We start from the raw sequence: 144,179 nt of genomic DNA, 5'->3' as shown, positions 1-144,179 counted from the left end.
GACTTAAAAGTTGGACAACCCTGTTATAAAATAATCATTAAAGAGTGCAGTTTTATATTGTAATGACTTAACTGACACATGGGTTCTCAGATTATGATATATAATGTATACTAATTGCTAAACCAAAGATTTAACTTTTATAAGAAAACTGGAATCTAACACTGAAGACAATCTAAGGAATACTGCAAAAAATAAAGTAGATCACTAGCAAACTGTATGCTAATTAAAAATATACATTAATAATCAAATTGGAACCTGCCATGGGGGTAGTATCTGATGTTGTCTAAGACACTGAAAATGAAATACTTTACTGTAATGCAGAAACGAGGTGGACAAGAGGCAAGGGTTCTTGTGGCATCTTTTATTGGACCAGCTACACAGTTGGAAGGGAAGTCAGACAAGCTTTTGGGCCTGATCAGGGGCAGTTTGTGTCCAAAAGCTGGTCCATTTTCTGGACCAGCATGGCTACAAGAATATTCTAACCCCTCTACAACAAAAATGAGGGACTTTTATTTTAAAAGGGTTGTAAGCAGCTATAGTTTTTGGTTTGGCTAAGCCTCAGTCATCATGTTTTGATTTGCAAGGAGAAAACCAAAACCACCTGTGGTTTTCATTTTTAATTCATGGCCTATAAGAATACAGATTTATACTTTCCAAGTTTTCCCTACCCATGTGCAGCAAATTAATCACAAAAGTAATAGTTTTAAACTATCCCTACCCCGCTTCCAGCACTCAGAAAGCAAGAAATTGGAAACTTAACAGAGGCCATCATCAGTATCACTCAGTGACCTGCACTGAGAGGCTCACAAAATCTATCCACTCAACCTGAGACATCCAATTCCAATCTCTGGATTACACTACAGCATCACTTATACCCCCTTTTCTCCCCCAATAATGGAGAATAGTTTATACAGTTTTCTGAAATAAGAAGAACAACTTCTCTTGGTAGGTCGCACAGAACAAATGACTCTCATATCATATTTTTTCCATTCCTCTTTCATATTACAGCTTTCAGTCCCCATGTAGTCCTATTAATAAAACATAGTAAACCTTACTATATACAAGCTATATTATATATAACAAGGGCTACAGTTTCCCATGGATATGCATATCTACACTCTTGGACTTAGCTACATTATTTGATTGTCAGTCAAGAGGCACCCTCCAGAGGGTGGAGATAGACTAATTAAGTTTTAAAGAAACAAGAACATTTTTTGTGTTAGTCTATTATTATAGACTTTCAAAGTCTTCTTCCTTTGTCATGTATTTAAATGTGGAACTGCAATTCTTTTGTCTTGAAGCTTCATCAGACTGGCTCCCCAGCTGGCGATATTAAACTGGCAGCTCTCACTAGAAAACATGCCGGGTGAAATCCAGGCCCAATTGAAAGACAATGGGAGCTTGGTCTCTGACTTCAGCAAAGACAGAATTTCATACACTTTCATTATCTTCATGGACTAAGACAGTGAACTAATGACAATTATTTCTTTAAAGAAAAAAAAATCTCTATTGAAATAAAATATATAGCTTTCCACTTTTAGTAGGAATGATTGCCTGTGCATTTGTCATAACATTTCAAATGACAAAAACAAAATAAAAAAACAAAAAAAACCCCCCAAAACAGCCTTGGTTTTAAAAAAGTTAGACTTGAATAAACATCATTCACATCCAAACTGCACTTAGTAAAAATTGAAATATGTGGCCTATAAATTTTCCTTTTTTAAAATGAAAACTATTATTTGGTACTAAGTATATAAGTTAGGAATACGTCCATTGGAAAAAAATGCTAATATGGTACATCACTAAACATAAATACATGCATCTGTGTGTTTCTATTATTAAAAACCCCTATAAAAACTGAAGTTTATAAAAGTATGATCTCTCATATGTATATGATAGCAAAATGACACAAAAATACCAAATAAATCAAATATGGAAAAATGCTACTCAGGGGCACATCTACACATGCATTTGAGAGATCTGAGAATTGGTGATAGGTATGCATGTGCCTGAATTGGTAGTGTGTGTGTATGTGTGTGTGTATGCACCTAATTGATTTGTGTGTTTGTATATGTGCAATTGTATACCACGCCCTCCTGCCTAACAGCGCAATATTGAGATCCTGAGTGTTGGTCTGTCCCCACAGGGCAACAGTTAACCACCTCTGTCTTCTCATTATATTATGAGGAAGAGTCTCATTGAAACTGATATGACTGTAAGAAGTGGAAGCTTGTTGGGAAATTTTAGCTGGAAACATTTCTGATGAAACAGGTGGAAAATATTTTGATCAAAATTTTGCCTGAGCTTTCTAGTTTTTCTTCCAATCGAGTAGTAAAGATTGATACCTAGAAACAAGTGATACCAGATCAGATTCTTAGTGAAGAAATACATCAGCAATTCACAGCTATGCTGTCGGCAGCCTCAGAGAGATAATTATGACATATAGGGTGCATCTACATGTAGCCATACGGCAGTGTTGCTATGACACTGTGATTTAGTACTTCCTTTTGGACACCGTGTGTCTACGGTGATGTAGCATGGCACTACATCACCATAGGGTGACATGTAGATGCGCCCATAGATAACCAATGGAGCTAAAAGACAGAAGTCAGATTCCAATAACCATCTTTTTGAGACTGAAGTTCTTAGTGAGCATATTGTTGACCTAATGAATTAATAATCATCATAATCAACAATTAATAAGGGCATAAGATACAAGATTCTAAGTCTTTTGTGTTTGTTTGTTTTCTTAAGCGTGCACTCAGCTAGACAGACAGTTTTAGAAATGTGCCTTTTTTTCTAACTGAAGTCAGAATACTTTGAATACTGGTTAGGAAATTTCGGTCTTGAAATGTAGATGTATTGTTTCTGGAAATGTCCCCCCCTGCCCTCACACGCCCCACACACCTCCACCACATCCCTCTCCCACCCCCCCCACCAAAAAAACCCCCAACAAACCAAAAATGTCATAGGATAATAGGTAAGTAGGGTTGGAATGGACCTCACTTGGTCATCCAGGTCAGCTCCCTGCTCAAGGCAGGATCACGCCTGACTAAGCCATCACAGCCAAGTGTCTGTTTTTGAAAAGATTCCACAACTTCTCTGGGTAGCCTGTTCTAAAGCTTGACAAGCCTTATACTCAGAAAGTTCTTCCTAATATCCAGCCTAACTTTTCTCTGCAATTTAAGGCCATTGCTCCTTGTCCTGTCCCATATGGCCACAGAAAAAAGCCCATCTTCATCCTTGTGAGGATTAATAGCAAAAGTTTTTCTGTTTCTTCTTGTACAATATTCATACAAACTAATTCATATAGGTTTAGGTTATTATAATAATTGTTTGTTAAAAAAACAGGACTAAAGTAAAGATAATTTTGTTTTGGCTTAAAACCATGATATTGCTTAAAAATAGATTGTGCTATTTTAATTTAAATTCTGGTCTTTGAACTATTAGGTTGGATAATTGATTTCATTTTTTTTTTTCTTGCAGGCATTAGTCTTGGAAATTTACTTTTAAAAAATGAAAGATAAAATTCTCATAAATTTTGACAACTCCAGGAGCTGGGACTTTAAGAAAATGACATTCGGTATCATGAGACCTTTATTGTGTTGGCAACGCAATATACTCTTCATCTTACATACTGTGTGGTGCCTTATATATTACATACATAGGAAAGCTTTTGAAAGTGACATAATAAACATCTCTACAATTTTTTCATATTGTGTGGTTATGGAGTACTGATCTTTTTATGAGAGAATTGGATTTATTGTATGTAGATTGTATGGCAGTGTTGCAGCTTTATTAAAGTGTATGTAGATCTTGAAATGTTGTGTTTTAATTATATTGTGTAACTACTAACATATGTATTTTTATATAGTGAGTAATGCTATAGCATATGTTCTTGTTTTAGTGCTTTGGAAATAATTCTCTTGAAGAGGAAATGGAATTTTCTATCTCCTAGATGGCCAGTGATGGCATTTTGTTTTGAGGTGTAATATTTGCAAAGATGAAGAATATTTGAATGTATTTTGAGGAGCTGGCTGGATTTTGTTAAAACAAATGCAAAAAACTTTCTAACCATTTCTTTTTATTATAGAAAAATATGGTGTTTGTTCTTTGAGTTGCTCTAACTGGAATTCTGAAGTCCACTGTCTGAGTCAAGAGGATTGGCTGTGAGAGTGAAATGCAGCTGAGTGGGATATTGGTTGTATTGGAAATTGGAGATTTTCATTCAGACTGAAAACTTTAAATGTATAAAGTTTGTATAAAAATGTTTAATCATTTAAGATTTACTTTGGATATAGTTCTGCCTTTCTTTGTCCCTCCTCCATGGGCAACTGGTGCCACCTTAGTCAGGGGAGCCATGTGCCTCCCCTGCAACCTGTCCCGCCGGCCGGAGGTGGGGGGAAGATCCTGCCGACCCGGGGGGGTCCTTCGCGGGCGATCTTGTGGTCCATGGGGCCGGGGGTCCCCTGCAGGCAATCCTGCAGTCTGGGGGGGAGGTTCCCCACAGGTGATCCTGCAGGCTGGGGTGGTCCCCCATGGGTGATCCTGTGGTCCGAGGGGGTGCATGGGGGATGCCCTGTGGGTGATCCCCCATGCACCGCCTATGCATTGCCACTGCCCTCCTCAATCTCTCCTGATTTTTTTCCCCCAGTCTGTCTGGAACTGAGCCTGCAAGAGCCCTGACACTGACACTGCTTTTTATCAGATGGGCATAGGCCAAAAGAGAGAGAGGGGCTTAGTGGCTGTGTCTACATATGCATTTGATCTGGGAGCAGTTTACTTATGAGTAAACGCTCCCGGGCACAGTCTACACTTACAGAGTTTTGGGACTAGATTTGCTGCTCATGGCAGCAATCTCCTCCTGCCTCCACTGGCCCTGCACCAGCTTCCTGTAGCAGCCAAGGGAAGCTTTATAATTTCCACTGTATTATAAAGCAGTGGCAACAGCACCATGTATTAAACCAGAATCCTCTTATAAATGTGGTATTCAACCCTCATTCTAATTTCCACAGGTAAAAATGAAAGCGTTTGAAAATTTCATATGCTGCCTCATCTCAGGTTGAGATGGAAGTTTAGAACACAATTCCAGGGAAATTTAGAACACACCCAAATAAGAATTTCAAAATTAAGATGCTTTAAATATTTCCCTGTAATTTACTTTTTTTTCCAACAAAAGAGTACCCTTCCTTTCTTTGGCTTATCTTATCTTCAGAATGTCTTGGACCCACCCAGCCAAGGGCTCAGTGCTAGCTGCCCCACCAGTGGATGGGGCAGGGGGCAGGGACCTGTCCCTTCCCTACAGCTCTTTCCGAGTCCTCTGCCCCCAATTGGGGAGTTGGGGCCAGGAGCTCCCTGTTGCTGGGAAGGGAGATATTTTTCCTGCCCTAGCATCAGGCAGTGCCTCAGGGGCAGGAAGCATTGTCCCATCCAGCTCCCCCTGGATGGTAGCTCAGGAGCTGGCAGGGAGCACTGGGCCAGGACACAGTTGGATTTATAAGAGGATTCTGGTTTAATACATAGTGCTGTTGCCACTGCTTTATAATACAATGGAAATGCACATGCAAATACTATTTTGGTTATATAATCAAAGGACCTGGGATTTTTTTTCCCCTTTGCATCTGTTATGGTTACAGGATCAGCTGAAGTTTTGACCCCTTCCATTTCTTCCTTCAGTGACAGGGGCACAGCTGGATTCCCATACTTCTCTCTAGGTGGAACAACTTGTTCCTACTATTTTTTTTGCATTGTAGTTCCATAATTTCCCAAGAGTGTATGTGGGACTGGATCTAATGGATATGACCTCTGTAAGCCCTTTTCTTCCACTGAATCTTGACCGTAGCTGATCAAAGTGACTCAGTGAGCCTGTTCAAATAAAGCAGTACTTATTCATCCAAAAATGTGGCAAATCAGCCACATCAGGGAGACAGGAAGAAGGGGGCAGGGACCTGAGGCTGTGGGGAGCAGACGTGGTGTGGAAAGAGAAAAAGGCGGGGCAAGGGAAGTGGGAGTTGGGGTCTGAGGCAGTGGGGGCAGGCACAATGATGGGTAAATGTGGGGGGGACAGGTGGCAGGGGGCAAGCTGCCTATGTTTCTCAATGCTTGCCCCCACTGTCTGCTCCCTACTGGGTGCCCTTTACTGCCTCTCCCCCAATTCTCCCACTGCCTTCCCCATTATGCTCCCTGCACTGCCTGCCTTATCATGTGCCCCCCTGCTACTCCCCCAGTCTCTCCCCCCACCGCCTGCCCCATTACTTTCCTTTTCATCACATCTCACCCACTACCTGCAGTAGTGGGAAGGACAAATTTAAGATAATCTTCCAATAATTAGACTCCATACATAGAAAATTATAATACATTTCTAAATTTTCAGCATATAGAATCTAATTATTGTGGGGGGGGTCATCTTAAATTCAGGGTAATCTTGTATTTAGGTAAATACAATATGTTTTAATTTCCCCTTTGACTCCTGATTCAGCCTGGGACAAGTAAACATTTTTGCCTAGTTAGAGCCAAGCACTGGGGTATTCACCAATTCATAGTTTCCCCATTGTTTCCTTAAGGCCTTCTGGTATTCAGTATTATAGTACCTTATCTTTGCCATTGTTTTTCCTAATTGTTCCCCCTCATACTCTCCTTTGCTTTAAGTATATGGAGCCAGACAAGATCACACAGGTGTACATGATATTGATAAAAAATACTAACTATTTCTTTCACTCTCTATACTATTTATTATCTGCTTTGGTTGGTATGTCTTTATACTTTCAATTGAGTTGCATTATTTTCAAAACCAAAGCCAATGTCATGCATGGCTAGTTAACATAGGTTTCAAATGAACGTTTTACTACATAAATCACTTTTTGGTTATTTTTTGCTTTAGCCTTACCTTTTAATTGATGTGACCAAATATTTTACAAGGCATAAAATGGGATAAAAAAAGAAATGAACCTAATGAAATATGCAGTCATAGATCTCATTGTACAGTTGCCATAAATGTTTAACTCTCATTTCATGTAACTTCCATAACTCCTGTTTTGATCACTGATGACTTAATAGCACCTCTAATACTACCAGATAATGAAAGCAATAATTAAAATCACTTTCTTGATTTGCTAGTATGATGTGACTATGCAGAAAAATATCCTGAAACAGTGCAATGGAGAATTTTTTTTTCACACAAAAGAAGACTAGCTGTTCCTACATTTTATAGATTGATCTGTTCAATCAGTTGTTCTACAGTGAAAATGAAGAAGCATGGTCTGAGTTCATTGATTGATGTTTCTCCACGTTCCTATATGGCTTTGGTTTTCTTAGCACTTTAAAATAATGAAAGAAGAAGCTACCTGGGGCATTGCTTCCTGTGTTCATTCTCTTCAGACATATTCAGTGTCTTTCTTGCAAGATAATAAAAGCTGCAACATGATCTTCATCTAGTCATATTTCTATAACCTGCTGAAATTTATCAAGCCTCTTTGGGCACTTATACATGTGACAGGGGTTTAATCCCCAAGGTTTTATTTTATGCTTCCTAAATTAAAACAGTGGGGCATAAAATAAAATCCTGAGGACTGAACTGTTTCAATTTCTCCATCATGTTATGGTGAGGGGCCTGATCTTAATTTTTTTTTTTAGAGCTGGAGCCTGCCCACAGCTGGGAGGTGAGCTTCTGGCAGGTCGAGCAGCCCCTGAGCTGTGGGGGGCCCCAGTTCTTCCTTCCATGGTGGTGGTGCCCCCAGTGCCACCCACAGACTGCCCACAGTGGACTGGGTGCCACCCCAGCTTGTAGACAGCACCTGGCTGGATCCAACTCTTCCTCAAGCCCACTGGGGCTTCTGGCACCCCATACTCTGTCACCGCTGCCTACCTGATACCTGGGACCACTGAGGTGTCAGTGGGTTGGCTTACCCCTGGAGCAGTGCAGGGAGGTGGCAGGAGGGTGGCTGGGTATGCTGGAAGCTGAAGAAGACAGTCGGGACAGTGTATGGGGTGCTGGAAGCGTGGGTGGGCTTGGGGAAGCTTGGGCTTGGTGGGCTTCCACCCCCCTGTGCACCATCCCTGCTGCCTTCTCTGGGGTGCTACCTCAGGGGCAAGCTAGCTCATTCCTGGGTGGAAGATGTTGGCTTGAACATGGTATTTTAAGGTCTGATTTTTGGAAATTGGCTTATGGGGCAGCTCGTGCCCCAGTTGCACGTGAGATGGGCAGGCTGTGCAGAAAAAAGGAAAGGATCGGGGCCCTCACCACTGGGGGAAGAGGTCACAGGCCTAATCTTTTTTTTTTTTTTTTGAGGCTCTCCCACAGGTGGGGGGGCAGGGGAGTGAGCTGAAAGCTGTATCATTTGGATGTAGTTTAGTTTGCAACAATGCAAAGTCATTTAAACCCCCCAAAAGTCTTGCACGTGTACACTGTGATGCCATTAAGCCAGACAAAGTGACATTTTCGTGTACATGTTAATGGCATCATGTGGACAAGTGCCTTTCTCTTCTCCGTAACTGCTCTTGCTACTTGATTGTTTTTCTTTAGGCTTGCAAAGGTTTCTTGTTTTAAATTCAGGCGATTGTTTTTCATCAGTTTATTTCTTATCAATCAGATCCACACTACAAATATTTGTCACCATGTCAGTTAGATAGGTGATACGAGGTATGATATGTGACCAACACGGATTTTCTAGGAAAATTGTGCTTCTGCTGGTATACACAGGGGTCAGTGACCTATGGCCCACAGGCCAGACCCAGCCCATCAAAGGATTTTTATTTGGCCCACAAATCTAGGATGCTGGCATCAATTTGGTTGCAGGGGGCTTTTATCATGGCAGTGCAGCAGAGGGAAGTGGTCGCTGGGTTGGAAGTGAAGGCCTGACTTTGAACCGAGCTCTGTTAATTTGATCTGCCACTCCTGCAAGGTTGCAGACTCTAGATAGATTTTTTTGAGGGGGACAGGATGGTTGACATAAGCTGTGCCTGAAAGAATGCAGCTTTGCTGGTTTAAACCATGTCAACACTTTGCTACACTGCGTATTGGTATAACTATACTTGTCTTTCTTTCTTGTGTTCTTGTGACAAGGTATTTAGCAGAATTTGCAGATTTGTTGGAATCTGACTTGGACACACCATGACAGCTTCTTGTGACTTTTGGGCTTTTTGTGACTTTTGGGCTGTCAACAGTGTTTCTTAGCACCTATGGCACCCTAGGCCCCTTCCCTATGCTTGTGTAGCCTTTAAAAAATGAACCCACCTGAACAGAGTGGGAAGGGCTGCTTGGCAGAGAGACAGAGTTTGTCCCTGAGGGGACACTGTAGGCTCTGAGGGCAAGTGAAGCTGTTTGGGAGCAGCCCTGTTGGAAGTGGGAGGGGTGATGTAACCCCAGCACAGTTTTGAAATAGAGCCGTTAGCAAAAGCCCGGGAAGGGCCCTGAGCTGGGATTGGCCAAGAGGCTTGGATAAAAGGGGGAGCAGTTTCCCCTATGGGGGGAATAAGAGAGAGAGAGGGGCTGAAGGACAGGCTGGAGACCGGATTAAGAGTCTCAGCACAGCGGTTCCCTCGGAGAGCCCCTGAGAGAGCCCTGCGGAAGCAGCAGCAGAGAAGCTGCAACGGGAGTAACACAGTATCCAGTTCTTCTCTCTGGCCCAGAAGGCTGCGGTGGCAGGAGCAGGCAGGGACTGCTTGTGTGGAGAATCTAAGCCTGGATAGACCTGTCTGCAGCCAGTGTGGCTGGGTGAGCACAGCAGAGCCAGAGGTGGGGTCTGCCAGAGTCTGCCCTAGTTTCCCTGAGGGGTGAGGGGCCCCAGGGGCAGGCAAAGCCCAGGGAGGGGCTGCATTTGCCAGGGCTGTGAGGCTGTGTGGGACAGGAGAGTTGCTATAGCCTGCAGCCCAGACACTGCTTACAGCAGAGCCAGGGAAGGGGGTCAAAGGCAGGGGGAGGATGTCTTGCAGGAACTGCAGAAGAGGAGCTGCCACTTGCTGCTCGGAGACCCATGCTGCGCAGAGACCCCAGGAGCACAGAGGCAGACACCAGTGCCAGGGGGTGTCCACAGACCACGTGCAGGGACACAGACAGTCCCGCTCCCTGAGATACCCCACCAGGGGCAGTGCACACAGGATCCCCAGTACACCATGTGCAAGTGAGAGACTGTGTAAATAAGTTCTTGAGGGTTTATTAGTCGGTATATCCATGTGCTTATTTAATGATTATTTGTTATGATGTAAATAATTAAATCTTGTAAATAGTTTGAGAATTGTCTGCAAGGGTGCTTGATTGTAAGGGGAGGCTCTCCGCTCAGGGGCACTGCAGCAGCTTCCCGGGGGGGCTGGGCAGGGCTACTGGCTACCGGGTACCCCAGGATCCCACTATTCAGGTGAGGGCGCATGTAGTGTCACGCCCAGGGTTGCACAAGACCTTTCTAGTGTTGTCTTGGCCTTAGAGAGATAAAGGGGCTAGATAAGTGGTTTACAGGGAATCACAATGATACATGGAAGAAAAAGAATACGGTTAACAGTTGGTTAAGGGAAGGACAACTTAACTCTGGCATTTCCTATTTTTTCACAATCTATATGCTCATTTGAAGCCATTTAATGCTCTAACCGGAGTATGCAACTTTGTTATAGTTGTGCTTTTGTTTTGTGATCTGGAAGCTGAGCAGATTATTCATTGCCAAAAGAAAAAAAATCAAATAAACTGAAAAACCACAATCAAATGCAGACTTAATTTCTTCTGACATACTTCACTGCGCTCAAAACATAATTGCATTGTAGGGTTCCAGGCATGAAAATCCAGTTTTACCTAAAATAAACAGATTGGGGTACCTTGAAACATTCATTATTTGTTTGTATTTTCCCATTCTTTAGGAAATATCTAATACCAAGTGTGGCAAACTGATTAGGACAAAAATGTGTGGAAAGCAGGATTGCACTATGGGAAGCCATCTATGACCTTTTTTATTTTGGGTTTTTATAGTGCCTAACACTTTCTGATTCATGACTAGGGCTCCTAGGCACTATATTACAAATAAAAATAAACATTTTAAAAGTTATACCTTGTTTGCATTTGCCCACCACCACATACCAACAAAGCTCCACCTACTACTTTTCTTTACTGAATTAGTTTCTCATGAAGGAGAGTACTTTGGATACTAATCCAAGTTAAGCATCTGCAGTTCTATGTTCACCTTCTAGTCATATTACATATTTATATGGAGCCGTTATCATTTTTCCACTACCAACACTCTAGCCATCTCTCTTTTGTTTTATGTGTTTTAAATCATCTTAGAAAATGATTGGTTTATGGCAAGGCTTTCATTTTTCCATTTTTCTCCTCCTTTTTCTAACAGAGGTAGGTCCAGGAGGGGTACACTGGTGCACTTGTACCTCACTTTGCTTTCTAGTCCACCCAAAGTTTAAAACTAACTGCCTGTCAGTGGTAGCAGCATGTCTAGTCAGGCAGTGCTAAGGGAGTCATTTGACTTCATGGCTCATTATAATCTACCTGCTCCCTTCTAAACTCTTTGTTCTACAGGTGTTAATGACCCTCTTTTCTTTGTAATGGTCTCAATGTTCCATTAATTAAGCTATCCATTGTTCTGCAATTCTGCAGTCTGTTAGCTGCTCCTGGTAATGAAGCTCCTACTTCACAGCCCTGCAGATTGTTCTTAGCACATTTCAATGAAGTAATATTTGTTTTTGCTTCAACCTTAAACTGAATAATACAGCCCTTGGCCTCTACCATATTAGTAAAACGTCCAGTTATTTTTAACTGGAGAAAAATGTGTCTAGTTTTATTTGTGATGATGCACCTAACCATCTGCACCCTCCTTTTCAAAACACTAGATCTACCCATGTTACTTAATCTCAAGTTCTACTTCTAACTTAGAATCCAGGATGAGTAAAATTAACACTGTGGACTATCACATGGTTTCCTTGGCACTAGTTTCTGGGCATAACTAGGGCAGAGCATGGAGACTGGGGGGGGGGGGGGGGCAATTTTGGGTACCAATTTGGAGGGGTTGCCAGAATGGCAGCCTCTATGGAGACCAAACTCCAGCAGATACTGTAGAGTCAGATACTGTAAAATGAATGAGATCACAGAAACTGGACATCATTCAAAGGAAGTCTCAAGCTAATGACATTGTAATATTTGTGACTCTGAAACTTATAGTGACTTCTGATTTTTCTGATGAGTCTTACATACAAATCAAACAAAATAAAGTATGCATAATGTTATCCTATCTTGACGATGCAGTGGGAATCAAGAGGCCTGTTTTTTACTCTGTGACCAGATCCAGTTTGGTCAAGTAGGCACCTGTACAACACTTAGTGTTGCGGATGACACCAAGCTGTATGGAAATGTGGGCACATCTGAGGGCAGGGCAAGTATCTAGGATGACCTTGACAGGCTGGTCCTACAGGCAGAACACAATCAGATGAAATTCAATATGGACAAGTGCTGGGTCCTTAGTCTGGGTGAGAAGAACCTTTACCATAACTATACAATGGGTGGTGGACTACTGACTGGTACTGTATTTGAAAGGGACCTGGGGGGTGACAATCAACCAAAGGATGAATATGAATCATCAGTGTGATGAAGTCACCAACAGGGCAAATAGAATTCTGGAGTGCATTAGCCGATGCATTGCCAATAGATCCAGAGAGGAGCTCTTCCCCCTCTATTCAGAGTTGATAAGGCCATAGCTGGAGCACAGTGTCCAGTTCTAGGCACTGCACTTCAAGAAGGATGTGGATAAACTCGAAAGAGTACAGAAAAGGGCCACCCGCATGATCAGGGCCTGGGCAATAGGCCCTATGAGGAGAGACTCCAGGAACTGGGCCTGTTCAGTCTGAGTAAGAGAAGACTGAGAGATGACTTAATAGCCGCCGACAAGTATGTCAGGGGTGAGCACCAAGATCTAGGGGAGCTGCTCTTCGGAAAGGCACCCCTTGGGAGGATGAGGTCCAATGAGTACAAGCTACTTGAGGAAAAATTTAGGCTAGATATAAGGAATAACTTCTTTTCTGTAAGGGTAACTAGAATCTGGAACACACTCCCAGCAGAGGTGGTGCAGTTGTTATCCCTGGAGGTGTTCAAAAGGAGGCTGGACAAGCACCTTGTGGAGTTCATTTAAACCCAATTACCTCCTGCCCATGGCAGGAGACCAGATTCAATGATCTTACAGGTCCCTTGTGGTCCTTATATTCTATGATAAGGGCATTTTTACACATGCTACATCATCCATGGCCTGACTTCATAGTTTTACTAAGTGTTTACGTTGTTTGAGTAAGGGTTAAGTGAACAGAGTAGTTTTGCACATGCTCAGTGCACATGCTCAGTGAAGGTGATCCTAGGAAGCTTTTGGAAAGACCTCACCTTTTGACCTCAATGAGGTGTTGACCTAATTAGAGTGGAGGAGCATGCTTAGTTTAAACATTAGTTATATAATCATTTTCCCACCAAAGTGAGTGTGAGGCTATCAGTATGGATACATGACTTGGATACATTAGTTCTGAGGTGTGAAGAATTGTGATTGGTATACATGATGATTGACAAATGATTGATAGGTCTCTGGAAAGAATGATTGGTTGATAAATGATTGATAGTAGTGGAGTGATTAGGGAAGTTAAAAGGAGCTTGCACCTGAGAGACCCATGGCTCATCCCTCTCCCTAAAATGGGCCCTGTGGCCTCATATTCCCACCCCAGCCCCAGGCTCCCTGCACCACTGCAGCTGGGAAGCACCTGCAGCCCCAGCTGCCAAACCCTGCCCATGGGGGCCTCAATCTCCCTCCTTCATAGACTTATTTGGAGGCAGCTGGGGGATTTGCTCTCCACCACTGCCTGGTTGTATTGCTGGCCATGTGTATGTGTACAAGGTGTCCCACTCTCCCCAGCCCCAAGCAGCCCCTTGCAAGCTGGAGTTCTGCCAACCTGTAAGGGGAAACCTCTGGTTTCCCATGTTTTTCTCTGTTTAAGGAGAAAATCTGTGTTTTTCTGCAATGAACAGAAAACCCAGATCCCTGCAAATAAAGTAGTGATGGCACTTCTTGTTAGCCCAATAGCCTAATGGTTTGTACACTTGCCCAGGAAGTAGAAGACCTTCAAAAAGCTTTCTGAGCTCTAGAGAAGAAAAAAGGCTTATTGTAGTGAAGGAAATGCATGGAATGCTTTTATTTGATATATCACCAAATGATGCTAAGTTTCTTACCAGGAAAGAACATAAAATAGGAAACAGCCCCTTTAAAGGATCTATAGTTAAAGGCGCCAGTTTTTCAGAAAGGATCCATTTGGCCATAAGGGCTTACCTGAATGATTTCTTCACCAGACTAGCTTCTAATGAATGAGCAAATAGGGGGGATGGAATAAAACATGGCAAGAAGAAAAATAAAGGACAATACAAATATTTCCAGGAAATGTAGTGTTAAAACAAAGGCACTCTGACATTTTATCATCATATAGGAAAACATAAAGGTTGTAGTTCCACAGGTCTACTTTTTCTAATAGAAAATAACAGAGGATAAGAGTTGCATGATCTGCAAATGTATATGTTTAATGGTTTTTTAGAAACAAAGCCATCCCCAAAATACGCAAAACTTATGAGTATGGTATTCTGTAGTATTCCAATGCTTTGGTCCACTGCATGCTGTCCTTGCTACAAAGAAATACACATAAAGAAACAAAATCAGTTTTGGTCTAACACTGGAGAGAACTAATAAAAAAATCAAGAATTTCTGGCTTTTCCAAAATTCTCTTTTTATAATTAATAGCTAAATATTTGGAATTTTACTTTTCTGGCTAGATATCTTTATATGGTGAAAACCTGTTCTAAGGGAATGGATTTAGCAACTTAAAAAGGATGAAACCTCTCTGTTGCTGTGGGGTGAGGGGAAGGAGTGAGGAGCGCTGCCTGAAAACAAAACAAAACAATACAGTGTGATTTTTGGTGGCTATGGCTAAGCAACTGTAGGATTAAAAAATTTAGTTAATCTTTGCTGGAAAATCTTTGTGAATGCTGCTTACATGGAAGCCTTGGTAGAGATTAAAACTACCATGTGCTTGTGTGAATCCAATGTAACATCATCTTTAGTGGGTAAATCCCTTCTACATTTGTAGCCAACTCTAAATGAGTTTGCCAGATCTGGAGGCCAATCCACTTCAAAGCACTGAGTTGATAACTAAAAGAGTTAATCATTTAACACTGAAGATATTTGGCTCAAACCATTCTAATTCAAATGGTCTTTGTTAAAATTGTTAATATCTATAACTCTTCCTCCCTAAGCTGCAATATTAATTGTTCCTGCAGACAAGCTAAAGAAGTATGGGTTGGATGAATGGACTGTAAGGTGGATAGAAAACTGGCTTGAGCATCGGACTCAGAGGGTAATAATCAATGGCTTGATGTCTAGTTGGCAGCCAGTATCAAGTGCAGTGCTTCAGGGGTCGGTCCTGTGGATGTTTTTTTTCAATTTCTTCATCAACGACCTGAAAGATGGCATAGAGTGCACCCTCAGCAAGTTTGCAGGTGACACCAAGCTGGGGGGAATAGTAGATACACTGGAGGGCAGGGCTAGGATTTAGAGTGACCTAGACAAATTGGAGGATTGAGCCAAAAGGAATCTCCTGAGGTTCAACAAGGACAAGTGCAAAGTCCTGCACTTAGGATGGAATATCCCATGCACCAGTACAGGCTGGGCGCTGACTGCTTCAGCAGCAGCTCTGCAAAAAAGGACCTAGGGGTTACATGAGCCAGCAGTGTGCCCTTATTGCCAAAAAAGTCTAATAGCATACTGGGTTGCATAGTAGAAGTGTTGTCAGTAGGTCCAGGAAGTGATTATTCCCCTCTATTCAGCACTGGTGAGGCCACCCCTGGAGTACTGTGTTCAGTTTTGGGCCCCGCACTACAGAAAGGATGTGGAGAAACTTTAGAGAGTGCAGTGGAGGTGAGCAAAAATGATTCATGACTTCTGAGGAGAGGCTGAGGGAACTGGGCTTATTTAGTCTAGAGAAGAGGAGCCTGAGAGGGGATTTACTAATAGCCTTCAATGACCTGAAGTGGGGTTCGAAAGAGGATGGAGCTAAATACTTCTTAGGGTGGCAGATGACAGAACAAGGAGCAATGGTCTCAAGTTGCAGCAAGGGAAGTTTAAGTTAGCTATTAGGAAGAATTTTCTCACTAGGAAGGTAGTAAAACACTGGAACATGTTACCCAGAGTGCTGGAGGAATCTCTGTCCTTGGAGTTTTTTAAGACCGAGCTAGACAAAGCTCTGGCTGGGATGATCTGGCTGGGGATGGTCCTGCACTGAGCAGGGGGTTCGATTAGATCAGGGGTTTTCAACCTTTTTGGATCAGTGTACCTCTGGCAGCCAGATGTGAAGGAGCATACCCCTGGCAGCCAGACATAGAGCAGGGGTGGTGCATAGCCGGATGCGGACTGGCAGCAGTCACCACATGGAAGCTTCCCCTGCCCCCCACATCCAGCTGAGTGAGCAACACCTGCGCAGCAGCTCAGGATGGTGTGTGGCAGTGTCCGATCCCTGCTCGCCTGTGTATACCCCCTAGGGGCTTCTCAAGTAGCCCCAGAGCTAAGCGTATCCCCGATTGACAACCCCTGGACTAGATGACCTCCTGAGGCCCCTTCCAACCCTAATTTTCTATGATTCTATGATTCAAAGGTCAGATTCTTTGGGCTGTTACTGTGGTGCAAAGGATACAGAAAACCCAGATGGAGCCCCTGGGAGGGTTAGCAGCACCCTAGCCCTTCATCTGCAGGGGTTGCCTGGATAGGGCCCCTGGGGGTGAGGGGTGGAAAAGGAGTCTCCTCACCTGTCCCACGTGTGCCTAGATTGAGGCCATGGAGGGGCAGGTGAGGGAACTCCAGGAAGAGGTTAGCAAGCTCAGGGCTGCAGAGGATGAGATTGATGGGTACTTTCATTCTTTGCAGGCCTGGTCACCTAAAGGTGAGGCAACATGGGAGGGACCCGATGCAGATGTATGGAAGATGGTCACCTCCAGATCTAGGCATCATACTGCTGAGACAACCCCCACAGTGCAACTAGGGAACAGATATGAGACCCTGACATCACTGGAGGGAAGGGCAGTAAAGGAAGCCACACCCACATCCACCACCACACAGGCTGAGGGACAACTAGACAACCAGAGAAAGAGATGCGAAGCATTGTGGTGGGTGACTCCCTCCTGAGAGGAACAGAGGGAGCCATCTGTCATCTGGATCCCATGGCAAGGGAAGTGTGTTGCTTACCAGGAGCCTGGATCTGGGACATCACTACGAGGATTCCTGACCTCATCCAGACCACTAATTACTATCCCATGGTCTTCATCCATGTGGGCACAAATGATGCAGCCAGTAGTCCAGACCATATCGTGAGTGACTACAGGGCCCTGGGGGCCAGGCCTAGGAAGTTGGGGGCACAGGTGGTCTTCTTGTCAGTCCTCCCAGTCAGCAGTCACAGTCAGCACCAAGATACCTGCATCAGAGAAGTCAACTTATGGCTCCAGAGTTGGTGTCATCTCACAGGTTTGGGCTTTTTAGACCGTGATCCGCACTTCCACAAAAAGGGCATCCTGGGGCGTGATGGTCTTCATCTCACTTCAAAAGGTAAGAGTCTGTTCTCTTACAGGTTGGCTGATTTCTTACATGGGGAAAAGGACAGAGAGAACCTAGGATCCATGAACCATGAGCCGTGTGCTGGAACAGCCCACGTAAGTACTAAGGGGCCCAATAAGCATCAGGACAGGGGGGCAGGAAGGGCACCCATTGGGGGGCTTATATGTCTCTATACCAATGCTAAGAGAATGGGGAACAAGCAGGAAGAATTCACACTCCTGCTTGCAAACAAAAACTTTGACCTGGTTGGGCTAACTGAAACCTGGTGGGACCCTACCCATGATTAGGCAGTAAGCATTGAGGGCTATAGGCTGTACAGATGGGTAGAGTAGGGAAAAAAAGTGGGGAAGGGTGTTGCTCTCTATGTTAAGGAGCAATATACATCTTCTATAATCAAGATGGGACCAGAGGAGGGGCAAATTGAGATACTGTGGGTCAGAATACAAGAGGCCCGGGGGAAAGGGGGTAGTGGAGATCTACTACAGACTGCCACACTAGGAGGATGGGTTAGAACTAGAATTCTCAAGGTAGCTGGCAGAGGCCATATGGTCAAGGGACATGGTTGTCATGGGTGACCTTAACTCCCCTGACATCTGCAGTCAGCCAGGTCTAACCATTCACATAGGTTTTTAACCTGCATACAAGACCTTCACCTAACACAGGAGGTATACAGTCCCACTAAGGGAAATGCCTTATTGGACTTGGTGTTGGCTACAGGGGATGACCTGGTGGGAGATCTGCAGATACAAGGTACCTAGGGGATAGTGACCATCAATTGATTGAATTTACTATTCAGTGAAGGGTAAGAAAGATAACCAGTAGGGCAGAAGTGCTAGACTTCAGAAAGGCCAACTTCAATATGCTCAGGAGCTTAGTTACTGAGGCACTGTTGACCAGGAGCATTGGTGAGATTGAAGTCCAGGAAGTATGGTTGTTCCTAAAGGGAGTGATCCTTTGGGTGCAGAAAGAGACAATCCCATTGCACATGAAAAGGGGAAAAGGGGCAAGAAACCCGCTTGGCTGAACATAGAAATCCAGTAAAGCCTAGGGGAGAAAAAAGAGGCATATAGACTGTGGAAGCAGGGGGTGGCTACCAAGAAGGAGTATACCTACTTGGTTTGCACTTGCAGGGAGTCAGTTAGAAAGGCCAAAGCTGCAATGGAACTTAGGCTGGGGATGAAAATTAAAGACAACAAAGCTTATTTCTACAGGTATAAATGGAGCAAAAAGACACAGGGTAACATAGAGCCCCTACAGGGCAGACTAGGGCAACTGGTGACAGATAGGAGGAACAAAGCTGAGCTCTTGAATGAGTTTTTTGTTTCCATATTCCTGAACATGGATCAGGACAAATCTCCCAATTGGATTATAGATGAGCGCAGGAGGGAAACCAGCCCACTGTTAGCACCGACTTAGTGAAGGGACACTTGGAGGGGCTGGATGTGTTTAAGTCAACAAGCCCAGATGATCTTCATCCAAGGGCGCTGAAGGAATTGGCCAGTGTCATGGTAGAACCGCTGGCAAGGTTGTTTGAGCATTCATGGTGCCCAGGTCAGGTCCCAGAGGATTGGAAAAGGGTCAATGTGGTCCCTATTTGCAAGAAGGGGAGGAAGGAGGATCCAGGTAACTATAGGCGAGTTAGTCTCATCTCTATCCTTGGGAAAACCTTTGAAAAAATTATTAAGGATCACATTTGTGGGAGTCTAGCAAGTAAAATAATGCTGAAGGACAACCAATACAGGTTCATAGCAGGTAGATCCTGCCTGACTAACTTTGTTTATTTTCATGACCAGGTCACAACATGCTTAGATGCAGCGGATGAGATAGATGTTGTTTACCTGGATTTTCAGATGGCTTTTAATATGGTATCTCATCCTATTCTCATAAATAAACTGAGAAGCTATGATGTAGATGATTACACAGTCAGGTGGGTGGCAAATTGGCTAGTGGGATGCACCCAGAGAGTGGTGGTGGATGGGTCAGCATCGACATGGAAAGATGTGGGCAGTGGAGTTTCCTAAGATTCGGTCGTTGGACCAGTGCTGTTCAATGTCTTCATCAGTGACTTGGATAAGGGCTTGGAGAGCACTCTGTCCAAATTCGTGGATGACACCAAATTATGGGGTAAAGTAAACACACTAGTGGGCAGGGAACAAATCCAGCTGGATCTGGACAGGTTGGAGAAGTGGGCAGAGCAGAATAGGATGCAGTTCAACAAGGAAAAATGCAAAGTGCTGCACCTAGGGAGAAGGAATCACCAACACACTTACAGGCTGGGGGATGACCTTCTTAGCAGCACTGAAGCAGAAAGGGATCTTGGTGTCATAGTTGACTCAAAGATGAACATGAGTCAGTAATGTGATGAAGTGATCAGTAAAGCTACCTGCACTTTATCATGCATTAGCAAGTGCATCACAAACAGGTCCAGGGAGGTGATACTTCTCCTCTATGCAGCACTGGTGCGGCCACAGCAGGAGTACTGCATCCAGTTTTGGGCACCACACTTCAAGAGAGATGTGGATAACCTTGAGAAGGTCCAGAGGAGGGCCACTCATATGGTTAGGGACCTGCAAGTAAGGCCCTACAAGGAGAAATTGAGGAACCTGAATCTCTTCAGCCTCTGCAAGAGAAGACTGAGAGGGGATCTTGTGGCCGTCTACAAATTCATCGCGGGGGGGGGGGAGGGGACAGCAAGAGATAGGAGATACTCCAAAGGGTGCCCTGGTAAACAGAGTAACTAGAAATAAAGGCCACAAACTTACAGTGAGCAGATTTAGGTTAGACATCAGGAAGAATATCTCCCATGCTAGGTACAGAGGAGAACTTTATTGGTTAGAAGAAGTAGGTTTGGAATAGGGTACAGGGTAGAGCAATATCAGAGAAATCCCTTAGAGCAAACAGTGGCATGGTAGCCTTTGATTACTCATCTGTGTTACTGCAAGTTATATATCTAGTTAGATCTGAAGCAGCTTACGCACAAGTATCATCCTGAGGCATGTAGAAATTCCCTCTGGAGGCAAGCAGTTCATTGAACATGAGTTTCAAGAGAGAGAGAAAGTTTCAGATGGTCTAGCTTTTCTGACAGTTTTCATCATTAGTGTCCTTTACTGCACAGTAAGTGTGTGCACATGTAGACATGTGCACTTACTGCTCAGGAAAACTACGCTACTGTACAGTTAGGCATTGCATGTAGATGTGACCACAGATAACTGAAAAACAGCTGAACAATTTTTTAAAATATTCGTAATAAAAATGTGTTCAAGGCTGAGATTTTGTATGCCAAGTTTCAGGCTAAAGTGATCTTTCATGAATGCGTTATAAACCCCCTAAAATATGGTTTTATAATGGAAATGCTGACACAACCTTTATACACACCTTGCTATAATTCTAGGTGATGTAAAATACCATATATGGAAAGGCAAGAGAAGTGATTTTTTTGCTATAAAGAGCAAGCAGGAGATAAAAAGTAAACCTTTTAGCTAAGTATTTTATTCTTTGTTTTCATTTTGACTGAAGGATAAAGGATACTCCTGCAGCGATAAGTATTTAAAGTTGCATTGTATGTTTGTATAAGACCAAATTACATATATAATCTTTTTAGAAAGTTCAAATAACTCCTTTGGGAAGTCCACCGTTTTGAAAGCTAAAGTCAGTCTTAAAATTATTATAAGCAAACAGACTTTTTTGAACAATTTTTATAGGAAAATCTGCTGTATTTCACAGCAAACATAAACTAAACTTCTAAAACCACTATGTGCTACCATCAGAAAAAGGATTGGTATGAGTAATTGACTATGATTGAAACTGACCTCATAACATCTCCAATATATTTTGCTGGCTATGTTTGTCCAGGTCATTTCAGGACATCCAAATAGTTTTAAATATGCTTGGACCTAGGAGTAAACCTTGTGTGATTCATAAGTTCAGTTTGGATAGAAAATCCAGAACTTTAGATAAATATGCAAAGATTATACATATTATTCATCTTATCCAAATCTTTTTGGGGAGCCTGAAAATCGTTCCCCCCACACTTGTTTCCAAGATTTTCATTAGTCCCTGCTTTTGTTCAGATCAGAAATACTCCAAGAATCATCTTTCTTGTAATGCTTTACAATTTCTTTTGTCTGACATTAGGAAGTGCAGAGGCAGGACCAATTGCTTTAAGAAAGGAAGAAAATTTGCCGAATGAATTTAGATGAAGTTTTTATTTGGAAATATATTGACAAAATGTCTTTTCATCAGGAAAGGCCTTGCCATTTAAAGTGGTCTTGGGAAAGGATTGGTTTGTATGAATTTCCCCCTTATGAAAATGTTGAAACCTAGTTTGCCATTATCTAAACAAAAAATAATAATCCAGAGCTCAGCTCAAAATGACTTTTTGTTTTGAAACCTTATGGTTAAGGAAGGATGAAATTAAATATTTAAATATTATCAAAACAAAATGTTTTGATTAATGTGTTCTGAAAGGTGTTTTTTCAGTATATTAATAACATTTATGATCTTTCAGCTTTTTATCTCAGTCTTGGTCATGGAAAGAGTCTGAAATGTTAACATTCCTTCTGGTATGTGAAACCTAGCTATACAATTTATATCATTTTGATTATATATGGGACAGATTGCACCAGAGAAAAGGGCTGGATTTTAGTCTTAGTTTGGTTTAAGATATGTAAAATAGTTTCTGCTACCACTCCAACTACCTAGGTGGGGGGGAAAAAGACAGACTTATTGAAGTTGTTTTGGTTGGTTTTTTTACCTTTCTGTAACAGGTGTTCATGTGCTATAGTGGATAGGTGTCCTTATAAGAACAAAGACAAATATTACCAAGAAAGGAAATGAAGGCACAGAGAAGTTATGTCATTTCTCTAAGAGTGCGCAGGAAGTCTGTGGTAGAACAAAGAGTAGAATCTAGGTTTCTGACTCAGAGTCTTAGTCTTGTGTCTTAACCACAGGATCATTTTTTCTTCTTTATAGTTTCTCTAATGAATATGTTTGTCATATTTTGCACTATGTTAAAAGTACAGTAATAACCGTATTACAGACTTGACATCTAATATTTCTTTACAAATATGCAGCAGAACATTGTAAGTGAAGTGGAGGCTGGATATGTTGATTACAGCTATAATCAGTTCTTAAAATGAGGATACTTAGAAGAAAATATTTATTTAAATTAAAACAAAATAATTTCTTCTTTACGTGAAGTTCCTGGGCTTTGTTTTTGAAGCAAACAGATGCTAATTTTGAAAGAAATGCTATATGATTTCTTTATATTTTGTATCTTTTCAAAATGTTATTTCACTCTTTGGTTTTATGTTCATCATGAATAGGGCCCTACTGAATTCATGGTGGAAATGGGCTGTGCTGCAATTCCTTTAATCTTGCAGGTTCTCCTGCGTGCCCCCTACTGCTGATTGGTGGACTCCACTTGTGGCTTCCTCCTGATCAACTTGGAAGTGAAAACTGGATTTAAACATGATGCCATTTTTGCCTCCCTGCCAGTCAGCAACCAGCAGCAGGGATGCCAGGGCCCCTCAGCCAGTCAGCGGCAGGAGGAAAAGTGGCACTATATTTAAAACCACAGTTTTCACCTCCCCAGGAGGAAGCTGCAAGTGGTGCCCCTGCACTAGTCAATGGTAGGAGGGGGGCAGTATATGGGGGAACCTGCAAGATTAAAGAAGCCCATTTCTGCCATGAATTCACTAGGGCCCTAATCATGAAATAGGATCGTCACACAAAGCAGAAATTTATCTTTAACAGGAAGTAAGATGCCTTCAACTGAAATATAACAATTACAGAGAACTCAGTCCTGTTCAATCCTGTATTAGGAGCACTGTAGTCAGGGGTAAAAATCCCCCAGGTGTTCTGATGTCCAGAGAGATAATTCAGGCCACATTAATCTTTAGGGTATGCCTGTGCCATCAAAGGATCGCTCTGGGGATTACTGCTCTGGGGAGAGCTGCAGCATGCCTGCTCTGCACATGGTACAACCCAAAAAGTTGAACTGTAGCCACCTATCATGCTGTTGGGCACACACCAATAAGCATGCCCAAAAGAGAGAGCTTGGAGCATGAGTCCAGTGATTTACTATGGGTGGCAACATTGCATCTTTTTTGGATACAGCATGCACAGAGCCTCACAGAGCTTATGCTTCACTGCAGCACTCCCAAGTATGATCCTTTGTCAAGGCAGTCATGTCCTTAGTGGGCTTTGGGCCTCTCTCTATGGCTTAAGCCTATGATGAAGAAAAAGTGAATGCAGTGGTAATAATGTGAAAAACATTTAACTAGCTGAAAAATTAGATGTTCCAAGAAACCTAGAAAATGAATGACAGGCTAGAAACCCAGATGATAGTTACTGAGGCAGTGCATTAGGACTATTGTAAACTAGAACAGTAGTAAATCTGGAGAACTTGAAAGTATAAAGAATTCTTAAGAAGCAACAGACTACGGAAGCAAGTAAAGTACCAAAAGTATTAGCTAAAAGACACAGAAGATCTGAACAATTACTTGCTGCATTCTGCATACTTTATAACACCTATCTGAGTTCCTCCAGTGATGGAGAAAGCTGAGAATGTGGCATTTTCAGTTTCTGCTGCAACTAAGAAATGAGATTTTGCTGAGAAAAGAAATGACTTTAATACAATTCAGGTGACATGGTGAAAAACAAGAAGTTGATTAATTTTCTGCTGGGCAATGGAACTTCCTCAAGAGTTCATGAAAGTCTTATGAATCTTTAATTCAGATAAGACAGAGCAGAACTGGCATTTAAGTATGCATGGGGCATTAAAATTTAATTGTCAAGTAGGTTGCTATACAAAGATAGCCAAAGAAAACTTTTTTCTGTATGTGGCAAATATGGAGAACATTGAAAATTTGTATCCTGCTACTGCTAGAAAAAAATGAGACTCTAGGCATTATGAAAATATATTTTTCTTACATTAAATATTATGCTAACAAAAATAAATGGTTGAGATAAATATATTTAGATGCTTTATCTAAAAAGAGGAAAAGATTCAGAATGCATCCTAGTCATGTGATAATGGTGCAGAATACACAGATGATAGACTGTAGTTATTCTTCATGTACCTCAATTGCTTTTCTGTTGACAACCATGCCTTCACTGATACAGCCCATGATAGCAGCTACCTATTACTGCAACAGAATTTCTTTTTTCTTGTGAAGTTGTGCAGTCTGCTGAAGCTAGCAGTGATGAACATGTCATTGCACTTGCAAAATACTAAAACTATTCAACTCATCAGTTTGCAAAACTAACTTGTCACCACTTAAGAGTCACAGCAAGTATATAAAGTTAGGTTCCACTGAAGCTAAACTACTTACAACAGATTTCTCTGCTGTACATTACATATAATGCTGACCAACAAAGGCAAACTTGATTTAAAAGTTTGTGTGTCTCTTGACACAGAATATTATGACTCATATATAAGGAATAGGGAGATAGTAATATAGCTATTTAGTGCAGGATAATTTGTAATTTTTGTATTATAACTTACACAGTACCACAACATGCAAACTATTCTACTAATGTGAGCAATTACCTAGAATTTTCTGAGCTAGTCCCAAATTTTGGAGCTGTCTGTACAAAGAGTCTCTTTAATGCAAGTTCTATCCTGGATTTGAAAAAAATAATTTCAAATGTTTATCAGCAGTGCACAAAGCATCTAAGCCCTCTTTCTCAATAACTTGTACTGTTCTTCTAATTATTTTATGTGAACTTAATGGTTTTGTTTCAGTATTGGGGAAATATATAAGAGAACAGAGAAAGGCTAAAGAACTGTATTAACACTCAGATTTGAGTTTAATTCTCAGCTCTAACATGAACTTTCTGTGTGATTGCTGAGCTCCAAAGGCCATGTACAGACATTCAGTTTCTCCTGGGAGAGTCACTGCTCTCCCAGGAGAAACCAGAAGTGTACAGCTGTTCAGGATTTTTCTCCCGAAACTAAAATGGCCATTCCAGAAGAAAAATTATCTAGGAACAGCCAGGATTAAATCACTTTTAGGTGAGTTTCTCCTGGGAGAGCCAATGTCTGTACAATTTACCATTCTGAGAAAAGTCAAAGCACAGTCCTCCAACATCCCAGGGTACTTTACTCATGCCTCCATGAAGGGAGACAATGTGTCACTCAGGCTGGACTCTACTGCTCCAACTGAGCAGGGAGCAGAACCCCCTTCACAATCCTATATTGTGCTGCAGGGAGATATGGGCTGACCCGGAGTAGTCTGGATCAGCCAATGAGGACTGCTGTGTGCATTGCTACCATCTGTCACCAGGCACAGAGGGAGCCTGCAGAGCACACTTCCTCTGTGTTAACATTAAAGTTAAAAATAAATAATTGAATATTACATAATAAAGACAGCTTTGAGACTGCCTATGTAAAGAAAAGTTAAAAGATAGGGTGAGTAGAAAAGTTTCCATCTTTAACTGGTAGACTTGTGTGTTGGAGTTTCCCAAGAGTTTGTGCAATTGTTAAAAAAAAATAATTCTGCAGCTTGCAGGTCTATAGTTACACATCAAGAATATGTTTTATCTCTGGTACATTCTGATATTTCTCCAAAGGTGCTGGCAGTAGTATGTAGCAGAATCACAATTTGACTGGCCCACTGATTGGTTGAGGTGAAATTATGTGGAATGAAGAGTGACTTAGGTTTCTTCTTCTTTTGTAGCCAGTCTTAAAAGGGATATAATTATAAATAGAACTCTAATATGATGAAGTTGTCTCGGGTAGTAAATTTTTAATCCATAAGCTTGAAAGCCTTTATTGCTTTCACAGAAAGCATTCTTTGCCTTTAGTTGAGCTGTTACAAACCTGGATTTTTGAGTGAAAGTATAATTTTCAATTGCAGTCAAAATGTGCTAATCTGTTCTCATGCTGTTAATACTTAGTGTTGAAATTTTACTTCATTTCAAATACAAAACAACTTCTAAAAATCTAGGTTAATAGTTACATGTATTTCCAATCAGCTGGAATGAACTTAAACTGTTCTTTGATGAAGTTCTTTTTCTAGTTCCATTCACATAATTTTTTTACTTCACTGCACTAAGCAGTAAATATACTTAGCACATCTAATGCCTTCATCTTTTATATCCAAAATACTTTCAGTGAACTACCAAGCAGTGAAATATTAATTAAAGAAGTAGGGGAAGAAGTGAATTCAGAATGACAATCTTGATATGAATCTGTAGAATTTTAAGAAGTATTTGTCAGCACAGGTTTTGCCTTTCTCTGTAGTAGATGGCCCTCTTCCTTGGATCCTCTGAGCATATACAGTATTAAGCAAAAAAAAATCTGCGATTTCAATAGCACGGTATTGATTGTGCCCTCTGTTTTTTTTTATCTGAGGTGATTATAGGGGGTTCTTGGATTTATTTGTTTGCTAGTAGCTGTGGTGTGTGCAGGACTGGATTTTTAGGACTCTGGGTAAATGGTAGTGTGTAAACATAGGAGACCGAACTTACCTTTTACATGTGCTTCGAGCGTGGGAGGTGGGGACAGTTTAATTAGAGTGACTTCGAGAGCTGCTCTAATTAAAGCACTGCCACATCTGAATCAGTGTCCCTGCACTTCAGAATGGCAGTGGGAGTGTTTGAACTAAAGCTTGTTTGCCAAACTCTAGTCCAAACACCCCCACCGCCATTTTGAAGCATGGGGACACTGATACATGCAACACAGGAGACTGCTGGAGATTGGCAATTGCCACACCCCAACAGGCTCAATTAATCCAGCATACTTGATTAATCAAGTCTGCTCTAATGCACTGGAATTCCAGCACGCTGGAGTAGCCTCGGCACTCGTGTATATGTGCCCATATTATCCAAAAGATCCTGTCCACTCCTATGCCCCAATGTGTTCCACATAGGCAAGCTGAGAATTAGATCAACACTTGACACCTGAAAATAGTTATGTCAGGTGAAAAGTCATGTGCAAGTTGCTCTGAAATAAAATAGAAGATGTCTCTTTTTCACTGGTTCTCAGTGTTAGTAATCTGCAAGAAAATACTTGTAATGCAATGATCATTTCAACTAGAATATTAAGCAACCTAAATTCTTAACAAAGAATTCTGAAAGAGCAATAATCTCCTGTAAAGTTGTAATTCTATAGATGCAAGTACAAAAATATTGAATAAGCAATAGTAAATTGACCCTTTTATCATTGTAAATCTGTCAGTCTATAAACTGTTCTTCAAACAGAGCATTATGAGCTGTCAGGTAGTAGTTTGTTATTTGTCACTCAAGACTACCACAATTTGAGTGAAAATATCAGGTATATCACTGCTCACAATCTGAATCACAACCTGCTTCTTGGATTGATCCTGGGGCACTGCAACAATGTGCTGGCCTTTACTTGGGGCAAATTGTAATGACCTAGCCTTTTGCTAGTGCATTCAAACTCTTATGTTGTTATATAATTCAATGCTGGATAAAAAGACCTACTGATTTCTTGATTTCCAGGACTTAGGCACTTTGTAATGGTTGTGTTAGGGTTCTAAAGCTATATTCTCTGCAGAAGCCTTTATGCTTTCAAATACCCTATGCTTAAATTTTAAATTTTCAAGGCTGAATGTACCTTCTTTACAGTTGAACTTACTTGGAGTTCACATTCTGATGTCCTATGTAATTTCAGAGATGTTGATGTGCAACTTCACACTAATGGAATAGCAAACCTACTGGAATCTTTATTAAAAATGAAACAAAATTCTGTTTTTTTTATTTGATTCTAGTGCCTTGACAGTAGTACTAAGATCTTTTGGCTGATGACTAACCAACTGTTCTTTTACAAATAGAGACAGAAGATTTTTTTTTCCTTCTGTTGTATCACTTGTACATTTCTTTTGCTGGAACCCACATTGAAGTTATTTGAATGTGATTTTAGTGTGGGTATTTCAATGTGATGGGGTGCTGTAAAATACAGTAAGAAAGTCTGCTACTGGTCATGTTTCCTAAAGGTTTCTACATAAGAATGATCTACTTGCTGTAGTGATATGACTGCGTATGGATGTGGGCCTTTACATCCCATTCACATTCACTGGTTTCCCTCTACCAGGCTGGTGCCAGTCAACTCAAATGGATCAGTCTTCCCACAATTGTCTTGCCTGCCATGACTTTGATGACCTAATTAATGGGGGGAGGGGTGATGACTCCCCGACCCAGTGTTGGCCACCACTTGCCCAGTGCCAGACCAAGTATACGCAACGAAACCAAAACTTCTTGGCATAAGGAGCAAAATAACAGGCGACTTGCCGTCCAACCAGTGGTGCCTGTCCTGGATGCAGAAGACTTAGATGCAGGCTCTTCCTCTCCCATACCTTAGTCCATAAATGCTTGATCACTGAAGCCATGATCAAATGTCTCTTTATCCTTTTTTGTGTGTTTTTTGTTTTTGTTTTGGTAATTGATGCCATGCCGGCTTAATTGACCACGCACAGCAGCCAATTAACACCGGAGCACTGGCTTGTCCTGAATATGTGAGCTCCTTGAAGCTCTCAAAACCTTACAGGTCTTTTGCCCCATTTCCAGGGACTTCAGTTCTGGGCAGCAGACAGGCATTTATGCTGTCTGTGTACCCTGACTCTCTCTCTCCTCCCGTCCTGTGCCGTCTCTGCTCCCGGGACCAGAAATAACCCTGGGCTGTTTAATGATCCCAATCTGATTCTGCTTCACCCAGTGAGGTGGTAAAACAGTGCAGGGGACAACTGGGAGCTCCTTTCAGAGCGTGGCTATGCCACTGCCATTGGGCAGGCTCCCCTGACCAGGGGTCTGCTCAAGGTATGTAACCTTGTTCTTTTCACACTTTCATAGCTGTAATGATGAAAATTAATAGGCCCACTCATTTCACAGAATAAAGACAAGGAAAAATAAGTATGTTATCCTATTAGTCTTTATATCATGAAAATATATGCTCTAGGAAGATTTTGTAAAGTTTATTTTTGTCAAGTATCTAAAGTATACCCTTTCACCTGATGTAAAATTGGATCCAACATTAGATTCATAGATTGTTAGGGGCTGGAAGAGGACTTGGTAGATCATTGGGTCCAGTCTCCCTGAACTAGGCAGGAAAAGACAATTGGGGTCAAGTGACCCCAGTGAGGTGACTGCCCAGTCTCTTTTTGAAGATTTTCAGGGTAGGTGTAAGTACAGACAGGCAGAAAGAACTGAGGCTGAATTGATTCAATTTTTGTGGGTTAGTTTAGCTGTGTAGATTGAACAGACTCACAGAATCAGATTCACTTTTGATTCTGCAAATGCAGCCATATGCCTGCTGTGGCTCAGGCCAGAAGCCAGGGGTGTGTGCTAGAGCATGCCTCTCGACTCAGATGGAGTAGATAGGTTTGGCCAAGGCTAGCCTACCCACCCTGCAAGAGTGGGTTTTCAGAGGAGGTGCAAAGCATCCCAGGATGCTAGGGAACTATGAGTTAACTTGAAACTAGAGGGGATCTGGGACAGAAGTTCAATAAACTGATTTAACCTAAATCAATTAAGTCTGATACTACATCCACCCAGGTTTATCTTAAACTGGTTTTGGCCATTTTGAAAGCAGTTCATGTACACTAAACTCCTGTTGTGTTACAGATTTGAACTAGTTTCCGATCATTTATATCAGTTTATGTGTAGTTTCTCTCCTTAGCCTAGGAGAATGATCTTTATTCAGAAACATTAATACATGCCAAGGATGCTATACTAATTGGAGCATAAATTATACTTTCTTTTCTTCAGCTAAATCAGAGATTTTAACTGATAGAACTTCTGTTCTATAAAAGGAAGGAATATAATGACCAAGCTGAAAAATGTTACTGATCTGGGAAGAGCAAACTGTTATAGTCACTATGTACTGAGAAATAAAATGACTCCATACAATGTATAGACTGAGATATCAAGCTCTTTGTCCTTCTTTTCTTCCATTTTTTTTCCAGCTATTTTCTTTACTTTCTAATGGAACAGTTTTCATCCACTAACTTCTCAATAAATCCATGATGAATAATTTGTACCATGGCAGTGTATTTTTTTATTTGTTTTAATTATTTATTAATCAAGTCTGCTGGATTAATTGAGTCTGCTGGAGTGTGGCAATTGTGCTCCCATAGCCTCCTGTGTCTCGTGTATCAGTGTCTCCATGCTTTAAAATGGCGGTGGGGGTACTTGGACTTTTGTATTTGTTTTAATTATCTCATCAGTTAAGTAGTTTAACAATGTTCTGCATATAACCTTCTGCATAACTATGCACTATGGAAGTAAAATGGCCAACTAATTTCTTCTACCTTGCAAAAAAAATGAAAAGAAAAAGCCATTACCCTCTGATTCACGTCCATTTATGCACTCTATCAAGAAGATGATTTGTTAGGCACAAGAGCAAGTGCTGTCCAGAATATTTATCCACACTGACTGTCCAGGCCTCTGTTGATGAGAACTCCTGCTGATAGGTGGCAATTATGTTTTAAACAAGATATTTTGCAGACCATAGATTCCTGTAAATCTCTGTTATAATTCACATAAACAAAATAAAGATAGAAGGTTATACAGATGGTTGAGTACTGCATTGGTGCTCTACTGTTATAAACATTCTCAAACGCTTAGAGAAGGCCAATTAAGACCTGAAGTTTCTATTTAAGATAGTATATTTCTCCATTACTACTTAAAAATATTAAATATAATACGTTGTTCTCATTAGCTGCTAAAGGAAGATTTTATTTTCCAAAAGAACAACTCAGAAGTCGTGAAATCTCAAAATTGTGTGGTACTCTTACCTCTCCACTGGTCATTGCAAAGTCGTTTTTTCAGAAAACAATCCTTGAAAGAACGCTGAGCCATAAGCAGAGGAATGCCTTTAATACTTTGGTATTTACCACACACATGGTGTTTAGTTCTTGTTTACAATACAATAACCAGTACCTGCCACCCAGCCTTGAGCTTCTATCTTGAATCAATTTCACTCAGTCACTCTGTTAGAAGATAAATTACCTCGATACTTACATGATAAGCCAGTGTTCAAGTCAGTCTTGTGACTATTACTGTGAAATCCTGCCCCAGCTGGTTTAAGGAATGAAAATGTAGTTAGGTGCATTCTTTGCTAATAGCAGATATGGAGCTGGAGAACTGCTGTAGACCAGGGATGTCAAACATGTGGCCTGTGGGCTGTTTCTCCAGCCCACAGGGCTATCAACAGGCCACCAGCAGTTGGACATGGCTAGTGGGAGTGGCCTGCCACAGAATTTGGGGCCTTTGGGTCTCAGTAGGTGTTGTGATTGGCAGCAGAAGGGTGAGTAAGAGCCAATACATCCCTGTCGCCCTCCAGCTGCTTCACCTGTTGCCACTGAAGTAGCCTTACCTCTTCACCAAAGTCTTGACTGCCACCATGTACTGCATGTCTGAGCCAGAGTCATGGCTGTTGTGTATGCTGTGTGTTGCTGCTGAGTCATGAGGCATGTGGCAGCAGAAGCAGCGATGGCTCCAGCTTGAGCAACACTCAACAAGAGCCAGAGCTGCTAGTGCTGCCATCACCACCATATGCATGGGTGGGAGCCAGAGCTGTTGCTGCTGTGTGCACCAGGTGGGAACTGGAACTGCCATCACCATCACTGGAGCCACCCTGTATCCTTGGCTGGATCCAGCTTGCAAGGAACCCCAAAGTGCAGATCTAGCCCAGGACAAGAGGTGAATTTGATGCCCTTGCTGTAGAGAGTACGATGCTACTTCCCTGAACTGGAGCTTCCTCTGAGTTTTCAGCTGACTTCAGCAGCACAGAATTTAACCAGTAGTTTTCAATGTATGATGGGTATATAGAGGATGGAGTTTTTAAACTAGTTTACATGGTAGTAGATAAAGCTTAGATAATTTGGCTATGTACTGGGTTTCTGAAGAAATTCAGCTTGTGTTCATATCCATAAAAAGACTTTGGGTCTAAAATAGGACTTTGGTGCAATTTAGGTACCAAAATGCAAGGCTGTAGTTCTCAAAACCTGTATTTTTCTGTTGCCTAACCCCTACTCTACCAAACTCCTTGGGTGCTTTACTTTCTTACTTTAGGTTTCTGAAGTTGGCTACACTTGTGTCTCTGGGCATTCTCCACCATCTTCTTCTTGACAATTTTGATCAACTGGGCAAGTTGCTCATACCTAAGACTCAAATACAAGGTGTTCTTTCACCTAAGTCTCCTGAGAGACTTTGTCCAGCAGGAGTCCTCTGAACACATGCTTAGTATACACTGGATGCATTTACATGTGCAATTAATGTGACACAATAAACTACAGATCAGCTTGAGCTGGAGTCAGCTGCTCCCAGGCACAGCATCTACAAGTTTGCCTAGGACAGCAGCAATTGGAGCTGGGGTGGACCAAGCTCCTGGCTGGCTGGGCTGACTGGACACAATGTACACCCATGGGCAGCACCCACACATGTGTTTTGGTGTGGTAAAGAACTCTGCTGTAAAATAGTACTGGGCCTGACAGTACTATCCTATAGCAGAGTAAATTAGTTTTCTGTGCCCTAATACCAGCACACATGTAGACTGTGATGCTTTACTGCAGACCTAATTAGGAAACTCCACAGAAAAGTACATGCGTAGATGCACCCACTGACATTTACAGCCATCACTCTTAAAACACAACAAAAGATGTTAAGAAAAGAGGAGCAGCCCTGGCAGCAGGACCAGAACCCAGGACTCCCCACATCCACTCAAACTGTGGGCATATCTACACATGCCCCTATGGTGCTGTTGTTACTGTGCTGTCATTTGGTACTTCCTTTTGGTTTCTTCCATGAGGAAGTACTACAAGATGGTGCAGTAACAGCCTGTACTGCACCATGAACACCGTGCAAGGTTATTTGAACTGCTACGTTGCTGTAGCTACACACTATACTGAGGGAGTGCATTGCTATGAAGATGTAGCTGCAGCATTGCAGTTTTTGCCCAAGGATGCTAGGTCATTGTAGCATCTTGCTATGGCAATGTAGCATCATGTATAGATGTGCCCTGTATTAACCATTAGGATACACAATCACACTTTTTCTTGTGCTTTGTTCCAATTACTCTTGATTTTTTTTTTGTTGGTGCTGCACAGTGGCACATGGGAGGGGTGAAGAGCTCTCTCACTTACCCAGAATAATTTTCAGCCTGGCCATCAAGGTACTTTTCTAGGAGCTGGGAGATGGAAGTTTGCACAGTTCAGACTGGGCAGAGAAATGTTGGTGAATACTTTAACCAATAGGCTTTAAGTTTTATTCTGGTCTTGACTGAGATTCTGGAGGGCTGGGGCCTATCAGAAGTTGTAGTGCTGCATGGTTAGGAACTTAATTTTTTTGAGAGATTTAGTCCTGAGTGGTTAAGAGTTGGAGGAAAGAAACTTCACTTCCTTTGAGAGGGAGCTAAAGAAAAGCTTACTGCTTACAAGTCTGCAAAGTTGTGCAAAAATGCTCCTTTCCTGTTCTGTGCTTGAATAATTTAAGTAGAAGACTCTCAGACTTTCCCTATGCCTGAAGAAGGGTGTTTGTGTCTAAAAGCTTGGAAAGAACAATTTTTCCAACTATGTAGTTGGTCTAATAAAAGATACCACATTTACCCAAAGAACCTTGTCTGAACAATTCAATGCATTCTCCTCCTCCACCTCAGTACCCTTTCTTCCTGTGCCTGGAGCTGCAAAGATTTTTGGAAGTAGCTGTAAGACTGTAGGATGTAATTACAGCATGGTGTCTGCCTGAGTGTCATATATATCTGACTAATCATTTTGGAATATTAGGTGCATTTAGGATAAAAAAGGCCCTACTTACTGACAGAGACAGTAAGTTTCAGCTAATTTGCAACAAATTACTATCTTAAACTTAATGTAAAGGTTTGTTAGTCCTGTAGAGTAGACAAAAATAAACAAACCCTACTTAAAAGCCTTCAAGAATTCATGGACAGCTGCTTTATGCTTCAAGGAAGCTAAAGGTGTCAACTCTGGGTTACCTAGATCCTCCTCCTTATCGAGGCAGATATCTTGAGTACTGGAAGGAGTCTAGATATGGAAGCATAGACCTTCACACAACTCTATTTCTCTGCAGATATACAGGTGAAATGCAAGAAGGTGTAAGTAATACCTTGGTAAGTGTGTTTGCATGAGTGTAATTTACATGATAAAAGGCAAAATAATTTAAATTCATTGGTTCATATTCAGATCTCACTTTTACTAGCTCTATTGAAGTGAAAGGAATGAAGTGAATGGGATACAAGATCCAAATGAAACCATAAGCTACCTCTTTGTATATAAAAACCTAGCCTGAAATCTAGATAGGTGTTCCAGCTGTCCAGTTAAGAGATTGTCCAGCTGCCCAGTTTAGACATTGCAATATCTAGAAATGAGATGTCCAGCATTGGCAATGCATAAGAGGTGCACACAGGTGCATGTGCGCCCCCTGAGATTGGCGGTGCACCCACCCCCTGAGATAAGCACTGCTGATGCTGCCGGTAGTGCCTGTGGGAGGTTGCCGCTCAACACCCCACCCTTCTGCCAACACCGCCAGTCGTGTCTGTGGGCAGTCACCAATTGCCACTGGCTGCTGCTGATGCTGCTGCTGCCAGTGGCATCTGCGGGTGGTCACCAATTGCCAGTTGGCACTCGCCAGCCCCCATCATCACTGCTGACACTGCCACAGCCGCCTGTGAGAGCTCCCCGCTCACCGCCACCATGCGCCCACCACCATCACCACTGCTGCCACTGCGGGCGGTCACCATGCCCCCCCAGCCTCTGGGGGCACACACCATTCATGATGTCTAGTACTAGGATAGTGATCAAAGAAGCAAAGTTAAATGCTTAGGTTCTCTAAACAGTCAACAGGGAAAATTAAGCACATCTAAAAACCCACAGACTGAACAGTGAGTTGCCTAGAGCTAGCCAGTAGGAGACACCAAGCTCAAGTGTCTGAACATAAGAACGTATTAGCATGTACTGGGTCAGACCATAGGTCAAGGGCTAGGGTGGTGTGGGTGCTAAGGCGCACAGTTTACAGCCCATAAGTCACAAGTTGGAGGCCATAGCAGAAGCACTCATGGCATGGCCTGTGAGATTCCAATTAATCTGTGAATTCTATTAAATATCTTGTCACACAAGTGTTGCGGCCAAAATTAGGGTCTGGGTCTACGTTTAAGGATGAAGACACTATGGTACCACAGCACAAGTGGAAAGTGGATCACCAAGTGAACTGTGAGTGTCCTTGCCTCATGAAAGATGATGCAAGACCCCTGAAAGAGGTGTCATGTGAAGATTTGGGGACCGAGTGCAAAGCTGCCTAGGTAATGTGTGCACATAGCCTGTAAAGGATGCGTGTGGATGGAGCTCAGCGCGTTTTTGGCTGGGTGTCTGGGGTTGTGTGGTTTGGAGCGTGTCTGTGGGTGGATATGTGGTTGTGAGGTTTGGGGGTCTGTGTGTCTGAAGGCACATAAGTATAGTGTGGTCAAGGGAGTGAGATTGACTGAGGCCTGTCTTAGAGATTGCCTGGGGTGTGAGAGCATAGGGAGAGAATGACTGAAGGAGAGGATAGGCACTCCATGGAGGCTGTGCTGTGTATACTCCAGAGGCTTGAAGATCTCCTTGCGGTTGCGCCCCTCCAAACTGCTACACCAAAGTAAACAGAGTCGGCTCCCCAGACTTTTCCTCCTTGGGTGTATATGTCTTTGACGCAGAGTGGCCCTTTTACTTTATTAGTAAGTATCACCTCAATCCCTCCCCTCCTTCTTCTGTCCTTTTATTAGTTAAGCACCCTTGTTAGAAAGGCAGCAAGGTGGGAGGTAAGCCACCACTGACCTGTACTGGAGGATGGATGGGTGGTGACCAATCAGACAGTGGCAGAGATAAATAAAATTACTCTTGCCCTTCTGTAATATATTCCACTCCTTCCTCCATGTTAAAGTTAATTGATTAATGTTTCTTGATTAGTTGTGGTTAATACTGCTTGTTCAATGTTGTTAGTTGCTCTTTTTATTAATAAACCATGTTATTCGTTTCAGTGCTAATTGAGTGTGCGTGGTAGGTAACCCAACTTCATCTAATTACCTGGTAAATTGGGTAGTGATATATATACCCAGCTAACTGTCTCAGGGCCAAGAAACACCTCCCTTTACGTGAGTGGACAGTATAAGGTACAACCCATTGAGCAACTGTATTTAATTAGGCACTTAATTAAGTCTCCGCATAACACAAGGACATGAAAAAGGAAAGGAAAGATAACAGGTCCATCTTGACCAATATCCTGTGTCACACAGTGGCAGAGAATAAATGCCAAAGGGGAGAATAAACGAGGTATGACTGGGATTTTTTTCCACTGTTCTTCTCCCACTCTCAGTCTCCAGATTTTAAGGTCGAGGAAATTCTGATTCAGAGGCTGTACCCATAACTCCCATTCTCAATAGCTATCAATGATCCTTTTCTCTAAGAATTTGTCCAATCCCTTTTTGAATCTAGCTAAAATTCCTACTCCTCTCTTGTGGTAAGAGACCTGAGTAAAGGGTAAACTTTAGGCTGTTCTGTTCATACCAGATCTAGAGCGCTGGGTGCTCTTCCGAGAGCAGCTATCTAACTAGTGCTGCCATTATCCACATTTTTCATAAAAACCTAGTTGTTATAACACTGGGAAGTGGAAAAGCTATGTTCTAAGCACTCTTCAGGAGATTCAAACTCATAATTTTCAAATTTTCTCAAGATTATCTAAATCTTCCTGTATAATAATCTGGTACAATTCCATGGAGCCTGGTGGTAAGGGCAGTCTCCTGGAAGGTGTCAAGCTGAGAAGGGCCATCCTGATGGGAGTGCTCTTACCACTAAGCTATTATTCAAAAGGTAAACATCACCTCAACTTTTGATTGTATTTTGAGTAAAAGTGATAGTGGCTGCTGTGCTTTGAACTGAAATCAAAGCTGACATTTTGTATCAGGTGTGGTCTAAGTCTTCCTAACATATCAGGTTCCCTCTGGGACTTGGGCATAGTTTGAACAAAGATTTGAACAGGGCTTAGTTAGGAATTAAGTGTGCATAAAAAGAAGCCTAAGGACATGGACACAGGTATGTTTTGAAACCCCTTCAAAAGTGGAAGGTTTGAAAAGAGTAGCAGCTGCTATGTTTCAATTGTAACATATTAGTCAGTTGACAATGATTCAAATATAGCAAGACCATTCCAACTTTAACACTGCTTCTTCCAGGTTTTAAGTTGTAGCAAATGTTTTGCTATATTTGAATCCCTCTGAGTTCATTCACACATCATAACAATTAGAACCTATCAGCTGCTGTCCTTTTGAAGCCTTTCTCTTTTGAAAGTGTTTCAAATGTATTGTGTCCACACCATAAATTGCTTATTTGGATTTAAGGGCCTAGAATCTGCCTAAGTGCTGTTTTAAATGGCTTCAATCCTTCTCTGAATCTCTCCCTTCCTCCATATTGCAATTAATACATTTTGTTTTAGTGGTTTTAGTGGACAAAATCATTATAGTTTAAAAATTACTTATAAATTCATAATAATAGACATGTATAGGTGATTTGAATTCAAGCATATGTATCAGCAGGTATTAAATGTGTAGAGCAAATTTATTATGGATCTAATCGCATTGATTATTTATTTCATTACCATCAGAGGCCAGCTAGATCAATGAAGCAAAAATAATGCAAAACAAATGGAAAAAAAAAATGCTTTTAAAATGCCAGTAAATCTTAATGGTTAAACAATTATGTAAAGAATATAGTAATATAACGGAAGATGGGAAATTATACAAAACTTGGTTTTAATTATTATATTTCAGGTGTCTTGAAATCTTGGTTGGAATATTTAAAAAATTCAAAAGAAAAAATTATTCAATGATGTCATGAGAATGTTAACTTAAGTAGAAATCAGTATGCATGGAGTAATTATCCCTTAACTACTGCTCTTTGAATGTGTCATATGTCTGCATGTTTCCCTCAAGAAATACAGCAGGCCACTTCCTTCCAGAAAAGTAATAAATTACATTTCTAAGCCATATAGTATGCTAATGTCTCTTCTGTAATTTTTAGTTTGTAATTTGTTCAGACAGGCTGTAATACACTGCAGAGTCAGCCAGAACAAGTGTTATATACTTCTTAAGTTTAAAGGCCTAAAGAGGCTTGAGGTCAAGATTTTTAAGAGTAATTAATGTTTTACGCTGTTTCAAGTTTTCAATGCCCAATTAGATCCATAATAAAGGGAACTGATTTTCAGAGCTTCCTGAAAATTGAGTTTCTATAAGGTGTTGAGTTGGACATACAAAATCACTACTAGGACCAAAAGTCCAGATTGAACCAATTTTAAGCCATAAGTAGGACTATATATTAGGGGTATGTGAATCGGGCCCTATTTGATTTGAGTTTGGATTAGGCCCAAATCACGGACAGTGGTTCGATTTGTTGATTCAGATCACTGTCCCCAATTCAATTCGGCTGAATCAGAATCTGAAGATTCAATGCTGATTCAGAGAACCAGTGATTCAGATATAGACACAGCTTTAAAAGTTTTTTCTACATACCTTGAGGTACCAGTGCAGCTCGTGATTGCTGTGATGCTGGGATGCATGGAGTGTCCCACAGGAGTGCAGGGAGGCCCTCCACATTCCTGGCGGTGAATCCAGAAGCAAACTGGAAGTACTTCAGGTCCACTTCTGGGTCTGCCAGGGAGCACACAGGGGCCCCCCCCATGTTCCCTTGGCTCACCCCCCATGTTCGCTTGGCTCAGTGATTGGCTACAGGGGGACCCTGGGTGCCCCTCCCAGACCCAGGAGGCACCAGTCACCAAGCTAGGGAGGTGGAGCTAGGGAAGGGTCCTGTGAGCTCCCTGGTGGACCTGGAAGTGGACTGGAAGTGCTTCTGGTCCACTTCTGGGTCTGCTACCAAGCGAGCTGGGGAGCCCGCCATGCTCCTGTGAGACACTCCATGAACCCCAGCATGGCAGCACTCACAAGCCCCTGCTACCTAGAGGTATGTAGAAAAAATATTTAAAGCTGTGTCTATGTCTCAATCTCCGAATCTTTCCGAATAGATTCGAAGGGTTCTAATTGGATTCAGAAAGATTAACGGGTCCTCTGATTCGATTCAGATTCAGAGATTCAGCCACTGAATTGGGCTGAATCTCCGCTGAATTGAATCAGGGACCAAAGCTTTGCACAGCCCTACTATATATAGGCTTCACATTGGCTGTCTGCCATCTCAGCTGTGATATTATAATCATATCATAAACTAATCTTCTGAAATCTTAAGAAACTGAAGCTGGCTTTCACAAGACTTTAAAAGGATGCATAGTCTACACATCTTTGTTTAGATTAGCTCATAGAAGTATTATTTTTTTAGAGTTCACAGGCCCATTATCCCATGCAGAATATTTTGGTCAAGGTCCTAGTCTTAATAAATAAATCCCTGAAGAATATGACCACTTGATGGACAATTTATTTACATACTATACTTAGATGTCAAATACATAGGATATTAAGGTCACCAGTGTCCAGCATGACATGCTCAGACGTGGGACCAGAGGATTTCCAGTAAAGGGCTCCCAACTACGAAGACTCCCATTTCTTTTAGGGTGCCATGGAAGACACAAACACTACTATCTGCCTCTCACCAAGACACTGCCCTCCAAAGAACTTATCGAATACAACCAAACTGAGGCAGGAAAAATATAATACCCTTTTCTAGACTTCAAATTATGCTTTGAAATATGGTCTTCAGACACTATTATGTAGGATGTATTATACTTACAGGGCACATATGAATCATTAAAGCAAGTCAGTGGCAGAGTACTTATTTGAACTTACATGTAGAGCTGTTTGGAAATTTCCCAACTAAATACTTTTAGTACAGGCTAATTCATCCAAAGTGAAACGTTTTGCAGAATCTTTCATTAGGAAAGATACTTCAACTCTTTCTAAGATAGAACTTCTGGGCACAGAGAGAGAAGGGTGTCCTACAATAGCAAATAGCCAGAGGTTAAAGCAGTTCCTTGAAATGTGTGAAACTTATTAGGCTCCTGGCAGACACTCAGTTAAAGGCTCAGTGGGATCTGATGTGCGATCCCAACAATTGCACCTCCTGCCATGCTACATATGCATAGCAGGAGGTGTGATTGTGGGATGAGGGATTAGATCCCACTCTAACCATGCTGCTGGTGCAAGGGGAGCTTGGTATCATGATCCCAGGCTTCTCCTACACCAGCAAGTAGCAAGCCAGTTAGCTAATTGGTGCTCCCAGTCTTGGGGGCACATTGAAGCCCTTGACTCCAATGTACCCCTGAGGCTATGGGAACTAGCCAAAATGTTATTACATATATTTTGTATAATAAATTTGGGCATCTTTACATGTGCTCCAGGGTGCAGGGGGAGAGGGGGGAGAGGGAGCCACTCTAATTAAAACACCCACAGTGTCTTGTGTATTTAGTGCCCTGTGCTTCAAAATGGCACTTTCTCTAAAGTTCGTTTGATGAGCTTTAGTTAAAGCACCTCCGCCACCATTTTGAAGCACAGGGACACTGAATACATGAGATGTTGAGACTACTGCAGCACGGCCATTAGCATGCTCTAGCAGACTCGATTAATCAAATCAGATCATGAGTCAGAGCAGGCATCAGGCATGTGTATAGGTACCCTTTGTGGCTTAATCCATATTTTAATGCACTATTTATTGCATGAATGTGTGGCCAGCTACTACTTAAGATGTGATTAACCAGTTAACTTCCTAATCATGTCTTAAGTGTAACATCTGCTAGGGGCCTTTGGCTCAAGGGTCTGCTTTGCCAGATTCAACGATTTGAACACTGAGGTCTTTTCAGTGACTGTCCTAATAATCAGGCTATCTCAGTCTTAACTGTTCTCTTGTCATACAGATTTACAAGAGCAAAAAGTTAAACCTCAGGCTGCCTATACACGTGCTTGGAGGTTGGGGGGAGGTGTTTTAATAAGACCGGTTCCCCAGAAGCTGCTCTAATCAGAACACCATAGTGTCACATGTATTAAGCTCCTGTGTATTCAAAAATGGCTGTGGGAGGCTTTATCAAAACCTCATTTGATGAAGTTTAGCTAAAGTACCTTGTGGCCATTTTAAAACACTTGTGGGCTTAATGCACATGACACTGTGGCGAAGCTACAGCATTGTAATTAGAACATCAGTCAGCATGTGTATAGGCACCTCCTACAACCCAGGTGAATACCCTAACTGCTACATTATAGTCTCTCTGCCTAGCCAAAGAATATGGGAGACTAAGGTCTGTGGTCTAAATCAGACAAAGCAGTTTTACCTTGTGGTCTTCTGATCCCAGGGGGAGGGAGGGGTCTCTCTCTTGTTGTGCAATGGGTAAAATTTTGAAATAATAAGAATTTTCATAAAATAAGAAAAGAGTTTCTTGTCTTGTTCTCTTCAAATGCTATACATTTGCAGTTATTTATTTTAACCAGTAAATCATACTTTGCTGTAAAATTCTTAGGATCCCACAAAAACAAGGGTGAAAAAGTAGAGACGATCTACTAAAATGTTATTGTCTCCAATATTGTAATATAATTTATTTTTATTTATTAAACTCATGTTAAATGAAATTCATACAACAGAGCATACATGACAAAATAAAATAAAATTGTGAATGGAGCTGCACACATTTCTCATTTATATTTTCCTTGTGTGGCTACCACCATCCTTAATATCAACTGTGTATAGCAATTTTTCTTTCTCTTTCAGTATTGTGTGCATCAATTCCATGTGACAGTATTCCATACCAAATGGGAAATCATAGTTTCTTTAGTATTCACTGAAATAAAATTAATCATGATTAATTGTACTAGCACTTATGTTAATGTAATAAGTGATTTCATAAGAATTCTAGTGTAATTTAGCAATAATTGAAGTCCACTTATTACAGAACTATTGTGAAAGCTTTAAAAAGAGGTTTCAAAGGTTAGTTGTATTGTACTATATAATTGGGCTGATCTTTAAATGAAAATTAACGACTCCATTTTTCATAGGCTATATATGAAATAATTGGGAACTCAGTTTAGAAGTTAGGAAGTTCATAGTCCTTTCCTACATTTTATAATTTAAACACTCTTGTTTAGTAACAGTTAAGTTTACAACAGGAGACAGTCATCTCACTCAAAGCCTAAAAAGCATTAAAATAAACTTCTTGCCACTTTCTGGTCTGTGTCCCCCCAGAGCTGTAGAAGCTGGGATACAAATTACTAATTTGTATCTGGTGAAAATGGAAGTAAAGACATTCTGGAGTCTTTTGGAGTGTATTACCAAAAGCATGATAATTAATATGAAGATGCCAAGAAATGCTAGAGACTTTTTTCATAACTTATTTTCATGCTCTCAATGGTTTGGGTGGGGGACACGTGACCTGATATATCTGTAGCAGCCACCAAATAAGGCTCCATTTATTAGTTTCCTATGTTTTATATAGGCTTGACATGCCTCGCTGGATAACTCCCTAGGATCAAGGAAGGGAAATTAGGGATGGTGGAGTCATACCTGCCTGGAAATGAGGAAGAAAAACTGCTCTATTTGAAACTGGATATGCAAGCATGAGAGACTGCAATGTACCTTGGAAAAGTTTGTACCTCTAATATTTTAGTGCTGCTGAAAAGTACTGAAATTAAGTTCAACAAGAATTACCCGTCATATTTATCAGTTTCTCATATTTATTGTTCGTCACGTGGCTGGAGAGACCTTCCATGAAGGACTGTGCACCATTGCTTCTTGAATCACATTGTAGCTTCACACTTCTGGAAGGAAACTACAACCTGTAGGGGATGTAGCAGAAGGCTAGACCCCCTCTGCTAGAGGGTCTACCCCTTGTATCCCATTTGTCTTTGAACCTCCTGTTTTTGTGAGTATTTTTCTCCATATGCAAATTTGCACGCATATGATACTCACATTCAAAATGCATGCCACATAGCTGACATAGTAATAGATTTTTTTTTTTTTGGCCTATGTCATTTTGTGTGGATTAAAGACAGCATTTTTCATGGGGGAAAGTCCTAATTGATGTGCATGCACACTACACAAATAGGATATTTCTGCTAGCATCCTTCTTTTAGCTTGCTGACACATCTTATGGGCCAAGTGAGGCTTGGCTACCAGCTGAAGGAAGTAGGCGTCTTGTTGAAAGGTGATGGAATCAGGACATATGGAAGTGTTACCTGGGGAAAAACCACCAAGGGGAGACCTAACAAGGGAGACTGAACACCCTACAGGTCAATAGCCATCTGTGAATGATAGCAACAGTGTTGAACATGTAACTAATACAGTGTCAACGTGTGATACACTGGAATCTATTTAGTGAGGCAAGGTACCATTAGGCTCCTTACTAGTGTAGGACATCCTGTTTATCCCAAAGTGTTCTGAACCTTTTCCTCTGCTGGAAGTGTTGTGTAACACATGCTAACTGCTCCATTTTTCTGTCACCAGTCAGGGATGTATACCACATATGCCAATTTATAAATTTTATATTTCCTTTGAAACAGTGGTACCTAACCTATGACTCACATGCAACACGCTGCCTGCAAGGCATTCAACTCCTCTCACAGTAACAGGACGTTAAACAATGTTAAAACCCAAAGCTGATGGGGAGCAGAGCATGATGTTGCCTGCAGTGTGTGACCTACAAAGCATGGTCAAGCAAGGGCCCTTAAAAGATTGGGAACCCTGGCTTTCAACAAACAGACCTGACTCTTTACCTCAAGCAGTAGCAAAGTTTACTTTTAAATGCAGAGGAATTTGGTTCAATCTCAGAGATGATCAGGAGTATCAATACAAAAGGTCTAGCCACTAGATTGGGAACAAAAGCCCCACAGGGGTAATATGGAATATATGCTCCCCACAATTAGGGCAGTTTGTTTTGAGCTTCTAAGGTCAAGATTAATAGTAGTTTAAATTTTCATAGGTGCCCCCAGATTGCAGTTGGAACTTCTAAATTTAAAACGAGTGAGCCTCCACTATTGGAACTGTAGGACCAGCTAGCTTACTTTATTAAATGTATACTTAATGCCTTTAGTTGGGTCAATTCCTGCTATCTGTACTTCACTCCCAAAAGCTGTAGGATTTGGTTCATACGATATACTAGCCTACACAATGACTGTCAGTGCACACTGGAGAGTAGAGTTTCCAGCTCATATTTTTAGTGACCATAAACAAGTGGTGTTAGCCTTCCCCAGTCATCAGGCTCTATAGAAATATTTCAGAATAATGCCATCCATACCAGTAGGCATACAGTATTCAATCTGGTTCTTTAAGGCATTGCCAGCATCTCTTTTTCTAATATTCTAGTAGATTTCTAACATTTTGTTTCTTTTTAAAAAATGCATTTAGTCAATGAACTGGTTGAGCTGCCATCAGAACTGAGATATGTATAAGCCCTGCCCTGGCCCATTATCCTCTTGTCCATGTTGATACTCAAGGTGATTTGTGATTCCTACTACTTGCTCAGCCATTTGTTTTATGGTATCTAACTGTGATTCCTGTCATTGCTTACTCCATACTTTTTCGCTCTACCTGCTATTGTAGCTTGGTGTATCCGATCAGCAGCATAAATGAACCAAATTCAGTCCTGGCATATGCAAGCACAGTTTGACTGATGTCATAGCCAGAACCACTAATGACAGTGATGAAGCCAGCACTGTGGGTGAAATCCTGGCCCTGGTGAAGTCAAAGCAAAACTCCCATTAACTTCAGTGCAGCCATAATTTCAAGGCATGCTCTAGGCCATGTACGGGTGCCTCTACAGAATGTGTACTACTGGTGATATATCAAATCCTAGTGCCCTGTTCCTTGGCTTGCTTATTGGCCGCAGTCTGTTGTTGGGCCAACAAGTGTAGCACCTCCTCCATTTTCCTTCACTCAATTGCCAGAGCAGTGTTTGCCCACCCCAAGAGTCCTTTGTGCCAGGGACGGTATCCCTTTACAATTTCCTGGCCATGCACCCAAATATGTAGGCCACTTATGGGTGCTGCTACAGGGTACCCACCTTTAGAGGTCTTGTAGCACCTGTTCCCTCAGGTCTCTCTTCCCTGTTCAGTATTCTTGCGTTCTACATCTTGATGTAAAAACTATTAGGTGAGGCTTCCTAGAGGGCAAAGCATGCTTTAACGAAGTGGGCCCTTGTCGGTCCATAGCACCCACTGGCCTTATCCTTTTTAGTTTAGCTAAGCCCTTTGGCTGGGGGCCCACTCTTCAGGGCCACAAGCTCCTGGTTCAGCTTTGGTCACATCCTGTGACCTCAGGTTCTAGGCCCTGCAATATCCACTACGTAGGTAGCTATGGGTTATGTTTTTCTCTGCCACCCTCCTGTCTTACAGTCTGGGAAGGCTCGGCCTCATTCAGCCACAGAACATACTCTAGTCCTTATCCTCAGTCCACTCAGCTGAATTTCAAGTTCAGGGTATCCCCAGTCACCCTGAACCTTTCAGTGGTCTCCATGTCCCTTTCATCCACCATCCAGTCCTCTGGGGAAAAATGACAAACACAAAATACTAGTGTCAGAAATGTCCTGAACGGGGTTCACTATGCCCTCCTGGTGGCAGGCTCCAGGTAGAAAGAAAACAAAACAGAAAGTGGCTGGGGTATTTAGCTTGCATCCTGTCAAGATCCTTAGCTTCCCTTCACTCAGGGCTCCCTCGTAAGTCCTCTCACCACAGTCTGGGCTCTGGTCCTTGCACTTCTCAGGGAAGATCCTGTCCCTGGTGGCTTCCACAGTCAGACTGCCCTTTCCTGGCTAGAGGCTTGAGCTTATGCAGGGTGCTCTGGGTACATGGCCCTTTCACTTCTGCCCCCTGTGTCATCAGGCTCTGGTGGCACCTGTCTTGCTTCAGGTTCTTTTGCCTGAGAATTTGTCTCTAGTGTCACTCAAAGGGACATAGGTAGAAGGCACTAGGAAGCAAAATGGAAGAAAGTGGGGGGAGGGAACAAGGAAACCAGGGGAAAGGATCCACATACAGTGAAGTAATGAATCAGCAGACATGCAAAGGTAGGAGAGGGGAAAGGAAGGGTGGGGGTGAGGGAGGAGAAAAGGGCCAGGTACCCCTGAATACCATTCCCATTCTAGTAACAGGGTAGGGGCCCCATTACAGGTGCCTTCATTATAACCTTGTCTGCTTTCTCACAGTAGCTGTCTCTAAATCCAGGAATTGATCTCTTGGTTTTGAAAACTTCTTATGAATTTGTTCCATGCTACTTTGCCAGCTTCTGGGCTGCCAACTTCCTCCTACTATACTTTCCTCCTATTTTTATACTCCTTCTTGGCCTCCTCCTTTGGCCTCAAGTCCTGCTGCCTAAACCTCTTCTTTTAGTTCTCTAGATTGGGGAGTCCAGTCCCATCTAACTGGAACTTTTTATTTCCTTCCAGTTAGTAGCTATTATGAAAAAAAAAAACCCAACAAGGATCAACAGGAGTAGAAATTCCAAAATATTCCTGGCATTTATTGATTTCCCATTACTTACTGTCTTTTATCTGGTAAAGTATATTGTCCTTTGAGCTGAAAAGATGCCCATTATAATATGCTGTTCATTTTGAGACCATAGGGAATCTGAAGCAAAAGCACTACAATAAATTGCCCCTTTAAATCTGGGAGGCAGAATCATTTTTAGTCCAGTTTCTGCTTAACTATTTTGTATGTCTTTCACTGCTGATTCATGTACAAGAAACACCAGGGGAACACACTTGTCTGAGGTGCCTGGATATATTTGTTGCCTCTTGATCTTGATGCCTCCTTTCAAATGAAAAAGTTATCAATAGGCTACCAGACTTGAATTTGCAAAGTACTGAATATTTTGCTTGTTATTTGCTAGCACTCTTCAGATTTAGGTTTAATAGGGTCATCACATAAGAAGTGCAAAATTGCCAGATGTGGTTTGTATGATTTTGTGTGCTTTTTGTAAGCTTGATGCAGCAGCAAGGGCAGTTAGTTGAGACTAACAAGTAAGCCATGATATTAAATATCTATATTGGAATGGCACTATTGGTATCAAGTCTTGTGTCTTTCTAGTGTTGCTGGTGTTTAAATACAAAAGCAGATGTGGACAGAGTAAAATGCAGAGAAAAAACTGCAGATCCTTTTTTGGAAGGTGTGAAGCTGGAGAGGAGAGCTGGAAACCTCTACAGATTTTTATCCCAATTACATGTGGATCTTTTTGCTACCATGGATTCCTTTTCTCTGTGCTCTCATGCTCTCTCTCCCCCCCTGTGAATGCCTTGTCTGACTCTCCCTATAAAGTATTTTATGAGTGGTGTTGAGTATTCTATATAAAAAATAAATTGTATTGCATTGCATTGTAGGTCAGGTCAGGAAGGACACATTGGCTGAATAGCTAGTTAATCTCTTTCATCTTCCTCATGCTGTAGTTAATGCTTATCTTCTCCCATAGGTATTGCAATGTCATCTGTTTTCTCCAGTGGGATAGTACAATAATGAAACCTTTCGATTTGACATGCTGGTTGTTTGCGACGCTGGCTTTATTCATGTTCATTCTGAGATCAGAATTTGGGCTTTCTTGTTTATAATGTTTTTGTTGCATTTTCTAGCTTTTCTTTTATGGGAATTCAGGAACTTATTTGGCTTCCCATTTGTGTCACCTCCTTATGTTGAAGAGGTTTGATGCTGATCAATATGCTGTACTAGCACTATCCTCAGACTATACTGCTTAAAGATTACTGTAATTAATTGCTTGATCTTTGCCATGCTTGTCATTCCAGCAGTGTTCTGACAGTCTGACATTCATATTCACAAACTATCCATATAGTGTCTCAGTTTACTGCATTGAAACATTGGGCAAACAAATGCCCTCTTTATTGTGAGGTCATATGAAATCTTACTTAAGTCATAAAAATGCCTTGATCATTCCTATCCATTTAAAATCTTGCACATGGAACGTGTCTTGTTAGTAGCAGCATGCACTTTATTTAAGTGGTTTGCTTAATAAAATCGTAAAGATTTGTAGCAACCATTCTTCCTCAGTGTACCTCTGAAGTACCTCTCAGTTTAAGGGACCTTATTATTTGGGGACCAAAATTTCCAAAGTTTTGTAAATATGTATTTTTCTTTATTTTTAATAAATATTTCTGATCTTGTTTGTTAAAAATAAATATCAAACTGAGGTTATAGATATCTTTTATGCTACAAGAAAATAATCTGCATGTTTTTAAATTTCCTGTATTAATTTTTGTTTCATTGCCTTATTTTAGATCACTGTGTTATGGTGCATCTCATGTTTGCATCAATCTATAATCTACTCATTGCCAGTAGTTTTCATAGATACAGCTATTTCAGAGCTGGAACTGAATGTATCTATATGCTAGTCTAGAAGAGGGAGGAGGGGACACGCAAATCGTAACTATTTTATATGTTTGAAAGGCATGACCAAACAGGAACTACACAATAAATTCTAGCAAGTATTAACAGTAGAGAGAGACTCATCATGAAGAACAAAGTAGAACACCACTTCTCAAAGCTAAAACACATCTGAAGGTCCAGTGATGTGAAGACACTTCTTTCTTAATTTATGGTTTATAGATTGTCTAAAAACTATTTTATTTCTCACAGATTTAAACATACTTTTGATTATTGGGTTGTCGTGGCGTACCTTGCTGCCCAGCTCCTAGAGAGGGGAAAACTGCCAGAGGAGAAGCTCTGGCAGTGCATAAGGAGCCCTAGCGGTGATTAGGGAGTACAGCTGTGGGTTGCTGGGGCAACTAATAAGAATCAGCTACCTGTAGGAGGCAGGGCCTGGCCCTTATAAAGCCCAGGGCTGAAGCCAGGCTGGCAGTTTCCTGTTAGCAGCTGGAGAGGCAGGAGTTCCCTCAGCTAGGATATAGGGAGAACATTGATTGTAAGTATAGCTTGCAAGAGCTCCAGAGGCTGGAGCAATGATGTTGAATTACAGTCAGGAGGCTTATGTTGTTATGGCCCAGTGCCTTAGGTTTTGGTTATAGCCAGGAGGCTTATGTTTGCTTTAGTGTTGGTGCTTATTACTCCGGTGGTTTGGGTGAGGCTATAGGGGTTGGAGGAGGCCTCGCTGGGGACTCACAACAGAGGGTGAGGACCCCAGCGCCTGAGCGGGCACAGCATACTCATAGGGACCCACAGTGGTGTGGGGGCCCTAGCACCAGTGAGGGCGCAGCATACTCAGCGGGAACCCACAGTGGTGGGTGGACCCTGGTGCCAGTGAGGGTGCAGCTTATGGGGTGCTTAGACCCCAGCCCCAGGAGGGGGCGTTTGAGAAGCCCAAATTAGGCACAACGAGCCCCAGGAAGGGGCAGCCTTTTTAAGAAGCCCCAGTGCGGGCGCAGCAAGCCCCTGACTGGGGCAACTATTGAGAAGCCCCAGTGCGGGCGCAGCAAGCCCCTGACTGGGGCAACTATTGAGAAGCCCCAGTGCGGGCGCAGCAAGCCCCTGACTGGGGCAACTATTGAGAAGCCCCAGTGCGGGCGCAGCAAGCCCCTGACTGGGGCAACTATTGAGAAGCCCCAGTGCGGGCGCAGCAAGCCCCTGACTGGGGCAACTATTGAGAAGCCCCAGTGCGGGCGCAGCGAGCCCCTGACTGGGGCAACTATTGAGAAGCCCCAGTGCGGGCGCAGCGAGCCCCAAGGAAGGGGGCAACTATTGAGAAGCCCCAGTGCGGGCGCAGCGAGCCCCAAGGAAGGGGGCAACTATTGAGAAGCCCCAGTGCGGGCGCAGCGAGCCCCAAGGAAGGGGGCAACTATTGAGAAGCCCCAGTGCGGGCGCAGCGAGCCCCAAGGAAGGGGGCAACTATTGAGAAGCCCCAGTGCGGGCGCAGCGAGCCCCAAGGAAGGGGGGGCACTATTGAAAAGGCCCAGACAGGGGGCAACAGCAGGCCCCAGAAGGGGGCACTATTGAAAAGGCCCAGACAGGGGGCAACAGCATAGAGAAGGCCCCGAGAGAGGGCGACGGCGCAGCGAAGGCCCGGAGTGGGCAAGGAGAGCCCCAGGAGGGGGTGTCAGTTTATGTAGAGAGAGAAACCAATGTCTATCCCATCTGCGAGGCTTGGAGCATGGTATCGGGGGTGGTTGGAGCCACGCGTAGCCCATAAGGCTAGGGTGCCCCGAAGCACCCATTTGTGCTGGACAAGATCCATGAGGGGTCCAGGAGTCTGTGTCCAAGAGGGTATAAGGCAGCCTCCCAACTTAACTTAAGATCAAAGACGTGGCGGGTGAGAATAGACGGTGTCCTTGGGCCAACTTGACACGGAGAGGGGGCCTCAAGGAGATCACGGCCCTCCTGTAGGACCCTGCCATGAGATGGGTCCTGAGGTTTGGATTTGGACTATTGGTAAAAAGGTTGTGACAGAACAAGTATGGTAAAAGGCCCTGAAATCAGACAACATGAAATTCCTTTTAAAAGGAAAGATGGTTTTGCAAGGTGTCATAGTGAATAACTAAGATTTTGTTGTTCAAGAAATAGGGTCCTATTGTTACATGGAGTGATATTAATAAAGTGTTAAAATAAAAAGAGACTCACGTTTCTATGAAAAGGATTTCAGGCCTATTTTGAGGTTTATAAATCTGGACATCCTGAGCAAAAAAGGCAAAAGAAAGTAAAGGAAAGCTATTTTCACACTAAAGAACAAATGCCAGAATAAGAATTTACATATGTCTTGTTTGTTGGTTTGGAAAAGAAGTTAAGTACTTGTAATATGTGCCAGTAAAAGGTATTAATATGATTAACTAAATAAGTGCTTTGGCTCTTTAAAATTCTGAACAGTGTAAAATAATCTAAGACTCTTGTTCTTTACTTTTGCTATGACTAATTAAACCTTGATTCCATCTTGGATTACAGAATATATTCTGTATTATATGATTATTAAGATCATACAATATTATCCTGAAACCTAAGCATACTGTTCTCCAAGTATTTTGAGACGGGCAATTTTATATTAGTGCCTCAAGTACATTGCTGAATTTTTTAAAATGTCTATCTCCTTCTTTGTTTCCATTTACATTTTTTAAACTTTGTAGAACTTAATATTTTTTCTTTGAGGTTTTTGGTTGATGAGGTTTAATACATGATAAAAAATCTAGTTATGGGCAGGGCCAACCTTAGAGAAAATGGCACCCTAGGTGAATTTATATTTTGGCAGCGTTTCTTTTGAGTTTAAGTATGTAGTAGTAGTATTAGTGAACGTTTCAGAAATAAAGCCCTGGGGGGAGATATCAGGAGACTTGCTTTCCTGTGGTGGCCGATCTCTTAGCAGCTGTCAGGTGAAGATCGCAAGCAGTGCCAGGCAGGCACCCATGACAATAAGCATCAGGAACACGAGGAATGGGTGTTGCTGGCTCATCCAGTTGTAGGACTTGTAGAGCCAGTCATGGGCGCAGGGCAGTGGGCGCTGCCCGCAGCCCGCCTATTCCACCCTGTGCAGCAAGTATTGGTACTTTCTCATCATTGCTGAACCTCACAGCCAGTCAACTTCCATCACCCCAAACCCAAGTCAGTGTGCTGCTGCAGGCAGAGGCAGACAGATAGAGGTGCGGGGCACAGTCTGGCAGGGAGGTGGAGGCTTTTTGTGTGTGTGTGTGTGTGTGTGTGTGTGTGTGTGTGTGTGTGTGTGATGCCTCCTGACCATGGCGCCCTGGGTGATTGCTCATGTTGCCCGCCTGTAAGGCTGGCCCTGGTAATTAGACAGATTTCTCTTTTATGTAAGAGTAATCGTGGGAAAACTCTATAACAGAGCACAGCACACAAAAAAGAGAATCAGAATAACATTTACCACTTTTTTTGTTAAGCTTTTACATAGTAGGGTTTTTTTAAGTGACTAAGTGTGTAAATGGAGAAGGAGATACTGCCTGAGGTGCCAGGAAAATGTGAGTTTGATGTAACTTTTAGAAATGAGACAAAATTATGCGATGTTCAAGTCAATCAGAACACTACCAGTGTTGTTTAATGTACTGTTTAATGGCCTATTTGTTATATGTAGGACAACATTTTCAGGATTGCATTCAAGCAAACTAAATCCAGATGCATAAGTGCGTGCCCCAAATTGAAAGCAGGCATGCGCATAATATTCAGAATAGGAGTGCAGGCTCGTCTAGGGGCTGAATTGTGGAAGTAGATTTGAAGATACAAGCTTGTAATTTTTTCATAGTTATTTTTTTTTATCACAATTTTCATAATTTCTTGCCTGTGACTTGGATGCATGCAATTCAACACTGAGTTTTGTGTTTTTTTTTTTTTTTTTTAATGCATATAAGGTGTAGCCAACTTTGTTATTAATTTTACTTACAGCCACTTGAAGACATTTTTGGTTAGCTGCTATCTACTAGAAGCTATAGATGTTTGGAAACAACCAGTAATTTGGGAGAGGAGGTGAAAGTTAGTAGAGTTGAGCAAAAATGTTGATCCCGTTTATATGGCAACCGATGGGGGAGAGCCAGCACATACACTGTGAATAGCATTTACAAAGCACATATTAGCTCCCACAACATCTCAAAACATCTCAAAGAATCAGGTATTCCAGAAGCTGATAATAGATCAATATCCCTTCTCAGCCTTTCTGGCTCAGATCAAGTGTAAACTCTGAGGAACTGGAAGAAGGACAGAAGAACTGTGGTCATGCTTAGTTCAAGGTAATCGTGGTGTCACTCTGGGCAACTGTTGGAAACATAGCAATTTACAGAAGCATATACTAATTCTTGCACAAATTGCTTAGACCCAAGCACCGTATTAACTAATCTGGGAAGAGGTTTTAGCCTGATGTCCTGGAGCAGTCTTCCCTTGGTTAGAGTTCAATGAATGTTGATTTCTTTTAGATCCTTCTTGGTGTCTCTCTGTTCCCTTCCACTCCTAGTTCCATGGGAGCAATAGTGGAATTCCTGAAAGTCTGACAAATGTGGCCAGCTTGTAGTTTGATATCTTGTGCAGGGTGCACTTACTGACCATTAACAATCAATAATAGTAACAAGCAAGAGTGTCTAGTATAACTGTGGCTGAATAATGCCTATGCCCCTAAGGCAATAGGCTCATAGATGTTGAAAATAACCCTGTAAAGCACTCATGCAAATATAAGTGTAAACCTACACACTTGTGTGCTTGGGCTTATTTGGCTCTAGAGCAGAGGTGGGCAAAGTGGTAGATCTGGCTGGTGGCTGGACTCCATTTCTCAGCAGCCCCTGCCCATGTGGCTGGGGCCAGTTTCCATGGAGACCCCAGCAGCAGCTGTGCTGTGATAGTGCAAGGCCAGGGTTTCTATGGAAACCAGTCCCAGCAGCTCTGGCAGGGTGCCTGGGGCACACAGGCTGCAGGTAGCAGCTCTGCTCTGGAGTATGCTGTCATCGCTGCAAGATCCCAGGTGGGCCCTGGAGCAGCTCTGCACCTGCTGCATGCCCTGCTATCAGGGGTGATGTTTGGGGGGGGAACTAGTACCACCCCAAAATTCCCTATAGCCTCCCATAGCCATCCCCCCCCAGTGGCGCTGATGCTGCCACCTCTGCTGCTCGCCCTGCACAAGTGTCGGCAGCTGAGCCCACTCCACTCTTGCCTGTAGCACAGCCTCCCCTCCGCCCCACCACCAGGAAGAGGCTGGCACTGTGGCTGCCTGCCAGTGCTGCTGGGGCCAGGCTCCATGGAAAACTCAGCCTTGCACTATCACAGCGTGACTGCTGCTTGTGTCTCCATGGAAACTGGCCCAAGCCACATAGGCAGGGGCTGCTGGGAAATGGAGTCCAAAGCCAACTGGATCCAGCCCATGGACCAGACCTTGCCTGTCCTTGCTTTAAAGTAATATTGGAATCCTGTAAGTTGCTAGGCACTAGCAATGTGCTATGTGCTTACAAGGAACATAGGTTAGGCTGCTTTAGTCAGAGTAGACTGTTAGTGGTCTCTTCAGGCAATAGGTCATGGACTTGTGCGACAGGGTTGATCATGCAGTTTTAGGAAGAGGTGAGACAAGGACCTGTAGGGGATGGTTTGGATAGGGATGATCCTGCTTCAAGGAGGGAGTTGAACTAGAAGAAATCTAGAAGTCTCTTCCAGTCATTTTCTAAGGTTCTATGATCCTGAGGCGCATGACCCTAATTTAAGCATAAACCTTGTAGACATCTACCAAATAAGAGAGCTGCAAAAGTCCAAGGAGTTTTACTTTGCTGCTCTACAGCCATGGAGTGAAGCACTGGGCCCTGTGCAGGTCGGGGACTCTGCAGGAAGCCCATGCAAGTAGCCTGGCAGCAGCCCAGGAAGGTTTGCTCCACCCAAGAAAATAAAACAGATGGCAAGCCTGATCTTTTTTTTTTTTCCCCCCCCCCCCCCCCCCCCCTGGAGCCTGCCTGCCTGTCTAAGCTGTGCAGAGTCCCAGTGGGCCTCTCTGGGGCTGCGGAGCCCCCTGGGACCACCTCAGCTGGGTGCCTGTGGGTGGGTGCCACCGGGGGGGTGGGGCACCGCTGCTGCAGAGGGAGACACCAGCCCCCCCCCCCCCCCCCCACAGCCCAGGGACTGCTCTTTCCACTGGCAGCTCACTCTCCCCTCCCTGCTCCCAGAGAGGCAGGTAAGTACATGGGTGTGTGCACAACACAGAGGTTTATTTGTCCCTAAATTGAAGCAGTGCTTTCAAAAACCCATTGCTTCAATTTAAGGCCACTGTTTCATCTACACACACCCTAAGAAGTTAGCTTTGCAGTCTTAGGGTGGTGTCATATATTTGACTTGACACTAAGTGCAAGCAAACACATGTGCAAGCAGTTTAGTATGTATGAAGTGCCATTGTGACATGGCAAAGTTGCTCTCATTCAGACAAGAACTATCTAATGTACTAACTTTAATGCATATACATTTTAATAGGTTACAGCAGGGGTTTTCAACATTTTTTAGATCATTATATTCCTGGCGACTGGATACGGCTACTGAGTAGCGGGGAGTGGGGGTGGGGGGGGAAGTAGTACACAGCCGGGCACTGAGCTGGGGGGTGGCACATGGCTGGACATGGAGCTGCGGTAGCTGCCATGTGCAAGCTTCCCCCCACCCCCTGAGTACAGTTGAGTGGGTAGCACCTGTGTGGCAGCGCAAGATGTTGCATGGTGGTGCTCTGTGCCTGTCCACTCGTGCGTACCCTCTAGGGCTGTCTCAAGTACCCCTAGGGGTACATGTACTCCTGGTTGACAACCCCTAGATTACAGCATTCCAATGATTCACAACTATTGCAAGTGAAAGTGTGACTTTATAACATACTAACTTCAATAAGTATTTAACTTGCCAGCATGTTCCAGTGATTGCAAGTGAACATGCGACAATATCAGCAATTTTCAAGTAGGGTGCCAGGGTACCTTGAGGTACTGCAGGAGCCTTTGAAGGGTGCTGCAAGTTGTGAGAAGGTAAGCCGGCTATGAGGAGATATACAGGTAAGTGCAGGCTCATACTTTATTCCTGCCTGATAATTTCCCCCACTCCCACTGCCTGGCCCTTCTGTAAGGAGGTAAGTACTGTAATAAGTTAGTTTTTGAAATGGGGTACCTCTCAATTAACAAAAGTTATGAAGCTATATAACTTGAGTCTGTTGCACACTACCTTGAGTCTAATGATGGGTGCCTTGAGTCTAAAAAGATTGAGAACCACTAGACTACATCTTTAGTAAAGTCTCCATTGAGTGTTCATTTGCATCTAAAAATTGCTCACAATTTATCTTAATTCTACCCAATTTTCACTGTCAGTTTAGAAGAAACCTACAACTTAAACAGAAAGGGTATTAGAAAGGAAGACAGAGATACAGTAGCAAAGATGTGTACTTAAAGATTGCACAGTGACTGCCTGCAGCTACACTTTGCTGATTGCTTGTGCTGTTAACCTCTCTCTCACTTACACTTGCGATCGGTTATTAAATGAGAGTACTTTAAAAACCATTTATGTTGGACCAAGAATAGTTTGAAAATGAAGCAATAAGATAAATCCAAAAGAAACTGATTGCTTTCCCCAACATAACATTTGAATACATGTTTGAAAATCAAGTCTGTTATTTTACATATTTCTATATATTTCCGCTAGCACTTTACCACTTCCTTAGGTTATGGTATATGCAAATGTAGTTTTCATGATCACATTCTGACTCTTGTTTCCTTGTCAGCCTTCCTCTTTTTAGCTTTAATCCTGTGTTTCACTCTAAAGCTTTTTTATGTTACAGGAGCACTCTTGCATGCATCTTTCTCTGTGTTCTATTGGGACTCAATACTATAAGTTAGTATTTAGGATAGAATATAAAGACTTATTAAGGACATACTGGAAGACATAAGTCCTGTTGGGAATCACTAAGGTGAGAACATGCTATTATCTTTAGTAGTTCTGCATGTTCTTTATATTTAGACATTGCAGTGAACTATTGTACTGTAAATAAGGCTGTTAAAGTAGTGTAAACAGAGCAGTAAAAATGCATCACTTGATGAGTCAGTTTGTTTCAAGCAAGAGAGCAAGCACAAAGTTACAGGGCATACTGCAGAATTACAGCAGGTCAAAAAACACACAGCAGAGAAAGAAAATTGTATCAGAGGTGATATTATGCACAAACCTTTCTTTAGGGCTATGACACCTGTCCCTCCCCCAAATCCTTGGATGGCCTCCTTTTTTTTTTTTTTTTTAAAGCTCAGAGAAAACATCCTGGATACACTGCAGTCCTTTCAGCCCATTTGATTTATTGCCTTGGATTTTCATGTGTTAATACTTTGCTCCAGTTCTTCTTTTTGTATTGCAGTGCGTGTCCATTACAGATATTATATATCTGTTTCATTTCATAGTTAAGTTGAACATGAACTTGGGGTCAGGAACAAATGAGTCATGTGATGTGACTGAGGTATAACTGCTTTTTCCAGTTTTTTTTCCCACTGCATTGTTTGGGGCTTTGTGAGCACAACCTAGTATACTGTGCAAAATGGAAGTTCACAGTTCAGCTGTCCATTATAAAATGGGCTCATGAGTTAGTTTCTTTAAGGAAGGCACAGTAAGAGAGCCACATGGCACAGGTCACACTTTTAAGGACATTGAGTCTTCTTTTTAAAGTTATATTGATTAAATCCATACCAGGTAGTCTTATGTTTTTGATGCACAGAGAGCCACATGATGTGGATATCCTGAGAGGGGGCTGGTGTGCTATTTTGACTGTTTCTTTGGTTGTTTTTTTGTAAGTCAAGTCTCAGCATATGGAGAAAAATTAGGCCAAAGATTTATAACTGCTGGAAGATCTGGAATACACAGAAAATAATGGACCAGTATCTTTAAAGATGAATAGTCTTTAAAACTATACTGCAGCATTAGACAATACTAGCTCTATTATTACTACTCTCAATTGTAGTATTTACATTGTTTTGGACAAGTCTTATTTTACAATGCCATAGCACCTTCAACTCTTTATTATCTATTTGGCCACCATGTCCAGGAAGAATGAACCATATTTAAAAAATAAACAGAGGCAATACAGGTTTATAATAATGTAATGAAGTCTTTGTTGAAGGAGGGAAATCCAGGGGCCAACTCGTATAGGAATGACTTTTAGGGCTTATGCAGAGGTTTTGCATTTGAAATAGGCAACCAGTTTTAAGGTTTGGCTTTATAAATGTCATTGGCATATGTACGTACCTGTGTACAGATGGATACGTGTATGTCTTCCTGGATTTTTTTAAAATCAGGGCTGTCCAACTTCCAAGTGGCAAGGGCCACATGTCCCGAGGGCTGCACCACTGAAGGCTGCATGCTATGCAGGCTACACCAGAGCAAGCCATGGGCCCCCACATTGCTTATGTGGATGTTTCACCACTTTACCACACATGCATGCAGTCCTGGACTCGCACTCTGCTTTCTGGGCCGTGCACCACACTGTCCCCAGGCAGCGGCTGGTAGTGGCAGCTTGAGGAAGGATGGGGAGCCCAGAGCACCCCAGCTGCTGCTGTTATAACTGGAGTGATAAGGGGAATGACAGTTGACCTTGAGTCTGGGGTCTTCAATATAACCTCTTGTGGGTCATATGTGGGCTGCAGGCTGCCAGTTGGATAGCAATGTTTTAAATTATTAGTTTGGTTTGTGGAACAACTGCTACACAATTGTCAAGGAGCAGTGGAATACCTTAGTTAAACCCAGGTAAAGATACCCTTAAGCAGGAATGGCATGAATATATTATAGTGATACATATCTCCAAACCATGCAGGTGGGCTGTTAATTAAGTATCCCTAATCAAATTCACATGACCTTGGCTAATATAAATTCTTTGTGAAGTAGAAATGGGAGGAACAGTATTCTAAAACCAAAACAATGCATCATAAATTTCTTTGACGATATTGCACAATTTACAGAGGCTTCATAGTGCACCTCTGGTATGGAGGACATTGCTGAAGAATGAGTGATACTACATACAAAAGAAGGTAGAAGAACTCAAAGACAACAGTTGTCTTTGTCTGGTTGATTACCTGAGGGGGAAATATAGTCAGACTGTCCATCATGTACCATATCAGTCATGCATGTGTTTATTTCTGGAAGCTTTAACTTACTGGATAACAATTTTTTTTGTGTGTGTGTGTGTGTGTTGTTTTGTTTTAGGGTGAAATTCCCCTGCTGGGCAGAGTGCTTTGGAAGGCTTCTTCAGTTCCCTATAAGCTATAGTTTAAAATTTTAAGGTATTGGGGATTGTGCAGGTCTCTGTGCACAGGGATGAATTTAACCTTTACTGTTTTGTCATTTTAATTTCACAACATCAAAAGATGAAATAATCTGATTCATATAAGACTATTGCAGATACTAACCTGGGCTTGGCTTTACACAACCTAAATGAATCATCAGGGCTTTGTTCAAAATGTCCTACCCATGCACATTTTTGCTCATAGTAGACATTATTTTGACCTATCAAGTTGTGGACACATATTACAAGTCAGATATTTGTCTGGCTTTGCAGGGTCACATCATGTAGGTTACACGTTCTGTGTTGTAGTTCCATGACTGACTAATCCTACTGTGTACGATTGTGATATTTAAAAGAAGCCACCTTCAACTGCCATGCAGGTGAAAAGACTAAATTTATAAGCCTTATTACTTTGTTAACTATGCAAGTTATGACAATACAGGAAGTATTGTGATTACACCAATGTAGTCATACTCGCACTAGGATCATTCTAGGTAACAGGTAACAATAGTTGTGAAGATATGGCAGTCTGCCTACCTCTGCTGCAATCACTGCCTCTTTTGCTGCATAGGTATTTAGAAGTGTAGGTTTTTTGTTTTTTTTTTTTTTTTTTTTTGTTTTTTTTTTTTTTTTTAAATCCAGTCTGAATAGCAACCAACATATAATGCATTTGTGTAAGTTTTTTATTCAGTCAAAATTTGAGTGTCACAAATTCCTCCATAATTTCTTTCACATTGGAACATAGCTGTTGCAGTTTTACTGTTTTCCAGCTCTCAAACCCTGACTGAGACAATGCTGTTATCACAGGATGTGTCATAATTAAATTAATTGTTCATGACAAGATCTATTGATTCATCTATAACCTCCTGCACAGAACAACACAACCCCGTTATTTACAATTGGTCAGCCCCAGTCCATGCTATTAGGGTGTGCCATGCCTCTGTATCCTTTTCTGGAGCGTGTCACTGACTAGATCCCATTTTCTAACTATAAATCTACAAGTATTATAGTGTTTTGCCAATTTTCAAGTCATGCTGCTAGGATTGCTACAGCCAATGTCAAAACCACACCAGCACACAAGGTCCAATAATGTTTCTATCTTTAGGGTATATTTGAAGGTTATTGTATTAAATTATTCTTACCATGCTTCAACCTCCCACCTTCCCCCAGCTAAAAGGGTAGTTTTAATAAAATGAAGAACATCACCCTGTTATGAAAAATTGCACAGTTCCTTCCTGACCAATCCATTAAACTGAAGCAGTTTTATCAGGGAGCATTAGTTAACTCACTGTCAAGCAAGCACAGCACAGCAAGTACAGGGAGCAACATCATGGTCCATATCCTCAAAACCCGTAAATCATATAAATCATGAACAGATTACTGTGAGACAAGTGAAGATACATACCTATATGTCTACTCTTACTCCGTAGAAATGCTAAGAGTTTCTTATCCCTCTGTGAAAGGGCAAAAGCATAAGCAGGGACAGTTGCCATGGAGTAACTGGTAACCTGTAAGTTCCCACACCAGTTTACTTCCTAGTAACTTGTTCTTAAGCCCGAACCCTTAGCCCAATGGACTTCTGTGAAGCTGCATCAGAGAATCTGGTCACTCACTTATTCTATTGTTTACCTCTATGTGAAGCAGTTTTTGTACTGCTCCAAAATCTCAGAGATGGGCTGTCCATGACTTCAAGGATACAGAACTCAGATAATGAATTCAGTGAACTTATCAGTGAAGACTGTGATGAACTCTCCACCATAATGTATTAGCTAGTTTGTCTGCCGTTCAGCCAAGCCACTATTGTTAATAAGGCACTGAACCGCCCACAAACCAGTTGCCCTTATGAGAGTTCAGAAAGTATCCAAGATCAAGTCCTCCTTATCAGAAGTAAACAAATTATTAATTTCTATTTTATCTTTGATAATGGGGCCAATTTAATCCATATAGTTTACAGAGGTGTTTTTTCCTGTGTCCTGCTTTGCACTCTGTATGACTTCTATGCAAGCTCCATTTTTGTTAAGTTGTTGACTGGTGTGCAGGGATGATTTGATCATCAGAGAGAGGAAGGAAGGAAGGAAGAATGTAGTATTTAGGGTCCTGTCAGTATTATCTTTATCTACAGCAAAAAGGCAGAAGAAAAAAGTCTTGGGTGCTGCTCCTAGTGCTGTTTATGCATTTTGCATTAGTTATTTTATAATATTCATAAAACAGCACTGGGAGATGGGGCCAGAATCCATGGTCCCCTTTCTGCAGGGGTAATGCCCCACTTCCCTAGGCTAAAGGGTCCTGCTTCCTCTTGCTAGCTTTCCTTCTGTCCCTATGACTCTTGAAGTCTTTACCAGCCAGTGGCCCAATATCAGCAGGACTCATAGGGTATGCCCATTCCATTACTTGGAGATTACAACACTTTCCTGGGATGTGGGTTTAACCCTCTACATCTAGGCTGAGTGAGGCATATAAACCAGCTTTCCTATTTTCTGCTCAAGTTTTCGAATCACTAGGCTACTGAGAAAAGGTAGTGGATGCTCTTCCCTCACATCCCCATACTTACATATTTAAGACTAAGAAGAAGCACTTAAAAAAAGTAGACATGTTAACAGTTTGTCAGGGACTCGAACAAGGTGGAATAGGACTGTGCTTAGAGACTTGAATGTCTAAAGGCCACCTGAGTTCACTAGATGCATAATAGGGGTAATAATATCTGGTCCAAAGTCTTTAAAGCCCATCTCAATACATTTGTTCACATGTCTGGCAAATCCAGAGTCTCCAAGGGAAGTAGGCTCTAGGCCTGTTCTGAACTCTTGCCAAAGGGTATTTCTCTCTCCTTCTCCTCCTATCCTTGGAGATGTGGTGCATCAACATGCACACCTTTCAATGTTACTACGTCGTCGTCTTCCTCTGAAATTCCCTTGGTCTGCCTTATGTAGCACTGATGATATGTAAGTGTTGACAGTGGAGGGAGGTGGGGGGAGGCAACCCTGCACCACCATCACTCTCACTGCTGCTGGGTGCTGGTTCTGAAGGGGGAGCAACCCTGTGCCCCACGGTTAGTGCAGAAATCAGGCTGCTGCTGCTGCTGCTGCTGGGCCCTGGCTCTGGTTGGGCTGCAGCCCCACTCCCAGTGCCCTGTGCCTTCTTGGCACAGAAATCTGGGGGGGAAGAGGGGGGAAGGGGCACGTGCCTCCCATATCCCTCCAATGCATTACCAATGTATGTAGGTCATTGACCCCTCCAATTTCCAGTGACCACTGGGAAACTGTGGGTTAATTGGAGCTGACAATTAGCCCCATCACACTGGTAAAGAACAATGCCAAAAAAAGTGGTCATTATAACACAAAGGATTTGTGGCTGTTTTATCCTTATCACATCCTGATACAAAATTGATATTCTCACTATTAATTGGACAGTAAAAGCACATCCAGATGTATTCAATGCAGCTACTCAGGTGGGGTTGCTCCCAGAGGTATACCAATGCAGCCAGGTGGCCAGGACAGCTGCCCGACATGGGTGCAGTGGTGACTTCTGGCTGTCTCTGCACCACTGGCAAGATCATGTCCCCGCAGCAGGACCCATTTTTGAAGTCTCCTGTCCCCTCCCTCTATTCCCCCAAATCAAGCCAGCAACCAGAGCAATTGCCCCAGTCTCTCCACCCTAGCCATGCCACTGGTCCCTCTAGTCCATTCATCTATTCAGTCCAAAGCTTATGATTAATCCTGCCAAATGTCTGTAATTTTATAAAAGAACAAATGTGGATGCCATGACAGGTTGGTGGGCAACCTGAGAGTAAAAGAGTCACAGTGGGTACATCTACACCTGCAAAAGCTGTGGGGTGGGTTTACTTCAGGGTAAATTACTCTAGAGTAAACATACCCCTGGGCAGGCATCTACATGTGTGGATATTTGGGAGTAGATTTGCTGCTCTTGGCAGCTATCTGCCCCAGTCCCCTCCACCATGCACCAGCCCCCTGCATCTTTGTGTAGATGTGCCCTTTGTGTGTTACATATGTGTTGCAGCTACCCAGGAATTCTACATGTTGGCTAAGCTTGTATATTTTATCTTCTTGGCCCCTAATGGAGACTGTGTTGTATTTCAAATTCTAAAATGGGCTAATCCACAATCCCTTTATGTAGGAACAAGTCTTAAGATAGTAATTATGTGAAAAACCTGAAAAAATCAACTCAGTTGGGGGACAGGTTTCATCCCAATCATCCACCTAAGCTGTTTCAAACACTAAAGACCTTTTCAAAGAATACCCTTAGTCTGAAGTAATCAAATCTAGGCTCTAATATTTGAAGGGAGTTCCAGAGGCAAGGCCATCTCAATGAAAATGCTCTCCGAGCACTAGACCCACTCCTCGTTAATACACTGAGTGGGGAAATATTTGCATCAATATTTTAGCTAATCAAAACTTCCATGTAATTGCACTGAAAGAGAAGTGGAGTCTGTAGACTAGCCCTAAGATGCTTAATGGCAATTATGATATGGTGTTTGCTGCATTTGCTTGACCACAGCATGTGTAAGAGAAGACAAGGAAATAAGGCTGCAAGAGTGTCAAAGACTAAAACAACTTTAGAACATGTGAGGAAGACAGGTCAAAAGAAATAGGTAAAAGTTTGCTTAGAGTGTATTTAGTGGTTTTATGCCTGTTAGAGTTGGTTAAAGACAAGATGGGCATGTCTATACATGCAATTAATGCACATTTAGGTTACTGTGCATTACAATAAGGTGCAATAAAACTGCACCTGGGAATGCATCTACATGTGCGTGGCACCCCTGTTGGGAACAAATTTGCTCCCAATGGGAGCAGTTGTGTCCAGGGCTGCTCTGTTCCCCCTGCCATGTTCTGCCCCCTGCAGCAGCCAGGGGGAATTCCAGGTTCCCTTGGTGTCACTCCCAGCTGGCAGGGGGCACAACAATCAGGCCTGGTCTCTGGGGAATGGGGAGAAGCTGTCTTGGAGCAGGGGACAGCTCCAGCTGCATCACATCATAGCTCAGTGACACTGGCTTGGAGTGATGACCTGTGGCCAAGCAGCAGCAGTGCCCTGATCTCTCCCCTTGTTTTTCTTGCTGAGGAGACAGGGGAGCTCTCTGTCCCTTGGGAGCTGAACAGCACTGGGATGGGGAAGCTCTGTGCCCCCACAGCACTGGGCAAGAGACAGAGAGCTTCCACATCCCCTCAACCCTGCCACTGCCCATGCAGTGCATGCCCCAGTTGGCTCCTACTCCCTGCCCATGACTGCTGGGAGCTGAGAAGTGCCAGGACCAGGAACAGAGAGCTCCTCCACCCCCTCAGCAACTAAAGCAAGGGGAGAGCTCAGGGCGCTGCTGCTGCTTGGCCACAGGTCATTACCCCAAGCCATCACTGTTGAGCCAGGTTACAATCCTGAGCTCTGCACCATAGCTGGGAGCAGCTCTTCCCCTCTCCTTCACCCCCCGTTTCCTAGACTTACTAGGAGAAAATTGCTCCCAGTCAGCATCTACACATGCACTACTGCACAGTAGCTAATGTGCCACTAATCTAGTACCTGTATTTCTTGGTACTAGCAAACTCCACATTAGCCTAAGTTACTGTGTACTGGGAGTATCAACACAAGATGCTACATTGCCATAGTGGCAAGCTATGGGAATGTAGCTCATTGCTACGGTGGCATAGTGTCAGTGCGCACAAACTGTGACACTGATGCTCCTGCACAGTAGGGTCGGAAACGACCCATGCACTGCCATGCACGGGAGTTACTGTGCAGTTATTTAGAACTTGCTTAAGTAAGCACTAAATGACTGTGCAGTAACAACTGCGCAGTCAGGCACACTTGTAGACATGTCCAGTAAGTCCCATGCATGTGGGATGGTGATGCTTCACTGTGCATTAGGTTAGTCTAGTGCTCAGTAAAGCATTTTGTGTAGATATGCCTGATATAGCTTAAATAGAGGATAAAAATAAGTATATGAATATTAATTAGAGGAAAACCTATTAGGAACATTTTAAAACAATTTGGCCTTATTTTGTAAGCCTTTTGATAATTTAGCCAGGTAATAGAGTATATATAAAGATTCACCTCACTATCTTTGTTTTTTAGCCTTGAACTACGGTTCTTGCTGGATACCCCATCTGCAGATGAACCAAGATAAACACTCTTTTAATATTTTATTTGAAGTGTAAGTGAGTCCTTTTCCCTAACAGGCTGGCCATCTATTAGAGGCTTTTCAAGACTTTAGGACTTAAAGAATTCATTTGAAATTCTCTCAAATGTTAATGATTGTTATTTCTTTAGATGAATGCACATTTTATCATTTTTAATCATTTTCTTGATATAACTTTTCTGTACTGTGGCCATTCATCTGTATTTTTTCATTACATTTATTACTAAAATGTACCTACACTTACGCTTATGAGTATTTAATTTTGGTGGAACTGGCTCCTCAAATCTTCCTTGGGTCCCAGGATATCTCTGGGGGTCAACAAGTCTAAGGCAGGCAGGGCTATTTAGGGGCCCATAAGTTAGAACCAGCACTTTAAATTTCATTTGGATATCAAGTGCTACCAAGATGTTTTCATCATCCAAATGATGCATCTCATCTGGCTGCTGGAAAAAAAATAATTATTTTTGCTCTCTCATTAGAAGCAAGTGGATGACAAGGTATCTGAACATGAAACAGATGCTATAGAGAAACTCATTCATTGGGGTAACAGAATGTGTGCAGCATGATGTCCTGTTCACATTCTTGGATCTCTGCATAGATGATACCATCTATGTTTCCAACTTCTTGCCTGGAGGAGACACGAGAGACAGCTTCTGAGTAATATGGTGACTCAGTGTACAGGGGATGGGCCTATCCCACATACTAATCATCCTGAATGAGGACAACAGTAACAGCAGGATGAGGAGAATAACCTCAGTGCACCTGAAACATCCCCTGACACATTAGATGACTATGCCTCTAAATAGTAGAGATTAGTGACAGCTAGATGATGGCAGATTATCTTCAAAATAATTGTAATATGTCGGCCTGAATATAGCCAGAATTTTATTGACGGGAGAAGCAGAAATTGCTGGCCATCATTGTCAATTGTCTAAGCTATCTGCTTTTCAGTATGTAAATAGGCTGCATGTTTACTGCAATGCTTGAGACAGAGCTGAACTTTTTATTAATAAGGAACATTGATAGGCTGAGTGACCCATAGACTCTGTCATTGGTAAGAACAGCAATGAGTCCATGTTCATGAAGCCATGTTTACCAAAAAGGAAGATGAGAGTTATATAGACATAATTACAGATGTTTGAAACCATCCATGGATGGATGAAATGTTACCCTATTTATTGACTTTATTAACTTTTAGTTTATTGTCTGCCAGTTGGACCAAATTAAAAACACCGAGCAATGAATCAGTTGGAGAAAGGCAACATTGGTTGGAAAGAACTTGTATTATTTAAACTTTAAGAATTTATAAACAGGCAGTAAAAACAAATAAAAAACTTCCAATAAAGTGTCAAAAGAATATTCCCCTTTCCTTTGTATTTGTTTGATTGAAAATATGCAAAATTATACAGTATGTTGTTATGATCAATTTCCCAAAATAAGAAGTATCGATAAATCACTGTATCGCACATTATTCTATGGAATGTTTTGCTTTCATTTTCCATTTACAACATAAAACACAACCAAAACAAAAATAAATTAAAAGAAAACAAAAACAAGCAATCCTTAAGCATCTTTTTCTCCTGATTAACATAACAATATGTTGCCAAGGTTGGACATTAATTTTCCAGTTTTGTAAACCAAATCTGCTTATATCTTGGGAGCTTTGTAGGTAAAGTTTTCATTACAAGAATTGTCATGCAGTATGTAAAAACACTATTCCTTCTCCAGTGACCCTTTTAATTTCTTCCCCTATTACCACTGAAATGGTTTTCCCCATTTTTACATTTGGAACAACTGTTTTCTTTTTTACATGCATTTTTAGTGAACTGAAACATCTTGTCTGACTCATTTGTATGATGCATGTAATGCTTCACAGGACCTAGGAATTAATCAAAAGAAAGAAGCTAGAACTAAAAAAAAAAAATAGGTTTAGAATTATAATTTGCAGAAAACCAATTTTGCTTCCATAATGTTGGTGGTAAAAAAAATTTAAGCAGAGCCTACTTAGTGTCATTTGAAGTATAGCTCACCATTGTACTCTTGGTATTGGGAACCTATATCTATTGAGTGGTTCATAACAGCCATCTTGTTTTGAAACCTTAAAATCTTGTCACCCAGGTTCTTTGTAGTTGCAAAGGGTAGCTACAATTTAAAGAAATCTAGTAAATAGGTGAGTGCATTCTCATTAAGTGTGGCAGCACATATGAGGCTTAATTCTGCAGAGTTCTGTGAGAGATTCAATTTCTTCAGAAGACCTACTACTTCTAGTAACAGTTTACAAGTTTGGCCCATTGCAGGTAACATTACTCATTCAACAGTGTGATTACTTATCAGATCTTCAAGAGATACTGTCAATGCCAATTTTTTTGAAAAATATATTTGAACTGATGATAGTTAAAATTAATACCTATGATGGTCATAACTGAAATAAAGTGGTGAAAAGAAAAACTGCTTCCTATATTTCAATTGTCTATTCTACGTACATTTCACTGCTTTCCATATCTTAAGTCATTTTAGTTGTTTCATGTGTATAGTCAGAACCAAAGCCATTTGAATTAATGGAATTTTTTCCATTGACCACAAGCTTGGTCTCTCTGATTTTTAACTGCTTGAAAAGAGTATCAAACTGTAGTTATCAAATAAACAGAGTTAAATAAATCCATGATATACTACTTAAAGGCTACTCTGTTGAAAATGGAATTTATAACATGGACTATGTTTTTCATTTTCATTTAAACTGATTGTCTCTTCTTTTCAGAAATAGAAATAGATTGAATTCAGAACATTTTTTTCTTTTATGAGTTGAAGTCAAATCCTTAATGTTAACGTGGGATTTTTATTTTTTTTTTTTGTATTTAACATACATTTTGTTATCTCTTGGCCCAATGCCTTTAGAGTCTGAGCCAAAGCAGTTATACTGTAATATCCATGAGGTTCAGGTTTCTCTTTCACCTGCAGTACTGTACTCACAGTGTAATGTTAATGCGTCTCCTGCAGCATAACAAAGAACCCATAATGACAGCAGTGGAGGGCCCTGAATGTCATTTACACCTATTTGTTATATTCAAGGTCAGCAAGAATGCACCTGGAAAACACAGGCATTGTAGCCTAGACAGTCTACATGAAAATGGCTTTGTGCGATTAGCCTCTTTTGAATAAAAGATTTATTTAGGCTCCATGTGAAAGAAACTCTTAAAGGTTTTTGTACAAAAGTTATAATCAGATATTCATTTAAGGAAGAATGTATACTTGTGTTACAAGAACCAGGGAGATACAGTTGGAGGCAATTACAAAAAAAATTAAGAAACTGGCTTTTAAAATGAATTTTATTTATCTGTAAACATATTGGCCAAAACACTGTCTTTTTATAGTAGGTTTCCAACACTGCTTTATATCGAAAGGAAGGAATTGTTGACTAAGTAATAAAAATAGTCCAGAATTACTTTGGAACTGTTGCAGCAAATATGATTTGTAAAGAAATAGAAAGGCTATTTGTTGGTTATATTGCAAGGAGTAGATTTGCATCTTTAAAAAATACATGAAAAGTGGCCTGTGCTATGTTCTATGCATTATGCTTTATTCATGTAAAATATCTTATGTGTGTATGTTGTATGCCTATTACAGTTCCCTCCTTTGTACCAGTCCATATACTTGGGTATAGTCCTTCCATTCAGCAGATGGAGACACAACAACTAGGTCTTTGATAATATCATCTACATCACATGTGGGTCTTATTCCCCAAGCCTTAGTTGAGTTTTGGCATTGTTTTCCAAAAAGTGGCCATACATTTTCAGTCTAAAAGTAAGGACAATACCGGTAAGGGAATAACAGTATAAATTCTCATGGGGATTTATACTTTCCTCTCTAACTGCTTGCAGGTAAAGTTCTTAAAATTTTAAACGTGCAATACGTAGAAAGCATGTGTTGCAGTGTTAACTACCCACAGACTGCACACTTCCAGATGATCAGGAAAGTGGCTGGATGGATGGGACAGTCTGAAGAAATGAGAATAGAAAAGACTTCAGAGATTTAACACATTATCTTCACACATGCTACAGTTGTGCCTTTTCAGCAGCATGAGAAGTCCAACAATAAGGTGGCATCAATCACAAATGCAACAGTTAAGCCTAGTTAGGAACATACCAACAAAAATTCCTGCAGAATTTGCTAGGAGGGAGTGGATAGAAGAATGTGTGTGTGGAGGGGGGTGGGTTATGGAGCTGGGGGGGCAGGAGGAGCAGCAAACTGTCATGTTTCTCAGACAAGTTGTTCTTAGCCTTTTTAAACTAAAGACACCTGTAACAGGTTAGGTGCTTGAGGGCCATTGTGATGCCCCCACAGGCCTCTTTACCCCTGTTAGGCTTTCTCTCTGCACTCTCTCTCAAGGTCTTGACTTGCCTTCTCTCCTGCCACGTCTTCATGGAAACTTCATGAAAGGGAAGCTGCTCTCAAAGACTGGCAAATCTAAGGTGCTCTCTCTTATCCAATGGTCAACTCTTTTGACCTTGCTTGCCTTAAGGGCTTATTGTATGGCTCTGTCCACCCTACACCATACCCCATGCCTCACAGGCAATCACATGCCCCTAGGGCAATAATGGGGCTTCCCAACAACCATCCCTCACATTCCTCCCAAACCACTAGTGTATATCACATCACAAAGAGCCTTTTGGCTATGATGGAAAACTATCCCCCATGCTGGGTCTCAATGTAAACATTCACTCCCAATCTGAACCACTAGCCTGTCTTTTATACCAGGTCTTACTTACTTGTAGGCATCTAGTGTGCAGGACTTAGGGGTTCTCCCCTCAACCAGGCAGTCTCCTTTAGCCTCCCTGCAGGGGAGACGGGGCAAGGGGAGTTCCTTCCCCTGTAGATTGCAGGGCAAGACTGATGGCCCTAGCTCATATTTCACTCAAGCCCTGCCCCCTTCTGGTCATGTGCCTCCCCTATCAGCTGACTTGACTACAGGGCTTTTCCTTAAGTCCTACTTTCTGGCTGCCTGTGTCTGTGCTGTGAAGACCCTGCCCTTAAAGGGGCCACACCACTTTCAAGTAACAGGGCAAGGGTTCCTTGTTACAGTACCCCTCAATAGACTCAAAGCACTCCTCAGAAAATCCCATCTCTCTGTTTTTAGTCTTTTTTTTCTTGACTACATAAAAATAATAGAGCAATTCTTGTGTTGCAAGGACCTCAGAAAGACCACAACATGTCAGAATATTTTTAATGCTACGGATTCCCATGTGAAAACTCTGGATTTATTTTGTGAACCATAGTTGCACACCCAAGAAAGGACCTCGAGACATTTTGGGGTGCCACGGTGCCCCACTTGAGAATCACTCTTTGACAGGGCTCCTTTTGCTTGAATTGTTAGGAGAACTGAATTCCATGGGAGTTGAGAGGAAAAGAATTGTAATGGGGGAACAGTAAAGGTTACTGTCTGCCAGTGTGGGGGACTGCCTTGAAAAAATACTTGCCAATATTTTTATAAAGCTAAAATAAACAGATGCTTATGCAAAAGTAGCCTGTAGGCAGCAGATACACTAAAGAAATAATTCATAGTCAGAGAGCCTTAGGTAGGAAAGATTATTATTAGTGCTAGTAGTAGTATGTGCAACTATTAAAAAGATCTATCCCAACAGCTCACAATAAGAATTTTCTTATTAAATGCAGATTTACAAAACTGACAGAACTATATTGCTATCAATAACCTCCAATTCCACAAAGGGGAAAACAAAAAACAACACTTCTAAAAGCAGTTCTTCAGCTGGTACAAATTTTTGTACCTTCCAGAATGAAGGTCTGCTTCAGAGAACAGACTCCCTGCCCCCTTAAGTTTACACTTCAAAAAGATTTGAAATGTGGCTTTGTTAATATTCCAGAAAATCCTTATTAACTTTCAACAGAACCATTTAAATATTAACTTCAGAGTAAATATTTATAGATTCATTCCTCCAGGTAATTTTACAATGCAGTCAACATAGAAGGTAACATAAATGCTGTCTGTGTCTTTTGGTCACTTTATGGTCTCTGGCTACTTCAGATAAAGTAGGAGGCTTGTAAAGTTCTTCCAATGAATGAAACCTTGATCTGGTCTAAAAATCTATTTTTTTAATAAATCATAATATGAAACAAATTAATTAAAATTAACTTCTTGTGAAAAGCAAGAGATTTGGGACCAATTGCATGGTTGGAATGTATTTAGACAAGGTTTCAGGTACAGCAATATCCTTTCTTGGGTCTCAGAAAGAAGCAGATTCAGCAGAGCTAAACAGCATGTAGAACAAAGGTTAATGTGAATTCCATATATAAATAAAAACAGGATATAACAAAAATTATCAGGTAGCCAACAAACAAAAGGGGTGTAGTAGAAAACCTGATGAGTGGAGAGCTAGATTGTTTAGGAGGATTGTTATCATCTGTGAAGTGCAAAGATTAGTGAGTATCAGGTAGATCATAATGGACCATGAAATTATTGTCTGTGCTAAATCCCTGGTACTTAGTGTCCAATAGGCTAGTGGTTTTTTGTTCCCTGGGTCATTTTTGAAGTTATTTTGTGCATTTCCCTTAAGTACAAGAACAGTGAGATAAATTATTCTGTGAAAAATTGTTCTTCTATGACTCTTCTAATGCCTCTGTCCTTTGCCTTTTTTGGTGATTGCTAATTTTGATGTGTAGAATTTTGTTTGTTTTACACTCATAGTTATGATAAGGGTATTTGGGATGAGGTATGCCAAATTCTGGGATAGACATATGTATGATCCATGGATTCAGATGGTTTTATTGGGGTAAGTACCCTGCTCTAGTGGAAAGGATATTGGGGTGAGTGGCTAGAAGCCCATAGGCTGAAAGTTTGAGACCATAGCAGATGCACTCACAGCACAGCCATATCAGATTCTGATGGATCTTTGAATTTTGCTAAATACCTTGTCACAAGAACATGAGAAAGGAAGGATTGTGGGGAGTGCTACAGTGGTAGAGATGAGTCCAATCAAAGATATCACCCACAAAAACTCAAAACCATCCAGTTGGTCCAATGAGAGAGATCATCCACAAAAACTCTTGCCTCTTGTATATTTCCTGGGCTATTATGGCTACAACACCACATCAATGCTACCAATTAGCCTTTTACTATTTGAGTAAATATGTACAGATATGCATTTCTCTGTTGCCAGGCCAAAACAGCCTTAGTAAGTCTATTTGAGCTATAAGAGTGGTAGAATTCACCATGCCTAATCTAACCCAAGGTTCATAATATGGGGGAGGGTTTGAGGAGGCTGAGCCCCCCCATCAGAGACAAGAGTCCCCCAAAAGCCCCCCCCGCCTCCATTAAGATGAGAGGCCCCAGCCTGCCCCACAACTTTTTAAGCAGCTCAGGCAGTAGCAGCTCCTTCCGGCTTTCAGCTGCCATCACCGCAGACTACCCTCAAGAGTCCGAGTGTAATTCGAACCCATCTCTCACCTCTTTCAATACGTTGGGCAAGGATGTAATCTTCCTGATGTAATATATACATGAGCAAGCTTGTCCTTCAATTTGAGCATACACAGAATGTAAACATAGTATGTTACTCATTGGGTGTATCTACATGTGAAAGTAAGATGAAGCAATAAACTCTGGAGCTTTTTGAGTTGGAGTAGAATGCTCCTGGCCACAGCATTTACATGTGTTCTTGAGACAGCAGCAATTTGAACTGGGGCAAAGCAGGCCTGGGCTGGCAAGGGGCACCAGGGATCAGCCCCGGGCTCCAGGTGGTGGTGTTGGGCAGCAGAGGGGTGGCTGGGGCATGAGGGTGCTGAACCTGCAGAACCGTGTGGGTAGGCAGCAGGCAGGAATCTGGCCCCTGCCCAGTCACCATCTACATGTGTGTTTCAGTAACAGTTAGTTACCTTGTTGTAAGATAGTATTGTCCCCAACAGTACTTACAGCAGAGTTAATTTACTGCACCTTAATACCGGCACAAGTATAGACAGTGACACTTACTGTAGAACTAATTAATCTATCCACAGTAAAGTGCACATGTAGATGCACTCACTATGAACTGATTTGGGTCATTTCTAATTTCAGTGATGATGAATTAACATAACTTTCTTCTTTGAAATTTAAATCATCCATCACTATTGTTGGATGTCAAGAACTCTAATTAATATTCAGGATGATGTCCTTATTCAGGAAGAACATGTAAGCATAGACAATGTCCAGCAACATAGATGTGATGATCTGGATAAACTACAACCTTGAGTTGTCATATTCAACACTTGTCTTAAATCACTTCTCTGTATCTTCATACACTACTAAAAATAGGCAGAGTAAGGTGCCAGCAACTGGATTATCCTAACTTGATCTAGGTTTATCTGTAAATTGTATATCCTCAGACAGGATGTCATTATATGTAGACTTGGTGGTGCTGCCAGACCATGATTAATGGGCTTATATGCTGAACTCCATTGCAATTTTCTCTCATACATATATTGATGGAAGTACTTACAGCTAAACCATTCTGAGTATATTGTCCTTCTTGATTTGTGCATAGTATATTTTCATGGGAATGAGGGACCTGGTTGTATAAATTAAGGGATTCTCTTCTAACAGTTACGCAACCCCATGCCTTCACGTAACGCATTTTTTTGCCATCACTTCTTATTTATTTCATATAAAGTATTTGCACTGCCAACTTGCAATTTTACTTCATTGAAGGCAGGAACTTGTTGGGCCTCCCGCATTTAACCTCTGAGTTTCATTCTGTTGTGCCAAAAGTTCTGTTAGATATAGTTTCAGCTGGAACAGTAAATCATCAGGGAGAGACTTTAGCTTGTTTAGCTTATCAGTATCTTCTTGGGAAGAAAATTGTAAGTTCTAAAAAGCTTTTTGCTCAAATGCAGGACTCAGCAACCTACAGTTCAGTCAGATCTGCCGCACAAAGAAGTTGAATCCAGCCCTCATGGGGCATTGGTGGCACAGAGTTGTGCCATGCTGCCCATACCCTATGTTGCATTTATGCTTCCCTAGCCTGTTGCTCTGCTGCATTTATGCTTCCCTCACTGTAGAGGGGTTGGGAATCTGCAGTGAGAGAGGGTGCAGGCAGCTGACCACTCTGCAGGGCAATGACTTCTCGCCTACAGCCACAGCTGGTTTGTAAGCTCTGTCCCACACTGGCAAAAGACTTCTGACTCCTGCTGTAGTGGATAAAACTATACCAAGAACCAATATGTGGAATTGGAAGCCGGACAATTTCAAAAAGGAAGTAAGGCTCAATTTTTTAACAGTGTGTATAAGTAACCATTAGTCTCACAGGATCACAAATTGTCACAAGATGATTGTCCATATTTCAACGTCTTCTAGACTGGATACTTTCCAGAAGCCATGTTTTATCCAAAGACAAATTATGTCTGAGTCAAACAAAACTTGCTGGGCTCAATACAAGGGAAAATGGTGAAATGTAATGGCCTGTAATGTAAAATTGATCTGACTAGATCAATACCCAGCTCTATCAGCCAGGGTACTGAACAACTGGGCATTAGCTAATTATTTGGGGCATCTTCAAATACAGGAACATAGTAATGCTCTTGCTTGATTGCCATTTTCATATTTCATAGATACAATTCACGGTATCTTATGCATGTTTTTTTTCATTCCCATTATGGAGTTTTTGGAAAGTCTCAAAAAATTCTTAGCCAATCTGTATCCTACTACAATGGGAACATTTCACAGAACAGATAATATAGGATTCTATTCAATCTTATATTCCCAGGGAAACTTCTTTGTTTCATGATGTGCATCTTTGTATGTTTTAATTAGGTCTTCTTGTTCAGTAAGTGTTAGTCGCCCTGGAACTGGGATATTTCTCTAGGTTGTTATCAAAGGTGATCAGTTTATGGCTCAGACATTCAGTGTAACTGAGTAGTATCAATACCTCTGTATTTACAATATAGAATTATAAATATTTCATTCCCCTTGTGCTTACATGTTATAATTTGAGAACATATGGGTACATCCAGTGACTTGGCTACAGAACCAAACAAATTTTAGGTAATGGTCTTGGCTGGGACTTTGAGAATGTTATGAATTCAAATAACTTGTGGGTATCAGATTAACTGGTTCATCAGTAATTGATTTACATGTGTGTTACTGACAACTCTCTCTATTTGTAACCTCTGCAGCCCCTGACTGGTTGGGTTGCAAGCTGTGTCTGTTTGTCTGATCTGTATTGTTACTGCTTACCTACCAGATTTTCTTTTATATTTGCATATCTGAGATTTCCCTTTTTACATATGCAACACTTTTTTTTTTTTTTTTTGGATGGTCATTTTACTTTTGTGGTGTCCCACAGTTCTTGCAGCGACTTATATGTTTGTTTTTTGTTTGCTTGATCATATCCCATTGTTTGTCTGTTTTTGGTCTCCAGAAAAGCATGGCTAGACATTGCTAGTACATATACTCCTGCTACTCCTTCCTTTTTAGATATGGATTTTGATTAGGCTTATACCATTTCATATATTCTAGCAATGACTACTAGTTTATTTAAGTCAACTACATTTAAACCATGATTTATCAGCAGTTCATGAACCGCTTCTGCCTGGTTTCCAAGCATTTTGTATACATCAGGAAAAAAACCTCAGTCATTGTTTAGCAACTTTAATACTGTCGCAAACTGTTTCAAGTGTTTACTTGGACTCTGTTACAGTATTTCTAGCATCCACACATTAGGTAAACTGCATCTGACTGAGGGGCTTGGTGGCAATATGCTGCAACCTTCAGAGTAAGATGAGTATAGGGCATCTGAAAAACCCGAGCCACCACTGCCTTATGGGTACTCTTTGGTTGGAGAAAGGCTAAGGGACATCACCCTGACAGAAACATGCTCTCGCTGAGGCATTAGGCAGTCAGCAAAAGTTCTTATCTGTTACTGAATGTCTGGACTCAGTCTGGCCTTTGGATTCTTTCTTAGTGGTTCAAAGAGGAGAAGGCAAGGCTTGGGCAACCTCCACCCCTTCATACTCTTGCCTAGGTGTATATGTCAAATGTCTTGGTGACTAGACCTCTTATGCATACACTATGATCTAGAAGATCGACACTTGCCTACTATGCCATCAACTGTGGTTTTCCCTACAAGTAAAATTGGCATGCAAGCATTATCCAGGTTTTATTTTTCTCTTCAGCTAAGATAAACCAGTAAGATTTTCTTTTTTCCTTTGTGGATTCTAAGGGACTCTTGAAAATTAATCATTAAAGCTTTTGAACTTCTCTTACTCCTTATGAAAATTTATGTTTTCCAAACTGATATCAGGCAGGTGAATTATAATTAATATCCTGGCTGGTGGTCTTCTCTTAGCCTACTTTGTTTGGATGGCACTTTTTAAACTACATAATTTTGGTTGACTTTACATCATAGGGTTTTGGTTTTTTGTGTGTACAGGGTGACCTGAACTCAGCAGTTACAACCAAAAACTATTATAAGTCAGTGAGAAAGAGAGAGAGACAAGAGTAGTTAGGTCAGATTTTTATGGCAGTATCTCATTCAGTCTTTTAGTTTTTGCGAAGGACTGTGCAAAGTCTGTGACCCAGAAAGAACTCATATGGCCAGGAGAAAGAATGTTGTGATAAAAAGCTTGATTAGTAGGAAGAAGGAAGTTTACAGTGACAGAACAATTGACTGGGAGATGCATCATGAAGTTATCCTAGGGTGCATCTACATGTGACTTTACTGTAGAGTTGACTAATTAATTCCACAGTAAAGTGCCGCCATCTACATGTGTACTTCTATTAGGGTACAGTAAATTAATTAACTTTTCTGTAGCATAGTACTGTCCAGGACAAGTACTATCCTACAGAGGAGCCATTAATTGTTATGAAACGCACACGTGGACCTTGACTGGGGCTGGCTGGGGCATAAGGGTGCTACAGTGCAGGAGTTGCTTGCCAGCTAGCCCCATCCTGTAGTACCCTTGTTCCCCAGCCCATCTCTCTGCTGCTTAATGCTTCCACCTAGAGTCTAGGGCTGATCCCCAGGCCCTCTGTCAGCCTGGGGCTGCTCTCCCTGCCTCAACATGTTGTGGTCCTGGGAGCATGTGTAAACACTGTCTGGGAGAAATAAACTCCAGCATGAACTGAGCCAGAGTTTATTGTTCCACACTAATTGTGTATGTAGATGCACCCACAGAAACCCAGACAAACCACAATGTCAAATTTTTCTGGGGAAATGGGAAATTGTGAGCATGACAAATTGGTAGCATGGGTATGGCATTTAATGACTTTTGAGAACACTATAATATCTCCTTCATTTCCAAATCCTCTAAAAATTATGTGAGCACTATATTTAAGTAAGCTTTTAAAATGTATTTATATACATAGAAGAAAAATAAAAGACCACCCTCTATGCCTTTTGCCCCAGGTATCTACTTGTGACTGAGACCTAAGTGAGAAGATCATTGAACATGTTGCTTTTGTAAGCCTACAAGTGCAGGCAGGTGTTTATTGTTATTCTCTGCACCATCTTGGAAGTAATAAAATGCACAATGAAAAATCAGCACACGCTTGCATCCCCTAAAATCCATAAGGAGAAACCTCTGAATGTTTCATTACATTTTTTATTTTATATTTTATAAGATGCTGCAGGGTATGAGGAGGAAGAAAAGAAAAAACAAAACAAAACGGAAGAGCAAGTGATCGTGCCTGACATGGAAAATAAATAAATAAATAAAAATAGGAGACATTACTATGGAGGAACAAAATAATAGAAAAATCAGTTAAAATTAATATGTTTAGAAAAATAGTTTCACTGGAAAATGAAATGACTAATTATATCACATCTTTAAAGATACAGTCAATAATAGTGCGACCAAGTCTATTCTGTAAGTGTGGAAAACTGAGGAGTGAAGCTGGGGAATGGACAGAGGATTAGAGAGGAAAGATGGTCTCTTGCTTTGTGAACAGCACTGAGATATGAGCGTGCAGGTTTTCTCCCTTGTACTTTCTGTGTTATGCTGGGCACACATTTGACAACCTCACTGTGTTGTAAAGAGAAATTCAGTAATGAGGTGTTGGTAGGTTGCCAAAAAAGGCCTGTATATGAAACGATTAGAATTTCATAAAAGAATCAAAAAGGGTGGTAAATGGGCTGGAGTAGCAGGCCTCAGGGGTGTACCATCCAGCACCTGATGCCCCCTGTGATCTGACCTACCTGCCAGCTCTTTCCCAGCACCACCTCACCTCCAGTCTCTCACTTGCTATAACTTTGATGTTATCTTTTGGGTTGTTGGGAGATGGTCCCTAGGGCTGGAAGTAGATTTGCTGATTCCCTTGATGGTCAGCTCAGTCTTCACAGCCACGTCCACCCAACTTGTGGTCTGTGTCTCCCCCTCAAGTGCTTCCCTTTTAAGGAAGCGTCCCTTTAGCCTTCCAGGCACCTGTAGGGGTGTCCGCCATCCTGGGTTTGGTCCCCTTTTTCTCTGGCCATACCCTCAGCCTTGTTCCGCTGGCTAAGACCTCAGTTCCCAAACATCAGCTCTGTGTTAGCAGCAGCCCCTCCTGGGGCTCCAGTTTTACCCCACCACTCTCAGCTCTTCTAGCTTGGGGATAGCTTCTGTCACTGCTAATGGAGAGTGCCACCCAGGCAACTCCTACCTGTGGCCTCCTTCTCCCCTTTAGCCATAATCCAGTCCTCTGGTAGAAAACTCCAACACAAAACAGTGACCTAACCCATCCTAACCTAGACATAAACCCCTCTAGGACTCTGGGGCTTGAGGCCCCGTTTTCAAGCTGGCTGGTTTACTTCTGTTCCTCCAGCTGCAGAGTACTTCTCCTTGCTGCAGCCAGCTCTCTTCCGGGACCTCCCTGCAACCAGGGCTACACTGCCCCTTACATGGTCAGGGACTGGTTTTATCTACCCAAGGTCAGCCTTCTTTTGGTCACATGACTAGATCTCCTGCACCCAGGGGCCAGGTGCAGCTTACTACATCACTAACAGCCATCATTTTGGTCCTTGGTTCAGTCCACCTGTGCAGCTACTACTTGCTGCCATTTCTATCCTTGAGTTTCCTGCACTCCCCTTCCTTCCTAGTAACAGGGGCAGACATTCCCTGTTACAGCTGGTTTTGGTCTGTTAATCTGCTTTTCATGAATTTTCAAACACAAAAATATGTTAAATACAGAATAGTTACCAAGTAAAGGATTTGTATGAATGTGGGGAAGCATGGTAGCACAGAGTTGTTTTAGTGCAATAGTTTTCAACCTGTGGCCCACGAAACCCTCAGGGTCCATAGACTATGTCTAAGGTGTCTGCAAAAGATGGCCCTGATCAGTTTAAAGTATGTGAATACCCACACGTAGAATTCAAAGTGGTCTGCAGCTCCATTAAATATTTTTTATGGGTCCGCACATGAAAAAAGCTTGAAAATCACTGGTTTAGTGGCTTATATGTTACTTTCTACCTAGTACCCACATTGGGAATATATCTGAGAGGAAGGGGATGTGAACTTAGACATATCCATCCCCACCTATGAGAGGCTATTGGCATCTAACTGAGTTTAGAGCAGCTCAGCCATTTTTCCTGGTTCTCCCCAACTGCAGAAAAGCCCAAGGACTTTGTGTGGTGTGGAAGGGTAGGAAGTAGAAAAGTGGTTTCTTTGTTTTCCTTCTGGGTGAGATGCAAGAAGGATCCTTCAATGACTCTCAGAAAGTTGGCCAAAATATCCATAGCAAAAGATGCAAGTAACAGAACAGTTACTTATTAATAATATTATAAAGTATTATGTGTTACACATAGATTGGGTATTAATTAATATACTGACAAAGCCAACATAATTTTGAATTATCTCACCTAATATTAATGAGAATTGAAGCTACCTGTATACTAGAGATCCTTAGGCTCAAAGAAAGTTATGTGGCCTGTTGAATCATACTCCAACAGATTTCTCAGTCAGCCTGTTTTGTCCATTTCAGCATAGCTGTCTGCAGCATAGTGGAAAACACTGTTTAAAAGGATGCTCATAATAGAAACTTGCATGTCCCTTTGACTTAGATATAAATCCGTTTTTTATATGGGACTTACCTAAGGTTTGCAGAATAGGAAGTTATCAGAAACATTTACCTTTCACAAAGGCCTTTCCCCCACTCATCCCATCATTTTTGGCTGCTCTGTTTGTGAGATACTGGGTAAAATTTTCAAGTGTGTCTATGTGACTTAGGAACATAAGTCTCACAAAAAAATAATTTAACCACTGAGGAATCAAATTGTTTCAGCAAGTGTCAGTGGGCTAATATTTTTCACATTTACTGGTGTTCTCTATTTTTCTCTTCAGTCTCTAACACATGTAATATCTATTTGAAGGTTACTAATGCAATAGCAAATAATGCATGTTTCATAGCCCAAGGGTATGAATGCTTGGACGTTGTACAGGAATAGGAAGAATTAAAAAATAGAGAAACACACATAGAATATATAAACCAAGTATTCATAAATTTAAAAAGACAATTGCTGACAGTAATTAGAAATTTACTTAAGAATTTCACTTCGTTGCCCAGATAGTATCTTTCTTTCTTTCTTTCTCATTTTTTCAAGACAGCAGCGTTTTCTATAACTTTACTAGGGAAATTTTGAAATCTGGCAATGATGAACTTGACATGATTATAATAGACCTTTTCATATATCTAATAATACAATTCAAATGGGGATGGTATAAAATAAATCTATTATGCATGTAGGTATAATAATATTAAAATTCTTAATAATACTTTCTACAATGGTAAAGGCTTCCTATTGGATTTTTTTCCCTCCTAAACTGTATTATATAATTTCAGAATCACAAATTTACAAAAAGCTCTGAGTAAGGACATTGTGTTTCCATTGCAAACTAAGCCTGTATTGCAAAAGTATTGCCTTTTTTACAACAAGTTTGGATGGGGAAAAGATCAAAAGTCCAGAGAACACAAAATCTGCCTGAAAAATGATGTCTTAATGTTTGATCAAGTCCAAGGCATTAAGAATATCATGCAGCATAATTTCTGCTTTTTGAAAAACAATGGAGCTCATTTAGAAATTGGGATTCCCTGGAGAATGCCACATGAGTGGAGACTATTAATTATGATGTTCTATTGTTATCTTTTGTTCAGAACAATAGTGCTCCTGAGGTCCTGTGGAATTTTTCTCCCATACAAGGTGTTGCGTTTTGATTAAGCATCATTACATACAGTTCATTAACAATGTATCTTAAAATGAGTTTTTGATTGAACATTTTATTGGCCATTTAATATAATTTATGGTTCCTTGTGTAATTTCACATACAACATTTGCCAAGGTGGTTATTATATTTTTTCATGAAACAATGTCATTTTACATTTTCTGAAAGATTTTATTTTTTGAGTAGAATAGGTTATATTAAAATTGATTATGAATGTAGTACATTATGAAAAGTCATTCTGACCATATTTTATTTCAATGGGCCTATGAGATTTTTTAATTACCTTGATGTCAGCAGCAACAATAGTAAGCAAGAAAAATCTGAAGCGTTAAGCATGGGTATTTACCAGTGCCAACATGAGTGCACAAACCGAAGGATGTTCTACCTAAGAAGGGCACCAAATTATTTAACTCTGACTATAGATATAAATATGTTCCATTTTGGAAATTAATAAGTTTTTCTAATTGATTTTACATCTAAAAATAAATTAGCAAACCTACAAAATTATGCAAAACTATGTTTTTCTGTATATTCCCTATATAGAGACCACAAATATTCTGAGATTTAGAAATCATGTGACAAACTGAAAATCTAACTGGACCTAAAGGAAATGATCTCTTGAAAGATTTACCATATGGCTCAAACTTCATTTTCCCATAATATGGAAAAAGTTCAAACCTGACAGTTCCATATTCAAAGTGCTCTATCTGTAGAATATTTCAAGAATATTTTACATACATAAAATATGCTCAAACTAAACAATTTTTTCCTATATTTTAAATATAAGATATGGAGCTAACGAACTCACCATATATTGTGAACTGTTATGACATTCAACTTGTTTTGGTGTTCTTAGACAAATGTCTATCCAATTCTGTATCTAAATTTTGTCTTTGGATATAGCATTGCTTCTGAAGAAGATCTTTTGGAAAATATGTGTTTGTTTGCTTGTTGTAATTGAGATTACATCTTCAGTTCTGGCACTCAAAGGATGTAAAATATTTTTCATATTGGTGAGATGATCTTATTTGGGGCGCATGCAAGAAGCTGAACATTGTACTGAGAAACCAAACATTAGTTATTTATAATTTTCATCAAACAGAAATTGCTAGAAATGTTACTTTTATTTTTAAAGTTTTCTTTTTTATATAGCACAGGTACACAATAATGTAGCAAAATGTTCCAAAGGTAACAGTTTAATAGCATGGCACATGAATGGGTAGGAATGAACTGCAAAACAACCCAAAGTTTCATTCCTTTGTTGAGGGTTGAAACATTTAAAGTCAATTTTTCCATGATTTTTCTTCTTTGCTTCACCCCTTCACTTCCATGTTCTAATTGGAATTAGAAGCTGAAGAGCTGAAATACCATCAGAGATTCTGGGGAGCCTTTTTGTTCCTTTTGGTTTGGGATTTTTTGGTATTTCTTATTTGCTCAGATTAAGGAAGCAGGAATACCTATTGGGAAATCCTGCTATAAAATTTTCCAGCTCATTTGGGCCAATACCAGAAATTCAGACTGTCCAGTAATATTCAGACACACATTTTCCCTTTCAGTCACCTATTCAAACTAATCATCAGTCAGACTAGAGCATTTGCATTCACCTCTAGACCTTCTGCCATGAATATGGGGAGGTTTGGAACCAATGGGGGTTTTTTGGGCCTACTTTAGAATGGGTTCAGCTGTGAAATTTGAATTTGAAACCACCCCCAAAATGGAAGTATTTGGTGTTAGGATTTAGTCCATTTCTATTTTGTATCAGTTGAGTCCTACTAAAAACAACCACAACTAAGAATCTGTGATTTACAAATGTGGCCCCACTTCTGTTTATGTCTGTGGTTCTATGAATGTTTAGCTCTCAGTAACAGCTAGCTCCATCCTCTACTAATCCTCTCACACATTGATGATAACACTTGCATCATCTGGTCAAGCTAGATACATTTTAAAAATCATTGAATGTATTTCTGCCCACATAAACTATGTCACAGTCGTTTTATTGACCACATTATCCATCTGAAAATGGTTTCCTCTTTTCCAACAGAATACTATTAACTTCAGATTTTTCTTGCTTACTATTGTTGCTGCTGACATCAAGGTAATTAAAAAATGAATTTTTTGTTGTTTCTTTTTTTTGTCTAGTTAGTTCTCGTTAGTTTATCCCATGAGCTTGATAGCACTTTGCTTCATAGGCAATAGGCTAGTTACTTTTCCCTTGTTGTGGTAGCAAGGAGGGACATGCATGCATCTTTCTTTGCATGTTATCCCCCTCCCTTCCACATCACTAATAATGTCAAGAATCAAGATGACTGCTTCTTTGTCCTACTTATTCACTTCTCCTATAAACACATCTATGCCATGTTGCTTCCTATTCATGGAATAGCCTTGGAATTCCGATCTGTCCAGCCACCCACTACCCAGTCTACACGAAAATCTTTCCTTAAAAGGAGAGATTATTTTCGTAATGTCCACAATCATTAGTCAATAATAATTACAGTGAAAGAAAAACAAGGACAACACTATTAAACTTGGCATCCCAAGTGTAAATTGAATCCTGACATCTTGAATCTTGGTATATCAATTACACAATATGCACTTCTGTAAATTGAGCAGTGAGGTCACCTTACTGTGAAAACCTCTGTCGTTCCTCACTCCACCTACTTCCTACAGTTTCTTAACCTCATTTGCCCCAGCATATCTAAAATTAGACTGCAAGCTCTTCAGGGAGGGACAATGTCTTTGTATTTGTTCTGTAAAACACTGAGCACACTGTAAATACAAGAAATAATAATTGGTCGCTGTTTGTGCTTATTTTACCCACTGTCTCAGCAAAATTATTTGTTTAAAAAAGTAGCCACAGCTTACAGTGCAACAAGTTAAATTGATAGGTCTGATCAGGAATCTCATTTGTGGCTCATGCCCTCTTGTGTCATTGAGTGTGCCTCAATGTTTGTAAAAGCCTAGCAAATACATGCTAGACTGAAAAACAGTACAATTCAAGAAAAGTCTTTAGTTTAAAATTATAAACTTGAACCAGGTCAATATTCAAGTTAGTTACAATTCCCTAAAGTCCCTTCTCTGAAAAGTCTAAATAGGCAAGAGAGGTTAGGGGCAGGAGAAAGAAAATACTACCATTCTTTATTTCAGAATGCAGAACTCTAATAGAGAAAAATTAGGTGAAGAAAAAAGACAATGTGACTTGGCCTCATATGAGAATCTGCAGTAGTTCAGGGAGCTGAATCCAGAGCCTCTGGATCCTTGTCCTGTGCTTTAACCAGAGGGTAATTCCTTCTTTTTGCCAAAATACAAATATGACACCAGGCTGTTTGCCATGTTTTTTCCATATGCCACTTCCAAATGCATTCAATGGAAGTATCTCCAGTCTTATGAAGATAGCTCGAAGTTGCAGCACAGGCTTTATGAAGGATTTGAAAGTCAGGACTGAAACTTTGATTTAATCTGGTATTTAGTAGAGGTCCAATGAAAAGAGTACATCATTGGAGTAATATGCTTATACAATACTATTTTGCTGCAGCACTTTGTTAAAGTTGGCAGTTTCATCCCTACGCATGCTGTATCAGAGTAGTTAAACTTGGAAAGCACTTATGCATGAAGGATCACAGACAAGTCCAAATAAGACATGATGGGATGTGGTCTCCTGACCAGCCTGAGAACTGAAAGGACATTTTAAATACCTGTAGCTATAGAAATACAGTGGAAGCCAGATGAGCAATGAAATTACAGATTGTCTTATTTTTCAAAAAATCTTTAGACAGTGATTTCTCTTTCTTTGTTTTTTTTTTCAGTGTTTGGTAGTGTCTTTACTAGTGCAGATTTTGTGTATATGACTATGGAGGCACTTCTGTACTTAAAAAAAAAAGTATTAATATTGTTCTGAAATGAATCAACATCAAAACTCAAGTCTATTAGAGGACTCTTCCTAAACTGCTTGGTATTCTCATTTTCTGTTTCACAGGCTGCGCTGTCAGATGGTGGAGGTAGTTCTATTTTTTTTTTCTCTTTGTATAAATGGTCACTCCTTTCTCCCCAGCCTTTGCTTTTCAGGACGTAAATGAATGGCTTTTACCAAACTACTTACAATAAGGAGATTAAGAGGTGTCGAGACCCAGATAAGCATACTCTGTATATCATGATAAGTTTGCTTTCTTCTCTAAATGTTACATGCCGGATATATTTTTGTCATGTCTTTAAAGCAAAGGACAAAAGAAAAAAGGCTGAAAGAGTTTTCCATGTTCTTGCCTGAATAAAGTTTGTTTTTTTCCCATTTGACCTTCAACTCGCAGGAGACCTGAGTTTAACTGCTTTGATTTACTCCCATAATAAGGTGATCGATTAATGTTAAAGGCAAGCTTTATGAGGCCTGTCCTCAAATGGTCTTGGAGCCTGCCACAGCAAGAATGTTATACTACTATACTCTGAAAAAGGTCACATGAAGGGAATCAAAGACAAGATAAATGATGGTTTACACATCAGAAAAGCTCTCTCTAGCACAACAGAGAATGTAGAACATAATATCTCTCAGGGCATGGTGCAGATGGTATATAGTAAATGTAGATTGAACTGTCTCTCTACAGTTTATTGTTGTTTGTGTGTTTGTTTGGCTTGGGGGGGTGCGGGTTTGGGACGGGGGTTAGTTTTGTGTATTTATTTTGTTGTTTGTATGTCTGTTTTGTTTTTCCTTTTTACTTGTGGAAAAACTGGTGCTTTTGAAATAGGGGCCACTGGGGCTAGGGACAGACATTCAAAAAGCCTGAGCCTGAATTGATCCAATCTTTGCAGGTTAGTCTAACTTGCAAGGCTTGAACTGATTTGGAGATGGATAGACAATCCCTTTTCATTCCAGAAATGAAAGCACGTGCCTTCAGTGGCTCAGGCTAGAAGCTGGGGGTCGCTAGAGCAGCCCTCCCTTCCCTTCCACAGTGCTGAGCTGAGCAGGGCATGGCCAGGCCCCAGCAGGATGCCGATTATTCCCTCCCCCATCCTGAGAAGCCCAGCAGGGAATGTTTATGACCCCTAACACAGTGTTTATCAACTTCTTAAGAAATCAAAGCCTCTCTCCAAGCTCTTTTTAAACAGCTTTTACAAGGAAGGATATTAAGCTACCTGATGATTAGTTCCAAAAAGCCTGTCTGCCATTGTCATCTCCCACACCACAGACGGTAGCCAGCATGTGGTCTGCTAGCTAATGCTGAGGTGTCTGCATAAGGCAGAGGGGCAGGGGGAATAATCTCTGCTTAGCAGGGAGAAGCCGGGCAGATATTCTGGGTGGATCCAGATGAGCCCATGTGTGCTTCTTGCAGCATCTAACACTCTTTGAGATGCTGCAAGAGGCATGTGCAGGAATGAGAAAATGTTCCCTGCTGCAAATTTACAGTGCGGGGGCAAAATTAGACCCCTGGATATCCAGGAGTCCAACCCCCACCCCCGAGAAAAGAAGCGTAACATGCCCTGAGGCAACTGGAGGATGGGTCACCCACAGAAATGCTCTAGCTGCCAGAGCATCTCTATGGTTGGCCCTCACCCTGGTGCTGAAGCACACTGTCTGCATGTGCAGGGCAGACAGCATGCCAGCCACAGGGAGCTGGACCTGGGCTCCAGTCCTCGTAAATAAGGGGTTGGGGGGGCTGGAGGAGGGGGGAGGGGACCATGGGGGGTACCTGCACTGGCCCTGCCCACTCCCCCAGATCCATGCCTTGCCTGGCCCCATCCCCCACCTGCCCCCTGAGCCCCCCAATCCCTGCCTCACTTGGCTCCATCCCCTCCAGCCTCCCCCAGGCCTCCCCAATTCCTGTCCCACCCAGCCCCAGCCCCTGTCTGCACCCAAAGCCCACTTGACCCCTGCCCCACTTGGCCCCATCCCCCACCTGCTCCCTGAGCACCCCCCCGAGCCCCCCATCACTGCATCACCTGGCCCCAGCCCCCTGAGCCCCCCCCCGATGGCTGCCTCCCCACCGCAGCATCCCGGCCCCAGCCCAGGCCCTGCTGCCCCATCCTGTTCCATGTTGCCTGGAGCGGGGCTCACCCAGGAGGCCCTGGAGTCCCCACAGCCCCTGCACCTGCCATGAGTAGAGGCTTTTTTTTCTTTTTCTTTTTTTTAAAGTGCTGGACGGACAGCTTTTTATACTGCTGGGGATAGCACAGGTGCTGGCCCCAGGCTCTAGCTCCCCCAGGCAGCAAATTCAGGAGGAGCCAGGCAGGTTTATTTTGCCCCAAGCGGCACAATTTGCCCCACACCAAAGTGCATGTCTGGGCATGTGCGCTGAGGCAAAAAGTCCTGGCTCAAATTTGCTCTACTTCTATTTGAATTGCTGCAAGTGTATGCGCTTGCATGTGTGGATGTGCCCTCTGTGCCTGCAAGTTTCTGCCAGAGCTCTGGCCAGGGACCAGAGGGGAGGGGCCAGCCCTGCTGTGGAGTAGATAGCCCCACCCAGCCCAGAGAGCATGCCAGGATGCTGGGAGAGTCTGGCTTATCTTAAACCAGTAAGGGTTCTGGGACAGACATTGCATAAACCAGTTTAGCCCAAATCAGTTAAGTCTGATAGTACAGTCAACCAGGTTTATCTCAAACCGGTTTCAGCCATTTTCAGTCTGGTTTATGTGCACTGAACTTACGTTCTGTTACAGGTTTAAACCAGTTTCTGACCACTTAAACTGGTTTATGTGTAATGTCTGTCCCTAGCCCTGGAAAGCCTTGAGCTGGTTAAAATGAATCAATGAATGAAAAGGTCTTACTAGATCTCAATATGCTTTTAAAAGCTCCCGGCGCTGCAGTGCATGCATTCGTATACATGGTGAAATGTGCATCAGTGCTGAGAAAATGGCAGCAGCACACTTTTGAACTAAAACTCATTGACCATGTTTTAGTTCAAGAGCACACTGTCATCATTTTCTCAGTGCCGACGCACATTTCACCATTTATACAAATGCATGCACCGCAGCGCCAGGCACCTCAGCTTGCATGTGGAGCAGGCTCGATTAATTAAGTCTGCTCTGATGTACTGGATCTCTGGCACATCAGAGCAAACAAATGTATGTGTATAAATGACCATAGGGACCCTACAGCTCAGCATTGTTCAGTACATATGTGTACTCCAGATACCCTCCACAGAGGAACCATGTGCTAATTAGCCCCCACCTCATGACTGGAACCAGGTTTTCTTGTCATGAGTCTTGGTATCCTCCAAAAATTTATATGCAGATGAGGCCCAGGGCAACCTGGTCCAGCTCTACCTCATGAAGGGTAGGGCCACACTAATCATATGTGACGGGCTGAGAGAGGGGATAACAGCAGGATTGTGGGCAAACTGTTTGGACCCCATTTGGTGATGTTTGCCAGACATCTAAGGCTGGTGAAGAAACAGGAATCATTGTAACTGGAAAAGAAATGTGTAGCTCAGCTGTGGAAGTGAAGAGGAAGCTGAAATGTATTTAATGTAGTGGCTCACCATAGAAAGAAAAAGAGTCATCACTGAGGGGGGCTGAACACAATGGGCACTACTATATATTTTCTTTGGATAGATTGCTTTAAGCTAGTGGTCTATCACTGCTGGTGGATCTTAGAGACTCTTGAAGTTGATCTGGGGCTGGGAGGAGGTCAGGGTGGGATGAATGTCTGCATGCATGCATGTATGTGTGTGCCCCAGGCCGGCAGGTCAGTTTGTGGAGGACGGATGTGGTGGGGGCTAGATCAAGGCCCCTGTGATGAGGGAGTGTGTCACAGAGGCAGGAGCAGGGGTAAGTTGAGTACAGCTCTGGCTGGATGGGACTTACCTGCTGGGGAGGTGCACCTCCAAATAATTTTTTCTCTCTCTGCCTCAATCTGCCCCCACCTCCCTCCCCACAGACTTACCTGCTGAGTGGGGTGAGGGTAGCAACGGCTCATGGTAGATCTTGGGTTTCTGTTAAGTGCCAAAGATAATCTCCTACTTAAAAAGTTTGGAGACCACTGCATTAACCTATCTTTGTATGATAGGTTCTGATCAATATGTTTGCCTGGTATGGGCTATGTATTTTATAGTTACGCTCAGTGTTGGCTACATTAAATAAACTTCATAGTTGCTTTCCATTACTGAGTACATGATGCTTTTGGCAGCAGTTCAATGATGGATGATATATTTAATAAGGTTTTCTTGTATGGGCATATATAATGAGGGCCTTTTTTCCCTATGCTTATGGGGTGGGGGTGGGGGGAATCTTGTCTTATATTTGAGTAAATATGGTCATTTTTGTATGAAATTTACATATTTTACATTAGCCCAAATTCTTAAGCTTTCTGTGGGTTCATTGCAGGGAAGGACGAAGGTAAAAGTCTTCTGATTCCAGGCCTATTCTAACTTATGAACTGACATGTTGAATACAGTCCCTGTTTGCTATTTTCACAAGTTGTTAGGGTCAGTGAATCAGCACAGCACATTCCCACAACTAACACTGGCTATCATGTCAGCCAATGAAAGCTACACGCTCCTCCACAGCATGTGGTGAATGTCCAATTTCCCAGTCAAGACTGCCCTGCCTATTGCAACCCAGAAATCAGTGCTATAGGGCTAAAGTTGGTACCATAGGAAGGACGTTTGGCACCCGAGGCAAGCCCATAGTGGCAGTCTGCCCTTGCCCCATGCACTGATTCAGGGGACAACCCCCATGCTTGCCTGAGAGTACATGCAGTGGTGGGAGCCACCCTCCCCCCGTCCATGCATCTCCTAAACAAGCCGCTCATATCTCTGTCCTGCACCACCTCCATGCTGGGCAGAACCTGTTGGCACTTATTTGCTACGGCGCCCGGGGCAGTTGACTTGCTTGTCCCCCCTCCCCTCCCTGCCATGGTACTAGCTGAAGTGCTGTGGAGGACCTTCCAGATGTGTGTTTCCATTCATGCAGTCTTTGGGGGAAGGAAGGACCATCTCAAAGTGATACATGGTCTAAAATACAGATAGTTTATGCAGGATTGAGACTGACCCAGTCTAATTTTAGAAGATATTTGGGATAGTAAGTGTAATGAATTTAATTTTGTGTATATTTCTTTCTTTCTAATTTAGAGAAAAAGGAGAGTTTGAAGAAAAAATAGGATCCCCCTGGGCCAAGCAACATTCTGATAATTTGTAAGTGGAAAAAATTCAGTTAAAGAACAAACAACAATTTAGACAGAGCAAATCTTATCTAGCCAATCCCTGTACCAAGGAAGAATTGTTGTCTAGTTTTGTTGTGACTGTTGTATTTGCCAATATTTTTGTTCAGTTAAATTTTAAATTTGTCTTCCTTCTAGAAGTGGAGTTTTTCTAGAAGTGGAGTTTTTTTCTAGTCCTATTTCACAGTCTTTTAGAATTGTAGCTACTTAATATTGTGCTTGGGCTGTGGAGAGGAACCTTGCATGAAGCCCTGAACTGATTTTTTTCTTTGTGTTCAGTATAACCTGACTAGACACTACAGTTAGCAGACGGCAGATGGCTGATTGGAGTCTCAGCAATTTCCTAAACCTTAAGGACAAAACAATACGAGGGAAATAGATTTGATATGATCAGAAATCACTTCTGGGACCTAAGCAGGTAAATTAAGATGGGAATCATGCGGGTCACCTTCTCAAAGCACCTTCCAGTACCAAGAGCAAAGAAAGAAGACTGATGTTGGAAACCAAAATGATGGATGAATCAGTAGTGTAGGGATGAGAATTTGGGATTTGCTGAGTATCTTCCAGGAGCCTCCTGAGAGGATCCAGTAGTAGAAGGATAGTAACTTTGGTAGATTTTGTTTAGGTAGAAAAGGAAGGAAATGAGTGTTTTTGCTTAAATGATCTGGCAAGTACTTCCAACAAAGCAAGTATCAGATGGTTATTCAAAAACAAGAGCTGAGCAATATGAAAACTTTCACATTAGAATTGGATGACTATCCTAAAAATCTCTTTGAGCAGTTATTCAAATTTTAAAATGAATTTACTGCAGCTGTATTCACATCACTTTCATGTTTAATGAATGCTTGAGTGACTGATTTTTGCTCTCTCAAATTTTTGCAGAGAGCAAATTTTAAGCTTGCAAGCTCAAGAGCCTTGTGTGTTTTCATAGGAAACAACTTTTTCATAATTTATATTGGAAACAACTTTGTACAAACAGAAGGATCATAGAATCATAGCACAGTAGGTCTGGAAGGGACCTCTAAAGGTCATCTATTCCAACACCCTGCCTGAGGCAAGATCATCCCTGTCAAAATCATCCCATAAAATTCCTTATCTAACCCATGACTATAATTATACAATCAATTCTGGCACACACCACAAAGTGTAGCACCTTAACCTGCCACAGGTCAAGCAGGGGAACATTGATGGCCAATGTCCTGCTGCTTCAACGGTAGTTAAAAGACACTTGAGAGATCCAAGGAAGAGGGCCATGTAAAAACTTCTACAGTCCATATCTGACTGTCAGTCAATCTGAACATAGGGTAAAATTCCTTCCTGGTCCCAAATGTGGCAATTAGTTTGACCCTGAGCAGAGGGGCAAGACTCAATAGCCAGGATCCTCCAGGTTTTATTCTCAGAAAGAGCATTAGCACACCCCAGTCAAAATCCTGAGCTCTCGCTGCAACCAACCCCAATGCTTTTGAGGAAAGCAAAAAATAAAAACAACCCCCCCCAAACTCTGCCATGTGTAGCAACAGAAGGGGAAAAAATCCTGACAACCAGAAAAGTCCAGAAGCATAGGGAATATTCACAATATAGGCATAGATGCTCCAGGACCACCCCTGACTAATGCTGGTCCAAACGCTTCTTGAACACTTCCAATAATAGACTCTACAACTTCCTTAGGCAGTCTGTTCTACTGCCTTATTGTTCTAGTATCCATTCTAAATTTACTTTGCTGCAACTTTAAGCCATTGATCTGCATCCTATTCTCTACATTAGAGAGAAAAAGGGTTTTCCCTATTCTTTATGTCAGCCCTTCAGATATCTGAAGACTGTTATCATTATCTTACGTGCCTTTTCTAAAGTATTCTCTTCAACCTCTCCTCAAATGACTTGCCTTTCAAGACCCTTATCATTTTTGTCACTTGCCTCTGCCACTCTCTAACTTCTCTATTTTTTTTTAAATAGGCTTGTGCTTCCATGTGCTTCCATTATGTCAGACTAGCTACTTGTTGGGCTTCCAATACTGTGCCCTTTAGAATCTTCCAGCCCTTCTGGGCATCTCTATCATTCAATTTATCTTCCCGTGGCACGAGGCCTACTGTGTCCTTAAGTTGGTTGTAATCTGCCTTTTTGAAATCCAGTGCCTTAATTCTGCTGACTGCATGCATGCCTAGTGGCAGGATCATAAATCCTATCATATCGATCATAAATCCTATCATATCATGATCACTTCTTCCCAAGCTTCCCATCACCTTCATATCTTCCACCTGTTCTTCCCCATTGGTCAATACAAGATCAAAGATAGATGATCCCTTAGTTGTAATTTCAACTTTCTGGAACAGAATGTCATCCTCCATACAAGTTAGGAACTTGATTGACATTTTATATTTGGCTGTATGATTCTTCCAGCAGATGTCTGGAAGACTGAAGTCTCCCATCAGTACTATCTCATAACTTTTGGATAATTTGGTCACTACCTTGAGTAGTGCCTCATTCACCTCTTCCTGACTTGGTGGTCTATATTAAATCCCCACCATTATTTTGGTCCTGTATCTTTCACCTTTTATCTTCACCTAAATACGTACTGATCAGCTATCTTCTTCCTCTTGAACTAGGGACCAGGTCTATGTATTTTTACATAAGGCAATGCCACTACCTTTTCTGTCAACCCTGTCCTTCTCAAACAGTGTAGCCATCAATATTGACATTCCAGTCATAAGAGCTGTATCACCAAGTCTCTGTGATGCCAGTCAGATCATAATTCTTTTCACAGGCTTTGACTTTCAACTTATCTTATTTATTCCCCATCCTTCTCACATTTGTGTATAGATAGGGCAGGGTTTGCATTTTGACTTACTAATTTTACTTTTGCATCACTTGTTGCTGTCCTGTGGCTTTCTGGCCCTTTACCACAGTTGAGCTTCTGGGCCTTCCCCCTCTGGCTTGTTTGCTCTGTTGCTGGAGGGTTTCGTTCACCATCCCCAGTGGAACCTAGCTGAATGCCCCTCTTACTAGCTTGGCCAGATGACACCCAAAAATGCTCTTTCCTCTTCTGGTCAGATGGATCCTGTGTTTTGATATCAGTCCTCTTCCCCAGAACTTCCAGCCATTGTCAAAACATCCAAAGCTTTTACTTCAATACCATTGTCTCAGCCAAGATGGAATTTATAAAACTCTTAGAACTGTCTTAGTGGTACTATAGAAACTAAAGAAGGATTTGACTGTACCTTTTATAGCTAGGACCATACTGAATCATGAAGGGAAATTACATTTATATTATGCACCCAGCTGATAAATACATAGTAGCATAATTTTTCTACAAATGATGCCCCAGGCCTGGAAACCTTGGAGAGAGGAAATGATTTATGGTTTTAAAAAAATGCAACATGTTTGTTGATATGCCATGATAGAGTCAAAGGAGTAATGGCTTCCTGAAGACCTTCTTTTGATTATAAAAGTAATTTCCTCAAATTAATAAACAGAAGCCACAACATATGGTTTGTCCTCAGTCATAACTAACCAACATAGGACACATTTTGAATATAGAACATTTACATGCTGAGCTCTCCATACCGAGAAAAAGATTAGCTTTTAGTGGCATACCCTAAAGGTCAAAGGATTTAGTCTATTTTGGGCCTGATAAGGGTGAGTAAGTTCCAGTCAGAAGGCTCTTAAATAGATCACCATAGAAAAATAAGGGAGCTTCACTTGATAGGTGCTTCTTGATGGGAGATACAATTTGAACGATCAAATCATTTTTTTCCATCCCTAATTTCTATGATTTCTCAGTATGACAATTCAAACTGGTTTTACTATAATGACTTGGGTAGATTATAGGGATAGAGGGTTTTTTGTGTGCGCTTATTTTAAGTTTATTGTGCATGGACTTTTTTCTCCTGTTCTGTTCACAGGCAACCTTGAGAATGTAACTGCTAAATTATTACTTGAAAATGCTCTTTCCGAATTTTATCAGCTATAATGAGTTATTCTTTGCTGAACTAAGGAGCAGTGGTAGAGCTGGAACAGAGTAATCTAACTCCAAACTAGAATATAAAATAAAGCTGCTGATAAATCTGATTGGTATTAATTGCTATTAATATTATTTTCAACTTTCTTGTACGTTACTCATTAGCTAGTGCTCCCACAATCTAGGTGGTCCAGTTTTATACTTTGCTTTATGTTTCCCAGATTTCTTAAACCCGTGTGTGTGTTTGACAGCCTGAGAGCTAACTGAGAACAATTGCTAGCTGGCAGTGTCAAAGTTCTCTTTTATATTGGACTTGAGAGCAGCACAGCCATTTTAAACATGATGGGAATAGTGAGGAGAGCAGGAATATTTTTAGTACTGGCATTCAGTTACGAAAATTGAAAGGACCAGATCTTCTACTACTGTAAATTGTTACAGCTCAGTTAACTGTGGTCATTTACTTGATCTGAGGATTTGTCTCAGAAGCCAAATCTTTTCCCAAGAATTCATTTCTCTCCAGATATCTAACCAGGGTATAAACTCTTGAATCATTCAGTTTATTTTAATGGGTCTAGAGGGAAAAATGTAATATGGAAAAATATTAAAGCCAAAATGGAAGTGCATCTCAATTGCAGAATTTCATGGGGGTGATATAGATCAAAGCATGAATTATGAAGGGGATAATTGAGCAGTGTTTTCCTTGCCAATGTTACTTGTAGCCAAGTATTGAATATTTTTGTGTTATTTTGTGAAACTGAAACATTATGAATACAAGGAAATAGGACATGGTCTCCACCTAATTTCCTTCAGTCCTTTTGAAAAATCTGCCCATTATGCTTTTTTGTGCAATAATTGCATGACAGGGTGAGACACGAGCATATGAATAACTTTCAGGGTCTACTTGATCTTCTGTCACAATGCCTTGCTTTCTCCAGTATCTGTTACCTAAAAAATATTGTTTGGTCATTGGAACCACAAGATGGAGTCCAGGAGTTGAGTTTAAGAGTAGAGTCTAAAGAGAAATCTTAAGTACACCAGAACAAAAGTGTGAGCTTTACTTAGCTTCCAGGACTAAAATTGCATTTAGCTACAAGATTCAAGACAATCCATTGCTCAGTGTGTCCAGGTATCCAAACTGGGTGAAATATGTTCTCAGCCAAGCACAGTATAAGACAAGATCAAACAGATGGGGCCAGGCGGCTGTAAAATGATAAATGAGTCTTCAGAGATCTTTTTGGCATCCAGTTGTCATTTCCTCATGTTGAATATGTTTAATACACCTCCTGTTCTTATCATTTAATAAAATCTTGATATGATTCTTTCTGAAACATATTACATTCCTAGCAACCTCTGAGAAAAGCTACTCCCAAATCTTTCTATACTTGTTAGTCCTGGGAAGATAGAATACACCAAGAAACGGGGAGGTTCCTGACAGTGAGGAAAACTTCTGCAAAGCATTGCTATAGTCAGTTACAGTGATCCATGTACTGTGGATTTCATTGTCTGAAGACATACAGCACTATCAAGTTTCAATCAACTTCTGATGCTTTAGCTGTACCGGTGATAGGCCAGTGATTTGAACACACGTTTCCCCCCCAGCATGGGTGACTAGTGCTTCCTGAGTCTGGGGGGGGCACCAGATTGCCGATGTGGGGCGTCCCTCAGCTACCAATTGCTGACTGGGGGGTGGGGGGGGTCCCCATAGCCAGTGATGAAATTGGAAGTGCACTTCCGGTTTCATGGCTGGCGCTTCCAGGGGGTGCATGGACAATCTCAGTATGTGCACTTGCATGCACCCCTATGCATCCCCAAAGCCCCTACATTATCAAAAGCCTTACCTCAGGACCGGATTATGACATGCTGGGGCCCTAAACTATGTCAAGCTTAAGGGGCCCCATAGCATTACCAAAAACCTTGTATTATTCTAACAGAAAGGACAATGAAAATAGAAATATTAAAGCTTTATATTTGCATATATACATAGGCAACGGTGCAACAAAAAACTAATGAACTAAAACATATATCTTGCAATAAGTCTATTTGCCTTATGAAATACTTTCTAGTTAAAATACTTTATGATTTCTTAATTAGCATATATGAAAACTTTAAATCTACAGCAACACAAGAGCAATTACACAGATCAGCACTTGCTAAATGGAAGCAGCAATACAACCTGTATTATGTCTGGTTGCAAAATCTGGCACTTCCCCTGCTGCTTCGGGACCAGCTGCCGCTCCCCCCTGCTGGCCTGGAAGTGGCAGGGGAAGCTTGTATGCAGCTGCTACTGCCTCCATTAGGCAGTCCATGCCACTGCTCTGTGTGCGGCTGGTGCTCTGGGACCAGCCGCTGTTACTCCTCCCCCATCTCTCCCCAGCTCTGGGACCAACTTCAGTGCCAGTTTTAAAAAAAAAAGGCACTTTCAAATTTCTGGCACGTGCTTGGTCTCAAGTATGCTGGATTTATGAGGTTTTACTGGTTTTTTTTTTCATATTTAGGAGCCTCTCATAATGTGAGGTCCTAAGCTGTAGCTTACTTAGCTTGTGCTTAAATCTGGTACTGCCTTGCCTATACTGTAATCCTCTTTCACCATCACTCAAGTTATTGAACTACACCTGCACTCAACGTTCCTCTTCAGTGGTATCAACACAACCTCTCCTGAATGCAAGGTTGATGCTTCTGTCCACCAGCTGCCAGGAGGTATATCTAGACATTTCCATGCCTTCTGCAACTTTTAGTAGCTCCATTGGCAGGTGTTGCCTTCCCACACATCCTTTGCAACTGTTGTTTGCTATCAGAAAAGAATGAGATGAATATAGACAAGACCTATGTCTTTCTCTGTGGCACAATGGAAGATGGTTCTTGTATAGTGAGCACTCTCTCCTCTTGTTTACTTATTCAAAGCCAGTTTCCTTCTAATACCTCCAAGGACCCATTGAAGAGTGTGTGATAATAGGAGTACTGTAATGAAAAAGAAGAGAGTGGGGAACATGGGACAAGCTAGAGAAAAAGAATACAGGAAAAATAACAACAGAAATAAAAAGAAAAAGTTGAGGATGAGGAGAGAGAAAGGGAAAACTCAGAAGAAAGTTATGGAATATTGTTTCTAGAAAAAAAAAAAAGGATTTGAACAAAACTTACTTTACTATTCTTTGTCTCCAAATACTGTTTTCCTTCTGCTGCTTCTTCTCACCTTTGTCTGTTTTTCTTTTTTCTGCCCCTATATTCTTCTTACTTTCTTTGTGGCGGAGCTGCAATGTGGCCTGTTTAGTTTTCCAGCCCACTGGCGTAGCTTGCCCTTCCCCATACATGCAAAGTTGTATGAGATATTCAAGATATTCATGTACTTGTTCAAGATGTAAAACATGAGTGAATTGAGCCATGTTGCAGCAATGTACATCAAAAACTTCAGGAATCATCTGCCTGATTTTTCTTTCAGATCCTCCGTGGCGGCATTGTCATATTTCCTTACCCATCCGCAGATGTCACCAGCCTCCACTACACTGTAATACCATTAAAGTCAATGACAGCTGAATCCAAGAGCAGAAGTTGGCCTTTAAGATTTGCTTCCTTGTAACATATGGTACTGTAGTGTATACCAAGAAAGTTAACCAAGAGGAAGAATGGTATTTACAGTATGTTGAATTTTATCACTCACTGTAGCTTTGTAAAGCCTGGGGGCCAAGTTCTGAAGTCCTTACTCATGTTTTACTGTCTTTGAGGCAAAACTCCTGTTGCTGAGGAAGCAATGAGTAAAATGTGAGTAAAGAATTTAAGATCTGGCCCTGTGCCTTCAACAAATTAAGATAGGTTGATGGTGACTCACTTCCTTAATGAGTTATATCTGCAGGGCTGTAGAGGTTCGACTAGATATAACTGAGGTATTCATTAGCTGGATTTTTTATTATTATTTTTGGTATCAATGTTAGAGAAGTCACAAAGAGATCAGTAGGCTGTTAGATATTTTAAAAAACCTCTATGTATTGAAAAGCAGCAGTGAGTTTTGATAGAGTGAAATTGAGCTGAGAATAGGGTGGGTTCTGGAGGTTGCTGCAGAATTCTGTGCATCCTTACTCTTTTAAAATGACAGGGTTTGCAGAGTCACTAGTGTAGAAATTAATTTATGGTGGTTAGCTGAACTCCAAAGTAAAGTAAACAGTGATTCAGAATCAGGTCTGTCCACCCTTATGCTGATATACCCTTTGCTTTACACACTGCCTTATTGATTCTAGATAGTCACAAAGTAATAGTCTCAATGAAGAAGAGGGAAAATCTGGCTGACAAGCCTCCTGGTCTCTCTGTCTCTGTATGAGTGAAAGAGTACTACAAGCATGCTTGTGTCCATACATCGTTTTGTCTCTAATGCAATTTTGCAGCAATAGGATTAGAACAGATTGCTAGCATTATGGCAGCAAAGATATTGTTGGGAGTAACTTGGCAACCCTTTAGGTGTTGTGACGCTGGCTCTTTGCTCAAGGGCAAGAACAAGAGAGTGAATGTTGGATACAAAATGGTAAGAGAAATAATGTCAGGAAAGTTCAGAAGATGAAAGCAGCAGCAGTAAATAAGTCTGAAATTATTTTAGGTTTACATACTTTAAGTCCTCAGTGACTGAAAACACAGCCAAGAATTGCTTCAGCAATATTCCTTCATAAATCTGCATAATAATCTCTCAGAGGGGCTTTGGTGAAATTACAAGTATTCATTTACTAAATTGGGTTCAGTGTCTGTAACATATACGCCATATGAATATTCAGTTCTTTGAATTCTTCCAAACTACAATGAAGTTACCACAATCTGAAAGTAACTCAAAAAGTGAACTACTGAAATTGGATCATAGTTTTCTTTAATCCATTGAAAGAATGTTTTAAAGCTATGCCCCCCTACTGTAATTCAACCACAAGTAATTCCTCCAAAATGTGACATGTTTAAGAGATGTGTTTGCTTTTGGCATAATATAGTTAACTTGACAGTACAGGATACCCCAAATGATATGTGGTGTTCATGAATAGTTTTTCAAATAATGTAATGATATCTGCCAAGCAGATACAGGAAGACTGTTTAATTGGTATGCAGAAGAACCATAAAAGGAACATTTCAAAAGAAGAAACAACTCTCTTAGAAAACAATGACCTGTGTTAGCTGAGTGAAATGCTTTCCAGAATATGAGGACTCATATTTGGAGTTGCCAAATGCTAGAAGTTTGGGACTTTGATGTTTTGAGGAGGATGAGATTTTACAAAAGTGCTTAAAGGATGATGGGCCCATAGAAAGTCCATGGGATCCTAAGAGACATAAGTGTCCTTTTTCCAGTTCAGTTATTTTTATTTTTACCAACGTAAGGAAGATTGAAGTAACATAATTCTTGTGTGAAATAAGAGAGTTTACATATCAGAAAACTGCATCAAAGTAACAAAGATGTTTATTAATCCAATTTAGATATTTCACTATCAATTTGTATGTAGACAAGCCTTTTGACTCTGTTAGACTACTTCTATTCACTCAAGATACGTCTTGGCCCACCCCTTCTTCTCCATGCACACTACATGCAGAAAACTTGTCACACAGTAGGCAGGTCTACACAAGATGTTTACTGCACAGTTGACTAAGTGTACAGTAAACATCTTGGTATCTATGCATGTGCCCCTATTGGGGTGCATGAAACTAATAAACTCTGCAGCAGGTTAGTACTTGTACAATACAAGTACTAACCTGCTGCAGAGTTTTCATGTGTAGACACTGTCCCAGCTGGCTGGGGCACAGGGTGCTTCAGTGCAGGGCTAGCTGGCAGGCAGCCCCCACACCGAAGTACCCTCATGCCCTAGCCAGCCACACTGCAGCATTTGGAGCAGCTCCCCACCCCTGCCTCAAGGTCCCCTGTCAGCACAAGCTGCTCAGACAGTGCTCCACATGCATATGAATAAACTCCGGAGCAATATGCTCCAGAGCTTTTTGCTACCAGCTGCACATTCAAGCAGTGTGCCCAGGAACAAAAATCTCTGGAGCAATAAGCTCACGAGTTTATTCATGCACATTAATCAAACATGTAGATATGCCCAGCTTCAATTACAGTATACTTAGAGATGGTACCAACAAGCAGCTGCATGACATTTTTCTGGAATTCAGTGTGCACAGCAGAAGCGAATGGACTGGGTGTATTTCCATAGTGGTGCTCTCTACATTTTCTGATCTGATATAGCAGTGCTTTTAAGATCTACATCTGCTGTGGAACACATGGGACTTAAAGCCTTTTATTTTTAGATTGCTGAATAAATTTAAGGTGCTACACCTTAAAAAGAAAGAACTTTATAATCTGGAGGTCACCTGGGGCACTAGTGCCAAATTGGGGAAAAGAAAAAATGTCACCTATTTGGTACATGCAAGACTGACACACTCAGTGTACATCTACATGCATGCTTGACTCTTTAGTAGACTAAACTGTTGTGGTGTAAAGTGTCCTACACATGCCATGCTATTAGACTGCAGCAAACTAATTTTCGCTGCCATAAGATAGTACTGTTTGGGACAGTACTATCTCATGGTGGTGAAAATAACCACCTAAATGAATGTGTAAATGCTGACCTGGGTTTATGTTGTACCTAGCCAGCCAAGGCAGCATGGGTCCAGACCCCTGACTGCTGCCTAGCAAACTGACTTCATTCTTTGAGTACTCCCATGCCCAAGATGGCCCCTCCATGAACTGATGCCATGACCTGGAGCCCAGGGTTCACCCCCACAAGCCAGCTGCCAGCCTGGGGTTGCTTTGTCCTGGCTCAAACTGCTGTAGTCCCAGGCACACATGGAGACACTGTGCCCAGGAGCCATTAAGTCCAGTGCGAACTGCACCAGGGTTTACCATGCTGCACTAACTGAACGTGTAGATACACCCTTGGGGTGCATCCAGACGTTTGTGGACTTTTGGTTCCCTGGGACAAGTAGCAGCAACGCAGCTTGCTCCACAGCTACTTGTTCCCGCATGCTTTGGCGCACAGCAAGTTACCCCAGGGGCAGTAGGGGAGGCTAGGGCCAGCACTGTGCTGGCCCCAGCAGCCTTACCTGGGGTTCTGGGGGCCTACTGGGGCTGCAGCCATGGTGATTCTGCTGGGAGGAGCCTGGCCAGCACCCACAACATTTTTCAGGTGGCCTGGCTCCACTTTTCAGCAGTGCATGTTGCCTGAGTGTGTGCCAATCTGAATCTCTGAATCTCTCTGAATCTTTTCCGAATCAATTCAGAGGCTTTGGATTCAATTCAGACATTTTAATGAGTCTCCTGATTCAATTTGGATTTGGAGATTTGGCAGCCGAATTAGACCGAGTCTCCTCTGAATTGAATCGGCTACTGAAGCTTTGCACAGCCCTACTGTCTCTGTCTGGGTCTGGCAGGTGCAGAGTCATGGGGCTGTGGGTCCAAGGGGGCACGTGGCAGCAGGTCACAGACAAGCAGCAGCCCCCACTGCTAGACTGCTGCAGTGGCTAGAGAGTGCAGGGGCCACTCTAGGTTATGGCTGCTTCAGCAGTCCAGCTGGCACAAGGGGCTAGTGTCCCCAGATACCAACTGGCTGGGACTTAAAAGCTCCTGAGGGCAAGTAGTCCTGAACTGCTTGCCAGGGCAAGTTTTTATGCTGCTGGGGCCAGCACAGGTGCTGGCACAGGCTCTAATTCCCCCTGGATGAGGATCCAGGAGGAGCTGGGCAGGGTCAGTATGCCCCAAGTGGCAGAATTTGTCCGACACCAAAGTGCATGTTCAGGCACATGTGCTGAGGCACAAGTCTCTGGCACAGATTTGTGCTGTTGCTATTTGAGTGGTTGCAAGCCCTGAGGGCGCATCCAGATGAGTGTGGTCATGCGGTATGTGGCACTGCAGACATGTTTGCGGTGCCACATATCACACAGTACAGTGTTCTCCACATTGCAAGGGCATGCTGCCCGAGCGTGCACTGCTCCATTTTTTTTTTCTTGCAAGTTTTTTTGACCCCTGAATATCCAGCCCCAGAGCAGCACATGCTCTGCCATGAGCCCCCAGAGGCCCTGATCACTAGTGCTACAGCCGGTGAGTGTGGGGCTTTTTTTTTTTAAGTGCCGAGAGGCTCTGGCAGGGGGTGGGGAGGATGGGACCAGGTAGGGCAGCCATGGGGGCTTCTCCCACAGCTCCCTCCACCCAGGGAGAGGCAGGCATAGCTGGAGGAGCCGTGGGAGCACCTGCAGCTACCTGGTTGTACCTGCCTCTCCCTGGCCAATCCAAATCTCCGAATCAGCACTGAACTAGCGTCAAAACTCTGAAACAGATTTAGCCGAATGGAAATGGAACAGTGATCCAAAACACCGAAATGAATCACTGTCCCTTCAAAATGGGTGAATCCAAAACGGAAATGAAAAATAACTGTTTTTCACAGCCCTACTGCACAGTTGGACTTTGGGCAGCACTGCTGTTATGTCTTCTGGTATCCCCGCTTTGCCATCTGGACAGCTATCACCCTGGTGTGCTCTGTGCAGTGGCCTGCTTCAACCTGTTGAAGCATGTCCTCCTGGCCCCAAATGGCCAGGAGATCAGCTACCTCATCTACCCTGCAGCTGAGTCTCCGGTGCTTGTCCTGGGCAGGCTCCTTTGCCCAGGTCTCACCACTTGCCTCATTGACAAGGATCCTGCTATTTCCTGTTAAAAAATTGCAAATTCTCTGATACCCCCCCCCCCATTTTCTCATTAAAATATCCAAAACCTGTGTTCTTTCATTATTAAAATGAAATGCCACTATATATAGAAAGATTAGTTCAGCAATGTTTTATTGATACATTTATAAGTTTAAAGTAGTTTGGAAGCCTACCAGTGCCACTATCATCATAATAAAATGAATTCTAAATATCTATACACTTTGGTGTTTGCTTTTGGGTTTTTTTAGCATAGAAAAATCAGAGCTGCCCCTGTCCCCTTTGCTCACCAGAATGTAGAGTGCTGAGCAGCACTGATATGCTGGTTCCCTGAACTTGCCTTGTCCCTCACTCCCAACCCACAGTCCCTGCCTTCCCCCACTAGCTCTCTCTCAGCAGTGGCTCCATCCCAGCACCAGGACATGAGTCCAGCTGCAGCTGTACCACCTGCTGTTTTGTGCTCTGAGCAGTGCCAGCCCTTACTGCCTTCCTCCTTGCAACTGTGTCCAGGCCCCAGTGATCCCCATGCCATTCCTGGGTCCTTGACTGGGGCTTAGGGATTGGGGTGGGCAAGCCCCTTTCCTTCCAAGCTGGCATCCTTCTGTACAGGCTACTCTAGAGGGGCTCTATGCCTAGCTCTTGTGGTTTCGCCTACCCGGAGCACTCCCCCATTCCCGACTCTGATCTCTCTCACTCTCGCACACACCCCTGTTGCCACTTCCACCCCTTCCCATCACACCCCCCAAGTGGTTCTTGGGACCAGAAGCCCCCACAGGCTGGAACCCCATGTGGGGGAGGAGGTTGAAAGGGTTTATGGGTGGGTATAGGGTGAGTGTAGGGCTTGTTGGAGTGGTGTGGGGCTTGTATGGGAGTTTGGGGTGTGTGAGGTTTGTGGGTGAATATGTGGAGAGTTTCTGGGGCTGGTTTGGGAGCGTGGGGTTTGGGGGTGGATTGTGGGGGAGTTTGTGGATGTGGGGTGACTGTGTGGTGTGGAGGGATTGTGGGGGTGGGGAGGACTGCTTAGGAGGTGTAGGTTCCCTATCCACGCCCCTGCATAGCCCACAGCACACAGCCCTCCCACACAGCACACAGCCCCACCTCCCCTGCAGCAGCAGCAGCAGTGGCAGTCATCGGGGTGCTCATGCCCACTCCTGGCAGAGACCCTTTGGCCTGGCCTCACCTCAAACTGGCTGCTGAACATGGAGCTGGCCTGGGCCGGCCCACGTGCCGTTGGACAGAATCAGGCCGTGTCAGCTCAGGCCAGATCCTGCTGTCACCCAGGGCTTCCAGCACTGCAGGCAGAAGCTGCATACCCTCTGGCTGGGCTGGGTCCTGCCTCCATGTGACCTGTATGCCATTGGACTGGGACAGCTCCATACAGGTAGGACCCAGCCTGGCCTAAGGGCATGTGGCTTCTGCCTGTGGTGCCAGTAGGAGCCAGCCTGGTTCTGTCTCAGGCCACATGGGCTGAGCGATGCCGGTGCCATGTGCTACCAATCTGAGGTGGTGCTGCACCACTGGGGGTCTCTGCCAGAAGTGGGCATGAGTGCCCCGATAGCCGCTGCTGTTGCTGGTGTGGGGGGACTGTGCACCATGTGGGGAGCAGTCCTCCCCACCCTCACACAGTCCACACCCCACACAGTTTCCTACCCCCGACACCCAGTCCCTCCATCCCCATGTCCCTACTGACCTGGGAGAGAGCCTGGGTCTGATCCACTGCTGCAGCCTTGCCCCACTCCTATTTGCCCCAGCATGCTGAGGCAGCATGCTGGAGCAACAGGGACATGTGGCAGGCATAGAGACACTCTGGCTGTGTGCTAGAGTGACTCTCTGGAGGACTCAGACTCTGGCGGTTGCTTCAGGGCATGCCCTGTGCCGCTTTTTTCTGGCATGTTATTTTTTGATACCAGGATTTCCTGGTATCAAATTTAGAGTCTGCACTGCAAATATGCAGTGCAGGAACATTTTTTTTGTTCTCAGTGTGCCTCTTGCAGCATCTCAAACTGCTTTGAGACACCACAACAAGCATGTGCTTGCTCATCTGGACACAGCCTCAGTGTCCATATGTACCATGGTGGAAAATGTGAAATCCAGACTAGAACAGTAATTCTCTGAAGCTGTACTTGCTAATAGCTTCTTTACATCTCACATCTAATGAGACTATTTCCTGACATGAGCTCATTAATATTATCTAAATACTATCAAAAGTAATGCTGGCTACAACTTTATCAGCAGCCTTATGAATGAGTTCAGGAAATGACTGACAATATCTCCCTCTAATTCCTTTTCCTTTCTTCCTATCCTCCCTTTATTGTTTATTTGTCTGGTCTGAATTTAGGTTATGTTTTATTCCCATTGTATCATGTTTACCTTTTAAAAAAATGTTACAGCTCAAGAGTTCCATGTAACTCAAGTGTTGCAATCTATAGCTTATCCTCTTCTAACATCTCCATATTGCTTCTTCAAAATAAATTCTGTGATTTTTTTTATGATTTAGACATAGAAAAAAATCCAGAACCCTAACAGTTTTATTTTAAAAATTAATAAAATGAACAAACAGAAACTCTCCTAACTTCTCCATAATTTGTTGCAGCTTGAAGAAGGCGGCACTGGCACAGTTGACCCAGTGCTGGACTTCTTCATTGATGGTAGCCCATTGAGAGAGGTGGCTGCCAAGATACAGAAAGTGCTCCACATACTCCAGAGACTCCCTGTCTATGTAGATAGTATGAGGGATGTTCAGCTGGCCTGGGGAGGGTTGGTGGAGAACCTTTGTCTTCGAGACATTCAAAGACAGGCCAAATCTCTTATACAAAGTGTTGAAGAGATCTAAGGTCATTTGCATATCCTGTGCAGAGTGAGCCATCATGCAGCAATTGTCTGCAATCTGAAGGTCATGGATGTCCTGGGTGGTGAGTTTTGTTTTTGCCCCGAAGCGCCCAAGATTGAAAAGCTTTCCATCCAGTACTGGATACTAATGCCAGATGGTAGATCATCTTGGATGAGGTGGATGATGATGGTCAAGTAGATAGTGAACAGGGTGGGGGTGAACAGGGTGGGGGAAACCTAGTTTGATCCTGGTCCATATGTGGAAGGCATCGGTTTCAGATATTCCACTCAGGACAGTGGTGGTCATATCATCATGCAGGAGCTTCAGTATGGTGACAAACTTCAGTGGGTAGCCAAGGCATTGGGGATGGGCCACAGAGCTTCATGATTTAAGGACTTGAATGCCTTGGTCAGGTCAATGAAGGAAAGGAACAGTTCTTGATTTTGCTCCTGTCATTTTTCTTTCAGTAGGATGCAGGCCAGGATCTTACCTGCAATGGACAAGTTGCTGTAGTTCCCACAGTCAGATTTATCCCCCTTCTTGTAGATGGTCACAATGGTTGCATTCTTGAGATGCCCAGGGATGTCCTCTTCATGCCCAAGGCAGAGGATAAGCTGGTGGAGTTGTGATGTGAGTGGGAAGCCACCAGCATTGTACACCTCTGTGGGTATACCATCTGGCCCTCAGGCTTTGTTGGTTTTCATCTGTCGGATGGCCCACTTTAGCTCTCTGATGATTTGGGGGAATCACCAAGAGACTCAACCACAGAGCAATGTGGGATGGCTTGGAGGGTCTCCTCTGATATGGTGGACTCCCAGTTAAGGAGGAGTTCAAAATGCTCCTTCCAATGCAGACAGATGGTGTCATCATCTTTGAGGAACCAGGAGCCATCCTGTGATTGGAGGGGGTTTTGTCCAATGGAGCAGGGTCCATAGGTTGTCTTGGTAGCCTGGAAGAAGTTACACATGTCATGTTGGTCAATGTAGCCCTGGATCATGCGCGCCTTCTCCACCCACCAGCTGTTCTTCATGTCATGGATGCATTGCTGGACCTCAGCCTTCAGCTGGTACACTGCCATCTTTCACCGAGTTCATGGAAGGCTTTGCCAGGTGATAAAGACTGCATGCTTCCTCTTGAGGAGATCACGAATCTGAGCATCATTGGTGTCAAATCAGTCCTGGTTCCATCGCAATGAGAACCCAATAGTCTGGGCGCAGGCATCTTGGACAGAGGACTTGAGTTGCTCCCATTTTGCCTGGATGAAGATGTCATCAGCAGTAGGGACTTGCCCCAGTGCACTATAGAACTGGGCCTGGAATTCTTCCCACTGCCCAGGGTCCTTCAGAGCTGTGATGTTCAGCCATCTCCAGGCAGCCTTCTGGGTCTTCCGGTGTCTTGGCACCAGGCAGATGTTTATCACTGAGCGCACAAGTCAGTAGTCTGTCCAGCAGTCTTCAGATCCCTTCATGGCCCTCGTGACAAGCACATCCCTCAGGTCTCTACCTCGGACAATGATGTAGTCCAAGAGGTGCCAGTGCTTTGACCTCAGATGCCTCCACATGGTCTTGAGCCAGTCTTCTGGCAGAGGATGGTGTTCATCACAAGCGGGCCATGTTGGGCGCAGTTGGTCAGGAGCATGATACTATTGTCATTGGCCTTCCCCACACCATTCTTGCTGATAGTTCCGCTCCAGATTTCATGGTCACATCCAACCCAGGCATTAAAGTCACTCAGGAGAATGACCTTGTCATCCCTGGGGATGGAGGCAAGGGCATTGTCAAGATCGGAGTAGAACCTTTCCTTGACTTCCTTCTTCATCGGAATCCAGAGTTGGTGTGTATGCGCTGATGACAGCGGTGCATTGGTTTTGGCTGAGACAGAGGTGAAGGGTCATCAGCCTTTCATTGACACCCGAAGGGAGTTCGGGGAGCATGACAGTAATCTTGTTCCTGATGGTGAAATTGGCTCCATGGATACTATTTGGTATATGTACTATCTACTCTTCGGATAAATGAAGAGTTTCAGATTCCAGAGCTGCCAATCTGGCACCTTTATCTCATAATAAATTCAGTTTAAAGAGCCAAGGTAAGTTAGTAATATCTAAGCTCTCATATCTTTCCTTAACTTTTACCATGCTAGAGGGATGGAAAATTATTGCAGCAAAATTTGCAAAATTTCAAAAATAGAAGAAAAAAATGTACTCTACAGGATTGGAAGTTTGTGAATAAAGCAAAGAAATACGTTTCTTAAATTCTGGGAAAATGTTCCAGGAATTAACGTAAGAGCTAGAATGTGGTGTCTGTTGAGGAATATGATTCAGGCCTTTTGAGAGGCATAATAGATTTGAGGACTTGGTACTAAGATGCTGCAACTTGAGACCGTTGCTCCTTGTTCTGTCATCTGCCACCACTGAGAACAGTCTAGCTCCATCCTCTTTGGAACCACCCTTCAGGTAGTTAAAGGCTGCTATCAAGATCAGGTGAGCCCTTTAGATTGAGTGTGTTTTTACTCAGCTGGAAAGGAGAGCATCTGGATTCCAGGGCTCTGGGGCCTGGAGAGTCGTTGTAGAGAAGTGAAATGAGAAAGGTGGCAAAGGGAATTAGTGAGGACTCACCCAATCAAGTAAGAATATACATGCAAAGTCTTAAAATGGAATAACTGTAATGAAAAATTATACTTTTTCTGTGGCATTATTCCACTTAGTCATGCTTTGAAGAACCAGTGGTCCTTTCAGCTTCCCTCACCTGAACATCCTCCACCCATCCTCAGATAATTTTCTCTGTGGACTACGCTGTGGACTGCACTTCTTAGATTAGTGATCAGCAAACCCTGAACCGTAACAAACAGAAAAGCTGGCTTTGGAAAGGTAGAACTGCCTATTTTATTTTCTTACAAAAGAGACATCCTCAAAAATAAAATGAATTTCTATGCATCTGAAAGTATTAATGGTAACTGACTGAAAACTGAAGCCTCCTATTTATACAGGCTGGGTAAAGCAAGAAGTACATAATGGAAACCTCATGCTATCCCATCAATGTTCTTCAGACTTTTCTAAAGAGCTTTGACTTCTCTTCTAAGAGTTATAAGGGGGCCAATAATGGTATTGGTTTTTGTGACACAAATATCTTTCTTATGGGGCCAACTCCAACAAACTATTTTATGTAGGTCACTGAACAAGCATCAGAGGATAATGACTTTCTGTCACTACTGTATGCCCACTTGAATCAGATAAAAGTAGTTGGGACAAATGTAGAAATGAGAAGCTACGGGGTTCTGCCTCTATGAAAGAAACCAAATACAGTTTCATTCTTGCTGCTGAACCTCTTTGATATTTCTACAACACTGAAACATGTTATTAATTAAAATTAAAATACATATTTATATACAAGCATGTACAAAGGTCTAATCCTGTATGGGGCCTCACTGTGCTAGGTTCTATTGAAATAGATACTAAGATATGGCTGCTGAATCCACAACCTTATTCTAATCTTCATAAGATAACATACATACACTCTTATTCAACAGGCACCAAGCCTACTAACCTTTTCCAGACTACCCTGTAATATTACTTGTTGCTTAGTGAGTACATTGATTATGCTTAATAGAAGTTTGAGGAACAGCTTTCTTTAGTCTCAAATTCGCGACAGTTCCCCTTCTATTTGGCAGTACATTAATGGAAATGGAAAATTGCCTCATTCTAAATGTCAGAATAATAGAGCACCAAAAACAATTCAGTCATGTCTTTCAAACCACGCACATATGGTTCAGCACCAAATGTCACTATTCTTCTTTACTTCCTTTCCATTTGTCACTGTCTCTGTTGATTATCATTGTTTGGGTTAAAACTTTCCTAAAGGCACAGGGCACAACCTACCTTGACATTAGATTAACTCTTCTAACAAAATGGATGATTCTATGCCCAAAAGCCTAACATGGGTCTCCCAATTGCAACAGTCCCAGTGTCAGACATCTTTATACACTCCATCAACGTTCAATAAACCTATTTTCAGTTGCAGTTTTTCTCACATATTTAAGAACTTGCATCATGCACTTCATGAATGCCTATAAACAAAGTTACACCAGCAGTACTCTAGTAATAAGGTAGAATTTATATTTGCTTATTACCCTTTTTCTACAGAAAACAAAAAGATTGGCAACTATCCAGCTTTTAAGGTATATTTCTTTGTTTTTCTTCCTTGTTCATTAGTACATGAAATTATTTTTTTATGAGTGGATCTGTTTATTTATATCCCTCTGTGATGTGAGACACCTCAATACATTATTATTACTTTTTATTATATGCCCCTCTATAGTGTCTAAATATCAAGTGTCATCAAGTATATGTTTCCTGCTTACAGTCTCAGGGTAAGCATCGAGCAACAATGAAGTACTACAACAGAAGGTGGAAACAACAAGAGGAAGAGTTATCATTTTAACACACAATAATCTTAAATGATTATTTAGCTTGCAAAATCAAATTATCCAAAATTATGAACTGCCAGTATTAATGTTGTATGTACACCGTCAATCATTCCCTCAACTGTATATCTTATGATGAAGTATTTAATGGCATGCTTATATACGGGCACTACTTTTCCATAGGACATTTACCTTATTCAGTTCTCTCTCTCTCTCTCTCTATGTATTTATGTAATATGAGCAAAACTATGAGGTTTTTTTTTTTCTCCTATTCTTTTTCTCAAGAACAGCTGAACCAAATAAATTAATGTGGCAACAGACATCTACCACGGAAAATTTTAGTTCAAATGTCTGGTGTTTCACAGAGGTGCAAGCAACTAAAAATATAGTCTTTAAATTGAAAGTATTAGTTACCTGGGCTACCATTCATGCCTATAAGATATGATGCATCTTGCTTTATGTGCATCCCTTTACAAAATGTGATCTCTAAGAAGTAGGGCATGTCCCTCCAAATATACCGATATCACTTCCCAGGGCAATTCCTCTTTACTCAGGCCACTGACACATGTTAAAAATAAGGTGTGATGGGATCTGTTGTGTGATCCCAACACTCATGATTCCTGCCATGCCACATATGCATGGCAGGAGGCGCCACTATGGGACTGAACGTCAGATCCCATCACACCATATTGCAGTTATAGTGGAAGGCCTAGGATCATGATCCCGGGCTCCCCCTGCACAGGGAATCTTTGCTCCCATAGCTGGGATCTGCCAATAATCAGAGCTCTAAGCCACTGGGTTGCATGGGGAGGGGAGAAGGAGGAGGTATCCTGTGATCCCACAGTTGAGAGCTCCATCAGCTGATGAGGGTTCCCAGCCAGGGGAGCTCATTGTGCTCTCCTGGCTGGCAGCTTTGATCAGCTGACCAGCAGTCCCAACCTCTGGAGTACACTGGGGTGCTAGAAGCACTGGCCATACATTCAATTATAGGTGGGATATGAACCAGCCCTGAAGATATTACATATATTTTGTGTAACAAGTTTGTTGCTTATTCCTGTTTAGCACACCATTAATTGAATGAACATGTGGTCAGGTTACTGCTTAAGATGTGATTAACCAGTTAATCATGTCTTAAGTGTAATGTGTATTAGGGGCCTCAGTCTCAAAGAGCCACTACCCTCACAGTCCAAGTTGCTCCCCACACATCAGTCTAACCACTAGCTGATCACTCTCTCTTATCATGTTACTTTGAAAAAAAGCAAGGTATCAACTGCATAGACACACAACCCATCAACAGTGCACATGTCTACTAGCTCATTCCTTGAAATCATAACCATCACCATTGCATAGATTCATAGATTCATAGATGCTAGGGTCGGAAGGGACCTCAATAGATCATTGAGTCTGACCCCCTGCATAGGCAGGAAAGAGTGCTGGTTCAGATGACCCCAGCTAGATGCTTATCTAACCTCCTTTTGAAGACCCCCAGGGTAGGGGAGAGCACCACCTCCCTTGGGAGCCCATTCCAGACCTTGGCCACTTGAACTGTGAAGAAGTTCTTCCTAATGTCCAATCTAAATCTGCTCTCTGCTAGCTTGTGGCCATTGTTTCTTGTAACCCCTGGGGGCGCCTTGGTGAATAAAACCTCACCAATTCCCTTCTGTGCCCCCGTGATGAACTTATAGGCAGCCACAAGGTCGCCTCTCAACCTTCTCTTGCGGAGGCTGAAGAGGTCCAGGTGCCCCAGTCTCCCCTCATAGGGCTTGGCCTGCAAGCCCTTAACCATACGAGTGGCCCTTCTCTGGACCCTCTCCAGGTTATCCACATCCCTCTTGAAGTGCGGCGCCCAAAACTGCATGCAGTATTCCAACTGCGGTCTGACCAGTGCCCGATAGAGGGGAAGTATCACCTCCTTGGATCTGTTCGTCATGCGTCTGCTGATGCACAATAAAGTGCCATGAGCTTTTCTGATGGCTTCGTCACACTGCTGACTCATGTTCATCTTGGAGTCCACTAGGACTCCAAGATCCCTTTCCGCATCCGTTCCACCCAGCAGGTCATTCCCTAGGCAGTAGGTATGCTGGACATTTTTCCTCCCTAGGTGCAGCACTTTGCATTTCTCCTTGTTGAATTGCATTCTGTTGTTTTCTGCCCATATGTCCAACCTGTCCAGGTCTGCTTGCAGTTGTTCCCTGCCCTCCGGCGTGTCCACTTCTCCCCACAGTTTTGTGTCATCTGCAAACTTGGACAGAGTACACTTCACTCCCTCTTCCAAGTCGCTGATGAAGATATTGAAGAGTATCGGTCCAAGGACCAAGCCCCGTGGGACTCCACTGCCCACACCCTTCCAGGTTGATACCGACCCATCCACTACGACTCTCTGGGTGCGACCCTCTAGCCAATTCGTCACCCACCGGACCATGTATTCATCCAAGTTACAGCCTCTTAACTTGTTCACCAGTATGGGGTGGGATACCATATCGAAGGCCTACCTGAAGTCTAAGTATACGACATCAACCCCTACTCCTGCGTCCAGGCGTTTTGTAACCTGGTCATAAAAAGAGACTAAATTAGTCTGGCATGATCTACCTGCTACAAACCCATGCTGGTTCCCCCTCAGCATAATTTGTCCTGCCGGGCTCTCGCAAATGTGAGCCTTGATAATTTTTTCAAAGACTTTGCCTAGGATTTCTGCCTATTCTTTCATACAGGTTAGGAATTCTCAGTAGTGATTACCTCATTTTGTTCTTATTTTTTTCTCAGTTTCTTTCCTATGGGTTATAGCAGGAGTAGTACAATAAGAGTAAGCTATATGGGCAGATGTAAGCATTTGTCTAGAATATACACCCTGGTTGGCTACTATAGTTTAGGTCCCAAATTTGAAACAAAACTCAGAGCAGTATTTATACTGGTGCAACTGGCATTATGCTAGTGTGAAAAAGTAGTGGACAAATTAGACAAACACTATGCCAGGTAACTTTACCCAGTCTGGGAAAAAAAATTGTCCCTTAGAGAATCAGAGATAGCACTGATTCTCTGACATTAATATAAATGATAACAATGACATTGATATAAATTATTCCGGTTTAGGTTTTTTTCTGTTTGGGTACTGCCAAAGCCATTTGCTACGGGGAAATTAAGTATTTCCTGGTCTCCCCCTGCCTAGCATTGAGGTACATTTTTGGACACGCTGGTGAGCAATCATAGAATAACTGTATATTTGTCTTTTCCTGGTTCCAATACAATTTACATTGCTCTCCACCCTTATAAATTAAATTGGGGGATGTGTTTGTCTGTTTTGAATGGTCAAAACCTGTATCAAGCTTTTTTTTTATTAGCCATTTAATCTTCCTTTCCACTGAATTCTCCCCTTCCTCTTCTTACCCATCACCTAAAACACAAGTGTGAAAACATAGAAAGAAAGATGTCAGAAATATTGCAAAAAACTCTTAGATTCTTTTTGGTTTCCAGCATGATTCTATGTGGTTCAGATAATCATCTGAAGTAAGGACTGCCAAAAGTCAAGCTGAGTAACATCTTGCAAGGAGAATTTAAAAAAAAAAAAATAGAGAATGGTTCTTTACACATATAGATAAAAAGAGAAGAAGAAAAGAAATGAGATTACTATGCAGTGAGGATGGGGCAGAGATTCAAAATAATTGAGGTATATCTCAAAACTCAATGGATATTTAATCTCAGCTTCCAGTCAGGATAATAATACAGAACATCAGTCAACAACCTTTTGGGGCATCTGAACAGAATGACCTAAAGTGGGTCCAATTTGGGCTGGCACTAGTATCTGGCTAACACTGCTGCCATTTCCCCATCACCGAACCACAGTACCAGTAATGCCCTCAGCCAAATACCATCAAGATCTCCTGCTGCTGAATGCTTCTGAAGCCTTCCAGCTCCATGGGCTGGATCTGTGGGCTCTGAAATCCAGATCTGGCCTGAGAGCCTTAGGTTGTCAACCCTTGATATAAATAATGGGAGAAAAAAACAGCAGAACTAATGGGGATGAATGTGGAGATATGATTGTTACCATACATGAGATGGAAAGAGCTTAATGCCTTCAAGCTGTACAAAGTGGGTGTGGGAAGAGCGGAAGAGCGAGGCCAGTAAGGTGGATTTAAAAGAGTCAAATCAAGGTGGTAATTTATTACTTGGAAATAGCAAACATACTACCCATATTTAAGAATGACAAAAAGTGGTCTGGATGACTACAGATTTCAGAGTCAGATCTCAATAATATTATATGAAATTTTGAAGGAAAAAATAATTGCATACATGGAGGTAAAAAGAAAATTGAATAAACCGTAACATGGGCTTACTAAAATTAGACTATACTGGTTCAACATGATTTCCTTGATAACTGATTTTTTAAGATGATAGATCTAATCTGCCTGGACTATAGCAGAGCTTTTGATAAGATTGCATAGGTTATGCATGAGTTATGCTGAAAGGAAAGTTATGAGGCTGAAGGGAGGTTACTAATGGAATTTCCTAAAATATTTCAGCTAAGACTATTTAATATTTTTATTCATTGCACTAGCATAAATGGGAGGATATGCTCAGGAATTTACTGATGACACAAAGTTGCGAATACTCATGCATACAAAAGAGGACCAGAATTATCATGCAGAAAGAATTGGATGATCTTTTGGGTTATAGTTTCAGAAAGATTTAGAAACTGAATAGTGCAAAGTTCAAGGTCAGGGGTACAGGTTGTAGCCATGTCGGTCTAAGGACATGGGCAGAGAATCTTCTTTGGGTAACTTTGATATCTTTTATTAGACCAACTCAAATAGTTGGAAAAATTCTTCTTTGCAAGCTTTCAGGTACAAATACCTGGATGGAATAGTAAAGAAGCCAGAGGCCAGTATGTATGCAAGAAAGCCAGTCAATGAAAATGTAAATTGAGGTAGTCAATGGGTGAAGCATATTCCATTCAGGAACAGCACAGAGCAACTGCAGATGCTTCTTCAGCCTGATGAAGGGTATTTGTACCCAAAAGCTTGCAAAGAAGAATTTTTCCAACTATTTGAGTTGGTTTAATAAAAGATATCAGATTTACCCAAATAATCTTTTCTGCCTAAGTTCAAGGTCTTGCATTAATAACAAGGATTTCTGCTATAACCCAGGGTTTAACAACATGAAACAACACAGTAGGAGAGAGACCTAAATGTATTAGTTAATACTAATTTCATAGATTTCATAGACATTAGGGCTGAAAGGGACCTCGGAAGATCATCGAGTCCAGCCCCCCGCCCAAAGGGCAGGAAGTCAGCTGGGGTCATAGGATCCCAGCAAGATAAGCATCCAGTTTCATCTTGAAGGTGTTCAATGAAGGCACTTGAACGACCTCCGGTGGCAGGCTGTTCCAGACCTTGGGGGCTTGGACAGTAAAGAAATTCTTCCTTATGTCCAGCCTGAAATGATCTTGTAGTAGTTTGTGACCATTCGACCTCGTCATCCCTTGGGGCGCTCTGGTGAACAAACGTTCCCCCAGATACTGGTGGTCACCCCTGATAAACTTGTAGGTGGCCATCAGATCACCCCTGAGCCTGCGCTTTTCCAGGCTAAAGAGCCCCAGGGCTCTCAGCCTGTCATTGTAGGGTCTGCTTCCCTGACCTCTGGTCATGTGCGTGGCTCTTCTCTGGACTCTCTCAAGCTTCTCCACATCCTTTTTGAATTGTGGAGCCCAAAACTGGACGCAGTACTCCAGCTGCGGCCTCACTAAGGCCGAGTACAGGGGGAGAATGACGTCCCGGGATTTGCTTGAGAAGCATCTATGGATGCAAGCCAGCATTTTGGTCGCTTTACTAGCCTTAGCATCGCATTGCAGGCTCATGTTCATCTTGTGGTCAATGATGACCCCCAAGTCTCTTTCTTCCATAGTGCTAGCCAACATAGCACTGCCGAGCCTATAAGGATGCTGCAGGTTTTTTTTCCCCAAGGTGGAGAACCTTGCATTTATCGGCGTTGAACACCATCAGATTCTCGTCCGCCCACTTGCTGAGCCTGTCCAGGTCAGCCTGGATCATCCGCCTGTCTTCTGGTGTGGATGCTTTGCCCCAAAGTTTGGTGTCATCTGCGAACTTGGCCAGTCCGCTTCTGACTCCAGTGTCCACATCATTAATGAAGATGTTGAACAGTATGGGTCCAAGGACAGAGCCCTGGGGGACCCCACTGGTCACCGGACACCACGATGAGTGACTTCCATCAATTACTACCCTCTGGGTCCGACCCAGGAGCCAATTTTCCAGCCAGTGGATTGTGGAGGACCCAAGGCGACAATTGGCCAGTTTCTCCAAGAGACAATCATGGGACACCAGATCGAAGGCTTTTTTGAAGTCAAGATATATGACATCAATCTCATCTCCGTTGTCCAGGTGATAGGTCACCTGGTCGTAGAAGGAAATGAGATTGGTCTAGCAAGACCTACCCGCAACAAACCCGTGCTGGCTATCCCTTAAGATGTTGGCGTTGGCCAGTCCATTAAGGATGGCCTCTTTAATAAACTTTTCTAAGATCTTCCCCGGGATAGAAGTCAGGCTGATGGGCCTATTGTTAGCCAGATCCACTTTCCTCCCTTTCTTGAAGATAGGCACCACATTGGCCTTCTTCCAGTCTTCGGGCACTACATCAGAGCGCCAAAAGTTTCAAAGATCTGCGCTAGAGGCTGGGCTATGATGCTTGCCAGCTCCTTGAGTACCCTGGGGTGAAGATTGTCTGGAAGCCACCCATTTGATATAGCTGTGGATAAAATAAAGGATATATCAGTTGATATGTTTCCTGTAGAAACCGGGATGTATTCACGCCATTATACAAAACACTGGTAAAAGCTCATCTGGAATACATGTACCATTCTGATCATCAGTGTTCAAACTAGATGAATTCAAACTAGAATAGGGCAGAGATGGGATATTAGGCTGACAAGAGAAATAGAGAACCTATTTTATGAAAGGAAACTAAAAATGTTTAGTTTATATAGCCTAGCAAGATGAAGGCTGAAAAAAGGATAAGAGTGATCTCTATAAATATAGTGGGAAGGTAAGTAGCAGGGAAGGAATAGAACCATCTAAAGAATGGCATTGGCAGAAGAACTAAGAGATGTAAATTGGCCACAAATAAATTTCAGCTGAAAATTAAAAGAAAGCTCCCAACCATCAGAAGCATGAGGTTCTGGGACAGCTTTCCTAGAAATGTAATGGGGGAAGATGAGGTAAAAAAACTTAACTACCTCTAAAATTGAACTTGATAAAATACTCATAGGGAAGATGATCTTGTGAGGCTGCAAGGGACCTCACAAGATCATCTAGTTTATCCCCCTGCTCAAGACAGGATCATCCTTGACTAAACCATCCCAGCTAAATGTCTGTCTAACCCGGTCTTAAAAACTCCAAGGATGGAGAGTCTGTAGTTTCTCTAGGTAGCGTGTTTCAATGCTTGAGCACCTCAATAGTCAGAAAGTTCCTCCCAAACTCCAACTTAAATTTCCCCTGATGAAGCTTGAGGCCACTGCTCCTAGTCCTGCCTCCTACAGTCATAGAGAAAAGTCCACCTTTATGTTTTCTAAACATTATTGCCCTTCAGATATTTGAAAGCTGTTATCAATTCCCCACCTCAGTCTTCTCTTCTCCAGACTAAATAGCCCTAGCTCTTTCAGACTTTCCTCATAAATCTTGCTTCCCAAGCCCTTACTTATTTTTGTTTCTCTGCACTCGACTCTTTCCAAACTGTTTACATCCTTCTTAAAGAATGGGGTCCAAAATAGGACATAGTACCAAGTGAGGCCTCACCGGTGCCGAATAGAGCAGAAGAATTACTTTATTTGATTTGCAAGTGATGCTTCTGTTAATATTACCCAGTACATTGTTAACATTTTTTGCAATTACAGCACACTTGGCTCATATTCAGCTTATGGTCTCCTGCAAACCTCAGGTACTTCTCTGCAGTACTGCAACCTAGCCTTGCATTTCCCAGTCTGTATTTTTGCATGCAGTTATTCCATCTCAAGAGCAGGACTTTGCACTTGTTGTTGAATCTCATCTGGTTGACTGTGGACCATTTCTCCAGTCTATCCAGGTCATTGTGGATCCTAGCCCTCCATTCCAGAGTATTTGCAACTCCACCCAAATGGACATCATATCATGCACAAATTTGCTAAATGTGCATTTAATCCCATTGTCCAAATCTTTAATGGAGAAGTTAAACAATACCAGACTCCGGACAGACCTCTGGCCATTTTTATGAAGGGTCTTATGATGTGGTTTCATGCAAGAACAAGGGACTGGACTTAGTGACTCCTGAGGCCACTTCCAGCACTGTTTCTAAAATCTTCAAACATATTTCACAATCACACATACTTCTTAATCTAAATTTCAAAATTTAAGAAGCTACTGTTCCTTTTAAACAAAAGAAGCATAACTGTAGAAGAAGACCTTCATGCTAAATTAGTGTTTGCTTACTTGAAGAAGCATTGCCACACCTTGTCAGTGATCTCAGCAGAAAAGACAAAATTTAAATACTGGTAATGGGCTATCTTCTCATGATAGAAATGATCCCTTCAACAGCAGGGTTAAGGTAGTTCTAAGGCAGGCCTTTTAAGCTGCCTTTGCTGACCTAGGCTATGGAAAGACTTCCAAAAGCCCCAGCAGAACGTGCTTTAACTATTGCACTTTACTTAAAGGTGCAATAGTTAAAGCACCCCTTTAAATTTACACCGTTGACTCAGTCTTCATTCAGTAAAAACTGTTTCTGACCAAATTTCTATAACTACAGGAAATTTTAATTAAAACCCAATCTTGCAAACCCTTACAGGATTAAGGTTTTATATAACTGGGCCCTTGATTCCTATCATGATTAAAATTTGCAGAAAGACCACATTACATCCTGCAGGCAGTATAAAGGGGCCTCCAGGTATGTGGATTCATATTCATTTTAAGACCTCTTTACAATCCTGTTTGGCATATTAGTATCTTAGAATAAAAGAGAATCAGGTTTATTCTGTTCAAAATGAAATGACCATTTACTGCTGCAATCAGTGACATTTTAAAAAAGCATTTATTGACATGATTAGTATGATAACCAATTTTTAGGTGTAATATACCTACATTTTCTATGGTATAAAATTTTAATCCAATATTGACAGTTTCTATGATATAAAAATCTTAATCCAGTACCCAAATTTTTGATCCATCCCATTTTAGCCGTGCGTAGGAAATTGATTTCTGAGCAAACATATTTTGACAGCAGTTCAATTTTAATAAATAAATATATTTTAATGTCTATTTTTATGTCAAGCATAGAAGTGTCAAGAAGAATTGAAAGTACAAAACAGTTCCAATAATTCAGATAGATGGGCTTTATTCTCACTAAATCAAACTTCAACCAATTTAGTCTCTTTATGCTGTGCTAGTATGCTAAAGGGGGAATACACACACCTTATAGCTCCTACCATACAAGCATAAAAGAAAAGGGACCATAGTGAAAATTCAGTGCAGTGTACAGAATCACAATACTTTTATCAAAATTCCTTGCAGAATTTTATTGTATTCCAATAAGCAAGGAGGAAAGATATGTATATATATCAGATTGGTTTTAAACAGGATCATTTTCATGATTCTCTGAGATGTCAGCTGCTCTTTAGAACTTATTACACAAGATGCTTTATGGCCGTTATTAGATGTTGCTTTATAAATTGAAGTAAAGTGATCAATTAATACATAGGGAATTTTATATGGGCAGAATGGATATCATAAGTATGAAAAGCCCTAATTAGGAGTGCATCTTGCTATACTTCACACTTACAATTCTCTAAGAAGTTATTTTATTTGTGAATTACCTTAATCACAAAGAAATTAAAGAGAACAAACTAATTTGTGTGAAAATAATACTCTAGATGCAATAATACTCTAGATGCATGGAGCCTAGACAGGAAAAGTGCCTAGAGTCATTTCTGTATCTGATCAACTAGCTTGTCTAATCCATTTTACTGTGGATAGTTGGCCTGACATGACTTCAGATTAGTTTAATAGGGATTAAAGTGGCATGAAGTGTGTAAGTCTATGAATTTGCAAGTCTAAACATGTTTAGGAATTCATTTATCTTTAATGGCAGGAGGCGGAGAGAAAGTTCAAAGTAAAATTTAGATACATTTAAAACCATAGATCATTTCCTGGGAAATTTGGAAAAGAACTGAGAACTGCCCATTTCTCAGGTCAAATCCTGATGTCTTTACTCAGTCTCTACTCTCAAAATTCTCACTGGAGCCAAGCAGTAAGGCCCCCTGGGGAGTAAATGTATAGGTCCCTGTGTAAACCTACAAGTCCCCTTGATTACTGCCCAAATAAAGAAGGCCTCTGGCATTCGGTTTCCTGAGCTGGCATGATGTGTGCATAATGTCTTAGAGCTAGAGTTAAAGCTGCCAAAAGAAAGGGGTCGAAGACAGCCAAATGATGATATCACACCAATAAAACCTCATCATAGTGACACGCATAAAACACTCTGTAAACTGCTTTTGTAAGCTTTAATTTATTAAGAGTTTTGAACTGTTTTCATTCAGTGACATGTTTTCATTTACTTCTCATGTCCTTCATTAATTTGTTTCCTCTTTTAAAAATAATACAACATTTTTGGCAGTTTGAAACTCATGAAAATATAGATTGTATATAGACCCAAGATGAAGCCACTTGCCAGATATCCAGGAACCCATGTTTTTTTTGAACTGCTAGGCCAGAATATGATTAATTTTTTTCTTACTTGATTTGTCTAGTGGTACCTTGCATAGTGATGGCTTCCTGTCATTCTGTTACATACTTATCTTTAAGACCAAACTTGTAATTATTTCAGCAGTTGTCACTGGGAGCCTTGCAGATTCCAGTGGTGTTGTATTCATTCTCTGGAGCATGTGAATGCAGAGGCCCTTGCTGTGGCACTTGCAATGAAAAATAATACAGACTCTCTTTGACAAATCTGGAAATGTAGAGGACTTACTATTAGGAGATTTCCTCTGGGGTTCTAAACAGGGTAGTGCTATTTTTATGGCCTTACCCAACCATAATACTTCTCCACTACAAGTTCATGATGGTGACTCAGAATCATTTTGGGAATGAGGCCAAGGACATAACTGGACAGCAAAAAGGACTAATTGCTCAATACAGCATCATACAGCGCTGACCCCACAGATTTCTATGCATAAATCCATTCAGGAGTCAATTCTGCCTTAAACGTTTACTGCTCTGCACATTTCTCTGCTACTGCACAGGAAAAAAGGGTTCAGCCAAAGGCAGCAAAGTTTCTGAAGGAGCCTTGATGCATGCTAGTAAGGAACAGGCCAGGCAGTGCATGTACTGATCCTCCAGACCAATAGCTCTGATTCAAGGGCACAAGACTTTCCTTCAAGACTATGAAAAATGTATTAGCTTTTTATGAATGTCCTCTGAGCTTCAGTTTACCATCTTGGTTTATGCTGCCTATCAGCACTGAGCCTTGAGGAATACAAACAGCAACTGAATCAATGGTAGAGGTGTAGCTGAGACAGTTTGATTCTCCTAAGTTTCAAGAGAGGTCATAAGCTGTAGATTAGTTGAAAACTTTTCTTGCTTGTGTTTGATAGAACACCTGTTGGGAAGGGGTACCTACAAGGTAGTTAATTAAATTAGGGGTGACATGCACCTGCAGAGTGGGTAGCAGTACCTCTACCCACTCTTTTTCCCTTCCATGTCCCATCTCCTACAGGCTACTCAGTGGATGGTAAAAATGTTACATATTCAAAGAGACAAAAAAAGAGTGAAGAATAGAAAGTGAATGGGTTAAAAAGAGTGGGAGAAATTGGAGGAGGAGAAAGAAAGGAGGAAAGAGCCATAAGGAGTGAATGGGATTGAAAAAGCCAAGGAAAATATAAAAGGAAGTGAAGAAATAAGAGAGATGAAACCGAAAGGAGAGAACCAACCCTCCATCTTGCCAAAAGAAAAAAAATCCCATAATTGTTTCCCTCTCAACTTGCCCCTTTCAAGACAACTTTTGTCTAATGTCTCCTTAAACTCACACCTTTTCTATGAGTTCCAAGGAGCCCTATTTTTAAGCATTGGAAATATAATTTTGCTGCAGAGCAAAATTGTACCATGATGTTGGCAGAGTTTGAAACTGCTGAAGAATGTATATCATTCCCCACATGAAATATTACAAATATTACATGCTTTCCTTTATTTTGTATTTTTGGATTTTTTTCAGTTTAAGAAGATATTAGGAAAGATGGTACTGGAAAGTTCATGTAACTGTCACTGATCTCTTTGTAAGATCAGAAATATATTTTAGAAGAATTAAAGATTCTCTTCTGATACTTCTGGTTCAGCGAAGAGATGAACAGAAAAGTAAGGAATTCAAGTATTGTACTAGTTGCAATTTCATTTTTCTCCCATTCTCAAGCTTAATAATTTCATCAAGAAGTGACTTAGAATTCCTTTGAAAACAGCCTGACAAGATCAGGCCATTCAGGTGGTATTAATATTTCTAGCCAACTTTTCAGTTAAACACCATGGGAGAGGGATGAATACTTGAATTGTGGATCATGGAAGCCAAAAAGGCCTTTGGAATAGATTGATGGGCAGGGCTTAATCACACACATCCAAAAGATTTCACACAGTTCATGTATCAGACAAGCGAGGCAAGATCTTATGAAAGTGATAGGGGCAAAAGGTTTTGCGATGAAAAGTGGGACAGAGAAGAGAAGCTTATTTTTTTCTTGCCATGATATGCCTTGATTTTGAAATGAAGCCTACTGAGTAGGAAGTGCATGCAGTGAGATCAAAGAATAGTGCATGTCTGTCTAGTTGCTAAAACACATGGATACTAAAAATTTGGCCTCTGGGAGAAAAATTCAGATTCTCAAACAAAATATGAATTAATACTGGACAATCAACCTTATTTGACACAGGGAAAAACCTGGAACCCAGTTTCCATAAACTTGTTTATGGAAACACTCTTGAGAACAATTCAGAAAAGCTCAGAGCAAAGAGTTATACTTCACCAAAACATTGTCCTTTCAGTCCTGTGTTATCCAGAGCACTCTGGCTGGAAGCCATGAATCCCTTGCTAGGGAAGAAATCACTAGAGGGTGCAGCTGATAAACTGACAGTATTTGGTCTTTCATATTAACATATTTTTAATTTTCTCATGTTGTTTCTTTTTGGGGATGCTCTTGCAAACAGAAAGTGAGTTTGACTTTTGCCTTGAACTTTCTAAGCAGAATAAATTTTGGGATTGAGTCACCTTTATTTAAGGGCAGGTGTATATATTTGAAATAAAGTACCCTGCATGCACAATATTCACTTCTCAATTAATGGTGAACTAGCTTGCAATAGTAGAATCTATCATCCTCAGGAGCACTTGTTTAATTTAATGCGTGTGAGCAGTACTTTTGGAGTCAGTAGTTTTATAATCCAGAATATTTAACACATTACAGATCAAGCCCTTGATGGGATGCCAGGGACCAAATAGTATCTTCCTGGTTTTTAGTTCTCCAAAAGAATATCTACAGTCCTATTTCATTGTTAGGGGCTTCCTTGCTTATGAGTGACCTGGAAATCTCAGCGAAATGATTTCCACATCATGGAGGGGTACCCTTCAGGACTTAGTCAAAAGGAATCAATTCCTTTGTATATTTCTCACAGGTTAGGTGCCTAGCTGATGTTCATGGTCCAGCTGAATATATGTTAACTATATCCTCATTTTTTGATTTACTAATAAGAGTTCTTCACCTGTTTTGGGAAAAGGATAAGGATAGAAGCAAATTATTCTACAAGTTCTAAGGACTTCCACTCGAGAGAAAAAGATCTGGCTGCAGTATGATAGTGCTTTTGGTTGACTCTACAGTACTGTTCTATTGTCTTTTGTGAATGCCTTTTATATATTATCAATATATTATATTAAATCTACATTTTGTGAATTACAACCCTGCTGTCTGCTTGAGTTATAAAATGTGTTTATATTGCTGTCTAAGATGTTAGATATTTTCTTTTGGATATAGATAATAAATTCATGTTTGTGATTATTAATTCACTCTGAATTGCAGTTATTGTATATCTTATCTGACAACATTCAATTTTTAGCTCTATTTCTCTCTCCTCTTCTTTTCACATATGCTTTTTTGAAACTGCACCTGGTGAAAATACTCATTTAAAATTTTTTTCATTACAAGTTTAATCTCTTTTTTGGTTACTGATTCATTATAGAATCAATCTTTATTCCTGTGACTATATTAATTTCTTCTTTAATATTTAACAGTTTCAACAAATATGTTTCATCTTACATGTTACTCATGAGTTGGTTACTTTGATTATTCATAATTTTGGTTGTGTGATTGGTGGCTGAAGTCACATGTTTTCTGGTCCCTGACTGGACAAGTAAAACTCTAAAACAGGAAAATTATAAATAAATAAAAAATAACATTTTTGGCTGTTAAGTCATATTATTCATACAAGGGTCTAGTATTTTTTGCATGAATAAAACATCCTTACTAAATTTCTTGAAACTTCTCAGTCAAGTTATTCATGCGTATTTGTCACTAAATAATTGGACCCTTAATTGCCTTATTTGATGGTAAGTTCTGATCTTATGGTTAATTATTCAATTCCATTGTGTCTGAAACGCTAGAGAATATGTCACCATTTTACTCATTTTGTAACTGAAGTCAATGTTTGCAGTATCCTTTACTTTACACTGGTATGCAGTAACAATCATAAAGAATAGATGTATTCACACAAAGTTCAGTAAATATTTAAGAAAAATTATGCATACTCTACTACATTATATAGAAAGTAAATTTTCAAAACAGTTTTTAGAAATAGTTGTCATCCTGCTGAACTTTCCCTATAGCTGTTTCTCAGTGGAAACTGCCATTTTACTCATACTTCTCAGTAGGAACTCCAGATTTATTATGCACTGAGGGAAGGCAGAGGCCATTCATATGCATGGGAGGTAGAGATTTTCAAAGTTGTGGTTCTGTTCTGAAAAGTGACTGTACAATAATGGCACTTTCTTCCTCAAAGCTGCTTCCTGTGTGTATTCAGAGTTACATCTGCTGACTTTAGTGACAAAAATAGTTTTTACTGATCTTTAATCCTACTAGCCCTGAAGAACTAGTACAGCTAAGAGGGTCTGAACTGAATTCTATTCTTTTTAGTTCATAACCAAAAGGTTCTTCACTATGTTCTAGTTGAAGATCCAATCAATTATACCTATGCAAATTCACAGGTAGTGATGGGATTGCACAGGTGTCACAGGTCATAATCTGAAAACAATGGGGTTAAATTGGTGTAACTGAGAGCACAATTTGTTTTACAGAACAGTAGTGTAACTAAGTGGGATTGAGTAGGGTACCAGCCCTGGGTGCCAACTTAAAGGCAATGCAAAAATGGTAGGCACTAGCTCTGCCTCTGCTGATACAGCTACTGCTCAGGGCACAGAATTGCCCAGTGACCCCTCTGCTGCAGAGTCTTTCATACTAGTACAATGTACAAGAAGGAAAAAATCAGTTTTACTCTCATAGTTTAGTTTGAATTTTCTGAGTTGAGAATTAGAAAAAATATCCCGCTCTTCCCTCCCCCCCATTTTAACTGAGCATGCTTGGCACTCAGTGGAGTATGACAAAAATGGATCCCCCAAATCCCGACGTTAAAGAGTCACTTTTCACTATTTGGTAAATGTTGTTGGAAAGAATCATAGCCTGGGGTAGGTAGGTTTGACATCACTGAGGAGGCAATAAGACTATCAAATATGTTCTGTGTTTGGTGTGCTTGAAAACAGAACCGAAAACATTGCTTATCTTCTTCTTTTCCTTGATGGTAAGCTTTTTTCTTGTGGGGGAGGGGAGCCAGATATTGTTTCCCCATGGATATTTCCATTAGAACTCAGTGTGGAGGAGATTATGTGCAAGAATAAAAATATTAATGATAAAAACAATTTGCAGAACCAGACTCAATGTATAAATTGACAGTAATTGGAGGTCCAGATTTTCCCTTACTAAAGTACAAAGACCTTTATTGCCAGTATAAAGCAGCTCTAGAGGTAGTTTAGCTAATCGCAAGAGCATCATATCACCTTATGGTTATCTTCTGAAGGCATAGAACTGGAACAGCAGTCCTTACATTACAACTTTCTCTGTGTTCCCAGTGCAGAAGCACAGCTAACGTGTCCTTATTCTCTACTCAGTCCTGACTGGGTCCATTAGCAGTCAGCCGCCATTACGTTTTCCCTCAGGATCAAGGAGTTACAATGGCAGCCCATTTCAAAGCCATTACAAAAGCCACCATCTAGCTGCACTGGGTGAACCTCAGCCAGAGTGAAGACTCTAGGTGAGTGCTTGAGCATGATGACTTTGTGAAGATGGTACAATTTTGCACAAAGTTTAAAAAAAAAAAATGCTGTACAACTAAGACAGCCTTGTACATTCACACTTATCCTCTTTTCCCCCCATGAGCCTGGAGATGAGGAGGCGGGTTTGTACTTGCAAGCCATCTTTCCAAGTCCCAGACTCCCATATGGATACTATTGCTGCTTGTAGTGGCACCCGTTACAGCCTTAACTGAAACAGCCTTCATTGACTCATCTGCTGCTAAATTGTTGTTGAGGTTTTTTTCTTCTCGCTCTTTTATTATTTCTTTGAAAACTCTGCAGTTGTGCTGAGGAACACACAAGAACAGGACAGAGTGATGCATGATGTGAGGAAATTGAAGCCAGGTGTGTTTACTGTGCTGGCACATACACACAAATCTGCTAAACCTGGTCTGCTTATCTAATTTCCAATATTCCCAGGCCACATACATGTTTCCTATAACCCCTTAAAGTCCAGGCAACTACAAAAGAAAACTTCTACTTGGGCTCCATACACATCTATTTTCAAAATACAAACTATGACTGAATTTACATATTAATTACTAACTCATGATTCTTCTTTCTGCTTAGAGTGCATTTTTCTAAAGGAAAGAATAAAGACTTCTGGTATGATAACAAATTATTCAATGTAGTTACACTAAACCTAAAATAAACTGCATATTATCCTGTAGGGAGTTTTGATAAAACCGGTGAAGTGGTAGAGAAGAAAATAGAATGAGTAAAATGCATTCAACCCCTCACCTCCAATATATTGGATATTAGGATACAATTTGAAAACATGATTGTAAAAGATCATTTTGACCATCTGATTTCTGCCTTATACAGATTGCTTCCATTGGCACTATAATAAGGTAGCTGAAAAATAAGTAAAATAATAAGTAACTACACGATAATGAATAAAACAAGATGGTCAAAGACTAGGTCTGAAATGACCAACGCTGCCATTTGTAATATAAAAGAAACATCTGCATAGTTGAACAGGTCTTCTAGATACTTGTAAAGCTAAATCATTACCATAGATAACCATAAATATGCATCCCACTTGCTGGCTAACCTGATAACAGAGCCATATGGTCCACAAATTCTCTCTGGAATTATTCTTTGTTATGTATCCAAAAAAACATTTTTATAGTTTTCTTTTTTTTTATTTTTCCTCTCAGGGTGATCTTAATTTTTGTTCTGTTCTTTTGTCAACTGGGCATAATGGAACTTCTTATGAGACCAAACAGTGTTTTCTAAATAGTATAGTTAGTTGATGTTTGAAAAATGCTTTGAACACAAAAATGCAATATAAGTGCTTGTTATAATGTATACCTATGAAGATGTATGCAGGTTATGCACTGATTAATTTATCAGTTCTTCTTATGTCTTTGCTGCAGCAATAAAAAATTCATGTCATCTGTCTAATGTGTCTATTACTTTGGAAAACCAGAATCTAAGGAAAAGTGTTATAAAATTGTATATGAAATAAAGAAAAAGACTCACTTCTTCCATGTATGGAGCATCTATCACAAGTGGATCTATTGCAGCCTTCAAATGCCACTAGACCAAGACTTCTAGCCTGTGTACTTTTTGTGACAAAAAGTGGCATGTTACGACAATAGAAGAATATTTGCTTTGCTTACTTACTGGTGATATTAAAAAGATTAATAAGGTTAAAATAGAAGATACTGAATGCAGATTGCTTCCTACTTCTAAAAATGACTTATGTGATGGTTTCACCATACAGTGAAAGATTTAAGCATCTCATACTGTGCTTCTGGAATGCACACATGTTAAACTAACACTGTATTCCCCATGGTATAATAAACACTTAAACTTGAAATAGTCAAAGCCTAGTTTTGATTTAATGATGAAAAATGTATAATGCATTTTCTTTGCAGTGTTCTGAAAAAAAAAAACCTTCTTAATTTGGTCATTGACTTTCTTTTTTTCATTAGCAGAAAAAAAAATCAGACAAAGGGACTGGGAATCAGACTGGTACTGGTACTAGGACTGATCACTGCATCACAATCAGTACAAGTTCAGTAGTGACCAAAAGCAACTGGAAGGGATAAGAGTTCCAGTAGACTGCTCATCTGGGGACTAGTCCGAACATCATTGAATCCAGTGGTAGCCTTACCATAGACTCTAAATAGAGTTGGGTTACAACAAAGTATATTGCATTTCTCTTTAGTTCCTGGATAAAGCAAACATTAAATTATCTGGCATGAATTGGGTGTAGTTCTTTATATACGGGAGGAATCGCTACCATATTTAGGCACGGGAGAACTTAAGGTTAAAATTTTAGAAGTTTCTAGAGGAGCATTCAAGAATACTTCTGACCTCCTCTATTCATAGAAGATAAAAAACCTCCAGAAAAGCCATCTTCTTTCCTTGTTATTTCTTCATCTTTCTCTTTTTTACAGCCTTTCTAAATTAGGGCGGTGCCAAGACCTGCTGAAAACTCTTTACAAAGAGTTCATTGTTGGTATTTACTCAGGCCTAAACACCCATGACAATATTGTCTAAATAAGGTTACTTTTTGTTATGGATACTCCGACAACTAAAATATAGGTTGGATGTGAAAATGCCTAGGGATTTAGGAAACCAGAGGAAATGCACAGTAAAAAAGCACGATGTGGTGAAACTGCTTTTCAGATTACTCGCAGAACAGCGCTCACTGACATGATAGGACCTGAAATAGTCTTATATGATATAGCGGCTTTCTGCTCAATATTACACACCAAGTTTCCTGTGTACTATTATTACTGAGCCAAGTGCCATTGAAATCAATTATACAAATATCCTATTCATGGCATAATATGTAAGTAACAAACTGTACTGCCAAAATAACTCACAGAACAAAGCTCTTTTTAAGTATGACCATAATATTCTTCCTCAAAAGTAACTTGTAGGTAATATTACTGTTCATAATTACACAATATTTACTTGCGTATTATTGCTACTATAATATACTAGTTCTTTGACTCATGTCTTCCTTTTTATTTCCTAATTTATTTTCTCAGAACTGGAAAGGTCAATTCTGAGAAAGCATCAGGTGTTCAGCAAAGTTCTGCTTTTACTTAGTATTGCAGCTGGATTAACTGAAGCATAGAAAGGCCAAGATTCTTGTTCGAGATCACAAAGATAGATAGTTGCTTAGACAACATCTGAATTGTATCCAGGCTTCTCTTGTTTGCTAACCTCTTATACTGACTAGGGAACTTCTTGCTAAGACCAGGTACAGAATTACACTTTTACTGGTATAAGTGATTGGAAACTTGTCTATACCCATAACAGAACAGAAATTCAGCACACAAAACTGGTCTATACCCGTAACAGAACCTAAGTTTGGCATATACAGACTGGCTTATAAATGGCAGAACCCGGTTGAAGACTTGTGCTCCCTCCCCACCCCAGGGTGAATGCGTGTTCTGTTCATAAATGATGAAATTACTATTGACATCGGTTTTACACTAATATAGCTACCCTGGTACAGTAGACTTCATTCAGTGTAACTGTAAACTGAGTCATTCTTTCATTGTCCTTTGCCTAAAATGATATCATGTACCACTTGACAAGTTGGCAGGGAGACTTTGCCCAGGGACATTGACACTTTGCAATGGATACCTTTCAAAATTGAAGACCAAATACTGCTCTCAGCTGCAAACATGTAGCTCCTTAGATCATAAAAAGAAGTCTCAGGAAACTGGTTGATGGCTTCTAAGGAAAACCAAGTTTTAAAGAATGAATTTTTGCAGATACCAGTTGTCTGAGATTCAACATTTGGTCTTAAAATGAGTTAAATAAAAGAAATTAAACTTAAGTCAAAGGTTTTCCCAGACGTGGTGGGTTAGTGTGATGAAGGCACAGCAGTCTCAATAGCTAATGGTATGCAAGGGAATGATGTAGCCTGGCCACCTTTGACTCCCAGTCCTAAATGACCATTTTTCAAGTGGGCTGACTAGAAGTATCCTTTTGGCATGAGTCCAGAGCAGAGTTTGAACTTGTGCCTCCAGAGCAGTAGCAAGAAACTTCAACTGCTTTAGCACCACACCTCAGAAGAAGACGACTCTGCAGAAATTGGTGCTCTTTGCAATTTTTACAATTAGAAATAGCAGATTTATTAGCCAGTCTGACTGCTATTTTTAGGTTACACATTGCCATTTTGAGTCAGTTCAAAGCTTCTGAAATCCATCTGCCCCTCCCCATAACCTTGTAGTCCAGGACTATCTAAGTGGTGGCCCACAGGATATATACACTATACAGCCCATGAGGTGTTAAATTGCACTCCCCAAATACAGTGGTGTGGAGAGGGTTGTATGTGGTGTAATTGTGGGGTTGCAGGACCAATCAGGGTACAGTGTGATCATGTTGGTGGGGTAAATCTGTGGGGTGTGTGACCCAGGGAGAGCTGTGGTTTGTCCAAGTGTGGTCTCTGGGGCATGTGGCCTCCAGCTTCTTGGATACTGGACAGCCTTGCTGTAGTTCACCATATGGAAGGGGAGAGGGAAATACCACCAGCAGCAACCTTTCTTAAGATCATTTTATGGGCCTAGGTAGCTGTGTGAGTATTTCTGAGGGCAGCATTTGGCTATCAGATGCAATGTGTGGTAGTACCTGTACTTATCCCCTGGGGCTCAACAAAGATCCAAAAATTGTTTGCATAGGTCTTTACAAACCCTACCTAATTTAGTACAGTGCTTCACTGACTCCATGACCCCAGCAATAGCACTAGAGAAATAGCAACAAAGTGATGTCAGTAGATTACATGTCCATATGTGTTTTCAGTCTTCCCATTTACTTAAAGAATGAGGGGAGACCTAATAACAGTCTTTGAATATGTGAAAGATTTGTCAGAAAAAAAGATTACAAGCTATTTTCCATGTCCACTGAGGACAGGGCAAGAAGGAATGGGCTTAAATTACAATCAGGGTGATAAGGAAAATCTTCCTAATGGTAAAAGGCTAGTTAAGCACATGACTACATTACCTAGGGAAGTTATGTAATATCCATCCCTGGAGGTTTTTAAGGATAGGTTAAATATACATCTGTCAAAACTGTTTTTACTATAGTTGAACCTACCTTGGGAGACTGGATGGACTAGACGACCTGACAAGTTTCCATTCAGTCCCATTTCCTATATGTTTATCATTTGCAAATTCTTTGCCAATAAGCACTTGACCCCTAGGGAGATGACAGGAAACCCCGGGAAGCATTGGACCTTCCTCTTGGAAATTCTACCAATGTGGCATAGCTCCACACTTTAAAGGAAAATCTCAGCCCCCTAACTAGATGTTTGGTTGTTTCTATGGGTCCTGAGAAATGATTGGCATGATTATAATTTGGTCCATTTTTTGGTCTTGATTAATTTATTTTCTCCTCTCTTTGTGTAATAAAGGTTAGTTGTTGTGATAGATTTACATCATGCTTCAGACAAACCAGTTACTGAGAGGGTTCAGCACTTGGATGAAAGTGATGTTGCTGGTGGAATGGTAGCCAGCACAGTGCTGCCTATCTAGAAAGCACTACTACAGGGAACGTGTTGTAATTAGATGGGAAAACAGCAGTTAACATGAGAATTTGTGTGGTTATTGGCCACTGTATATGGAACAGCATCTGTTCTGTCTTTGAAATTTATTTTAATAATCCATGATAGTGTTTTATCTATGAAAGTCTGGTAGATAGTATTGTATGTAATTTTTGTCCACTCTTTAAACCTTAGATTGCTTGGATTATTCTTTCTTTTAGAAATTTGAATCAAACATTCATAGCTCTTAAACAATCTTTAAATCTCCTTTTTAACTGTGCAGCTTTTTTCCAGAATATCATCTTAGTTCCCCTTTGGCCTCCATAACTGTATTTACTGCAATTATTTTAGTGCAAAGACTAATGTTGAGATGAGTATTAGGGCTGTGTGAAATTTCACTGGGTGTTTACTTTTGAAGCTGTTTCAATGTGTTTTGAGCTCAAAATAGCAAAATCGAAAACAAAACAGGCTTCAAAATACCTTTGAAATGAAATTAGGGTACAAAAGTTTTGAAATTTTTTGAGTTTCGAAGATGGGCTTAGTTGGCTTCAGCGCCAGTCCCAGCCAGCAGTGGCAGCCTGCTGTCATCCCACTCACACATCCAGGGGCCTCAGCCTCCACAGGAGGAGTCCGGCACAGCCCCACAGCCCTCCTAGAGGTGCAGGCTCCTGGATCTGTGAGAGGGATGACATCATGTTGTTGCTGCTGGCTGGGACCAGTGGCAGTAGCAGTCTTCCCAGCACGTGGCACAGGCTGTGCTCAGTGCCAGTCCCAGCCAGCAGCAGCAGCTTCCTGTTTTCTGGCATACAGCTCCAGGGACCTGCACCCCCGGGAGGAATCTGGCACAGCCCTGCAGCCCTCCCAGGGGTGTGGGCCCCTGGATCTGCATGCAGAATGAGAGGAGGCTGCTGCTGCTGCCACCTGGGACCAGCACTGGGTGTAGGCTGTGCCCAGTGCCGGGAAGATTGCTGCTGCTACTCACCCCAGGCAGCAGTGGCAGCCTCCTGTCACCTGGCATGCAGATCTGGGGGCCCACACCCCTGGGAGGGCTGTGGGGCTGTGCCGGACTCCTCCCAGGGGTGTGGACCCCCAGGTCTGTGCGCCAGATGACAGGAGGCTGCTGCTGCCGGCAAATATCACGACTTTTGCTTTGAACAGTTTGAGGTGCAGTTTCCCAGAAACCTGTGCACCTATCTCCTTGAAACTTAGCAGGCTTCATGCCTTCAGAAGGGGCTACCATCTCTGCATTTTTCATCCAAATTAGACAAGAAATGACTAAGGTTTAAGCATTTTCATGATTCCCCATAATAGCCTATGGTCAAAACATCGAAACACATTGAAACAGTGAAACAGTTTTGATGAAACCAAATGGAACAGTGCTTTGAAATGAAATGAAATGATGAGACAAAAGACTGAAGTCAAACAAATGGAAGTCAAAACAAAACGGTGCTATTTGGCACAGTCTGAATGAGTATGACTGTGAATGTTTGTGAAAATGCTAGGCCCTCCTCACTTACAGTGAAAGAGATGCCTTCTCTCGTGCCCTCTTTCATAAATTACACGTACAATAGTTTTTCCGTACTGTTTGTGTTCCTGTACTATATATAATTATGCTAATGATAAAATGCAATCAGATATCAACCTTTTCATGTGACTTTTTATGTAGGATGGGGCATAGTTACAGATAATTATACAAAAGTTAACTACTACAGAATGTGTTAATATTTCCCGTATTAAATGCTGCTAATAATTAAATGAACTCTCTACCTTTGAGAAGCAAATTGATTTTGTGATTCAGATACTGTCCATAAAATCATTGTGACTAGTGAGATCAGCAGTTAATAATGAAGTAATAATGTTGAGTTGTAATGTTAAGGCCATTACTTGTTAAATAACTAGAGCTTTAATGCACAAATTATTCATTATCACTTCATTGTATCATCATAGCAATGATGATTACTACAACTATCTTGTGCAAAAATACTGTTTGTCCTCCTACTGAACCTCAGGAAAAAGCAAAGTAAGGTAAACAATGTGATATTCATTAACAATGTACCAATTTGAGGGCTTGCAGTTCACATCTTTCCATAGCGATGATTTTTATATAAGCATATTAAAAAACCCCAAAACATATGGGAAACTTCTGCTCCTATAATAGAATTTGACATAAATATGGGTTTTTTTTGTATGTATGTATAGCACCTTGAGATGTGAGAAAAGAAAAACACTCATCTGGTCAAGAAGCAGATGTTTGCCCTAAATAGTTTTATAACCCTGTTTTTTGAAAAATGGCCTTTGTTTTTGGTGCCCAGTTTGAAACATCTTGAAGGGACTCAGTTTTTACCAAGTCCAGTACTGAAAATTCACTCTTTGAAGAACAGGCTGTGTACTCAAAATTACTTTGAAAAATCTTAGTCTTGTTGATAATTTATTATGATTGGCATTGAATATAGACAGTATAGAGGGTTTTATGTTGTATTTCATTTTATAATACAAAGACTACATATACAGAAACATAGAGCTAGATGAAACCTCAAGAGGTCATTAACCCCAATCCTCAAATCAAGGCAGAACAGTCCCTGTCTAGCCATCCCAGACATAGTGGGTTCATCTACATGAAAAATTTACTGCAGAGCTGCCTAATTAGCTCTGCAGTAAAGTCTTTGTGTCTACATATGTGGCCCTATTAAGTCGCAGTAAATTAATAAATACTGACATAGATTAGTACTTGTAAATACAAGTACTATCCTCTGGCAGCATTATTTACTGTGCAGTGATGCATGTGTAGATGCTGATGGGGCTGGCTGGGGCATTGGGGCTGCCTGTTGGCTAGCCGTGCACTGAAGTATATTTGTGCTCCAGCCAGCCCCTCTGCAGCATGTTGAGCTGGGTTAGAACAGCCCTGAGCTGGCAGGCTGACCCCCAGGTTCCCCTGCCAGCTGGGGCTTGTCTGACCCAGCTCAACATGCTGGTCCTGGGCACATGCAAAGATGCAGTGCCCAGGAGCAACAACATCCAGTACAATATGGGCTGGAGTGTATTGCTTGACATTAATTGCACCTGTAGATACACCAAGTAAGTAGCTAACCAAGGCCAAACTACAAGCTGTATGGGTCTGTCTCAAAAAGCTATCTCAAACTACCATTATTCCAGTCAATAGTAGAACGTACTGGGCTCTGACAGAAGTGCATTTGTCACACAATCAACCCCCTGAAAGTGCTGAACAGTCATGCCATGACACATATGCATGGCTGCAAAGTGCTTTAAAAGTGGCTGATTGTGCAACAAATTAACACTTATCTATTGAGTGCTCCAAAGTGGAGCACCTTATGGAATTTCTGTTTCCTAGGGTCAGTTTGTTAGCACAATCATGGATGGGCTGATTCCCTGCCCCTGGTGTTGTCTGCAGGAAGGCGGGAGGGGTGGGAGGAGAAAGGAAGGGAAGAGAGCTGCCGGCTGGGGTTTGTCTGACCTTTGTTGGATGGGGAGAGGGTGTATTGGAGCTTTCCCACCTCACAGCCTGCCCATGCAGCTCCCTCCCCCTCCAGCTTAGGTCTGGCAAACTTCAGCCTGTAGCTCCCTGGGGGACCGGAGTGAGGGGGAAGGTGAGGCTAAGGGAGAGAGTTTGTAGGAAGCTCCTGCACTGAATCAGCTCCAAGTGGAGCTCAATACCACCCCTCCCCTGACAAATGTTGGTTGGGTTGGGGGGGGTTCCCTCTAACTCATGGCACTTTATGTGAAGCATCATGAGTTAGAGCAGGGACCTGCTTGTCCGTCAGTGTCCACTGACTCATGGTTCACCTAGAGCTCATCAAAGCTTGGTACAAGGTGGTAAATAAATAAAATGGCTGAAGAACTGTAGCTGTCTCAGGGTTTCACAGGTCCAGATTTCTGTGTGTTCCTTATTAAAATGACTTGTGGTTTTACTAGTGACTGGGTAAACATAAACACAAGAGCTACAGTTCCTACTCATTGCTTACCATTTTTCTGAGAATATATCTATCTACATATATGTCTCCTTTGATTCACTGTTGAAATGTTAACAGACTAGTTTTAAATCTACCATTATTTCATGAGCAGAGGATGCCAGTTTCTTTGAATATTTTCAGATCACTCTGTCATGGTTTAGTTTGCAGAGTTTACATACATGTGTACCCACAAAGAGAAGAAAGCACTTACTACATATTTTTTGTCATTAGGCAATGTTTGCTTGTGCTCAAACATATATTATAGCCAAGATATAGCTGAAGGCCAAAAAGGTTGCCTTCTTACCTAGCATCATATGGTATTGGTTTGATCTTTAACTAGGTGATCAGTAGCTGTAAAACCCACAGTAGGTATATGGAGAAGGAAACAGGGTATGTGGATCTGAGGAAAAATGTTTATCAAAATACTTTCAAATTATATCTGATGTAGTAAAAATAACTTGCTTGGTTTGGTTCACGTTGAGTTTAGAAACACTCAACCTGGATTCAAATATCACATCTGAAGTAGAACCCCTTTGACAAGTTTGATTTAGGTAGCTGGGACTCAGCTGACTAATTTAGGATTTGGAATCTAACCCTGCCTCAGTTCAGCATCCTTCCAATGGCTGTCCTCTTATCAAGGTACTTTGCTTGGTGGTTAAAGAACATGCCCTATTGCTACTGCAGCTGGTAATGCCTTGCTGCTGCTATGCTACAGCTGACTTTTGAACAAGAGTTTTTATATCATTGTAGTTCCAGTTAGTTTGGCAACTGTCTCCTATCTCCTGCTGCAGCTGGCAAGTGCAAAACTCATGGACAGAGAAACTGAGCTGAACCAGGAAACTGAAATTGCTAGTTTAGTTCAGGAAACTCAAAAGATGGAAAGGCTACAGAAGAGTCCATGGTCTTGTTACCTCTCCAAGCCTCCCTCATTTGGGATTCTTATTAGAGCATCTTTGACTTGTATGTCACAAGGCTGTATTTAGCATGAATATTTAGTTTGAAATAACAGTGGGCCTGCCTTTCAATAGTATAAATGGAACTAAGCCTATCGAAGAAGGTGATATAACCAAAGATATTGTGGTGAGCCAAGCAACAAGTTTAAGAGAGTGTTACTGAATTTGAAGCAAGGAAGTACTACTAAATTCAGCACAATTCTAGAGGTTTAAACCTGTTCCTCGGCCATAGTAAGGGTTTGGCACCAACTGGGTTGTAGCTGAGAGGCACTGTGGCATCTTCCACTCAGTAGTATACATCTGTTTCTGCAAAATAGAATCATAGAAAATATCCATACTACTCATCAGCACTTTATGTGTAAATTCCCCTTTTAATCTCAAACAGCACATCTGGGCCTTATCTGTTATGCAGCTGGAAAGCAAAGGGACAATTTTCAAGTGAAGTTATTAGACTAAGGCTGCTGCTTAAGAAAGTTCTGGTAAGAGAGGTAACAGAGGGTATTGATGATACTGTAGGCAGAGATTAGAATGGGACTGAGAAGCAGTAAATCTGTCGCACTATCCATTGACTATATTTATGTTGCTGAGCCAGTCTTACAACTTTTTCAAGGACATGCAAGAATTGCCTAGGGGGAGCCAGTTTGTTGACAAAGCAGCTGGAAAGTAATTTAAGTGAAAGAAGGCACCTTGTGCAGCTGCATGTGCTTCACAGGTCTAAACCCAGTCTTTGTTGCTCTGCAAAATATCTTGGTGGAGCTAAGCAATCTCACGTTTAACATAATCTACTACAGCTTGGTTTGCATCCTTCTTCGTTTACATGCCAGGGACATTCTAGCAAATAAACTTAGTGGCAGGGATAGTTGCAAAGTTTTTAACATTACAAAATATTTATGGAAGTTTTTGGCACATATAGATGCATGATTTCTACTGCAGTCAGCTACAAGCAACTTATCTCATGACATTTGTATGCAGTAAAAACATACTATTTATATTGTTGCAATACCTAAGATCTTCTGGGCACTATAAAAATGCAAAGAGAAACATAAAATCTGTGGAACTGCATACAAATAATATATTCAAGAAGGATATAATCCACATATCGATCATTTACAAGTTAAAAAGGAGTAGAATGTATCAGATAAATTATTTATTATAAATTATGGAATTGAACTTTTTCCTTATCTTCAGCAGGATTAGATGAGGACATATACCAACCTCCCTCTGACTTTTCTTTTTTAATTTAGGGATTTTCATACTCCCTTATACTGTTTTTTTTTTCAATTAGATGTTACTTAAAAATAAAAATAAACTCTGGGAAACCAAGAAACCATTTTGTCTTCTAGGGGCTTTGCTAATGTCCCCTAACAGCATTCATAGTGCCAGCTCCTAATTAGTTTGGTTCTTGTTTGTTTTACAGTTACATATGGGTAGACAGACGGGAGAGACCCAACTTTGAAGTTGCTGTTATATTTATTATTTTTTAACTTTGTTTTTAATTTTAAAAAATCATAAGCTTCATCTTGGTTTGAGATTGAATTATGCACCTTTCAGTTAGGCTTCAAGGGTGCAGACAGAAGTGAGTTCCCAGCTACAATTCAGAATGATTTTTGCAAAGCATTCTGAGTTACATTACCCCAGACCAAACAGAAGTTCACTGTTGGTTCCGGGGGGGAGGAAGGGAATCTAGCTGCTGGCTGGGAGCCTGTAGCCAGGTTCCCATAGCAATGACTACAGCTCTCTGCTGGTGCTTGCTGTTTTCAGAACGGGATGGGGGAAAGGCAGTGGAGGGAAGTGAGGGCGGGGGGGGGGGGCCTCCAATTCACCCACCCCATCCTCCAGGGCGGTCTAAAAAACTCCCAGACTGAACTTCCTCTGTTCCCTTTCCCCTCTCCCATTCTGAAAACAGTGACAGGCTGGGATCTCAGCAGACACAAGTTACAAAATATACTACATTTTGAAACATCTTAATCTGAGACCTCATGCAATGAGGAGTCAGATTTCCACACAATCGGACATTTTTGAAGCTGTTTGCAGCTATGCAGTTGTGTTTGGCCACAGATATAAACTGCTTTCTGTGGCCAGATCAGGCAAAAATTGTCACTTCTGTCTGCGCCCCAAATGACCCCTATAGATACACATTTCAGTTATGCAGGTATCTTTAAATATGGAAAGACTTATCCCCTTTACAAAAGCTAAATGCAAATATTCTGTACCTCTGTACCTCTGTGCTTGTACCCATGACATGGTGTGAAGACAACTATATCAAATGCCCCAAAGTATTAGTTTTTGGAAGTATCACAAAACATTATAGAAGTAACATTAAAAAAATGAAACAAATATGATGCTAACCTTGCAGATGACAACAATAATAATTGTTGCTGTAATTATCAATTAAGGCTTGTCTTCACTGCATTGTTAGCTCCGCATATAACTCATGTACTGTCTCTATGTGTCCACACATACAAAAAATTTCTAGCTTGAGTTAAGTCATGCTCTAAACGCAAATTATTTACTCATTAAAGACTATGGGATAAAACTTCAGTGCTGTTGACATTATGCTTCAGCTAGTAATGCCATGAGGATGGAGCTAGCAGTTACACTCGTAGTAGTCAAGTTCATCATCTTTTAAGCAGTCACTTGATCACTTGATGCTGATGTGTTGTTTCATAGCATAACTTCTTTCATTTGAAATATCTTAGCAAAGTAACCTGGCCATATTTCTGAAGATGTTAAGATGCCTAAAGATGTGAAAAGGGGCTCCATGACTTTTCAACAGCATCTGAGTGACTAACTCAGCAAGTGCCCTTTGAGTTACTTTTTGTGAGCTCTTTGTAAAGAGGTATTTTGTAGATTATTTTGGGTGAATTTCAGTTGGATGCCTGAAATTAGCCATTTATGATTAATTGTACGAAAAGACCCACAGTTATATTACTGTGGGTTATTTATAAATGGATATGGCTAGGTTAATGGTAACCTTTTTTCCTCAACTGGCAAAGACATTTCAAACAGGTTTTTATGTTGTATGACCAGCTCTATCTGCATTATACAAATGTTAACTAATGAATCTTCCCAGCCACCTGTGAGATAAGTGTAATAGGTGTTTGCCAGTTTTACAGAGAGAAACATGAGATAAAGATAAGGGAAAGCTACAGGTTGAGAGAGGTATGAGCCAAGATGAAAACATAGAATGCAATGCCCTGTCAAATCCACAAGGTCATGACACCATGTTATAATGCAATAAATACTGTGCAGCTGGTATGTCTCTGGCTACTTGCAATTACATCCGTATAAAAATATTTTGCTGAAAGTCTTTTTCTATGTTCTTGACATAATCATTTTCCATATGTGTGGACACTGGTTAGCGGAGAGTGACATCACTCTTTGAAGAATAAAGAAATGTTGCTTTTTTAAAATATTTGATTCTGTTAATTTAGTGCTCAGAAAATGAGACCTTTTCTACATCATCCATGGAGTAGATAAATAATTGAATCGCTTAATTTTTAAGTATCCATCAGATTCCAAGTTCTTTGCCAGCATCTATTTACACATTTCCCACAAAGAAATTAAAATCAAGGAACATATTGTTCCCCAGACTTGTTGATTGACTTAATGATTTATGAGCTTGGTGTTTGAGACACTCCAACAATCTGCCCCATTGCACCATAATAAGAGTCAGGAAACATGGGACTGAAAAATATCAGAGCCTGACCTTACATACTTCATATTATGCAATGTCAGGTTGACCTTGAAGTCTTCAGGGAATACAAAGGGAACAGTTAATGCATATATAAGCTAAAACACAGAAGGAGGCTGTGGCTGGAAAATAAATCCTATATGTTTGGTTGTCATAAGTTACAACGCTAACATTTAGCTCTCTTTTTCTAGAAAATGAGCTGAACATGGGACAAAAATTATGCTACAGCTCAGCATTTTCAAATTAAATTTTATGGCAAGAAATCTGGTAGGCCATATTCAGCTCTTAGTTACACTGGTGGAACTCAGAGTAGATCCACTTTAACAGTGATAAAAATCTGGTGCTATTTCTTTAACTTACAAGAGGGAGTAGAGAGGACAATAATAGTCCTATTGCCTTTTTTTCCCTGTGCTTAGCAGTGTGTACTTTTACTATATAGGTTTTCCTGCAGGTAGTGCCTGTTTATTTTTAGCACTGCTAATGGTGTGCTTACTTACAACATAACAGCCCTGCCTTCTGAATATGGGGAATGACTCACATCCATTAAAATGAATCTTGATACATTTGGCTACTCATATAAAACAGAGGTGCATAATGAGGGGGAATTAGAGGACACAGAATTCATTAATCCATGAGGTGGCAGTGATGCCAAGCATAGACAGGCATACATTTCTTATATGTGTCTAGGTGACAAAGTGATTGTTTCTGAAAAAAGGCCTAGAATTTGTGAAAATTTAACTCTTAAAGGGAGGGTATTCCACAGCCAAGAGAGAAAAATGGACTCTAGAAATAGAGCTGATGGCAGATTTTAAATAAAAAATGCATGTTCAATCTTTCCATTTTTCATTCTGGATTTTGTTAACTTTTCCATCAATGTTGATTCAGCAGTTTCTTTTTCTTTTCTCATTCAGATAGATTTAGCTAGTACAGTGTGTAGTGGTGCAAGGACTGAGAACAGGATCCATTATATTAGTAGCAGCAAGAGTACCTCCAGTTTTATGCTGCATGGTGATTCTGACTCTGATGTGGATTGTACTCAGGGCTTATCGTCTGACTTACAATAATGGTACATCCAGTACAATAGTTGCTGATAAAATTTTTGGGGGATCAGATATATAAAAGAAAGGGGAGAAAGATATCTATATAGGTATTAGCAAATAAAAGCAGCCCCCCAATCCAGCATTCCTTATATGCTTCAAAACACCCACTGACTTCAGTGGGAATTGAGTGTGTGCAAGGAATATAAAATTGGGCCAACATTTTGAAACTGGGCTGCTTTCCATAATATTATTCCTTCAAGGGTTTTTAGTGTGGGCGAGGGTCACCTTATTCATGTATTCTTGGTTGCGCTACATCTATTGAAACAGAATGTTTGGCCCAGTTAACTTTTATACCAAACACATGGTATTTTATTAAGAAGGCTTCCCTGTGTGGACCTCTCACATCCTCCAACAGCTTTGACAATATGTTCACTGTTGATATATTTTAATATGGACATCCTAATGACAATAATAAAAAATAATAGTCTGCATGTTAGCTCTTTTTGTGCAGTGATTTCACTGCACAATATAAATACTAATTTGTTGAGCCTCACAACCCTTCTCTGAGTCAAGGTACATTTTCAAACTTGGGTGCTTAAGTTTAGTTCCTTAAATCCATACCAAGTTCCTGGTTTTCAAAAGTGGAGAGATCCCTTAGCTTCTGATACTTGCCATTTTACACAAAGTCAGACAGCATGCCATTGACAGACCTGGAAAAAGATATAGGAAAACACCTAGATTCAAATCCTGCGCATGCACTCATATCACGCAGTGCATCTGTCCTGAAATAAAACATAGGATGGTATAGCCACCTCTCAGTCCTGCTAGTTTCTTTAAAGCATTTACTGAATTAATAGCAAACTCGGTACCAGATTCACAAAACCATCATCTTAGACACTTCAATAATACATGAAAGTTGTTTCCAAGCTCAAGATCTCATTAACATCTTGGTAACCTCTGTGAATTCAGTGATGACCAGTTCTTTAGCTTAGTAACTGACAATAGCAGGGTAAAAGCATGCTCACCTCTACCACAAGTTCCGATTCCTTTTGCCTCTAGACCAATGCGGCTACAACCTGGATACTCTAGATGCTGTGCGCTTTTCTACATTCAAGTGGAAGGCCAGCTGGTAAAACTGAGGGCTGAATTTGAATGACCTGTCAGCATATCGTTCTTGGTGGAGAAGACTGGATTATAAAACTTACACACAACAGAGGTCATACTGAACCCAAACCTTACAACTTTCAAAATGAAGTCCATATCTTTGGTTTGCATTTATTAGTAATCTTGTCATCACGGCAAGCTACCATTGAGCCAAACATGTGTAACTTAACATTTTAAAAGGTAAAGAGGAGTCAGGAACCATTGGTCTTTATTCTAAAGGATAATTGATATTAGTCTTTTAGTTTACATAATGATGCCCACACACTCCTATGATGGCACCCTTAAAATACATATTGTAACAATAATCCCCCTTGAATATGGCTCTCTAGGATGCTTAAAAGTCATTATTTCTGCAAGGCTTTTGTAGCCTGAGATGCAGCTAGTGAATTATTGTATTGCCATTCCCTACACTACCAGCACCTAATTCATTGAACCAGCAAAGAATATCTAGAGTCTAAGCAAATCACCTCTGATCACTGAGGGGGCTAATCTCCAGCAGAGTTCATAAATCCCCTCATATCTATCTTAATATTCTTCCTGGCTCAAGTCACCATGATGAATCACTGGCCTCTCTCCAAGCTACTGTGAAAGGAAGTCAAATCACACTAGGATGATTCACAGGAACAGTTGTGCACCCTGCCTGCTTAATCTGACTAGCCAATCTGACCATTAGCTATCACTTCCAAGGCTAGCATTATATATAGAAATGGAGCCTGACCATGTGTTAAAGGCAACAGCAGATCCTTTTCTAATGAAGCAAAGAATACACAACCCCTCATAAGGAACAAGGTTACATCCATTTTTTTTACTCCTTTATGCTAAGAGGGGGTCCTAGAATTTCAATCATAGCACCTATACCAGGCTGAGATCCACATGTTTGTCAACTTGAAGAAGAGGTACTATCTAGAAGAGTTTATCTTCATTTTAC

The 144,179-nt window shown here is 41.4% G+C and overlaps 1 long non-coding RNA gene across 1 annotated transcript; it reads left to right on the top strand.

The window, feature by feature from the left end:
- Positions 1-49,386: 49,386 nt before the first annotated feature.
- On the top strand, positions 49,387-100,142 carry LOC109280821 (uncharacterized). The gene is made up of 4 exons (XR_002087257.2): positions 49,387-49,447; positions 90,587-90,649; positions 90,955-91,093; positions 98,067-100,142. It is a non-coding gene; the product is annotated as an uncharacterized LOC109280821 (long non-coding RNA).
- The last annotated feature ends 44,037 nt before the right edge of the window (positions 100,143-144,179 follow it).

The sequence above is a fragment of the Alligator mississippiensis genome, chromosome 2 (assembly GCF_030867095.1).
Source record: "Alligator mississippiensis isolate rAllMis1 chromosome 2, rAllMis1, whole genome shotgun sequence".
In the NCBI taxonomy this organism is placed as follows: domain Eukaryota; kingdom Metazoa; phylum Chordata; order Crocodylia; family Alligatoridae; genus Alligator; species Alligator mississippiensis.
Note: the sequence above shows the minus strand (reverse complement) of the source record. Positions and strands in the feature narration are given on the sequence as shown.